At 41.2% G+C, this 144,179-nt stretch overlaps 1 protein-coding gene and 1 pseudogene across 5 annotated transcripts; one reads left to right on the top strand and one right to left on the bottom strand.

Annotated features, from left to right (window-relative positions):
* Positions 1–56,575: 56,575 nt before the first annotated feature.
* On the bottom strand, positions 56,576–91,875 carry LOC101425735 (methionine synthase reductase). 5 transcript variants are annotated; one of them, XM_071213578.1, is made up of 16 exons: positions 91,754–91,851; positions 90,639–90,713; positions 90,132–90,291; positions 87,100–87,253; positions 85,036–85,153; positions 82,230–82,608; positions 73,815–73,937; positions 71,985–72,138; positions 71,100–71,188; positions 68,842–69,022; positions 66,806–66,848; positions 65,714–65,900; positions 61,897–62,015; positions 60,730–60,822; positions 60,304–60,483; positions 56,576–57,493 (listed from the first exon to the last, which is right to left on the bottom strand). In XM_071213578.1, the coding sequence occupies exons 3-16, from the start codon at positions 90,273–90,275 to the stop codon at positions 57,349–57,351; spliced, it is 2,109 nt and encodes a 702-aa protein (XP_071069679.1). In that variant the 5' UTR covers positions 90,276–90,291; positions 90,639–90,713; positions 91,754–91,851; the 3' UTR covers positions 56,576–57,348. The 5 variants fall into 5 exon arrangements, with proteins under 5 accessions (XP_071069679.1, XP_071069678.1, XP_004468017.1 ...); XM_071213577.1 differs by lacking the exon at positions 90,639–90,713 and having other exon boundaries at positions 71,100–71,182; positions 91,754–91,875; XM_004467960.2 differs by lacking the exon at positions 90,639–90,713 and having other exon boundaries at positions 91,754–91,863.
* Positions 91,876–92,695: 820 nt separating this feature from the next.
* On the top strand, positions 92,696–122,430 carry LOC101427653 (FAST kinase domain-containing protein 3, mitochondrial-like; annotated as a pseudogene).
* Positions 122,431–144,179: the final 21,749 nt, after the last annotated feature.

Raw genomic sequence — 144,179 nt, 5'->3', positions numbered from 1 at the left:
CCAGCCTTATGGGGGAGGTCACATCTGCAAGCTCTGGCCTATGTGTCTGAAACCCACAATTCCCCCTCTCCCTAGCGTCTCTTCTGTGGCTGTATCACCAAGTCAACTTCAGTACACCTCCCACCCTGCAAGCCCCTGAAACAGCCAGTTGGGAGCGCCTCTATATTGCAGCCAATTTAAGGACACTGCAGATCCGCAGCCAGGCCTAGGGGGCGGGGCTCTAGCCGGAAGCACTGATATCAGTGTCCGAAACCAAAAATCCCACACCTCACAAAAGATTTCCCTAATCTGCTTCCAGACGCCACCCACCCTGCAAGCCCCCAAAACAGCCTCCTAGTGATGTCTCTCCTGCGAGTGATTTAAGGCCACTGCAGATCAGCAGCCGGCCTTGGGGGTGGGGTTCTAGCCAGAGGCACTATTATTCATGTCAGAAATCAAAAATTCCCCGCCTTGTGAAAAACTCCCGTCTGTCTCACCAAATTGGTTTGCAAAGGCCTCCTGCCCTGCAAGTCCCTGAATAGCCCACTCAGGGCTTATGAATTCCCCAGTACCACAGAGCCTCCAGGAATCGCTGCCATGGTGCCAGTGCTGTGGTGCTGCCTGCCCCAGGGGGGAGTGTCCCATGCACAGCCCCTAACTCCGTGTAAGAGAGCCTCAATTTTATCTTTTACACGAATTTTCTCTGTTACCTTCCCACCAAATCGATGTCCAGACACCTCCTGCCCTGCAAAATCCTGAAACAGCCTGGTCCTGAAGAATTTCTAACGCTGCCCAGCTGCTTCTTTGCAGGAGAGACTATAAAGTGCACTCACTCAACCACCATCTTGCCCCGCCTCTGACTGTCCAGTTTTGCACAAGTATTTTGTTTCTTCACTAATGGCTTGTAAACAAAATGTTCCCAAGGCTTTAGCACCATTTTCTTTTGTTTCAAGACCTTATATTTTACCTTGAATTTAGCAGAATTTTGATAAGCAACAATATTAATTCTATGTATATTTATCGATGCTATTTGAAGCCTCAGGGAGACTGGTTTCTCTCATGAATTGCCAATTTTAGGAATACTGACAGTCAAGGCAGGAGACTTCCTTTTCCCCCCCAGTCCTTGGGAGATAATAAAACTCCAGTGGTCGTTTAACCCAAAGGGCTAAGAATTCCACCAGGCAGCAATTTAGTTTACACTTGGATTCATGAGAGAAAGCAGGGTTACTAATACCAGTAGGACAGGAGACCAGGGATTTCCCCAAGTCTGCCTTTCCCTGGACGATAGGGGTAGAAGCTGTTATGAAATAACCATAGGCAAAGGCAAGGAAAGGGGTGAGGCTAGGCTTGAAGTAACCATAAACAAAGGTAAGGTTAGTTAAGAATTTACACTTACAATAATAGTTTCAGGCTAAATTCACCCAGTTTTAATTTCAGTTATCATCTTTCCACTGTTTTATAATATAAATGCATCTATTTTTTTTAAGATTTATTTATTTATTTTTAATTACTCACCCCTCCCCCAGTTGTCTGTTCTCTGTGTCAATTTCCTGCATCTTGTTTCTTTGTCCACTTCTGTTGTCATCAGCGGCACAGGAAGTGTGGGTGGCACCATTCCTGGGCAGGCTGCACTTTCTTTCGCACTGGGCAGCTCTCCTTATGGGTGCACTCCTTGCGCGTGGGGCTCCCCTACGCAAGGGACACCCCTGCGTGGCACGGCACTCCTTGCGTGCATCAGCACTGCACATGGGCCAGCTCCACACTGGTCAAGGAGGCCCGGGGTTTGAACTGTGGACCTCCCATGTGGTAGACAGACGCCCTAACCACTGGGCCAAGTTCGTTTCCTTAAATGCATCTATAAATGATCCTTAACTCTTAGTTACAGTTTTTATTAATTATTTTAATCTTAAGGTGGATTGGATACTTTTATTAATTAAGCTACAAAATTTTATTAGTAACATTTCTGTGAAGTTCTGCTTTTTCTTAGTAATGGAGCAAATTATCATCTGCAAGTTATGCATTTAATTCACGAGCAAGAGAGTACTGGCATTTAAAGATCCATTTTAAACAATGTTTTTACCTTTTTACTGTGAATTCTTAGGTGCCAGAAACTGACAAAAGTCACACATAGATTTCAAAGTGCCATTTCATTCCTTTTTTTTAATTTTACCTCTGTAGACTTACAACCCTGAAGTTCCCAGCCAGAGCACTGAAAAGGCTATCAAGTGATTAGAGGTGTATGTTTCAAGCAATAGCCTCCTTTCTTTAGACAAGTTTACAGTTCTAAAACATTTTGAAGTATTTCTACAGTCTTACAGAGAGAGAGACTTCAAAAAGTAAAGAACCTGGGCAGAATGCAAATGTATTTTGGCCTTGACACCCTAGGGAGGGAACTTTACTGCGTTTATTTTCATTCTGCTTTTTATCCCCTTCACACTCCCCCTTCCAGGCAGTCAGGTGTACTACAATCCAATAGGAATGTGGCTTATGAATATGTGTGGACTCACTGGAAAGGGGCAAGCTACTCCCCCCTTTCCAGCTTTATGCCAAAATGGGCAGACAGAACCTACTCAAATTCAGCACCCCTCTCAGGGACCCAGTCACCCTGACTGGGACAGCCCCAACAAACCTGGGTGCATGGCACAGACACAGATGACCTTCAAGTCCCAGCAAAGGGGCAGACCAGAGATGAGGCAGCAGAGCATGCGCAAACATCCAGACTCCACAAACATCCAGACTCCTCAGTTTTGCCCTGTAATCAATTCACCCCCTTGCCAATGGCAAGGGAGGGATCTAGCTCAACAAAATCCACCACTTTACATAACCACACTCCAACAGCAGCATTGAGCTGACACAGACAGAAGCACAAAGATCACTAATCTGACCCACAAGTTCTTTATACATATTTTTCAGTATGGCTGCCCCTGCAGCCATCACAAACCTTAGAGAGAACATTTAACATTAACATCTGGTATAAGGCAAATTCATTCACAATTCAGAACCATAACAAAAGATTACAGCTAGACCTTTTTCACTCTTTAACTTTACACTCAGACCAAGCTTCACTAAAAAATCCAATCCATTTTCCTGTAACCAAGTTTTTAAAATTTCAGACCAATTTCCAGAATGTTAGGACTCGAACCTATAAATAGCCTTTCCTATTAAAATCAAGCCTCCACTCCTTCGGTGCATATAAGACCATTACCAGATTTTAACATGCAGTTAAAACACAAGCCCAAAACACAAGGTTTTTTCCCAGTTTTTCTCCTTTTTCCAGACATACAGAGAACAGCTTACCCCCAATTTTCTGGGGCTACTAGGGTTCTCTTGGGAGGTGATCAGCCTCCCTCCCTACCAATTAAAGCTAGGGTTCTCCAGACTGTGCTCACCTAGGGAGTCTTACCTTCTTCCATGTTTGGAGTTCATTTTCATTCCCAAAATCTTTCTCCTCAGACTTTCCATTGCCCTCAGTATTCATCAGGAAGATTCTGGTGGAGCCCACATCTTTTCTGGATTAAATTTAATTCAGGAGCACCCAGATTTGGGGATCACCTGAGTCCTCCTGGTTTCCTTGGGGATTTGGAAGGGGCAGCAAAATGCTACCATCTCTGGCCTTTGTTTGCAATCCCAGGAGAAACCCCAAAAATGTTGTAGAATTTGAGAGAGGTTCAATTATTTGTGTATAGAAAGGCCAGGACTCAGAAATGATTTTGAGAAGGAAAAATGGTTTATTGATGGCTGGCTGGACTCTGGAGCTTTCTGTTTCAAACCCAAGCCCTGAACAAGAATTTTGAGTTCCTTTCATACAAAGGAAGGACTAAATTGTTCTTTGTTTCAGTGCTCAATAGGCTTGAATTAGCATATATATCTTCCACATCCTAGGTAAGCTTTTAGCATGAACTTCATACATTCTAGATAAGCTTTTAGCACATTTGGTTTGCATTTCCCTGAATATTTAAAGTTTATAGAGTTTGCATTGATAAACTGTTTCCTGGGACTGGAGTCATTGCCATGCTTACCAAGGGCAGAGCTGCAGCCTCTCACCATCTCACACCCACAAGTCAGGACAGACAGCTTAGTTTAAGGTTATCTCTGAAGAGACAAAGAGCCTCCCACCCATAGCCCACATACTGAAAGTAAAGAAAATGATGTAAATTGTAATTTAAACATTGGGAACAGTTTGGTTGCAAGCTAATAACTAAAAGTAAAAAAAAAAAAAAAAAATTATTGTCCAAAGCTTCATGATTACAGTAGAGTTCAAAATAATAAAAAAAAACTTCAAAGAGATTTAAAAAATATATAATGCTAATTTACAGTTAAACTTATCTTGTAAGAGAATAAGAACTATGGGTAACATTAATGAGCTGTGCATTCCTATATCTAACTCTATTTGTTTCTGCCTATTTGCTCAGTCTATATTTTCACACCTCAGAATGATATCAAATTAATAAATGAATATCCTTAAAGTGGCTCTATTCAAATTGCTGAAAGTAAAATAAATACCTATATGTAAACTAATAATCCTGAAGCCCAAATTAGGGTAAATAAATAGGATGCAAAAGGTCATATAGAAATCTGAGTATAAAAACTACTGGGAAAGGAAAAATGTTTTGCCTAAGCTCTTAAATTTACCCAGCCAACCCCCCTCCCCCCCCCCAGGGCTCCTTTTCTATACAGGAACAGTGGGGGAAGAGCTGGGAATAACAAGATCAGGAAATTCGAGTTTAGCTTAAAAACTCTTTTCTAATAGATACCAAAAATTTAAGAGTCATAATTTCCTAATTTAAACTTTTTAACAGCCTTAAAATGAGAGTAATTAATAATCTGTCAAATATATATAAAGTCTTTGAAAGCTATGAAACTATTTTTCTAAATTATGATTAAAACAAATCAAACAATTATGGTATGTTTCAGAACCTGGCAGCCAGTATGCTGTTACAGTTGTTCACTTGTTTGGAATTTTCATAACATACCTCACTGAAGTACTTATAAAATAGTTAAACTACATAAAGACTATATTTCTGAAAACATTCCCTAAGTTCTAGTATTGCATATTATTAGGCATTCAAAATTTTTAAAAATTATGTTTGCATATAATCAAGTAATAATGGTATGTTGTAAGAGGTTTGCTTGGAGGCAGTTTCCAGAATCATTTTGGAAACTTAAATATGTAAGGTATATAGAATGTGTTTTTTTTCTTTTTATTAAGAAAAATAAAAGTAATATTGTCCTAAAATAAAACTGCTGGTTATTAATGAAAAGAAAACTGTAGAACATAATCTGCATAAATATAGAAATTGCAGAAAGTTCATAGAAAAAAAATATTTATGGTCAAGGTTGGGTAAAATTTAATAGGTCTATTTATAAGGTTTTAAATACCTTAGTATCAAATATTATATTGATGCAAAACTAAAATTCAGTTCTCTTTCTCTCTTTGTTAAAGTAACTCATTTCTTGAATCAGTCATCTGTTATACTGAAAGGTTATAACAAATTTTCTCCTGAATAATCAGTGTACAAAGCAGAGACTCTGTTTTATCAAAAGAGCTTCTTGTACTTTAGTATACCATTGCTGTGTCCGTAGTTATGTTGAAAAACAAGTTTTCTCACTTTGGAAAATAACCTAACATTCAAAACTAACAACTGTTAACACTTTTCTTTCTCAAACTCAAACCCTAGAAGGTGTCTTTTTATTTCAAACTATTGCAAGAGATTTATTTCACATTGTAAAAAGTGAAATAAGACCTGATATTACATGTAGCCTGAGATATTCTGCTGGTCTGAGTTGACCCTTTCAAAGTCTTTTTCTAGTTACATCATCAGCTGGTGCTTGGTACTAATTCCTTTGCACCAGGGAGGCTCATCCCTGGGAGTCATGTCCCACACTGCAGGGAAGGTAATGCATTTACATGCTGAGTTTGGCTTAGAGAGTGGCCACAGTTGAGTAACATGGAGACTTTCAGGATGTAACTCTTAGGCACCTTGCAGCTCTAGGCCTAGTTCTTATTTCAGGTGCTCAGACTTATAAGCATATTCATTAGTATCAAGGGCTCATTGTTGGACCTTCCTTCTTTATTGGTCTTTGTCATTGCACTTGAGGGATTGCTGCTGTTCCATTGGGGAATGTGATAGAGCTCCCCTGGCTAGGAACTCAGAACTCCCTCAGTTGTCATTTTTAACTGTAACCACTATGAAAATATCCATTTTTATGTACCCTGTATACATGCCCTGGAGAACTCCCTCCCAACCATGTGCCCCCTATCAATAACACCCCACACCTCTATTCTTCCCCTGCTATAGTTGAACCTCTCTGTGGTCCAAAACTTCTTCAAAAATAATAGCCAGGCCCTGAGCCTCAACAGACTTGCAACTCCTATCCTCTGGTTTATTGGACTTACCCCGATCAGCTAACAGAGAGGTGAAGAAGGTCAACCACCACACCAGGGAGCCAAGAGTGCCTAAAAGTGAAAGCAGAAGAATTGCATCCATCATCCATATGGAATCTAAGCCTCCTCTTGATACAGAGGTGGAGTGGACATAACTATCCCAGGGTCCACAGGATGGAGGAATAGAGTATAGATTAGAGTGGACTTACTGATATTCTTCTATGGAACTATTGTGATTAGTAATGAAAGAAAAGGTAGCATTGATGTGGAGAAAGTTGCCACGGTAGCTGCTGAGGGTAGGAAGAGGGAAGAAGGGATATGATGTGGGGGTATTTTCAGGACTTGGAGTTGTCCTGGGTGGTACTGCAGGAACAGCTGCTGGACATTGTATATCCTGCCATGGCCCACTGGGTGGACTGGGGGAAAGTGTAAACTATAATGTAAATCATTAACCATGTGGTGCAGCAGTGCTCAGTGTATTCACCAAAGGCAATGAATATCCCATGATGATGAAAGAGGTTGTTGATATGGGAGAAGTGGAGTGAGTGGGGTGGGGGGTATATGGGGACCTTATTTTTTTAATATAACATTAAAAAAATAAAGAGGAAAAACATATTTTAAAAATGTAAAAAAAGAAGTGAAGTAATAGAAATAATTAAGCTCATTTGATGTGCTATAACTTACCTGAAAAGTGTTTAGAAAGTCTTACAAAAATTAAGAGGGATTGTCTAACCCTTTCTTGGTAATAGTTGTATGGATAAGATGTTCATATAAATACTTAATGATTGTATAAACTTTCTAAAATTTTAACAACTTTTCTGCATAATACTAGATAACAGTATAATATTATTAATCATAATTTTAATTATTTTAAAGATGCTATGTGTCACAGAAACAACCTCTCCACCTGGAAATTGAGAAGCACTTGTTCTATCCCATATCTAAATAATCCACCGCATCTCCACAAAAGAAGGAGCCATCAAGGAGCTGCCACAAGGTAGTGCATAGCGAGCCATTGAGTGGTCCTATAAAGTATTCTAAACTAGTTTATATCATACAAAATTGTGAGGGCTGTTCTCAACTCCAGTCACAAATGGTTCCTTAGAGTGATAAACATATCCATAAGGCTATATAATAAGGAGATAAACTTCACTTTGTCAGGCTCTCTCAAGCATTTAAACCAGACTCCCAGTGCTGGGCATGGTGTCTCACCATTTGAGTTATTTGCTAGAAGGGTCACTACAACCAGTAAAACAATAAAGGTTTCTGTCACATCTGGCCATGCTCCTGAAGTAAGTGGAACTATGTTGCTGCTTCACACTCCTGCAGCCCTACCAGCCAGCAGTTACTCAATATTGCCTCCAGACTAGATTTGTTTAATCGGGCCAATGGATGTTTTGCACCAAGTTTGTGGAACACTGGGGCCTCTGCAGTATGTTGAACGTGTGAAAGATATATCCAGTGGAGCAATAATTGCCAGAATAATGTGAGTAAAGCTTAAACAAACACAATTGGCATTAAGGCCTTCCCCCAAGGAGGGACAACATGTATGGTATTGGAAAGCTGGAGCTTGGTCATTGGTGGCCCATATCTTAGAACCTATGGGAAAAACGTCAACTGTCACTTTCCTACCAGAGAAAATCTCCATTTCCAGGTGCCCATTAAACACTATGTTTGCATCTTTAAGCTAATCTTCCTGCTTCAAATAAGCTCAATCAATGTCTTCCTCAATTAGTATGCCACCAGAGCAGCTGCACACAACCAAACAAACTGGTTGCTGAATGCATTTATCCCAAGTAAAGCCCACCATCCAAGGAAGTGCCAATGCACCAGAAACACCTGCTGAAACATTCAAGTGACAGCCATTGATGGCCTAAAACATCTGTTCAGAAAGCAAAAGCTAAGTTCCTAGTAACAACACACTTACAGCTTAAACCTTGTGAAACCCCTTATTGGTGTTATGACATAGAACTTTTTCAAACCCAGCTCAAGTCTTCAAGCATCTATAGCCCTTTCAAACCATAAACAAACTAAAATTGCTCCCAGCAGCTCTCCATTCTTGCTGTCTTTGTACCTCTCTCACTCCTCTTGGTTTATAACCCTCCTATGTCCTTCTCAGCCATGCTTCTTACATTATTAGTAAGCCCCTGCATATTTAAACTCCTAAATCTATCTCTTCCAGAAGTCATTTTTTCTAACACAAAGACGAGCTTCTACTCATGAATTCATATCACCCAACTCATCCATTAAAGCAAGTACCTTTCTTCCTAGACCCAATAGCATAGCAATAAGTTTTCTGTACCCTGTAAGGCAAGAACTACAATCCCTAATCAGCAGGAAGCAAATACAGAAGAATGTTCTTCACCCTTCAATTCCTCATTAAGGTTAAGTGTATACAAACTCTCTTAGGGAAGATTTGAGGCAGGATAGAATAAGGATCTGAGGAGGAAGGGAGCAGAAAACCTAATAAGCCTGGTAAGAGGAACTGAGACATTGTCCTGCTTACTAGCATTAGCTTGCTGAGTCACACAGGCAAGTCTGGAAGAGTCAGCCTACAAGCACATACACCCAGCAGCTTGCAGCACACACACCCAAGGCTGTGCTATTAGAAGACAGTCAGCAAAGAAGGAAGGAGCAAGAGGGACATCACCACCACCCACCCACCTAGTTTTCTGGTTACCCAACAACTCATGGACAGTGACAGCACACCTTGTGGACAGTGACCAGAGGCTAATCACTGCCAGTCATCATGCCCTTCAGAGGTAATGGACAGCAACCAGAAGCCAATCACTGCCAGACACACCCTCCACACCCCTAGGCACTCCACACCCCTGGGTCCCTCCTCCCTAAGCCCTTGCTCATCAGTGCAGACCCTGGAGTCTTGTCCCCACAAAAACAAGGGACTCCAGGGCAGAACTTCACACTTTCTCCCTTCTCTGCCTTCATCTCTCTGAAGATGTACTTCTGTTTTCTTGCCTTACAACCCCCCCCATAAATTCTATGCTTGTTTAATTAATTAATGGTTCATCCTTTAATTCTTTTGTCACAATGAAGCCAAGAACCTAGATTCCTGGACACCATCTCTGGTAACAATAGTATCATTTTATTGCAAATGCTCTGCAATAAAAATAAATGCACATGGCATCATAGTTTGCAAAGTATTTTATTACATGAGGAAAGGATCACATCAGCACACTGGTATAATAACCATCAGAATAAAAGGTAGTGGTAGTGCTGCTTTTAATTAGTGCAATATTGTTCCTAATGTACAGACCAAGAAGCTGAATACTGCATTCTGAAATATGGCATAAGTTTTGAGTACATTTATCCAATATAGTTAATTATTTTTCACTCCCTAGAGACTATTGTGCATATATATTAAATATTACTGTAAGAATATGAACGCTTATATGTGAAAAACCTATATGAAGTTCTACTTAATTTCATATTTCCACTATATTATTTCTTAATATATTTAAACAATGAATTGGAAGCTTTATAATTGAAATAGATATATTTACCTTATTTGTGTATACTTGTAGTGACAATTTGAATACTAACAAATAATCTTAATCCTAAAATTTCTAAATTTACCACAGAAAAATAGTTTGTAAATATTTTTTACTTTGAGCAAAGTGTTTTTATTGAAGACCTATCCCTCTATGCTATGAAAAACTGGATGAAATATTATGGATCTATCTTGCAAACAATACTCTTGTCAGATGCTTCTGTTTTATTAAAAGTTATTATTTACATTTTAGGGATATTTTCAATTTATCAATGAATAAATGATTAGTTTTATAATTGCATAAACAGTATGGTAAGTTAAATATATACCTGTTCTAATCTATGATCCTCTTGATTTAAAGAAAAATTGGAAAGAAACTTACTTAGTATTGAAGCTTTAGCAAATAGCCTGGAGCAGTCATGTTTCAGGTATCAGCATATGTGAAATTTTATGAGGTAAAACCTCATAATGAAATAGGTTTTTGTTGTTTCTGTACAGACACATAATATGACTATCCCTTAGCATTCACATTACGACCTTCAAAATTGAAAACAGGCAAAGTTAATTTTGAATCATTTTGTATCTCAATCATCAACATGGGAGACTCTTGAAATAATTATCCTATCACTCTCCTGAATGAAGATTTTTTGCTCATAACTTTCTCTACAGCCTATTTTACTTGCTTATTTCTAAGACTATAAAGATAATAGGATTTAAGAAAAGGTGGAACTATAGAAGAGAACACAGAGGTGAATCCTGTCCTGAATTGTGGGTGAGCTCGTGATTGGCTTCATATACACAGCAACTCCTTAGCTTACAAAGATGGTCACCATGAGGATGTGAGGGACACAGGTGAAAAAGGCCTTATATGTGAATATAAGAAATGGTGATGAAGGAAAGAGAGCCACCAGCAACCACCACTGAGGAGATAAAAATTAAAATTTGATTGCTTAAAGTGTCCGAACAGTAGAGCTTCAACAGAGAGGGAGCATCACAGAAGAACTGATGGACCATGTTGGACTGACAGAAGGGTGGCCAGAATATGCTGCCCATGTGGAATCCTGCATAGACTATGCTACTGACTACAGAAAACAGTGTCTTCTGGACTCAGACCTGAGGGTTCATAAGCATAGGGTAGTGGAGGGCTGGCAGATGACCACATAGTGGCCACAGGCCATGATGGTGAGGTGCAACAGCTCTGTAGGACTAAACAAAAGCACAAAGAAGATCTGAGCTGCACATCCAACCATGGAAATTGCCTTGTTGTTAAGCAGGAAGATAACACAAGTCTTGGGTACAGTGACAGAAATGCAGTACAAGTCCAAGACAGATAGATTCCTGAGGAAGAAGTACATGGGTGTGTGAAGCTTCTTATCAAGGGAAGTCACTGTGACAATGAGAAAGTTTCCCGTTAGGGTTGCCAAGTACATCAGTAGAAATAGCATGGCATGCAAGACTCTATACTCCCAGTCATCAGAAAATCGTGTGAGCAGGAATTCAGTCACCAGGGTGAAGTTGTGCATCTTTAATGGATGTGCTTAGAATGTGGAAAGATAAAGACAGCAGATAATCCCTAAACAAAATGGAGAATCAATATGAGGGGGAAATAACCCAAGTATATTTATCAATCAACATTTATATAATTTTATTTTTGTTGTTCATTTTGTTTAGTAGAAAGTAACATAGTATTATCTAAAGCTCCTACAGAAGCTGCTTCTGTATCCTACTTCTAGGCTAGGGGTAGCAATAAAGCAATTTTCATGGAGACTGATAGTAGTTTAGAGGTTACAAAGAGCAGCAAGATTTATTGATAATAAACAGTTTGTGTTTCACGTGAAGAAAAAGTTGGAGTAATGGATATTGGTGATGACAGCAAAATATTTTCAATGTAATTAATATCAGTGGATGGTACACTTGAGAGTGGCATGAAATTTTTAATTGTATATGTATGTTACTATAAAACAAAGAAAAAAAGGATTTTTTTAGAGCATGTAACCATGTTTTATTAATTTTCATCACATACTAGCAGGACAATGGGCTTGTTCATCTGGAAGATTGATTTAATATAGAAGTGCATATATATATACTGATTCATTAGAAGTCTTCTCTAAGTGTTAATACTTAATGTCATTAATTGATGCCCAAACACAATCTGAAAAATAGATATAGGAGGCTACTGTTACATCAGAGTCCTTCTAAATTTATATGTGGTTGTAATCTATTGCTTGCTCCAAACATGGAAAATTATTTTTATCTCCACTTGTAATTTTATTTGGAAATTCAAATTAAAAATTGATATCTCTGATAGTCACACTGTTATTGATTATATATGTGTCTGGCATGCAACTATTAACATGTACTCTTTTTGATATTTGATTCTTCAAGCCCCCCTCTCCAAACATTTATTAGACCTATGTGAACTGGTTTTGCCCTTTCTTAACATAGATAGCATAATCAACCAGGGCTTGTTTCTCCCCAGGCTCAGTTGCCCTGCTCTCTCTACAAGGCCAGCTGTTAACTGTCAGGTGAATGGCTCAACTCTCTTCCTGGGAACCTGCCATGTCTAATGGAGCCTCTCTCCTTCCTTACATATCTGCTTCTGTGTATATTTACTTCCTGGGCCTCCAGCATTAAAACTCCAACTAACACTTCTGCCTTGTCATTTTCTCTGTGAGTCCCCACCCCTTTCATGGGTGGGGATTATTGTCTTCCTGATGTGGCCCAATCAAAGCCTTAATCATTATTTAAGTAAAAATGAAACCTCTGAAGATAATACAATCTAACATACCCAGAGGTACAGACAAGTTTACAAACATAATCAAATATCTATTTTTGGAATTCATAAACAATATCAAACTGCTGCACTCACATATAGGGTCTCAGTTTTATTTCAAGTGGTACCCATACTGTTGAATGATTCTTAACCTATAAGTGAAATGGTATATCATTTGAAGGACTACCATGATTAGTTGATTATATTTGTATGTGTATAGAGATATATTATAAAATATGTCAAACATCTGAAAAGTAAAAATAAAACAAAGATCTAGTTAAGAATTAGAAGTAGAGATATAACAGAATCATGAAAAATACTGTTAATCCCAAGAAATCAGGAAAGGAAGAAAGAGAAAACCAAAGAAGATATTAAAAAATATAAAACAAATAGCATGGTTATAGATAAAGGCCAAAATCTACCAATAATTATATTAATTGTAAATAGCTAAACACTCCAAACAAAAGGCAGAGCTTATCAGATTAGATGCAAAATAAGGCTATCTACCATCTGCATTATGCTGTTGACAAGAAAGCAACTTTCAAAGAATTAAAAGAATAACTTTTAACAGGTATAATAGTTTGATATTATTTATGAATTCCAAATAGATATATTGATTATGTTTGTAAACTAGTCTGTTCCTGTGGGCATCATACCCTTTTACTGATTTAAATTCAAAGGCTTTACATTTACTTGATTAAATCAAGTTATGGCTTTGATTTGACCATGTCATTAGGGTTAAGTCCCTGCCCTCTTGGTGGACTATATAAACAGATGCTCAGTCAAGAACACAGAATAAATACACAGAGAAAGATACATGGGAATAAAGAGAGTTCCATATAAGACAACAGAGAAGAGAACTTGGCCCCAGAGAGAGATTAGCCATTTGCCTGATAGTTTATAGCTGACCTCATGAAGAGACCAGAGCAGCTGAGCCTGGAAAGAAACAATCCCTCCAGCCTACAGCTGAGATTTAAAGAAGCTGGCCCACTGAGACTTGAGAGAGGAAGACTGAGCCTTCACAGACATTGCCCACCATCTTGTTTCAACATGTGACAACAGACTTTAGAGTGAGGAAGTACCTCTTTTTTTTTTTTTTTTTTTTAATATTTATTTATTATTATTTTTTAATTACATTAAAAAAAAATATGAGGTCCCATTCAACCCCACCGCCCCCGCCCCCCACTCCCCCCACAGCAACACTCTCTCCCATCATCGTGATACATCCATTGCACCTGGTAAGTTCATCTCTGAGCATCACTGCACCCCATAGTCAATTGTCCACATCATAGCCCAGACTCTCTCACGTTCCATCCAGTGGGCCCTGGGGGGATCTACAGTGTCCCGTAATTGTCCGTGAAGCACTATCCAGGACAACTCCATGTCCCGAAAACGCCTCCACATCTCATCTCTTCCTCCCGTTCCCCACACCCAGCAGCCCCCATGGCTACCGTTCCCACACCCATTCCACATTTTCTCTGTGGACATTGGATTGGTTGTGTCCATTGCACACCTATGTCAAGTGAGGGCTTAGATTCCACATGGGTACTGGATGCACTCTTCCCGCTTCTAGTTGTAGACACTCTAGGCTCCATGTTGTGGTGGTTGACCTCCTTCAACTCCATGTTAGCCGAGTGGAGTAAGTCCAATAAGTCAAAGTGTAGGAGCTGAAGTCTGTTGAGGCTCTGGGCCTGGGTGTCATATTATCAGTCCAGAGATTCAAATCCCCTACATATATCTTAAACTCAGCACCAACTACAATTCCAATAAAGTAGCATGCAAGTCTTGTGAAAAGAGATCCCCTCTGAGTCCATTTCCATCACACAGAAACACCAGCTCCAAATAAGGGCCATCTGTCATGGCAGTGAACCCCTTCTGCCATGACCATAGCACCCGTGGGTCTCTTTATCCCTCAAAAGAACCAATACCTGGGGTTGTATCCATCCTATCTGTCTCTTAGACTCTGTTCAGTTGTACATGGGGGTATTCCTTCTGACAACCTCCAGACTCTTTTTTAGAGACTCACAGCCTTATAATCTCATTTCTCCTTTCCATTTCCCCCTTACATTAGGTCAAACTGCTTCCCGAAGTCATGTTATTATATGTAGACAGGTATATTCTGCTGTTCCGCATTGAATCTTTAATTCAAGGTCATTTTCTAGTTGCTTCTTCAGCTGGTATGTGGTAGTGATCCCTCGGTGCCAGGGAGGCTCATCCCCGGGTGTCGTGTCCCACGCTGGGGGGAATGAATCACATCTACACGCTGAGTTTGGCTGTGAGAGTGGCCACATTTGAGTAACATGAAGGCTGTCAGGAGGAAACCCCCAGGCACAATGCTACTCTAGGCCTTGTTCTTATTGCAGGTGCATAGGCTCAAAAGTGTAGCCATTAGTATCAAGAGCCCACTGTTGGGCCCTCCTTCCTTCCTGGTTCTTGCCGTTGCACCTGGAGGATTGCCACTGCTCTCCCAGGGCCCACAACAGTGACCCCCCGGCCAGGAGCCCAGTACCCCCCCCAGCTGTTGTTTTTAATTGTTTCCACTATGAGTATATATAGACATTACCATATATCCTGGGCATATGCCCTGTATAACTCCCTGTCAACCATATATATCCTGTCAATAACATCCCATATCAGTATTCCTCCGCTGCCATTGTTGAACCACTCTGTGATCCAAAACTTCCCGTAAAGTGAATCCCAACATAATGTCAGCTTCAGAAGAGTCTTAGATCACCAAAATTCATCTATACAATATACAGTATTTCCCCAGATCCACCATAAAACCTTTTCCCTTCCACAGCAATAATCTTTTAACTTATTCATATCATATTTCCTGAAACTGATGTACAGATTCCAAAACTATAGTTTTCAAACAAGGTAACATTTGTGCTTACTATGTGGTCCATACTTTAGGTTGTACAGTTTTCTAAATTTTTTAGTTATCCTATGTTTTGTCTTATGGTTTTCATTATTAGTCTGTCGTCCCCTATATGTTTTTGGTGTAATATTAGCTGTTTTATATTCATCCTCATGTACTCTCACATAACTCCTCTTTTGCCCCCTTATTTACCTTTGTTCTATCCATTGCATGTCCATTTTCCCCTCCCTTTAGGGCCCACAACGCCTGCCAATCTAATGCCCTGGGAGCCGTCCTTTCTCACGAGAGATACAGTTCTCTCTATTCGACGGCATTAGTCTTCCCCAGGATATAGGTCCACCCCATCCAATGGTAGAACCCACCTTGGCAAAATGAGCCTTCAGCTATTCCCTCCGGAGTCCGTCCCGCATCAGACCATACCCCCTGAGTGTCCTAATCAGGTGACCCTCCTACTTATACTTTGATACGTTTTACTCAACATTTAGTTCTCAACGAACTTCTGGCACTCTCCCATGTTTGTATGTTGCCCCTCCCTCCCACCTATTTCTTGGACCATATTACCCCTCTTCCCATCCCCAGCCCCCCTCAAACCCAGAAAACCCCACCCGAAGGTAACCCCTTGCCCCCATTTTGTCCCTTCTTTGTGCTCATACTTACCCCCAGCTCATCACAGATTCCACCCCTACAGACGTTAACTCACATCCTTCCTCCACCCCCCGATTTCCTGTAAGCCACTTTTCCAGACTCTAGCTCTCTGAGGCAGTTAACTTATTTCATATCATTGAGGTCATATAGTATTTGTCCTTCAATGCCTGGGTTGCTTCACTTAACATAAGATTCTCAAGGTTCATCCATGTTATCACGTGCGATTGTAGTGTATTGGTTCTTACAGCTGAGTAGTATTCCATTGTGTGTATATACCACATTTTATTGATCCACTCATCTGTTGATGGACTTTTGGATTGATTCCAACTTTTGGCTATGGTGAACAATGCTGCTATGAACATTGGTGTACATATATCGGTTTGTGTCCTTGTTTTCAGATCTGATGGGTATATACCCAGCAGTGGTATTGCTGGGTCATATGGCAAATCTATGGATAATTTTTTTAGAAACTGCCAAACTGTCCTCCAGAATGGTTGGATCCTTCTGCATTCCCACCAGCAATGGATGAGTGTTCCCCTTTCTTCACATCCTCTCCAGCATTTGTATTCTACTGTTTTTTTCATGGCTGCCAATCTTATGGGAGTAAGATGGTATCTCATTGTAGTTTTGATTTGCATTTCCCTGATAGCTAGGGATTTGGAGCATTTTTTCATGTGCTTTTTAGCCATTTGTATTTCTTCTTTGGAGAAGTGTCTGTTTAAATCTTTTTCCCATTTTTTAAATGGGTTGTTTATCTTTTTGTTTTCGAGATATATGAGTTCTTTATATATGCAAGTTATAAGTCTCTTATCAGATATATGGTTGCCAAATATTTTCTCCCATTGTGTGGGTTCCCTTTTTACTTTCTTGACAAACTCCTTTGAGGTGCAGAAGGCTTTAATTTTGAGGTAGTCCCATTTATCTATTTGTTCTTTTGCTGCTCGTGCTTTTGGTGTGATATTCATGAAGCCATTTCCTATTACAAGGTCCTGTAGATGTTTCCCTACACTGCTTTCTAAGGTCTTTATGGTCTTGGCTCTTATATTTAGGTCTTTGATCCATCTTGAGTTGATCTTTGTATAAGGTGTGAGATGGTAATCCTCTTTCATTCTTCTACATATGGCTATCCAGTTCTCCAGGCACCATTTGTTGAATAGGCCATTCTCTCCCAGTTGAGAGGGTTTGGTGGCTTTATCGAATATTATATGGCTATATACATGAGGTTCTATATCTGAACTTTCGATTCGATTCCATTGGTCTGTGTGTCTCTCCTTATGCCAGTACCATGCTGTTTTCACTACTGTAGCTTTGTAGTATGTTTTGAAGTCAGGAAGTGTGATTCCTCCTATTTCGTTTTTCTTTTTCAATATGTCTTTGGCTATTCGGGGCCTCTTTTTATTCCAAATAAATTTCATAGTTAGTTTTTCTAGTTCCTTAAAGAAGGCTGTGTTGATTTTTATTGGGATTGCATTGAATGTGTAGATCAGTTTTGGTAGGATAGACATCTTAATAATATTCAGTCTTCCTATCCATGAACAGGGAATATTCTTCCATTTATTTAGGTCTTCTTTGATTTCCTTGAACAATCTTGTATAGTTCTCGATGTATAAGTTTTTTACCTCTTTAGTTAAATTTATTCCTAAGTATTTGATTTTTTTATTTACTATTGTGAATGGTATTTGTTTCTTGATTTCCTCCTGATCTTGCTCATTATTGGTGTACAGAAATGCTACTGATTTTTGCGCATTGATCTTATAACCTGCGACTTTGCTAAACTCATTTATGAGTTCTAGGAGCTTTGTTGAAGATCTCTCAGGGTTTTCTATATATAGGATCATGTCATCTGCAAATAATGAAATTTTGACTTCTTCCCTTCCAATTTGAATGCCTTTTATCTCTGGTTCTTGTCTCAGTGCTCGAGCCAGTACTTCCAAGACAATGTTAAATAGGAGCGGAGACAATGGGCATCCTTGTTTTGTTCCTGATTTTAGAGGGAAGGATTTCAGGATTTTGCCATTGTAAACAATGTTGGCTTTAGGTTTTTCATATATACTCTTTATCATGTTCAAAAAGTTTCCTTGTATTCCGATCTTTTGGAGTGTTTTTATCAGGAAGGGGTGCTGTATTTTGTCAAATGCCTTTTCTGCATCTATAGATATAATCATGTGGTTTTTTTCTCTCAATCTGTTTATATGGTGTATTACATTGATTGATTTTCTTATGTTGAACCATCCTTGCATACCTGGGATAAATCCCACTTGGTCATGGTGTATAATTCGTTTAATGTGTTGTTGAATACGATTAGCAAGTATTTTGTTAAGTATTTTTGCGTCTAGGTTCATTAGAGAAATTGGTCTGTAATTTTCCTTTCTTGTGGTGTCTTTGTTTGGCTTTGGTACTAGGGTAATGTTGGCATCATAGAAGGAATTAGGCAGTGTTCCTTCTGTTTCGATTTTTTGGAATAGTTTCAACAGGATTGGTGTTAGTTCTTTCCGGAATGTTTTGTAGAATTCACCTGTGAAGCCGTCTGGCCCTGGGCTCTTCTTAGTTGGGAGATTTTTAATGACTGATTCTATCTCTTTGCTTGTGATTGGTTTGTTAAGATCATCAATTTCTTCTTTTGTCAGTATGGGCTGCTTATGTATTTCTAGGAATTTGTCCATTTCCTCTAAATTGTCATTTTTGTTGGAATATAGTTTTTCAAAGTATCCTCTTATGATAGTCTTTATTTCTGTGGGGTCAGTGGTGATATCACCTTTCTCATTTCTTATTTTGTGTATTTGCATCTTTTCTCTTTTTTTCTTTGTTAGTCTCGCTAAAGGTTTGTCAATTTTGTTGATCTTCTCAAAAAACCAGCTCTTGGTCTTGTTTATTTTTTCAAGTGCTTTCTTATTTTCTATTTCATTTAGTTCTGCTCTTATCTTTGTTATTTCCTTCCTTCTTCTTCCTGTTGGGTTACTTTGTTGTTATTTTTCTAATTCCTTCAAATGTGCAGTTAATTCTTCAATTTCTGCTCTTTCTTCTTTTTTGATATATGAATTTATGGTTATAAATTTCCCTCTCAGTACCGCTTTTGCTGCATCCCATAAATTTTGGTATGTTGTGTTATCATTATCATTTGTTTCAAGGTAGTCATTGATTTCTTTTGAGATTTCCTCTTTGACCCACTGTTTTTCTAAGAGTGTGCTGTTTAATTTCCAAATTGTCGTGTGAAGTCTGGGTCTCTGTCCCTTGCAAATTTCTAGCTTGACTCCACTGTGGTCAGAGATATTGTTTTGTATGATTTCGATCTTTCTGAATTCATTAAGCCTTTCTTTGTGGCCTAGCATATGGTCAATCTTGGAGAATGTTCCATGTGCGCTTGAGAAAAATGTATATCCTGCTGTGTTTGGGTGTAATGATCTATATATGTCTATTAGATCCAGCTCTTCTAATATACTGTTCAAATGTTTTGTTTCTTTAGTGATTCTCTTTTGAGATGTTCTGTCCAGAGTTGATAGTGGTGTATTAAAATCCCCCACTATAATTGTAGATGCATCTATTCTTTCACTTAGTTTTTCCAGCGTTTGCCTCACATATTTAGAGGCGCCCTTGTTAGGAGCATAAATATTTCTGATTGTTCGATCTTCTTGACAAATTGTCCCTTTCACTAAAATATAGTATCCTTCTTTGTCTCTCACAATTGTTTCGCATTTAAAGTCTATTTTGTCTGATATTAATATAGCTACTCCTGCCTTTTTTTGGTTGTTGTTTGCTTGTATGATTGTTTTCCAGCCATTCACTTTCAACCTCCATGAGTCTCTGGGTCTAAGATGTGTCTCTTGTAGGCAGCATATAGATGGGTCATATTTCCTTATCCAGTGTCCCAGTCTGAATCTTTTGATAGGTGAGTTTAATCCGTTGACATTCAGTGTTATTACGTTTAGAGAGTTATTTATGGTAGCCATATTTTGGTTGGATTTGTGTTTGTTATATTTTGTTTGTATTATTTTATTTTCCCCTTCTATTTTTGTCTTTCTTGTTGCTTTTACACTCTCCTCCATCTCTGACTGTCCTGTTTTTTCCTTTCTTCCTGCAGAATTCCCTTAAGAATTTCTTGAAGGGGAGGTTTCTTGTTGATATACTCTTTCAGTTTCTGTTTATCTGTGAATATTTTGAACTCTCCATCATTTTTGAATGCTAGTTTAGCTGGATAGAGTATTCTTGGTTGGAGATTTTTTTCCTTTAGTACCTTGACTATATCATACCACTGCCTTCTTGCCTCCATCGTTTCAGATGAGAAATCAGCACTTAATCTTATGGAGTTTCCCTTGTATGTGATGGTTTTCTTTTCTCTTGCTGCTTTTAGAATTTTTTCTTTGTCTTGAGCATTGGATAATTTGACAAGTATATGTCTTGGGGTGGGCCTGTTGGGGTTTATGACCAGTGGAGTGCGCTGTGCTTCTTGGATATGTACATCTGTCTCTTTCAGTAGATTTGGGAAGTTTTCGTTCATTATTTCCTGCAACACTCCTTCTGACCCCTTTCCCTTCTCTTCTCCTTCTGGAATGCCTATAATACGTATGTTTGAGCGTTTTGCGTTATCATTCAGGTCCCTAAGTCCTATCTGGATTTTTTCTATCTTTTTATTGACCACTTCTACTATCTGTTTGATTTCCAATGCACTGTCTTCCACATCACTAATTCTCTGTTCTGCCTCTTCTAGCCTGCTGCTATTTGCTGCAAGTGTATTTTTGATTTCTTGAATTGTGGTGTTCATTTCCATCATATCTGTTATTTTTTTGCGCATGTCTGCAATTTCCCCTCCAAGTGTTGTCTTCACGCTGTTAACCTCTTTCATTACTTCATCAAATTTGTCGGTGATAAATGTTCTGAGATCTTTCATTGCTTGTTCGAAGTCCTGCCCCCCTTCCTGATTTTCAGTTTGTTGATTGGATTCAGCCATGTTTTCCTGATTACTGGTTTGGTTTGTAGATTTTTGTTGCTGTCTTGTCAACATTTTTTCTTGACGGGTTTAATCAGTTCCTTAGCTTCTTTGTCTAGTCTTGGAGATTAATTAGCTGTTGTTTTTGCGTAAGTGTTATATCTTCTCTTTGTCACTTTGTTCTTCTTATTCCAATTTCTTATTGCTAGTTAAGCTCACTTTAAAGGAAAGTATTAGTGCTGGGGAAAGTCAATTGTGTAAGGAAGGAAAAAGTGTGAAGTAGTATTGGTGATATATGTTTACAAAGCAACAATATGAGTTCTTGGAGGATGGAGGTTAGATCATGTAAATTGTGTAGAGTTATAGTAGTAGGAAAGTACCTATAATGAGGTAGACGACTGAATATGGGAGGAATGTGGTATGTACTAAGAGGCTATTGTTTTCGTGAGAGAGGGAAAGAGAAAAGAAAGGTAATAGTTTCAGGGACGAATACCAGATGGAAAACTAAACAAAGGTATTAGAAATTAAGAGTTAGACACTTTGTGGATCAAAGAAAGGGAGATGGAATATAGGAGAGATAGCAGATGGTGGAGGATATCAAGTTGTAGGGGAAAGGGGATAGTGTAGATAGGCTAAATCTATTCACAGAGAAATGAGGCAGTGGAGGGTGAGGAAACCCAGCAAATGTGAGGTATTTCCTGTAGGACCTATTGTATTGTTAAGGTAAAATAGTATAAGAAGAATATTGGGGACAAGAAAGAGAGGATTAAAAAAAAAAAAAAAAAAAAGAACAACAAGAACAACAACAACAACAACAAAAAAAACAACAACAAAAAACCAAAGAACAGAAACCCCGCCGCCAGGCTCGGCTGGGCTCAGCTGGGCTCCAGTCCCCCGCCCGCCACCCGCGGCAGCTCGGCTGGGCTAGGCTGGGCTCGGCTGGGCTCGCGTCCCCCGCCCGCCGCCTGCCGCGGCTCGGCCGGGCTCGACTTCCCCTCCCGCCGCGGCTCAGCCGGGCTCGGCCGGACTCGGCTTCCCCACCCACCGCCCGCCGCCGCGGCGCAGCGCAGATCGGCTCTCCCGCCCCCCGCCCGCCGCCCGCCGCAGCACGGCTAGGCTCCGCTGAGCTCGGCTCCTTCGCCCGCCGCCCGCCGCGGCACAGCGCGGCTCGGCTCTCCCGCCCGCCACCCGCTGCGGTGCTAGCTGCCTCGGCTCCGCCTACCCAAGGAGGGAGTCCTCCACAGGTAGCTGGGATCTCCGTGTATATTTCACAGGCGGATCCTCTCTGTTACCTTCCCTCCAAATCGATGTCCAGACACCTCCGGACCAGGAAGAATCCCGAAACAGCCGGTCCCAAAGAGTCTCCGACGCCTCCCAGCCGATTCCCCCCAGGAGCTAGTAACCGGGAAGTTCACTCAGCCGCCATCTTGCCTCCCCCTCCTGAAAAGTCCCAAATTATATCTTATAGACCAGTCCTTTCCGTTACCTTCCCACCAAATCGATGTCCAGACACTTCCTGCCCTGAAAAAATCCTGAAAAAGCCTGGTCCCGGAGAACCTCCAGCGGTGCCCAGCTGCCTCTTCCCAGGAGAGACGGGAAGGCAAGCTCCGGAAGTACCTCTTAATGGTACCTTTCTTTGGACTTTTTTTTTTTTTTTTTTTTTTTTAAAGATTTATTTATTTATTTAATTCCCCCCCCTCCCCTGGTTGTCTGTTCTTGGTGTCTATTTGTTGCGTCTTGTTTCTTTGTCTGCTTTTGTTTCTTTTGTCCCCTTCTGTTGTCAGCGGCACGGGAAGTGTGGGCGGCACCATTCCTCGGCAGGCTGCTCTTTCTTTTCACGCTGGGCGGCTTTCCTCACGGGCACACTCCTTGCGCGTGGGGCTCCCCCACGCGGGGGACACCCTTGCGTGGCAAGGCACTCCCTGCGCGCATCAGCACTGCGCCTGGGCAGCTCCACACAGGTCGAGGAGGCCCGGGGTTTGAACCGCGGACCTCCCATGGACCTCCCATATGGTAGACGGACGCCCTAACCACTGGGCCAAAGTCCGTTTCCCTCTTTGGACTTTTTAGGGCCTTATAACTATAAGATTTATAGTTACAAATACCCTGTATAAAAATCAACAAATTTCTGGTACTTTGCATCAGCCCTCCTTTGGCTGACTAATTACAACAGGTTAGAAGTAAGGGATAGGGGAGCAGATTTGGCTTAAACAGTTGAATGCCCACATGGGAAGTCCCAGGTTTGGTTTCCACTGCCTCCTAAAAAAAAAACAATGAGCAAAACAAATTTTAAAAAAATTCAGAGGAGCTAACGTGGCTCAGTGGTTGAGCACCAGCTTCTCATATACAAGGTCCTGGGTTCGATTCCAGCCTGCAATACAAAAAATAAAATAAAATAAAATAAAATAAAATAAGGAATAGGAAAAGGTATACCATGAAAAGAATCACCAAAAGAAAGCTATATTATATCATATAAATTAGAGTTGGGAATACAAGATTATTACCAGGTGTAGCAGTTTGATATAATTAATGAATTCCAAAAAGAAAAATTAGATTATACTTGTAGTCTGATCTGTACCTGGGCATGATTGAGTTATGATTAGGGTTGAGTTATGAGTTACCAAGGGGTGGGGACTCACAGATCAAAGGCATGGTGTAGAACAGAGTTAAGTGCTTTTAATTTTGGAGTTTTGATTTTGGATTTTAATGCTAAAATCTTAAACTGGAGCCCTGGGAAGTCAGCACACAGAAGAAAGAGAAGCCAGCCCCAGGAAGGAAGGAACCTTAAAACCAGAGTAAAGCAATCCCCAGGAACGTAGAAACCCAGGAAGCCTAAACCCTCGCAAACATCAGCAGCCATCTTGCTCCAAATAGACTTTGGTGAGGGAAGTAAATTATGTTTTATGGCCTGGTATCTGTAAGCTCCTATCCCAAATAAATACCCTTTATAAAAACCAGCCAATTTTTGGTATTTTGCATCAGCACCGCTTTGGCTGACTAATACACCAGGGATAAAGAAGGCAGTTTCATAAGGGATAAAAGGGTCAATTCATCAAAAATACACAAAATTCTAAATATTTCTATACCTAATAATAAAATAGATGCTTTTTCAAAATTCATGAAGCAAAACCTGATAAAACTAAAGGGATTAAAACATAAATCCAGAATTATAATTGGAGATATCAACACTTCTCTCTCAAATATTTATGGCTGTAAGAAACAGAGAAGGGAAGCAGATGTGGCCCAAGTGATTTGGCTCCCACCTACCACATGGGAGGTCTGTGGTTCAGTTCCTGGTGCCTCCTAAAGAAGACAGTGAGCTGCTGCAGAGGGCAGGTACAGCAAATTGATGCAACAAGATAACACAACAAGGGACATGAGAAGGAAAACATCATGAGAAACAACAAAGCAGGGAGCAGAAGTTCCCAGTGCCTCCTACAAGAGGAAAAAAAGGATGGCAAGCTGCATGACTGGCAGGCACGGCAAGCTGAGGCAAACAAGATGACATAACAAGAGACAAAATAAAGTAGGGAATGGCAGTGGCTTAAGCAATTAAGCTCCTCCCTCCCACATCAGAGTCCCAGTTTCAGTTCCTGGTTCCTCCTAAAAACACAAAAGAAGATGAACAGACACAGCAAGTGGAAACAATGAGATTGTGGGGAAAGATAAATAAAATAAATCTTTAAAAAAAGAAACAGAGAAGACATTACTACAGATCCTGTAGACCTAAGAAGAAGAATGGGAGCCTATTAGGAACAATGCTAGCCAATACATTTTACAACTTAAATGAAATAGACAAATACCTTGGAAGATACAAACTATCAAATCACACTCAAAAAGAAATAACTACTCAGAATATACCTTTTTTAAATTCAAATTCATAAAACAAATAAATAAATAATAGAGAAAGACAGCTCAACATGTTATGGAAATATTTCTCCTCGGAAGTTCTGTCCAGGCACTCTGGACACAACTAATCACAACTACTAACTCAAATGTTCCTCCAGTGTTCAGAAAGGTACACAGATGAACACAGATTAGTTAGATGATATAGTCATGGTCTCCTTGTTTACAGAAGAGATAAAATGCTTAATCATATTAAGAATGTGGTATATGAGGAAAATATACCTAACAGTAGGGTCATGTTCCCTCGAACTTGGAGGGAAGAGTCCTTCCTTGCCTATTTCTGGATTCTGGATTACTGGTAATCCTTGACATATGTGACTGAAAGCACATCAGTCTCTGCCTCAGTCAGCACATGGCATTCTCTGGGTATTTGTATGTGCCCCTCTCCCTTCATGTGAGGACAGCAGTCATACTGAATTAGAGCCCACTCTAATCTAGTTTAGCCTCATCTTAACTAATCACATCTTCAACCACATTCACAGAAAGGGGTTACAACTTGAACATGTCTTTTAGGGGAATGCCATTCAAACCAAAGCAACATAGATTTTAAAAAGTATTTTTAAAATGTTTAATTCAAACCCGGCAATATATAAAAAGGATGATACAATATGACCAAGTGGGTTTTGTCCCATTAATGTAAGATTGGTTTATCATTTAAAAAAACAATTTACCACATTAACAGACTGATAAAGAAAAACTCAATAGATATTTAACAAAATCCTCCATCCATTTATGATATAAACCCCAAACAATTTAGGATGTCCATTTTCCTCACTTCTTTTCAACATTATACTGGAGACAGCCAGTGCAATAAGACGAGAAAAAGAAATAAAACATATTCAGATTGAAATAATGAAGTTAATTTGTCTTTCTGAAAGCAACATGATTGACTATAGAAGAAAATCTTAAGTCTAAAAAGAGCTGCTAGAACTAATAATTCAGTTATCATGGTTGCAAGACCAAAGTTCAATATACAAAAATCAATTTTATTTCACTACACCAGCAATGAATAATTGAAAGTTAAATTTTTTAGAAATACAATTTACAATCAAATGAAAAAAAAGTGAAATAGTTAAAATAATTTGACAACAGACCTTTAAACATGTTTATGAAAACCTACAAAACTCTGAAAGGAATTAAAGAACATCTAACTAAATGGAGGGATATTCTATGTTTGAGAATGGAAAGAATCAGTATTGTATAGATGTCAATTTTCCTCGTACAATTAAAATAAAAGTTACAGGATATGTTTTTGGAGAAATTGGCATGCTGATTCTAAAAACTGTATGGAAATGCAGTATACCTAGGATTGCCAAGATTTGTAAATGTAGTAAAAACATTGTGATTATAGTAAAGAAAACATTGATTATACACTTTAGATCATATGGTATATGAATATAACTCAATAAAAATTCTTAATAAATAATTGTATTAAAATTGCCAAAAATAGCAGCTATGTACAGCAGGGGAAACATAGAGGGATTGAGAGGTGAAGAATTTTCTTGTTGGTTTGTCTGTTTTTTTGTTTATAATAATAATTATTATTGAAATAATGAAAATGCTCTAATAATGATTGAAGTGATGAATGCACAACTATGTGATTATACCAAATACCATTGATTATACACTTTGGATGAACTGTATGCTTTATTAACATGTATTGATAGAATTGATTTGTTAAAATAAAAAAGGAGAACAAAGTTATAGAACTTGACCTGATTTAGAAAATTTTATAAAGCTGTACTAATTATGGCAGTTTTAATTGTGATAAAGACAGACATAGATCAGTGGAACAGAAAAGATAGTTCTGAAATAACCCCACATATATAAGGTCAATTGATTTTTTACAAAGGTGGTTCAATGAGAAAAGAATAATCTTGTAAATAAAACAGTGCTGGAATGATGTTAATGCTATGCAAAAAATTAAAATTAAAAAAAGAACCTCAACCCTTACCTCATACAATATAAAAATATTTTTTCAAATTGAATCATCAATCTAATTTTAAAAAACATAACACTTACAGAAGAAAAAAATAGAAGATATTAGAGATCTTCAGGTTAGCAGATATTTTTCAAACAGGACACAGAAAGCACTAATACAAAATCAGAAAATTAAATATTCAAATTAAATTTAAAATGTTGGCTCTTCAAAAGATATATTGATGAAATGAAAATGGGAAAAATAGTTTTCAAATATAAATATATATATATATCTGATAAAGGCCTGTGTCCAGAATATATTTTAAAACTCTTAAAAATTTAATAACATTTAAAATATGAGCAATAATTTTGAACAGACATTGTATCAAAGAATATATATGGATGGCAAATAAGCACATAAAAATAAGTTCAACATCACTAGTCACTAGGGAAATGCAAATTAAAACCACAGTGTGATACAGTGCAAACAAGAGATCGACTAAGATTTTAAAAGGTTGACTATAACCCATGTTGTGAGGATGTGATGCAAAGAAATGTTCTTACACTACTGATGAGCGTGTAAAAGAGTATAACTTCTTTGGGAAACTATTATGCCCACATGTATCAGTCAGAGCTCTTCAGAGAAACAGAACCAATAGAATGTGTATATGCAAATATACATGCATGCATACATAAATATGTATATTTACATGATATATACACATATATATCTTAAGAGATTTATTTTAAGGAATTGGATCACACATTTGTGGGGCTTGGCAAGTTTGAAATCTGCAGAGCAGGCAAGCAGGCTGGAAACTCAGACAGGAGCTGCTGTGTTGAAGCAGAGCTTTTTCTCTTGGGAAAAATCTCCATTTTTGCTTTGAAGGCTGTCAACTGATTGAATGAAGTCTACCAACATAATTAAGGGTAAACTTTATGTGAAGGTTAGGTTATTTTGTCAATTCAGCCAGGTAATTGTGCCCAGTTGTTTGGTCAAGCAAGCACTGGGCTAACTGTAATACAAGGGCATTTATGAACTTTAGTCCCCATTGACTTTACTGCAGTGGTAAATCATAGATAGCCAGTTATAATTACACCAATCAGGGAGATTGCCATCAGCAGTGAGTGATGCTTAACCCAATCAGTTGCACCCCTTAAAAGGGGAAGTGATTCCAGCATTGATAGAGTATTTCCCAGCTCATCTTTGGACAGCCAGCATCTCCCCGAACTCATCAGGAATATTTATTGTACTTTCTTTGGAGCTCCTGGTTGCAGCCTGCCTGCAGAACCTGGACTTTTGCATCCCCACGGCTGTGTTAGAGACTCTGATAAGTCTCTTACTATCGACAGATATCCCTTGTTGATTCTGTTTCCCTAGAGAACCCTGACTAATACATTTTATCTACAGTCAACTATTAACCTCATTTACAAAATAACTTCAAAGCACACCCCAAAAAAAACAAAAGTTTAACATCAGAAATAAGAATGCAGAGACATATGCCTCACCATTTATAATTTTCTATAATACTCTCAAATATTGTTTTTCTCTCAACAGAACATTTGCTATAGGTGTTTTCTGTGTCTATAACATTAGTTCAATCTTACATAACCCATACACCATGGAACAGAACAATCCCAGCCTTTTATTATGGGAGGGAAACCTCAGGGGGCATAGAGCTTGGCTGACTGGATTCACATGGGACAGTGTCTCAGGGTTTAATGAACCCTCCAAATGGTGTCAGAGCCCACCCTGGAAGCAGCTCTGTGATTTGAGGTTTCCTGGCTTTTATATCACAAGATATCTCTGCAAATAAAAGCCTAAATGTGCACTCTCTCCATCATTCTATAACCATGGTCTTTACATCAGAGGCCCATGCACACTCTCTTCCCTGGGCTATTTCAAATGATGTTGATCCAAGCCATCTTCCAGTGAAAACTTGCACCAATTCATAAAGGGTCTAACCTCATAGGTCTCCTTCCTCATCTGTCCTTCCCGTGTCAGAATAAATTGCCCTACAGGGCACAGCTTTCTGGGGATGTGGAGAGAATAGAGCTGTTGGGAAAGTAAGCAGTATGTGGGCATTTGTAAGAGAATGCAGCTCCTACACCATTCCCACACATGAGGCTCACAGCACACTGCACACTGCACAGCTGTCATTTCCCATTTCATTGCCCTCAGGACTCAATTCCAGAAGCTGAGGAAGTAGAAGCTTCCAGGTTAAGGAAAATGGAAGAAGAACTTCAAAGACCTCTTCAGTTTTATGCTGGCTCCCTTCTCAGGCAGCTTCGCTTTGGGCTCTTTTCCTTTATTTTTGACTCCTTTTTTTACCAATTATTTCCATTCTTCCGGGTCTGCCTTTCACCCACCAGGTCCCAGGCACCTACAGGGTAATTATAACCACCAAAAGAGCTCCAACTTCATAGACTGATTCATTTCTGTCTGCTGACACCCTCCTAAAGAAGCCCCTGACTTTCCCCTTTAACATTCCAGTCCCATCTTTGCACCCCCTGCCAGGGTTCTGGGCAGGGTGCACAGGCCTTGCCCTGCCAGCTCTCCACCCCATGTCAGCCATCACTTGTGTTGCTCTGTCTTTGACTTTTGTCTGGTGAAAGCTCCACAGGGGCAGGGACCTCAGCTCTTATCAGGGCCTGGCACACTCAAGAAATCCCTACAATGAGTGTGAGTTGAGGGGGCTGGAAAGCACATGCTTGGTTACTTGACCTTCCTGGCTGCCAGAGCACACCATTCATTCATTCAATCAGTCAGTCATCCATCCCTTTTGCCAGTCAATCTGTTAGGCTAACCCCACTGGGCATAATTCTTAGGCTACACAGAGATTCAGCAATGTGGCCTGGGTCAGACAGGGATTTGAATTTCTTTGTGGAGGCATCATGCAAATAATGCCAGTCCAGTGGGTCACCCACTACTGGGCTGGTGACAAGATGCAGTGGCCTCATCAGCAAAAGGCTCCCTAGGAGCCAGCCCTTGGGCACCACAGCAGCTACACCAGCAGGCTGGTCCTGTTGATGGGTAGGTAGGAGTTGGCCAGATGGACAAAGGGGACCAGAATGGGAGTCATTCCAAACATTGGGTATGAAATATGTAAAGGCACAGAAGCCTGAAAGTGTAGCATTGTCTCCTGGAGGTACAAGCAGTTCTGCCTTACTGGAATATAAATTGAGGCTTGCTGCACTGGTAGAAGTGATTGAAGAGAACAGTAAATTGCTTCTAGTATTAGCAAACTGTTTTGTGATATATGTAATTACTTATTAATTTATACAATTGTCTTCCATACTAGACTGTGAGTTCCTTGATGGGCACCCATCAAGGAGCTGATTTGTACCAGGTGCTCAATGAGCATTTACCTGGGGGGGAGGCAGGTGGGTGGATGGGTGGATGGGTAGGTGGGTGGATGGATGGATGGGTAGGTGGGTGGGTGGGTGGGTGGATGGATGGGTAGGTGGGTGAAGGAAGGAGTGGGGAAAGTAGGTGGATGGATGGGTGGATGGATACACACACACACATACATATATATATATCAGAAAACATACAGTTCCCATCTTTGTAGCTAAGGTTCCCAGTGAAGTCCCCATGCCCATGGCTGGGCTGCCTCTCCTGAGTGTGTTTCTATCTGAATTTCTCCAATTTCCTCTGTTCATCCAGCTTTCCTGGCCAAGCTGATGCTGAGTGGATGGGAAGGACACAGAGCCAGGTCCATCCCACAGCCCCCGACATAGAGTGGAAGTGTTCCTCCCCCACAGGCTGGAAAGAAGCTGGGGTGGGTGGGGGTGACATCATTAGATTAGGGTCTGTGCTATAAATAGGAGCAAGGCTGGGAAGCGTGGGAAAGCCCAGGTCCCTTCATCCACCCTGGCCTCCTGAGCTCCAGTCTCAAGTCTCGACTCCTCAGGGAGGTGGGATGAGTGCAAAGAGGCACTGCCCATCTCAGAGACCCCCCCCCCACTGCAAGGACTCGCCTGATGGGTGTCTTTATTCTAAATGATTGGTGGTGAAGCTGGACACTTTAGATGTTCTCTTCTTGCTAAATCCAGATTGCCCAAAGACTGATAAACCCCAGAAAAATTCCTCCTCCTTCTAAAAACCATCTTTGACAACTACTTCCAGAAACTAGCTTGCCTCAGCCTGACCCCACTTGCTAAGGCTCTGACAATTCAGCCCTTCTTCCCCAAGGCTGAGCTCTCTCTGGGAGTGGCCTTGGGGGACAGCATTCTGGTCAATCATCCACAAAGGGGCATGCCTCTCCAGCCAGGCCCAATCTCATCCACACTGTGAAAACCAGGAGACACCAAGTTCTAACACAGGTTAAACTGACTTGGGATTTGACTCTGATCAGCTGTGGCAGATGGAACAAGGAACTGAACCCTGTTTAGGCACTGTTGAGTTCCTTTAAGAGAGGCAAGGCATAGAGTCAGCAGAGTTTCTTTGTAAGGGACTACTTTGAGCTTGGCCTACTGATATTACTGTTACCCAGCAAACGGAAAAGCAACCTGTGTTGGCAAAAGCACCTATAGTTACCCAGAGCCACTGGAGAAACCCCAGCCCCCTCCTACCCTAAAGGGTGGAAGGTGGAGATGGAATTGAATGTGCTCAACAAATCAGTTCATGTGGGCTGAAAGTGCCTGCAGTTGCCCAGAGAGGCCAAGGAAACACACCTATTAGGGTATGGGGATGGAGCCCCAGGTGTCCGACTCCTAAGTCTGTGCCAGGTGAAAATAACTGCAGTTACCTGGAGGGGCTGGTGCAGATTCCTCCCCCACCTCCCCACCCCCACCCCCACCCCCACTTTTTCCCTGCCAGAGGTCAGGCTGGAGGCTAGACTAAGGCTATTTAGCAGTTTGATATGGTTCATGAATTCCAAAAATAGATATTGGATTGTTTGTAAACTGGTCTGTACCTGGGTGTGGTTAAATTCTGATTAGGGCTTTGATTGGGCCATGTCAGTAGGTCACTGAGTCCCCACTTCTTGGTGGGTGAGGACTCAGATAAAAAACATGGCAAAGGACAGAGTTGGAGTTTTGATGCTGGAGTCTTGAGCTGGAGCCCCAGGAAGTAAGTACACAGAGGAGCTTGGTCATGAGGAAAGAGAGAAGCCCTCGGGAAGAGAAACAAGCCATTTGTCTAATAGTGTACAGCTAGCCTTGCAAAGATACAGAGCAGCTGAGCCCAGAGAGAGGAAGCCTAATCCCTTGCAGAGGTAGACAGCCATCTTGCTCCAACATGTGGCAATAGACTTTGGTGAGGGAGGTAACTTGTGCTTTATGGCCTGGTAACTCTAAGCTTCTACCCCAGATAAATATCCTTTATAAAACCTAGCAGATTTCTGGTATTTTGCATCAGCACCCTTTTGCCTAAGACAAGCTGCAATCCCATCTGGGTGGAAAGAAGTCCATCCACCCACCCACTCATTCAATCAGCCCAGCTTCCCCTCATGCTGGGGGCAGAGTTAAAATGGCACCTACTGGCCTCTTTCCAAATTGGACAGGTTCAAACTTAAGTAGTTCATATTATACTTTAGCCAGCTGAGTTTCCTAATAAGTAGCTGAAGTCAGTGCCCATTTGTCTCTTCCTCCCTGGTTTTGGGAAATGGACTTTCCAACCCCAGCCATGGAATAGCTCCTGATGCACCACCAGTGGAGGATGGGCTTTGGGCTCTGCAGCATGGAATGCTCTATTCAAGAATCTTCTTAGCAGATGGGCAGTCTCCTCCTTCCATTCCAGGATGTTGCAGGATGCTCTTCTGGGCTCCTGGAGCCCCAAAACAGGTGCTTTAGATAGCTGTGGGTGATCACTAAATGCCCTATAGGACGAGCTGGCTCTTGGAACTCCTTATCCTGTAAATGGTATTTTTAGTTTCACTTTCCAATTGTTCTGTTCCAGTATATAGAAATAAAATTGACATTTGTATACTGAGCTTGTAACCTAGGGCCTTGCTATTCTCACTTATTAATGCTAGTAGTTTTATTTTATTTTATCCTTACGATTTTTTATGTACATGTACACATGAGTATGTAATCTACAAATACAGTTATAATTTTTTCTTTCCAATATGTATGTGTATTGTTTCTCTCAGTTTTTAAGTTAAAATTATTTATTATTGTAGGTTAGAACATCAGACAAAACCTCCTTGACTATACTGTTCACCTTTTTCCCCCCTGTGGCTTCTAGCAGAGATGTTCATATAGATGAATTAATTAAATATGAATTGGCTTCTTTAAGGGGTCCCTTCAGCAGCCTTCCTTTTTTTCTTTTGCTACTTTGGTTTAATTCTACATGTTGGTGTGTGATAACTTCACCTGGAAAATGTTTTAAAAACACAAATCCCAATACAAAGCCTGGTAAGCCAGCCAAAGTCACAAGATGAGCACCTCTGCAGGGGCCCTGCTTTCTCAGAGCTTGCCTTCTCATTCAGTCCACTTACCTGGGTAGCCAAGTGTTACATTCCTGGTATTCCAGTGGTGGGCACAGGCAAGGGCACCTGTGGATCCCCTGGGGTCATGATTCCAGGGCAGCCAAGCCCTGTTGACGGTGGGGCCGAAGGTTTCCCAGCCCTTCAAGAACTGCTAGAAAACCCCACAAAGGGAAAGTTAAAATGCACTCTGAAAACATTCTCAGAGTCACTAGCAGGCAATGTTAATTCTCATTTTGCATCACCTGCCTGCTTTATTTCTATAGCTACAATCTCAAGTTTACCATTAGTAAGGCAAAAAATACAGGCAATGGCAGTCTGCTACAACTCCATTTTATTTCTTTGTGGTTGCTGTTAAGTAGAAATGAGACAACAATGTGTGTACATGGAAAAGTCCCTTAGTTTTAATAGGGCCTGTGATAGTACTTCACATATATGGAGAAACTTCTTATAAAGAAAGTGTAACTTTTCACATCCCCTTGGAAATACAAAAAAAAAAAAAAAAAAAACCCTGCAAAAGCAAAAAATCCACCTTCAAAAGCTACAGCTATGTTATGAAATAAATGCAGGATTGAACTGTTCTTACCCACATGGAGCCATGCTCCTTTGCCAAAGTCATCCATCTAGAAATAGAGAAAACATGACTGAGGCCTTTTCTGAGCCTGTCCCTTTACTTGTTAACCTTTGAAAGGTGAATTAAAGTTGGTGAAAGGGGCTAGTTAACTGTTAAGGAATTGAGAACCATGGGGAGAGATGTCCATTCCATCATTGTGCAAAGGGCTGGGAATGTGCCAGGGGAGATGAAAATGTATCAAAATGACTTCTGCATACATCAGTCACCCCTATGGCAGTCAGAGCACAGTGCACATGTTGACAAAACGCTGCTTCTCCAGGAAGAAATGTAGAAGTGATAGAAGCAGTTGTAGCAGCAGCAGAAAGAATTAAGAATCATAACAAAACATTTAAAATACCCTTACAGGGAAGTGGATTTGGCCCAATGTACAGGGCATCTGCCTACCACATGGGAGGTTCAAGGTTCAAACCCAGGGCCTCCTGACCCATGTGATGAGCTGGCTCATGCACAGTGCTGATGTGTGCAAGGAGTGCCATGAAACGCAGGGGTGTTGCCTGCATAGGGGAGCCCCATGTGCAAGGAGTGCACTCTGTAAGGAGAGACACCCAGCATGAAAAAAGTGCAGCCTGTCCAGGAATGACATTGCACACATGGAGAGCTGATGCAGCAAGATAATGCAACAAAATGAGGCACAGATTCTAGGTGCCACTGACAAGAATACAAGCAGGCACAGAAGAACACACAGCAAATGGACACAGAGAGCAGACAACTGGGGGTGGTTGGGAAGGGGAGAAAAATAAATAAAATCTTTAAAAAATAAATCTTTAAAAAATAAAAAATAAAAAGGGGTGGGTGGAAGAAACAATGGCTAAAACCTTAAAATAAAATAAAATAAAGTAAAATAAAATAAAATACACTTACATCCAAGAGACTTAAATCTTTGGGCTGTCCATGTGCTGGTTGGGCCCTGAATCAACAGGTTTGCAACACCCACTCTCCAGTACATTCGATTCATCCAGGACAACTAACAAGGAGATGATGACTGACAATGACTATCTCAGGGAACAAAGATAGTCCATAATTGCAAGCAAGAAAGTCCCATCCATTTGCCCCATGGGACCTAAGCCTCATTTCAATTAGAGGTGGAATGGGCATCACCATTCACAATCCTCAGGATTGGGGAATGGATGATGGATTAGAATAGACTTGCAATTGTTCTACTGCAGACTTGTGATCCTAGCAATGGAAGAACTTTTACCATTGATTTGGAGACAGTGGCCACTGGAGGTTCTGAAGGCAGGGAGAGAGAAAAAGAGGTGTAATATGGAGGCATTTTCAGGACTTGTTATTCAGGAATTGTCCTGAATGTCATTGCAATGACAGATACAGGCCATTGTACATCTTGCAACAATTTACAAAAATGTGGGGGAGAGAGTGTAAACTACAATGTAAACTATAATCCATGCTTAGTGGCAATCCTCCAAGATATGTTCATCAATTGTAGCAAATGTACCACTCTAATGAAGGGTGTTGTTGATGTGGGAAAATGTGGGAGAGCTAGGGAGCAGGGCATAGGGGAATCCCCTATATATTTTCTGTAACATTTATGTAATCTAAGTTTCTTTAAAAAGAAAAAAAATAAGTATATTAAAAAAATAAAATAAAATAAGCTTATGCATCAAGTCACATCTCTTGGCACTTTCTATGTGTTATATCTAATAAACCATATCAAAATTCATGTTCATTTAGGTTACAATTTGTGGGAAACAAAGGCATGTTTCTTCCATAATAGCAATTTATTCCCAGACCACTGGGTCAAGCTGTCCCTAGAGATATACGTGCAGGTCACTAATCTCTCAGGGAGATGTAACATTCCAGCAGAAACAGACATAACATTCTAGTGGGACCAGGACTTGACAGAACGGAACAACCTGGGCAACAGGTTTATGAGTATATTTGTTTCAATAACATAACAGAACATTGTGAGTTTTGGTTACTATCTTATCCACTGTGTTATTAAGAATGAGGTAATGGGAATAGTTAGTTAGAATAGTTGATAGTTGCTGGTTCTCATGATTGCTTGGGGTATATAAAGAAGCCTCTGAGATTAATAAACTTGTCTGATGAGCTTGAGGCTTCAATGCTCTCAGATCCCCTACTCCCAATCTCTCTTTGTCTTTCATTCCTGATACCCTTCAGGTCTGGTGCCCAACGTGGGGCCTGAAGCAGTGACTGCAGCAGAGATTCTTCCATGGCAGTATTGGGAACACAGAAACTGAAAACCTTCCTGAAAGGTTGAGGCATCCATCAAGAGGTGACCCGGGCCTGACATTGCAGTTGTAAGTATTTTCATTAATTTTGTTTCTGCTAGCATCAGGGGATGGGTAATTAACCAGGACATCTGGAAGAATATTCACAGGTACTAAAAACTCTTTTAAATACTGTTGGAGTCTCAGTAAAAACTGCTGATTTACTTGAACTGTTTGCTCTAGTACAAAAAAAACTGTTATTGGTTTCAACCACAAGGAAAGAATCTTTTAAATCATAAACAGTGGAAACAGGTAATGAAGGCACTACGTAGAGCATATCAAAAAGGAGAAACTATACCACTATTGATGTGGGCTTTAGGGCGACAAATTGCAGGAGCCTTAGATCCACTGCAGTCTGAAGCAGAGGAGGAAGAAATTACCATTTTTTCTAGGGAGTCCCATGACACGGGCCATCAGAGTGAGGACAAGGAGGAAATAGAGGACAAGGATGAGGATGAGCCTCCCAATGAGAAAGAAACTAATCCCTTTCTGCCTAAAAAGATGTCTAAATTGAATATTTCTAAAGCTAACATTTATAACGTGGCCCCTATGACTCCAACGGCTACAATGCCAGCAGCCTCAGGAATATTTCCTGATACCAATGATCCTCATCCCTATACTAAGAGTGTATTCATACCAAATCCAGTTCCAACTACTCCATTAATGCATTGTTTGTTGCAAGGATCATGACAAGGAGATCCTGATGCAATACAATTACTATCAGCTTTTCCCATAAATATTCAGCAAATTCATCCAGATGCAAATAATCCTCAAGGAGGATATGTTGCTAATCATGAACCCCTGCCCTTTAAAATTTTGAAAGAACTTAAACAAGCTTGTGCTCAATTCAGAACTAATAGTTCTTACACATTTGGATTAATACAGGGGTTGGCTCAAGCTGACCGGTTTATCCCTTGGGATTGGGACATGCTGGTTAGAACTGTCCTAACATCAGCTGAAGTTTTGAAATTTAAAACCTGGTGGACAGAAGAAGATCATATGACTGCTCACCGTAATGCAGTACAAAATCCACCTATTCTTATTTCTGCTGAGCAATTATTAGGTATTAATGAATGGTCTGGTATTCAAGGACAGCTTTATTATGATGATCAAGCTATAGCTCAAGTGTGTAATTCTTGTCTGGCAGCTTGGAAATGGATTTGTGCATTCTGTAAGCCTATGCAGTCCTTTGCTAAAATAATTCAAGGAGTTAATGAACCGTATGTAGAATTTGTAGCCCGATTAACTGATATTTTGATGAAAACTATTGAGATTCCAGAAGCAAGAGAGTTAATTTTGCTGACACTTGCTTTTTTTTTTTTTTTTAATTTTTTTATTTTTTATTGACTTTGTAATAATATTACATTAAAAATATATATGTGAGGTCCCATTCAACCCCACCCCCCCACCCCCCCCCCAACAACACTCGTTCCCATCATCATGACACATCCATTGGATTTGGTAAGTACATCTTTGGGCACCTCTGCACCTCATATACATTGGTTCACATCATGGCCCATACTCTCCTCTATTCCATCAAGTAGGCCCTGTGAGGATTTACAATGTCCGGTGATTACCTCTGAAGCACCATCCAGGGCAGCAACATGTCCCGAAGACACCTCCACCTCTCATCTCTTCCTGCCTTTCCCCATACCCTTTGTCCATTATGTCCACTTTTCCCAATCCAATGCCACCTCTTCTATGTGGACACTGGATTGGTTGTGTCCATTGCACCTTTATGTCAAGAGGAGGCTCAGATTCCACCTGGATGCTGGATGCAATCCTCCCATTTTCAGTTGTAATCACTCTAGGCTCCATGGTGCTGACACTTGCTTTTGACCAAGCTAATAGTGAATGTAAAAAGGCAATTCGGCCCATAAAAGCAGCAGGAGGGTCAATTCAAGATTATATTAAAGCTTGTCAGGATATTGGTTCAACCTCCTACCAGATGGTGGCCTTGGCTGCAGCATTTAAAAGTAATTCTAAAGAGGAGAGAAAGAAAGTCAATTGTTTTAAATGTGGAAAGCCTGGCCACTATCAGAAAGCATGTCGATCTTACTTAAATCAGTCTTCTTATAGTAAAAGACAACAGAATCCCTCTAAAATATGTGCTGTGTGTAAAAAAGGGTATCATTGGGCCTATGAGTGTAAATCTAAATTTTATAAAAATGGAATGCCAATCAGGTCAGGAAACTGCTTTGCAGGCCTAGCCTGGCCAAACAATATCCAGTCAGCAATGACCAGCAACATGCATCCCAATTTCAGAATTAAGAGCTGCTACAAGAGGCAGTGTGGCAGTAGATCTTCCATCTACCGAAACTAAACTTATAACACCAGGAATGGGTATGCAAACTATATCTACTGGAGTAAAAGGACCTTTGCCTTCTGCCACTATAGGTCTTATTATAGGGAGGAGTAGTTTGACTATGAAAGGATTATTGGTACAGATTGGAATCATCAATAGTGATTATCAAGAGGAAATTAAGGTAATGGTGCAAGCAGTAAGTCAAATACAAATTAATGTAGGACAAAGAATTGCTCAATTATTGTTATTCCCTTATCATAAACCAGCGGATCTTCCTTTTAATAGAAAAGGAGGGTTTGGATCTACAGGAGAAAAAATTTTCTGGCAGCCTTTAGTAGGTGATGATAGACCTGAGACCACAATCACCATCAATGGGAAGGTGTTTTTTTGGATTAATAGACACTGGTGCTGATGTGTCAATTATTGCTAAGCGGCATTGGCCTCAATCTTGGATGTTGCAGAAGGTACCCACTGTGTTTACTGGCATAAGTACAATGACTGATGTATACCAGAGTACTACTATATTTGATGTGTTAGGTCCAGATGGACAGAAATATACTTTACACCTTATGTAGCAGATGTGGGTATCAACTGGTGGGGACATGATTTACTTGGTCAATGGGGAGCTTTTATTCATATTTCTACTTTATCAGAACAAGTAAAGTATATATGGACATGCACTATAATACTAGAAGAAAAGGAGATCACAGAGGACTTGGGTATCATTCAGGCCAACAAAATTCTGGGCAGGAAAATTTACCATAGGGGCCATTGAACAAAAGGGCAGCCCAATGCCCATAAGTTGGCTAACAGATACACCTGTATGGGTTGATCAATGGCCCCTCACAGTTGAAAAACTTAATGCCCGTCATATTCTTGTAACAGAACAGTTAACTCAAAAACATATTGAGACTTCTAATAGTTCATGGAATTCTCCTGTGTTTGTTATTAGGAAAAAATCAGGGAAATGGAGAATGTTAACTGATCTAAGAGCTGTTAACAAGGTCATGAGCCCTATGGGGTCTTTACAACTTGGGGTTCCACAACCATCTATGATTCCAAAAGACTGGCACATAATTATTATTGATTTAAAGGATGCTTTTTTCATGATTCCTTTGCATCCTGCAGACAAAGAAAAATTTGCTTTTTCAGTACCTGCACATATATCACTAGGGACAGCATGTCACAGTGGTCTGGGAATAATTTGCTATTATGGAAACAACATGCCTTTGTTTCCCACAACAATTTCCAACAATCACCAATATTGATAAAAAGTTAATTATTTTCTCCAAAGGCAATGCAATCCAGGCTCTGACACAAAGTGTTCACAGCAAAATCCTTTGTCATGAGAAGGCAAACAGATCAATAGGTACAGACCTATTAAGCTTTTCCCCTTCTGTTGTTTATTTGGAGCCTCCAGCTCAAAAACATGATCAAGATTCTTTTCAGAAAAAAAGACCTAGAAGTCTAACTCTTATACATCATTGACTTTATGGTTGATCACTGAAGAAATACTATGCAAGTAAGTCTCATGTTTCAGTCAGAGTGAAGGAGTGTCCTGTAACTTTTCCAGAAAACTGACACCAAGAAAGTGTCCATGGATTTGTGTTTGGGATCAGAAGCTATAAAGACCCAAAAAGACTCCCAGTCTTTTAAGCCAGGTTGGAGGGAAGAGAAGACACCTTTATGAATGAGCATTGCCTTTGTTCTGGATTTATATTCTAATATTTACAATGATTATCTTTGGTTATATGTATCTGAAAAGTGAAGTTAAAAACATGTAAATGATCAGATATTAGATGTACTTAATACATACAGGAACACCATCATTCATTTCCTCTTCTTCAGTTTGGTATGGTTTAAAAAATAAAAAAGATATTAGGTCTCTCACTTTGTGATATGAGGAGTGTCCTGGTCTCCATGGAACTGTATCTTAAAATCTATAAGGTGGGTCCTAGCTCACACTGGCCAGGGTAGGATTTGAGGAAACTTAATGCATGACTCTCAGCGATTTCATTTTATTCCTAAACTTTCTTAGCTGGTGAAAGCAGCAGCAGAGATTGCTCCACGGACATGGTCAAATTGCAAGGCAGAGGGAAGAAAACATATCTGAGCAAATCCTCTTCCCTTTGTGATTATATATTCAGCAGCCTTACAGCAGTACTTTAGCAACCCCACACTCACCACTGGTTGTCTTCAGATAGTGTAGGAAGCTAAATAATTAAGAAAATGCACTTTTTAAAAAAGTGACAAAAATATTGAAAGAGAAAGAATTCCAGTAACATGTTAGACAATCTCAATTCCGATTTCTGCATTTTAACATACTAGAGAAAATATAGCATATTAAAGAAAATGGTTCCTTTTCTCTTTCTTTTCTTTTTTTTTATAAGCTTTCCTCTAGCATGATAGAAAATTCTTCATTCAGGAAATGTTCACAGTTAGGCTCCATGCTGCTTCCTCTTTCCCAGCCAAACTTTCCATCTTCAGTGTTCTTCTCCATGAGTTTGGCACTTCCTTCATGTGATAAAACTATTTTCAGTAATAATTATGTAAAGAAACCCATAAAAACAATTGCCAGAATAGAAGCGCAAACAATGAACACTAACTTTATTTTATAAGATTTGTTTTTATTTATTTATCACTACCTACCCCCTCATTGTTTGCACTTACTGTGTCTGTTCATCTTCTTTGTTTCTTTGAGGCACTGGGAACCAAACCTGGGACCTATGATGTGGGAGGGAGGCACCTAATGGCTTAAGTCACCTCTGTTCTTGAACACTAACTTTTAATGAACTTCATATATATATAATCATGTCAGTAAAAATTTTTAAAATAAACAGATATTACTGTGTAGGTAGATTTAAAAGTAATGGAAAGTAATGGATTAATTAATTCTCTATAATTGCTTTAATACTTTCTTTTTAAGGTACTGGGTCCAGGGATTGAACCCAGGACTTCATAAGTGGGAAGCCAGCACTCAACCACTGAGCTACATCATCTCCCCTGAGTTGTTTTTCATTTGTTTGTTCCTTATTTTTTTTTGTTTTTAGGAGGCACTGGGGACTGAACCCAGGACCTCCTATGTGGGAAGCAGGTGCTCAACCATTTGAGCCACATCCTCTCCCAATGCATTTATAAAAGAGGAAATGTACATATTGGTCCATCCTTAATTTTGCATATGTGTCCAAATTGATCTTCTTTGCATATTCACATTCTTTCAATAAATATATAAACATTTTGCCACCTACCTTCACTCAAAGTTAACCAAAGAAACCTTTTTAAATTTTAATTTCAAAAGTTTTTTTTTCAATAATGTATAAGATATATGAATAGTTAGGAAAAGTCTTACATGAGGATGATAAGCTTCTCAGATTCACAAATAACACATTTCACAATGAGTTCCAGAAATTGCAATACGGTGCATGTCTTTGTTTCTTCAGGATTGAAATTGATGCTAACAGCTTTCAAATATTTCCACAGCTGAAAAATTTCCCCTAAAATATCTTCACCAGAAAGTTCATTAAAATTTCTATTATATCTGGTGAAAACTTCCAGTGTTTTTCTTCTTCCAAAAAGAATCTGAGAAAATGGCTGACTGTTAGAAAACACTGAGAATGTTTAATCTGTTGCTTTAGAGCAAGTATCCAGTTCTTGGCAGAAATAAAGTATCTGGATTCCTTCTGACAATGGAAAGGGAGCATCTTTTGTCCTTTCTCCTGGCATCCCTCCTTGAAACCAGGTTCTCTTTTTCTAAATAAATGTCCATGTACTTATATTTTATTGATGCAATGTTAATGGCTTTCTTCACAATTTCTGTGTGGTGATCTTCAATGAATGATTTTAGAGTTAGGTGTTTCACTATATCTTTTTAGGGCTGTTCTGGCTGTTTGTAAATATTTTTATATCTAATTTCCTTCATTTAAAATCTCATACCAAGAGAAAAAATGGCTCAGAAAAAAAAAAAGTCGCACACTGCAGAGGAACAAAATCTGAGAAGATTCCCTTGTGTACATATTAACTTTCAGATAGTACTAACTTCAAAGGGTTGAGGTGGTGGACTTGGCCCAGTGGTTAGGGTATCTGTCTACCACATGGGAGGTCTGCGGTTCAAACCCTGGGCCTCCTTGACCTGTGTGCAGCTGGCCCATGCACAGTGCTGATGTGCCCAAGGATTGCTGTGCCATGCAGGGGTGTCCCTTGCGTAGGGGAGCCCCACGTGCAAAGGAGTGTACCCCATAAGGAGAGCCACCTAGCATGAAAGAAAGTGCAGCCTGCCCAGGAATGATGCCGCACACATGGAGAGCTGACACAACAAGATGATGCAACAAAAAAAAAAAACAGATTCTCATGCTAATGACAACAACAGAAGCGGACAAAGAAGACGCAGCAAATAGACAGAGAACAGACAACCAGGGTGGGGGGGGGAAGGGGAGAGAAATAAATAAATAAATCTTAAAACAAAACTTCAAAGGTTGAGCTAAACTCTTCAACTTATGTCTACTGCATACAGAATTTCATATTAAGTACACCATGTCATCAGGGATAGTCCTGTCACAGTTACACTTATGTTCTGAAGGATTTTTCATCTATGAGGTGAGACTGAAAGGAATGAAAAATTGCATTCCAATTTTTTAAGAAATATTACCATGAAGAAACTCTTCAAGTGGTCACAAAGAATTACAGAACTGAAGTAATTCAAGTTTTATTTCTATGCAATTATAATCTCTATGCTAACATTTAAAATTTTGCATCTACCATTTAAATGTGGTAAACAAAGATAGATATGAATATACATATGAGTTAGTAAGCATACACATATTTCCTTACTTTGTCCACTGAGAGGACCTAGAAGCAATGACATCCCATAGCAATAAGTGCACACAGCATCCAGATCTTGGATTCTAAATACCATTCCCTAATAAATGGAGAAATGGGCGATTCTGATGCTGGGACAGGGAAAATAAAAGTTGAACCTGGAGCATCTCAGAATGCCAGAAAGAAAGAGATGCTCAAAAAAATCAGAGGGGACCTGTCAAAGGGACTCAGTAGTCAACCTGAAAGCTAGAACAATCTGAGCAACAAAATAATGTAATATCATATTACAACCCAAAGTAATAAATAATATCCATGGATCCATACTGATAGAAATAAATTATTAAATTAATAAATAAATGGGGAGAAGGAACACATTTTCCTTCCAAAGAATTATATATAATATATGTAGATACCCCTGCAACAAGGAAATAAAGATTAATTTCTCCTCCCTTGAATTTGGGCTGGACTTGGTGGCTCATTTCCAAAGAATAGAATAAGGAAAAAAAAATTACTAACTTCACAATGGAGAAACCTGGCAAATATCATGTTAACCAAGTGAGCAACATTAACACTACTGTGATAAACCATGTTATACCATATGTGATGGTTAAGTTTGAGTGTCAAATTGGCCAGCTTATGGTGCCCACTTGTTTTATTAAACAAGCATTAGCCTGATTGTTACTATGAGAACATTTAGTGGATTTAATGCATCAGTAAATTGAAATCAAATGAGAAGATTGCCTTCAACAATGATCAAGGTCTCATCCAGCCATTTCGGAATTTGAAAGGAGACATGAGATTTCAGCAGTCAGAAGAGGGAACTTCTATCTCTACTGCAGCTTCTCCAGGGGATTCATCAAAAACCTTCACTGGAGTTCCTGACTTGCACCTGCCCTTAGGTATTTAGACTTGTGCATTCCCACAGTCTCATGAGACAATTTATAAAATCTCATAATATTTACAGATATCTCCTGAAATACACTATGTAAACCCCAATATGAAGCTATAAGAAAGTTACCTCACCTCTGGTGTATTCTCAAAGTATCTTAAACCCAATGTAATCATGAATACTCATCAAATACCAAATTGAGGGACCTCACTCAAATTATCTGAAAAGTGCTTTTCAGAACTTCAAGGCCATGAAAAAAAGAAAGACAGAGACTGAGACAATGTCCAGCCTGGAGGAGACTACAGAGACAAGATAACTCAATGCAATTTGGTGTCCTGGATGGGATCCTGGAACAAAATATAATGCTAGTGGGAAAAGTGGTGAAATCTGAATAAAGCCTGTAGTTTATTTTTTAAAATCCCATCAGAATCAATTCTTTAATATTATTATTGTGTGGCTTAGTCAGTTATTTAATTTTATTTGATATATCTTCTGAATCCCTTGGATGAACCTTATCTTAAATCATATTTTCAAACTAGATTTTCAATTTCTTGAGACAGAGTTTTTTAAAAAGTATTATAATTTTGGGACCACAGACTACCTAGTGTTTCAAAGGATAAAATTAATAAAAGATGTACAAATTCTGTATGAATAAAAGTTCATTGAAGGACATTACAAAAAACTGGAAGAAATGGTGAGAAATACCATTTTCAAGCAAGTCACAATATGGCAAATATTTCAACTCAAGTCAATTCCAATAAAAAATCATCTCTTCAGGTGTTCTGATGAACTTGAAAAGCTGTCTCTAAAACTTACATGGTGTCTTAGTTTGCCAAGGGCTGATGCAAAGTACCAGAAATCTGTTGGGTTTTAAGTGGGGATTTATTTGGGGTAAAAGCTTACAGTCAGTCCAAGGCCATGTTGCTGTTAAAATTGGGAAGAAAACAGGGCAGCTGAACCTGAGAGAGGACACCCAGAGGGGAAGGCAGACATGGCCCACCATCTTGTTTCAACATGTGGCAGCTGACTTTGATGAGAAAGCACCACTGATAGTTTGGCTCAAACATCTAGAAGGTATTGTCTCACAATTTTGAAAGCCAGAAGTCCAAGATCAAAGTGACAGCAGACCACGTGTGGCAGTTTGAGATTATTGATGAATCCATAAAAGAGAAAGATTATGTTTGTAAACTAATCTATTCCTCTGGGTGTGAGACCCTTTGGTTTTATTAAATTCAGTGAGGCATCTCTAATTAAGTTTACTTGATAAAATCCATCTAGGGCTTCTGATTGGGCTATGTCAGTAAGGTGTAACTCACGTTAAGTCCATGTGCCCTTGGTGGGCCCATATAAATGGGTACTCCCTTGAGAAGACACACAGGAAGAGAGAGAACTGTCATTTTGGATCCTGGAACTCCAGGAGAGATGAGTCATCTGCCTGATCATTCACAGCAGACCTTGTGAAGAGACCAGAGCAGCTGAGCAGCCAAGAAGGCCTGGAAAGAAATGAGCCCTATGCCAGAGACTGATACAGGGAGCACTGTGAGACAAACTTATGCCAGCCTAGAGCTGAGGTCAGGAAGGAGCTGGGCCCATGGAGCTTTAAGAGGAAGAGGAAGCCCAGGAAGGAGGAGCCAAGCAGAGATCAGTGACCATCTTGCTTCAACATATGGCAAATGACTTTGGTGATAAAGTAACCTTGAGTTTCACTATTTAGGGCCTTGTAATTGTAAGCCTTTACCCTTTTATACAAGCCAACAGATTTCTTGTCCTTTGCATCTACAGACTAATACACCATGCATTTGTAACATTTGGGTGGTGACTTGTCAACAATCCCTGCCTCTATCACGTGGTTATTTGTCTTCTCACTGCTTCTACTATTTCCAAATTTCTTCTGCTTATAAAGACTCCAGTCAATGTTGGATCAAGCAACACCCCCCTCCCTGCTGCCATTCAGTTTGACCTCATCTTTATAGGCTCTTTGAAGGACCTATTTACAAGTGGGTTCACATTCACAGGGCTGGGGGTTAGGCTACAGCATGTCTTTGTGGGGAACATAATTAAATCCATAACACAAAGACCTAAGAATAACTAAAACACTCCTTTAGAAGAAAAAAAAAAGGTGTAAGCTTATGGGTGTTCACTATTATTATGAATCATAAAATAATATTTGTAATAAATAATTCATTTTCTGAATGAAATTTTGCAACATAAACAAATTTTGTAATAAACTTTATGTTTAACACCCTTGAAAAGGAGCATGGCAGAAGAGACCAGACCAAATGAGCACTGCTGGGGGCACCTCCTGGGCTGCTGCTCCTCTAGACATGCCACAACTCAGAGCAGTGAGCTACATGCATTCTTAGACTCAAACCGTGTCTTAAGAAAGATGGCTAAAACCCATTGGGCCTACTTCAGCCAACTTCACTTTACCATCACTCTCACACTAAAAGAATATTTTTAAGGGAAAAAAAATTGTCCTGTCCTAAGGAAACCCATCAGATCCTCCAATCATGAAAATGAATGGATGCCAAAAGCAATATTTGGATTTCTGTGAGATGTCAACCAACTACATTTAAAAACAAAAATGTTAGCATTAAATAAAAGAGAGATGAAAGCCTGGAAGAATTGATTTAAGTCAGTATAAGTAACACTGCATTTATTGGCATTTGAATTAATGCTCCTATCTGAGTAGAGAAAGCTTATCCTAGACATTCAGATGTTTCAGGTGTAGTTCATTTTCCCCAGTTTTCACAATTTTGATGGAAATAAGCCACTTTGATGTGCATGTCCACACTAGAAAAAATGCATAACTGTGTGACATAGAAGGGTTTGAATTTCCAGGGCAAATTCCCACAATGCACAGGACAGAAGGGGAATCAAAACCACCCAGATCTTGGAACACATGGCGGGCTACCAGGCAGGTGCCATGGGATTGAACATTCATCTCACCAAAATGTTTAATTCAGCTCTGGAAATGAGTTGATCTAATTCAAATGATTCACATTCATGAATGCTCACTTTTATGTTTGGACATTTAAAATATTTATCATTAATGTCTCAGAAGCAAAATAAATTGAGAAACTTAGGGGACCCAAAGTGATCCTAGTCTATACCTAGGCAGCATTTTACAGAAAAAAAGAGATGGAAATAGCATACAGAAAATAAAAATTTTGCATTAAATTATTCCTAATAGTAGCTATATTTATACAGGGTTCACTGAAAGCATTTTAAGTGCTTTTCACAAAATCAATTCATTTAATTGGCATAATTACCCTTGAGGTGGATACCCATTTATACCAGACTGGGGCACAAGAAAGGTAAAGTAACTTGCCCAATGACACAAACTGGGTTTGAGAGCCAGGTTTCAGACACACAGGTTGCTGATTCTGTGCTTTACTATGCTCTCTGCCTCTCCAAGGAGCTGCAGCTAAGTTCCTGACTCCATCGCTTATGAGCTTTGCTCTCATCTATACCACAGTGATGCCCCAAGCACATCTTGAAGCAGAATGTAACTCTCCTTTGGACTGTAGAAAAATGTCAGTCCCCATCATTAAAATCTGTACAAATCATAACTTCTAAATAGTAAATAAATGAATGAATAAAGTCTTCAATCATGAGAACATACAATGCCAAGATAGAAGAATTTTAAAATGTAAAATTTCCATGGTTGATGTCAAGAATTTAAATCTTAAAATTTATTAATATGGGCATATTCTGAATGATAAGAGTAACTTTAAAGACAGTGCATTTGACAAGAACACTTTAGGGAAATTCAATAAAAGCCAAGTCATTCCCAGTGAAATAAATTCATACACTGCAGTAGGTGAGAAAGCAAGCACATTTTACAAGGCCCAGTTTGTGGGAAAACACCAAGTTGCAGGTGGGGACCTTGAGGTGAAGGAATAATTTAGATGGCACATGGCAGACAGAGGGAGGACAGAGGAACATTGAAATTGGAGCAGAAAATCCAGGGTCAAGGATTATTTAAGGTACCTGTTAATTTTTTTATATAGCAAGCTTTAAACTTATAATCACACTCTGAATATTTAGAAATATAACATCCTTTATTTTTCCCTGGGTGAATACAATTTGCTTATAAGCCTCTTAATTTAGACTTGGTAATACAAAAAGAAGAGGAAAAGAAGAGATGAATAAAGAAAGAGGGAAGAAATGAAGAGAGAGGTGGAGAGAGAGATCAATATGAAGATCAATATAAAGAGGAAAAGAAAGGGAGATTAGAAAGAAAAATAGTAACTAAGGTGGACATTAATTACCATAAGTCAATTATGGTTCTGCCTTTATATATTTTGTCCTTTAATCCTTAAAAGAACCCTATGATATAGTTGTCCTTTTATTAACCCCTTGATACAGATAAAATTGAGACACTGAGGAACTAAATCAATGAGAAGAGTCAAAACCTGAAGTGAGAAGGTTTGAGTCCAGAACCTCTGCTATTAACCAGTGCACCATTCCTGGTCCTGCATGACCACATGGTACTCTGGAGAAAAGTAGCAAAACACTTAGGTCCTCTGACTCTCTCCTAAACAGTCTTCCCTCTTTCCTGGGTGGCATGGAAACAGCCCCTAATATCCTGCATCTTTCCTGTTCTTTGAAGAATTTGGTTTTATTTCTTATTGTGGAAATTTTCAAACATATACGAAACGGGAAAGAATTGTACAGTGAATCCTCAAGTAGCCTTTACTGGTTCAGCAATCATCAGCTCATGGCTAATCTTTTTTTTTTCTATATCCTCACATACCAACCCAACCTTCTCCACTGAACAGTTTGAAGTAATTCCAGCCATTGCATCATTTCATCTGTAAATATTTCAGTACGGGCATATCTCAGATATTGGGGCTTTAGTTCTAGACCACTGCAATACAGTGAGTATCACAATAAAGAAAGTCAAAATAAAATTTTTGGTTTCCTAATGCATATAATAGTTGTGTTTATATTAGATTTCACTCTATAAAGTGTGAAATAGCATTGTGTCCAAAAAAGCAATGTGAAGACCTTAATTAAAATACTTTATTGCTTTTTAAATGCTAACCATCATCTGAGTCTTCAGGAGTTGTAATCTTCTGCAGGTGGAGTGTCTTGCCTCAATATTGATGGCTGCTGACAGATCAGGGTGTTGGTTGTGGAAGGGTGGGTCTTAAAATAACAACAATGTTTAGTGCATCCAGTGACTCTTCTTTTCATGAAAGAGTTCTCTGTAGAATGTAATGCTGTTTAATAGTATTTTACTCACAGAACTTCGTTCAAAATTGGAGTCAGTCCTCTCAAATCCTGTCACTGCTTTATCAGCTAAGTTTCTGTAATATTCTAAATCGTTTGCTGTCATTTCAACAATATTTATAGCATCTTCACCAGGAACAGATTCTATCTCAAGAAACCACTCTTTGCTCATCCATAAGAAGCAATTCCTCATCAATCAAAGTTTTATCATGAGATTGCAGCAATTCAGTAACATCTTCAGGCTCCACTTCTAATTCTAGTTCTCTTGCTATTTCTACCACATCGGCAGCTACTTCCTCCACTGGAGTCTTGAACTCCTTGAAGTCATCCAGGAGGCTCAGAATCAACTTCTTCCAATGCCTGTTTTTGTGTGTGTTTTTTTATTAAAGATTTATTTATTTATTTCTCTCCCCATCCCGCCCTCCCCCCCGAGTTGTCTGCTCCCTGTGTCCATTCGCTGTGTGTTCTTCTGTGACCACTTCTATCCTTATCAGCAGCACTGGGAATCTGTTTCTTTTTGTTGCATCATCTTGTGTCAGCTCTCCATGTGTGTGGTGCCATTCTTGGGCAGGCTGCACTTTCTTTCACGCTGGGCAGCTCTCCTTATGGGGCGCTCCTTGCACAGGGGACTCCCCTATGTGGGGGACATCCCTGTGTGGCATGGCACTCCTTGCATGCATCAGCACTGCACATGGGCCAGCTCCACATGGGTCAAGGAGGCCCAGGGTTTGAGCTGCAGACCTCCCATGTGGTAGATGGACACCCTATCCATTGGGCCAAGTCCACTTCCCTCCAATGCCTGTTAATGTGGGTATTTTCACCTCCTTCCATTGAATCAGAAATGTTCTTCATGATTTTTAGAACCTTTCCAAAAGGTTTTCAATCACCTTTTCCCAGATCCATTAGAGGCATCCCTGTCTATCACAGCTATAGCCTTATGAAATGTATTTGTTAAATAATAAAACTTGAAAGTCAAACATAATCTTGGTTCATGGGCTGCAGAATGGATATTGTTTTAGAAGGTATGAAATCAACATTAATCTCACTGTACATCTCCATCAGCTCTTGGTTGACTAGGTGCATTGCCAGTGAGTAGTAATATTTTGAAAGGATTATTTTTTTTCTGAACAGTAGGTCTCAAAAGTGGGCTTAAACTATTCCATCCACCATATTAGAGCACAGGTAGAGTTGATTTATCATCTTTCTTAAGGTCTCTAGGATTTTCAGAATGGCAAATGAGCACTGACCTCAACTTAAAGTCATCAGGAGTCAGCCTGTCCTTTGAAACTTTGCAGCCAGGCCTTGACTTCTCCTCTGTAGCTATACAAGTCCCAGATGGCATCCTTTTCCAGTAGAAGGCCTTTTCAACTACACTGAAAACCTGTGTTTAGTGTAGCCTCCTTCATCAATTATCTTAGCTAGAGATTCTGGATAACTTGCTGCAGCTTCTACATCAGCACTTGCTGTTTCACCTTGTATTTTTATGTTATAGTAACTTCTTTCCTTAAGCCTCATAAACCAAACTCTGCAGGATTCAAATTTTTCTTCTGGAGCTTCCTCACTCTCTCAGCCTTCATAGGATTGAAGAGAGTTGCTCTGGATTAGCTTTTGGCTTAAGGGAATGTTGTAGCTAGTTTGACCTTTTATCCAGACCACAAAAACTTTCTCCACATTAGTAATGAGGCTGTTTTACTTTTTTATCATTCTTGTGTTTGCTGGAGTAGCAGTTTTAATTTTATACAAGAACTTTCCTTTGCATTCACAGCTTGGGTAAATGGGGTAATAGGCCTAGCTTTCGACATGCCTTCCTCACTAAACCTAATCATTTCCAGCTTGTGCTTTAAAGTGAGAGACATGTGACTCTTCCTTTCACTTGATCACTCAGAGGCCATTGCAGAGTTATTACCTGGCCTAATTTCAATATTATGCCTCAGGGTACAGGGAGGCCCAAGGAGAGGGAGAGTATAGGAAATGGCTGGTCAGTAGAGCAGTCAGAAAACATGGGCATTTATTGGGTAAGTTCGCTGTCTTATGTCATGGTCTGTGGCACCCCAAAACAACCACAATAGTTAACATCAAATAAAGCCCATCACAGATCACCATAACAGATGTAATACTGGAAAAGTTTTAAATATTTCAAGAATTACTAAAATGTGACACAGACACAAAGCAAGCACCTGCTGTTGGAAAAATGGCTCCCATAGACTTGCTCGATGCAGGGTTGCCACAATTCTTCAATTTGTAAAAAAGCCAATGCCCATGAAGCACAATAAAGCGAAGGGCAATAAAACAAGGTAGGTCTGTAATTTGTAGGATAAACAAATAGCCTAGAAAATTTCGTAATTTTGTATGCCTGACATGAGAAATGTATTCGGACATAAGAATTACAAATATCCCGATCTTGATTTGCATTTCCCCCTTTTGGTATATTTTAATGAGTATATTATCTTTTAATATATTTAATAATATATTTTTATTAAAGTGTAATTTAGCAATATTTCCTTTTACAGTTACTGTCTTTTGTATCCTGTTTAAGAAACGTTTGCCTATCTCTGGGCCAAGAATATATTTTCCCATGCTTTCTTCTGGAAACTTTATTGATTTACCTCTTACATTTTTACTTTTTTTTAATGGTTGATTTACTATCTTTTTTTCTTTCCAAGATACATAGATCATACAAAATGTTACATTAAAAAATATAAGAGGTCATATTTACTTTTGATCAATCTCAAATTAAGTTTTTATGAGTGATGTGAGATATGGTTCTAAGTAATTTTTTTCCCCAAGTACACATCCCATTGACCCAGTACCACTTACTGGAAATACCATTATTTCCCTACTAATTTGCCATGGTACATGTTGTGGTTGAGGTATACCTGTAGGGCTATTTCTAGGCACTCTCTTCTATTTTTCTATCATGAACTCAAATACTACATTACTTCAAAGAATAAAGCTTAAATGATTTGTTTTTCAAGGAATTTGTCCAAATGATCTAAAATTACCTTTTTGAAGTCTGCACAATGCTCTTTCATTCCTGATATTGGAAATGTGTCCTTTCTGCCCTTTAATTCATTAAACAACTGTATTAATCTTTATAAGGAATTAGCTTTTGTGGTCTTTGTTTTCTCTACTGCAATTTCCCCATTTCATGAATTTATTTTCTCATCTTTATTGTATGCTTTCTTCTATATCCCTGGTGTTTACTGTTCTTTTTCTAGCTTCCCAAGATGGGAGCTTAGATCACTGTCTTTCTTCTTTTATAAAATAAGCATTTAGGCCCACAAATTTCTCTCAAAGCACAGCTTTAGCTGCATAACTCAAATTTTGGTCTGCTTTTTTAATCTTTATTAAAATATTTCTAATTCCCCTTGTGATTTTTGACTCATGGGTTATGGTGTTATTTTCAAAATATTTGGGGGTTATTCTAGTTTCAGTTAATTGACTTTTGGTTTAATTCTCAGAGAACATATATGCTTTTTGAAAGTTTGTCTATTCTAGTAAATATTCAATAGGGACCAGAAAAGACTGTATTTCGAAGTTGTTAACTTTAATATTCTATGTTAATTAGGTCCAGCTGGTTAAGACTCTTCAATGTGCTTGAGTCTTTTGTCTATTTTTTCTTTCTGCTACTAAGGGTGGTATGTTGAATTCTCCAACCGATTTTGGATTTGGCTTTTTCTTCTTTTAGTTCTGACACTAGCCTTATATATTTTCAAGCTTTGTTATTAAGTGAATATGTATTAAGCATTTTTTGTTTTTCTCTTCAATTGATACCTTAATCTTTATGAAAATGTTTTTTCTCTAGTATTATTTCTTGCCTCGTCTCCCTTTTATGGTTTAGTTGTACATTTCTTTTTGTGTTTGCATGACACACCCTTTTCCATTAATTTTCAACCTTTCTGTACCTTTGCCCTGAATGATATTGCAGGAACAGATGCAGAACATTATCTATCCTGCCTTAATGCACTGAATGGACTGGAAGAGAGTGTAAATTACAACATATTTAAACTATAATCCATGCTGTATAGCAGTGTTCCAAATTGTATTCATGAAATTCAATAAATGTGCCACACTGATGAAAGAGGTTGTTCATGTGGGAGGAGAGGGGAGGGTGGGGAGTGGGGGTATTTGAGAACCTCTTATTATTTTTACTGTAACATTTTGTGTAATCTATGTATCTTTAAGAAAAAAAGGTTTTTAAAAATCCCTCTTAAAAAGTCTCTTCTGAACAGTAAAATCAGTGGATTTGTTTGATATTTCTTTCATTTGGGTTTAGTACAACTACACTTAATATAATTACTGAATGTTTTAGCAGATATATTTGAATTGCCTGGGACAGTCAATGTAAATAAAACTGGGATGCATAGATTTATGGGATCTGGTTCTCTGGAAAATGTTGTTAGTGGTGTAATCTTTGGAGTATAAAATGCAGTTATCTCATAACCTAAATAAATAGTTTTTGTCTAAGTGATGCCCCATATGCAATAGATGCATCATATGCTAATTCTTGGTCAAGGAGAGGTCTAACGCAGAAAGGAAACAGCTAGGGAGTTATAAAAGCAGTTCTGGATTTCACAAAGCTTCTTCAGTGTTCTGGAATTACCAATCACCCTTGATATTATTACTAAAGCTTGATATTTGTTAAGATTTCTCTTTTGAATCTGACTTGACAATCTAATAATGTGTGTTACCTTAGTTCCCTCAAGTGCTTTTCCTCTCCCTACTTCAATCCTTGGCCTAATTTAGTCCCAATAAAACAGAGTAAAAGCCAAATTCTACCATGGCCCCAAAGGAATGTAACATTTAATCGCCCTATTTGTTTATTTTGTCTCTCAACTAAAGAAATGTGAGCTTCCTGAGAACAGAAACATTACGTATTCCCTTCACTGCTGTATCTGCAGCATACTAAACAGTATGTGGCAAAGTAGGCATTCAAGTATTTGTGAACTGAAATTTCCCTACAAATATTGTTTTGGTTTCATTCCATGTGTACTCCTACTACTTTGAAATAGTGCAGTCTTAAATATTCTGTATTCCATTTTCACTTCCTCCTTCAGCCATGAATCATTTTCATGTGCTTTAAAATTCTTCATTATGGACTTTTTCAGTTGCATTTTATACCTGATTTTTAGTTTTATTCCATTGGGGTCAGTGGACATTGCCTTATTTTATGCAATTTACTGAGTAGTTATGACCTAGTCAATTTTTTAAATGTTTCAAGTGTATTTGAAACCAATGTGGGTGCCCCATAGCTAAGTACAGCATATGTATCAAGTTTGCTCATTGTGAAATTCAAATTCTTATATTTCATCTGATTTATCTGACAATTTATGAGTAAATATGCCTTTTAGCATCCCAGTATTAGGGTGTGACTCACCTTAGAATACCTCAGCACACACACCATGTCTATGTGACATAGAAAATAAGGAACCCTCTATGTATAGTGAGCATCTAATCAGGAAATTCATATTCCAGAGATGGCTACCACAAGCTCTTTATTATTATTTTTTTTTTTTTAGATTTCTCTCCCCTCGCCCCTTTCCCTGCCCCACCCCGGTTGTCTGTTCTCCGTCTATTTGCTGCATCATCTTTGTCCACTTCTGTTGTCATCAGCGGCACAGGAATCTTGTGTTTGTTGCATCATCTTGTGTCAGCTCTCCGTGTGTGCAGCACCATTCCTGGGCAGGCTGCACTTTCTTTCACACCAGGCAGCTCTCCTTATGGGGTGCACTCCTTGTGCTTGCAGCTCCCCTATGTGGGGGCCGCCCCGCGTGGCATGGCACTTCTTGTGCGCATCAGCACTGCGCATGGACCACCTCCACAAGGGTCAAGGAGGCCCAGGGTTTAAACCGTGGACCTCCCATGTGGTAGATGGATGCCCTAACCACTGGGCCAAGTCCACTTCCCTACCACAAGCTCTTTTGTTAATTTTTTCACCCATCAATAGCCTCCAACAATAAGCATTGAGTATTCCTGAAGAGTGGGGCAGCAGTGGCTTGTTAGAATAACTGAGGTTAGATTAGTGGCATCCAAGACTCTGAGATTAGCTAGAATAATTTAGGATTTTGCCCCGCCCACCCCACACACCCACCCACGGGGTGCCTGAGGCCTAATCCTAAAACAGCATGGTGTCCACCACTGGGCAGGAAGAGGATCAGCCTGGGATCCATCACAACCACCTTGGCGAGCCAGCGAGAGGTGGCTGCCCCACCTAAAAAGACAGGGCTTGGTTTTATCAAGCTTACAGGACAGGCTATAGGAAATGTTTTGTACCTGACTGCTAATAATAAATCTTTAATAAACATTCATATGTATGACAGAATTTGGACAGAGAGATTTATTCTCACCATAAACCACTGTGGGGAAGCAGCTGACCAATATCTACCTAAAACCCAGCATCTACCAGTGTCCAACAGAAAGAAGAACTGTGTATAAGGAATTGGCCTGGATCAGTTCCCAACACCCATCATGTTAAAATTTGTTTCTCCTTTAGGGTCTATCAGTTTGGGAGTCATAAGCAATCCTGGTAGATGCATACAAGTTTTTGATTGTTAAGTTTTCTTGTTATAGTTGTCAATAAAGAAAGCTGTTCTTAGTCCCTTTTAATTTTTCACCTTATTTCTATTTTGGTTGATATATACAACACGTATATAATTATGTATGTCAGAGTACTTGCATCGTATGTTTTTCTGCCTATTTTTTAAGATTGGTTTCTCTTATAAAATACATGAAATATACAAGATTTGAGAAAAGTATAGTGAACAGCCACAAAGCCTTACAAAAGCTGAAGATTATGCCTTATTTCCTTCAGCTCTTATTTCTCAGGAAGAGATTTGTTTTTGAAATACCAAACTCTTGAATAAAAAACAAATATATACTGGAGCCAATGAGATAAGTTATCATACCCTTTCACATTTTTTCAGTTGTGACAAATTTTAAGAGAAGATTTTGTCATTGGGAATTTAAAAAATACAGGACTATTAACTGAAGCTGGTATTCTGAACTTTAGATACAGCAATATCATGGAGGGATGATAAATTATGTGGAAAAACACAAAAATATGACCATGGAGGAGAAAGGAAAAGAATTGGGGAGGTGGAGAGAGAAAAATAGTTTATTACTTTTCCTTCAATATGTACATGCCAGTGTCTTTAAATTGAATGCTAATATCCCCAAATTCCAGAATGCTGATAATAAAAAGAATTGTGATAAATCACATTCAGAGTGGAATTTCAACATATAATTCACATGTCTAGCATTATTTAAAAAAAAATCCCTAGCAACATTACCTTAATATAAATATCTCATCAGAAATAGAGTTTTGGTAATAATAAATAAGTTTGATAAAGTTATATAAACATCGAATTGGATATGCTGTACATGTGTAATTCAAATACATTTAAAAATTTCTGTGTGCATACTTCATAGAAAAATGATAAAGTATTGTTATTTAAAAAAAAAAAAAAGACAGCATCAGTTCAGAGAGCCAAATATTGACCAGCCTACCCACCCCTGGGGCCCATATCAGGAGAGTACTGCCAAGTTCTCCAGGAGGTAAGGAAGGTAAGGAAGGTCCCAGGCACGTGCTGAAGGAGTAGCGTGGACTGCCTCTCAGCTGACAGCACCCACTAGAATGGGCAGATGTGGGTGGGGGATCAGAGGCACAGGAGAGACTAGAGGGCAGATGGTGAGCATAGAGAATTCAATCAGCAGTGGTAAGTGATTCATTCTCCCCCTACCTCCTCCAGGGAATAGTCAAAAAATAATTTTCAAAATTGAAAGTCTCAGCTCCAATAAGGTTGTCTTTAGTATTTTTCAGCAAAAACAAACAAACAAACAAAAAATCCTAATTTTCTTTCCTTTCTGGGTTTATGACCAAATGTCCTGAAGGTAACGTTTTTCTTCTTTTAAAGTAGCCAATGTTTTCATTGCTTCTAATTTTTCAACTCCAGCTTCCTTACTTATTATTTCCACAAGGGTATCATTTACATCCTTGGCCATATTCTTAGCATCTCTAGAAAAGAAAATAGTATCAGTGTTCAAGAAACAGGAATGTTTCCCAGATCCTCTCAAAGTCAGTAAGCAATCCCTTTGATTCCCCAAAGGTCTCCCAGCCTCAGCTGTGGCCTCCCACACCATTCTCGCTCAGGCCTCCGCCCTCCAGGGCCACTTTGATGCAAAGCTGCCCACATCGCTCCACACTTCTAATGCCTCAGTCTCCCCCGTGTCCCAGGGGGCAGCCCAAACCCCTAATAAGTGCCTAAGAACCTTCCCAACCTGGCTCCTACTCACCTTAAGTGTTTGCAAGAATATTATATATATATATAAACCATGACTTATTTACTTATCCATTGACATCTGGGTTGTTTTTAACTATGGGTTATCTATATAAATAAAGCTTCTTGTATAACTCATTTTGTGGATATATGCATTCAATTCTCTAGGGTAGTTTGGAGATTTCACAAACTCAAAGCATGTTCTCATTTCCATGATTTCTTCTTTGACCTACAGGTCTTTTAGAAGTAGGTTGTGTAATTTCTATGCATTTGGAGATTTTTTTGGTTTCCTGGTATTGAATTCTCATTTAATTACACAATGGTCAGCAAACAAACTGTATGATTTTGATCTCTAAAATGACCAAGATTTGCTTTATGGTCAAACATAAAGTAATTTTATACAACCCCATTGGCATTGTGTGAGAAGAGTGTTCATTCTGCAGTTGTCTGATATATTGTTCTCTACACATTGATTAGGTCAAGCTGGTTTCCCATACGATTCAACTATTCTACATAGTTACTAAATATTTTTTTAAATCTGTTTTTGTTTAAATAGAGAATTAACCACATCTGTATGCAGATGGGAATGATCCAATAGAAACAGAAAAATGAAAATGGATGACAAAGCGGAGAAATTTGCCAAAGAAAAGGCCAAGGAGACAAGAGTGGACAGGATCCAGTGCAGACAATGACAAGGCGCGGTGGGCAGTACATGGTCATGGACGCCAGGAGCTGAGAACCTGTGAACACTCCCTCCTGACTCCTTGAGGTACAAGTGAAGAAGTAAGCAAGACCATTCAGGTTTTAGGAATTTGTTGTTTCTTTCTGGAGTAGAGGGAGGTGAAAGGAAAGCAGAGATCTTCATTGCAGAGATGTAGGAAAGAGACGATTAAATACTCCCAGCCTCCAGTCCTAAAGACACTGCCAGAGTTTCCAGTCTTACTGAGGAAGATGAGCCTAGGTGATCTATCCCCATGACCATGAGGGGCTAGTTCACGATTAATGCTTTAAGTGCCTGGCCATTTAAGATAACTCCCAAGTTCTCAACTACAAGATATTTGGAGCATGAATCTGCCCACTGATGGCACTGTTCCCCACAAAAGAAAAGTGAAGATCAAATGCTTCATCAAAAACTAAATGAGGCGGCGGACCTGGCCCAGTAGTTAGGGCATCCGTCTACCACATGGGAGGTCCGTGGTTCAAACCCCGGGCCTCCTTGACCCATGTGGAGCTGGCCCATGCGCAGCGCTGATGCGCACAAGGAGTGCCCTGCCACGCAGAGTTGTCCCCCGTGTAGGGGAGCCCCACACACAAGGAGTGCGTGCCATAAGGAGAGCCACCCAGCATGAAAGAAAGTGCAGCCTGCCCAGGAACGGTGCCGCACACACGGAGAGCTGACACAACAAGATGACGTAACGAAAAGAAACCCAGATTCCTATGCCGGTGACAACAAAAGTGGACAAAGAAGACGTAGCAAATAGACACAGAGAACAGACAACTGGGGTGGGGTGAGGGGTGAGGGGAGAGAAATAAATAATCTTAAAAAAAAAAAAAAAAACTAAATGAGGCGGCGGACTTGGCCCAGTGGTTAGGGTGCCCATCTACCACATGGGAGGTCCACAGTTCAAACCTCAGGCCTCCTTGACCTGTGTGGAGCTGGCCCATGTCAGTGCTGATGCGCACAAGGAATGCCCTGCCACGCAGGGGTGTCCCCCACATAGGGGAGCCCCAAGCACAAGGAGTGCGCTCCGTAAGGAGAGTCGCCCAGCACGAAAGAAAAGTGCAGCCTGCCCAGGAATGGTGCCGCATACACAGAGAACTGACACAAAGAGATGACCAACAAAAAGAAACACAGATTCCCGAGCTGCTGACAACAACAGAAGTGGACAAAGAAGACACAGAGAACAGACAACTGGGGTGGGGGGAGAAAGGGAGAGAAATAAATAAATAAATCTTAAAAAAAAAAAAAACTAAATGAAACTATACACCAACATGATATCCAGACTCCCTTCATCAACCCAAGACTGTTTTTCAGAAGTGAAAATGGCTCATGAGGTCAAGTCAGGGGTCATTTTCAAATAATGAAACAATACAACAGAATAAGAGTCATCCCAGTGTGTCACACATATTTCTAGGGCATTTATGGGTTTCTCTAATGGATCTTGCCTCAGTGTCTGTCCCTGGCTTATGTCAACCTGGACACCACAAATTTTGCCTTGCAGGAAAAGCTTCTAGCATCCACATTCTCAAAGTCAAAACCATGCTTTTTTTCTGTACCTAGTTCAACTGCAGATATCACATATTCTTATATTTAACAAAATCGAACCAAACACAACTAATTTTTCTGAATATTTCCCTGATAATGACAACTCTTGGTTATGAAAAGTATGTTAGAATCATTTTAGAGCTGCATTTCTACTCCTGTACTTGAGAATCAGATGTGTCAGCACTACACACCTAGATCCTCAACTGATGAGTCTTTTGTTTCTTTTATAAACATCATTGACTACCTTCTCCTATCTGGCTTGTACACATGATAGCCACTTACCCACACACATAAATACAGCCACTCTCATGGAGGAGGATCCTCACCACCTGCTTGGAGTGAAGTTGGATGTTGTCTTGCACATACTTGGCTGGGGCATCCTCCCCCACAGGTGCATCTCTCGAGAAGGAAACCTTCAGATGAGTTAAGACCCCACTCTTAAGAAAATGCTTGAGCTCCTCTCTGAAAGAGAATACATGATGAATGGGTCACTGGCAGGTTCATAATTTAAGTTAAAAGCACCTGAATGAGAGGGTACAGGTGTAGCTCAGTGGCTTGAGCACCTAGTTCCCACATACAAGGTCCCAGGTTCAATCCCAGATCAGTACCTTCTAAAAAATAATTTTAAAAATTAAAAAAAAAACACCCCTGAACATTAAAATCGTACACTCAGTGGTTAAGCATTAAAATCCTAGAACTGTGGCATACCCGAATAAATAATCTCTGTCCTTATGCCTGCAGCCAAAGAACAGCCACATTGCTCCAAAGTTTCCATCAGGATGTTGTTCCTGGAGTTTCTCTCTAAGTGAAAAACACAGTAAAGATGTTTATATAAACATGTAAAACCAGTCTCTCTCATCAGGAAGTACCACCACCAAACCCAGGGTGTGTAAAATCCATCTTTGCAGCCACTGTAAGTTCATTCCCTCAGTTAATGTTCACTACCCACAGGTGATGCGGCCACTCCTGCGGACAGGAAGAAAAGGCAGCACCTCCACAAGCCCCAGGTGTCTATGAGCTGGCTGGGGGCCACGTGGCATGAGTACAAAGAGTGTAAACAGCACATTGGGAAACCTAGGCCAAATTATACATTAAATGATGTTAGTAGCAGCTTTTACGAATAAAATTAAGCTTTGAGTATTACTGAAGGTGTGGTACAGGGAGCCTGGCCTTTAAAAGGTGGTACGACAACAATCTATTTTTTAAATTATTTCTGAAATAATAAACACATTGAGTATGTCCATTTGCCATTACCCTTTTGCTTTCTTAAGGAAAAACTAAAAAAAATAAAACTCTGTCCAAAGGACACTGTTCCACTATCTAGGGAACAGTACACACAAATTGCTCATCACTTCACGAATCTGGAGACAAGCATGATTCTGCTTATTTTTTAAAACTATCATATAGTTCTCTTTGGATACTAAGTTACACCTATTGATATCACCCTCTTGAAATAACTGATGGCTGGGATTTAACTTTGAAACTTTTGGGGAACTAGATCTCTGCTATTATTGTTTTCATCATCACACCAGGAAGGTATGCCTAAAACTTGTTCACAACTACACAGGCCATAAACCACAGTGCTGCTGAAAAAAAATGAAAAACAAAAGTGCTACCATAAAAAAGAAAGTTCCACTACAGAGCAAAATCCCTCTAAGATGGTACTTACTTTTCCCTGTGGTGACAAATTATTTTATGCTATTAAAGTTGGTAATTTTTTAAAAATAAATTTCACGACCAAAGTGCAAGATCCTAAAAACTACCAATGAAACAATGAAAAATGGCTACCTATTATATTTACACCCACAACCACAAGGTTGTGGTACTTCTAGCCAAAAGGGCCTTTTACTTGCAAAATACTCGAGAAGCACTTACCTATGTTGTAGGAAACCAATAAAAGGCGCTATGCCAGCTCCAGGACCCACCATTATAATGGGGACTGAAGGGTCATTTGGTAGGTGGAAAGAATTTATTGTTCGAAGACAGATGGCTATCTGGAATATTAAAGCAATCGTGATGACAAGTTTGAAGGAAAACATAGGCAAAAGCATATAAGCAAGATTTTCTTTGCTAAAGCAATCAGAAAGTACTAATTCTCTTTGAAGTATCATTAAATCAAATAGCAGCATTAAATCTTATTGAAACCACAAGTGCATCTGTCACTACATAGAAATAAACAAGTCTGGCTTGCACATTTTTCTTTTCTATCCAAATCAGAAGTGTTTTCAAAATGACAGGCATGTTATTTTTGAGGTAGAACTCTGAACAAATAATAATCAAATTCTTTTTCCAGGCCCATGGATAAGATCTCTCTAGTAAGCAAACCATAATATATAATACAAAGATGCAAAAAATCTAGATTGGGTGCCCAAGTTTTACATGGAATGGTGGAATTCTACTCTACACTGGAAGGTAGAATAATCTTACACATTTCAGTCTTTAATTCAGGGAAAACTGTATGAAGTTCATCAACAGATTGAACACCATATCTTTTAAATGAAGACTTTATTTAGAATGAGACTGCATTTGTAATGTTGCATTGACCTATAGGCTTGACTCCTCCACTAAACAGTTTTACTAAGGCACTCGATAGAACAGGCCCTGGGGAGGCAGGAGTGAGCAAAGCAAAGTCTCCATCTTCATGGAGCTTCCACTCCAGCAGGAGGAACAAGTATCAACAGGCTGGTGGGGAGCGCTAAGCCTTTTGAAGGGAAGTACACTGGGATGGAGCTGCTACCTTAGCTTAGCCTCTGGGAGGAAATGTCTGGCCGTGGTGTCTAATGGGACACCGTTCCTGTGAGAGGGCAGAGTGAGTGGGATGAAAGCAAATCTTCTATCTTTTAGGGACAGTAAAGAGACCAGAATACTAGTCAGCCCTTGTTGCAGTGACAATCAACCCCTAAATCTAAAATGGCTTAAACAGCCAACACTAATGTCTGGCTTTTGATATGTGAAGGCTGCAGGCTGGCTGTGGCTCTGCACCACAGAGCTCCTAAAGCAGCAGCACTGAGCAGGATCACCTATGTCCTTAGGACAGAGGAAGAGAGAGAGGGCAAACTGCACCAGGCGATCACACGGAGTGCACCTGCTCGGATGAGGCAGGCAGCCTGTCTCTCCCATCTCACTGGCCACAGCTGGTCATATGAATGAGCTAAACATCAATGGGCAGAGAGATCTACTTCTCCCATGGATGGGCAGGGTGTGGGGCAGGGGTGGATTATGTGAGCATTAATGGTCAATGGTGATGGTGAGTTTACAGGCCAACCTGGCTAGGCCACAGCACTCCTTTTATCAAATACTAGTCTAGATGTGGCTGTGTACAGGTGACTACCATGTGCCATCAGTGGACTTTAAGATTAACCTTGAGCATCACTCCTGCCTGAGTTCCCAGTCTCCTGGCCTGCCCTAAGATTTCACTTGTTGATCCCCAGAATTATGTGAGCCAATTCCCTGAACTGCATCTCTTTATAGATGTGTGTGTGCATATATACTCTATTGTTTCTTTTCTCTGGAGAACGCTGGCTGACAGCAAATAACTCTCATGAGCAGGAAGTGTGTGTGGGGGGTATGGGGACACTGTCCCACCCACCTGAGCACCATGGCAGAACAGGTATCATGAGATGAGCCAACACTGACATTCTCTACACTGTGCTCTACCATGTAGAGCAAACCAAGGTTTTAAATCATACTCTTTATACCTGCAGCTCTAATGCCTGCATGTAGGGTGGGCTGTGAAAATTTGTTGAAATGGGGAGGGGAGGAAAGAGCGTGTGGAATGGTAATCCATGCTTAGTACTTAGGATACATTTTAATATTTTTTTTTTAAAGATTTATTTTTTTATTTCTCTCCCCTTCCCTCCACACCCCGGTTGTCTGTTCTCTGTGTCTATTTGCTGCGTCTTCTTTGTCCGCTTGTTGTCACCAGTGGCACAGGAATCTGTGTTTCTTTTTTCATTGCGTCAACTTGTTGTGTCTTTTCTCCATGTGGGTGGCACCATTCTTAGGCAGGCCGCACTTTCTTTGGCGCTGGGTGGCTCTCCTTTCAGGGTGCACCCTTTGTGCATGGGGCTCCCCTACGTGGGGACACCCCTGCATGGCACTGGCTCCCCTATGCAGGGACACCCCTGCATGGCACAGCACTCCTTGCATGCATCATCACTGCGCATGGGCCAGCTCCACACAGGTCAAGGAGGCCCAGGGTTTGAACCGCAGACCTCCCATGTGGTAGACGGTCACCCTAACCACTGGGCCAAGTCTGCTGCCCTTAGGGTACATTTTAAAAATACTCCTTTAAAAAAAAACAAAAAAAAAACAAACTTATTGGAGACAACTGGCTATTTTTATACCTTACAGGTAACTCAACTGTTCCTATATTATCCTGAGATCACAAAGTGATGCAGTATTTCCAGGTCAGTATTATTTTTTAACAGGGGAATTACTTTCTCTGTTCCCAGTTTTCCATTTATGCCTAAGGAACCTGGGAGTGTCCCTGTGTCTCTCTAATGGAGTTATCTGCTTTTTGGGAAGTGGGGGGAGGTTGGGAGGGTGAAAAATGCACTCAAAGACTGTAAAGTACCTCTCTGTTCCAGGTAGATCAGGAAAATATAAAGCTAACTGGCATTTCCAAGCAGTTGATTTCCCTTAAATCCTCTCAAATAAACACTCTCAAATAATAAATACCCCTAAGGGCTATGACCTTTCAACTCCAATGACATAAAAAAGCCAAAATGATCCTAACATAAAGCAAGAGATGATGCATTTCAATTATCTGGGAGAAGACTTCATGAAAGATCATGATTTTTTTTCATTTCAACCATCCTTACATATCAAAACACAAAATATATCACAAAGTACAGCTGTAAATATGTTCACAATTTGTTCAGAAAATCAAGTATATTTTTCTCCTAGGTGTTTTCAAAGTGATTTCTTCTAACAGCACTAATTCAGATCCTATGTACCACAGCTATTACAAAAACAGAAGAAATAGGGACAGGTGGAGCTCTTACTATCCAAAATTGAAAACTGTAAAATTTGTGTCTTACACATTTAGAAAATACATGGGACAGCTTTGGGCTGCACAGTTGAAACATTAAAAAGTATATTCAGGGGGAAGCAGACTTGGCCCAGTGGTTAGGGCATCCATCTACCACATGGAAGGTCTGCAGTTCAAACCCTGGGCCTCCTTGACCCGCGTGGAGGTGGCCCATGCACAGTGCTGATGTGTGCAGAGAGTACCATGCCATACAGGGTGTCCCCCGTGTAGGGGAGCCCCACACACAGGGAGTGTGCCCCATAAGGAGAGCCACCCAGCACAAAAGAAAAGTTCAGCCTGCCCAGGAATGGTGCCGCACACACTGAGAGCTGATGCAGCAAGATGATGCAACAAAAAGAAACACAGACTGCTGACAACAACAGAAGCAGACGAAGAAGAACACGCAGGAAATGGACACAGAACAGACAACTGGGGTGGGTGGGAGGGGAAGGGGAGAGAAATAAAATAAATAAATCTTAAAAAAAAATTATATTCATAGGAAGTGAAAATATTTTCCTGTCCTTACAATAGAGATTTTATAATTAAGAGTACAGCATAAATTTTCCTTTGAATAATCTGATGACAATGGCTATTGCTTTTTTTTTCCTGGGCAGGCAAAGAAAATTCTAGTGATGTTGCAATCGCACACTCTCCATGTACCTCAGGTGCCAGGGCTCCTCCGCCATCTGTGAGTGCTGCACGCGCACTTGGCTGAAGAACCGAGGCCACCAGTGTGGCCAGCCAGCCTGTACATACTCCCTTCCGCAAAACCACTGTCGTGGCCTTAGACAAAAACTCCACGACGTTAAAAACAAAATGAAGCTTCCCTGGGTGGAATAAACTTGAGCTGCAAAGACATATAGGTAAGTTTTTAGAATTGGTAATAGAACTCACATGTAACCCCCTCTTCTTATTGCAGTGGAGGAGTATTTCTATGTGGACTTCAATCTACCTGTTTATGCCCCATGAGAGGAAGACAATATTGCTTCCTAAACATTTCTCGCCTTGTTTTGTGATAACACTCAGGAAAGTCTTCCTTACTTCTTGGCCTTTCAGACTAGAAAAGATTTACAACTACTGACTTATCCTTGAAGGTTTCCTTGTGAAGACCCACAGGACATTCATAAAAACTTTGTGAATGAACAGGGACAAATCCTGACAGATACCTCATAGATTAGTTACTGTTGAGTAGGTAAAATATTAAAGTGCCTGAGGTACATACATGCAGAAAGTTAAATATTCAAATTGGAAATATATTTTAAAGATACAGTGCAAGCTAAATCATGTGGACATTCTGGAGTTAATCTTAATCAACAAGGCAGTGTGATGCCTTCTATCACAGAGGAGCAAAGGGTAGAGCAAGATGGGAAATGGTGGTGACCACGGCATGGAGGTCAGGTAGAGGAAACTGCCTGCCCCATGCAGGGGGACCAGTGCTTCATGGGGGCATTCCTGCCTCTCCCTGCCCCACCAGCCCATCAAGACAGGGGTCAGCCAGTAAAGGAGGCAGGCGGAGGACAGCGAGGCTCATCGCTCTAAGTAGAGAAACATGGAAGTGGACCTGGAACAGGAGAAAATTTTAAACTTTATGAACTCCTGGAGGATAGGAGCTTATTAGATCTGTCTTCTTCATGCCTAAAATTGGGTATGCTTTCATTGAATAAAATGAAATTAGTAGACACTAAGGATTTAAAAGATTGAGTCATACAATTTTAAGAAAAGGCGCCATATTGTATTAACAAATATTAGTACCTTGCACAGGAATATGGCCTGGGTTGAAGCTTGGGAAGATGTTCTAGAAAGAAAATGAAAATAAGCAATTATTAATTCACTGCTTTTGGAATTGAACTTATATCTGAGGGACAAAAAAACTGACTCCTGTTTTCTATTATTTAGAATATTCACAAATAATTTATGGTCTAGTTTTAAATCATATTTTAGAGCACATATAAATTCACTGTGACTAAGTAAAATATTATTGGGTATTGTTTCCCAATTCCTAAAATTAAAGCCAGACATATTATACTTCCTTACTCTGAAATCAGTACTTCTGCCCAAATGCTGGTTTCTAAACCCAGAGAATACTGAGAAAGGGGTCTGTGCAAGGGCTTCAGATCAAGGCTCCAGGCTTCTATGCATATCTGCAGCTTTTTGGTGAAAGGTGTCCAGAGATTTCAGATTTGAAATAAGGTCACAACCCCCACACACACATCCCTTAAGATTAAAGATCACTATTTTAAGGGTTTTGAGAAATATTTAGGATTGAACATTTTTTCCTCTATATGTATCATTAATAAAAAAGGACTGAACATTTTAAAGCCAAATATCTAGAAAGTCAGTGGTTACAAAATACATAGGTGCTCTTTCAAAAGCTTGTTAAGGAATCAATATTAGAATAAACTGTCCAAACTGACACACTTCAGAATTTTCAGTTCGATATTATATTTTTTAAGTTATTTAAGCAAAAATGTGAAAAGACATTTCTAAAATGGCTTAGTTTTAATAAATACCACAATAAGGTTTCAGAGGGCTCAATTTCATATTAAACTTCAGATAATTTAAATTTTTAAGTACCAATGCATTTTTTGCATAACTAGGTAATAAATGCTATTTTTATAATGCTAGAAAAGGTAACAGAACATGCAAAAGGGACTGGAACACAGCCATGTGTGACTGGGCTTTACGAGGGCCCTTACAGCTTCTTTCCAGGGTTCCCACTGCTACTCGCCTCCACATTAGAGGTGGAAGGCTGAGCTGCAAAGAGTCAGAGTGTTGGTCTGAATGTTGGGAGCAGAAAAGCTGCCTCACCTGGCAGCACCTCCTAACCAGTGTGGAGAGGAGGAGGAAGGATGCAAAGACACAAGGCAGAGCAAGCAGGGCCTGACTTCAAAGCTGAGTGCCCTGAACTTTCCCGGGCATCAAGAAGGAGCTTGCAGGCCTAACAGTAAGAGGTATGAAACACCTTTTGCTTTCACCAAGGACAGATGCAAATATTTAAGACTTTAATGCTTTACACTACAGGAAAAGAGAGATGATAAAATTACAAGCACTAGAAAGTAGTAAGGGTTTAAATGCCTTCTGATGCTCTTATAGTCATCATCCCAACTAGAGGACACAGAGGCAATCTGGGTAAAATTTGGAATACTCAGGGGGTGGGGGGTATATGGGGACTTCATATTTTTTGAATGTAACATTAAAAAAATAAAGACAAAAAAAAATTTGGAATACTCTGTGATGGGCTCTCCAAGCCTCACTGCCTGGAAGACCCAAGTAAGTGGACTTCCAGTGGGATGGCGTGAGCAGCCCTCGGACCTGAGGAGCGCTCTGTCTCAACCTGCCTGGAAGGGGCATGAACACATTCTGCATGAAGCACACACACACTGAGCTAATCTCTGTCAGTTAAACCTGATTTCATTAACTTTGAAAGAGACAATTTGGAGGGAAAGTTCATTTTCAGATAAAACTTGGCTAAATGGCCTTTACGAAATACAGCTTAACTTGCTAAGATGTTAAATTCTCAGAATGTTGAAAAAGAATAAAGCGTGACCACTGGTGGAAGAATAAGAACATAAAATAGCTTGGAAGAGGGACTCTGACTTCTAGAAGGCAGTCCAGAGGTCACAGCACCCTGAAGACAATATATAAGATCTTTACTGATCATAATTTAATTTAGATGAGTTCTCACTATGGCTGTATAAAGTTCCAAAAGGTAATAAAGAGCAGCAATTTCTCTTTCTTACAGAAAGAGTACCCACACATCAGTGCACTCGAAGACCAAGGCCACTTACCAAGCAGCACTGAAAGTGGTGGCTGACAAGATGGAAAGGCATGGAGGAGGTCCAGCAAGCCAAGGCAAGCATCCCTCACAAAGCGGTTATAATCAGCAGCCCCTTGCTTACTGCACAGCTCCTGGAGCCTTCGCCTGTCAGCACCATCACCTGTATAGTCCACAAGGGCTCGCAAAAATGCCTGTGGCCAGAAAAAAGGAAGCAGATTTAAACCACCACACCCCTGTGGTTAGGGCTATTACAATAGTCAGTTATTACCTGCCTGGGGATGTGGCAAACTGTCCAAGAAAAAGTGAGAGTCACAAGGAGTGTTCTCAGGAAAAGAGAATCTAATTTACTACCTGCTTTAATGTCCACCTACTAGGAAAATCCCACTTCTACTTCTGATTTTGCTCACTTGCCCAAGGTCCTAAAGCAAGGTCCTTGGTCACAAGCATGATCTTAAAATATCTGTCAGGTATATCGGAGTAGATGTGCTCAAGAAGTCTCAAAAGCCAAGAGTCTGTTTCTGGACACACCTGTTTTTGTCTCAGCTGGTGATTTTGACTGACATTTTCCACAGGCATTTACAATAGGCCTGTGGCAGGTAAGGTTCTGGTCAAGAAGACATCTGCCCAAGGGCTCACAGGTGCATGGGGCTACTCACTCCAGCAGGGGACACAGGCTATCAGGGGCCTTCCAAATAAGGCACGACTTCCAGAAAGCAAAGCTGAGCTTCAAGTTGGCCATAAGACACAAGGGCAGTAAGAATGTCTAAATGGATGGCACAGTTTCCCTGCCTAAAATACCAGAGTCTAATAGATTGTGTGGATTCCTTAAAGAGTTGATGTCAGTGCTGAATGGAGAATAAGCACTCAGGAAAATGCTGGAGAATGAATGCATGTTCCAAATTTCTCCACAGACTTTGGTAAGATAGTAAAGGGTTTACCAATATCACCTTGTATCACAAAGTCTAAAGTCAATAAAATGTCCTACATTACAGGCTAAAATAGTGGCAATTATAAATCCTTTAGATATATTTTACTTTCAGAACTACTGAAATTTTATAAAACTAAAAAATGTTACTGTCCTGTTTTGGAAAACAAGCTGACAAATATTTACTAAATTAATAGAGTTTTTAAGCAGCAATTCTCCAAGGGATTTGCTTACAAAAATTCCTCAAACACAAGACTGTTAAACTAGACAGTTTTCTTTAATAATCAGAAACTGAAAATAAACCAATTGCTGTGATTAAATCAACAATTAATTATGGTACATCCAAAACAGCCTTTAAAAATATTTTCAATATCTTTCTATGTTGTGTTATATAGAGCTCTTGATTTCTTTTATAAGTAAAAAAAGACAAATTACGGGGCAACATCTGGAGTATGGGAGTCCATTATTTTCTTAGCAAAACAAAATTCAAGTGTTAACTCTGAAGGTTTAACTATAAAGGACTTTCATTTTCTGAGTTACACATTTCTGTATCTGGAATTTTTTACAGTGAGCATATTATTTTCGTAGTCAGGGAAATATCTAACTATGCATCATAAAATCTTTAAAAAATGGTAGAATTGAACTAAAACTATGAATTTATTGAATTTAATCAAGAAGCTCTCCTCACAGAGAATTCTGAGTAGTTAGGAACATTTTTAAGCAGTTCCTTGTATAATACTGACATCTAGTGGATCTATCTCCAAATTCATCTAAGCATCAATATAGCCTACCAAAACCTTCAATTTCTCCTCAAAAAGTCTGGTTCAGCAATAATTATATAGTATTGCACAAATGGGATCTTAATAATTATAAGAGGTGACAAGGACAGAGGGAAAAACAACCACCACCACCAAAAAAAACCAAACCAAAACAAAACAAAACAAAAAAACCACACCTAAGTCCCTAAGCCCCTATTAGCTTCCTGCCATGAATTAGAATGAGAAATACTTGCAATGCGTAGTTGGTTAACATAAGAAGTCAGGAGGGCCTTTTTCATCATGTTTAAAGTGTTATATCAAGTTAATGACTAGTAAAATCAAGTCCTACTTTAAAAATCCCATTTCAAAAGAAAATGTAAACATTTCATTGTAAACACAATATAAAAATATCTGACTGTGACAATTATAAAGATACCATACACTCTTGGGAACTAATTTTGCAAACTTGTAAAGAATACATTTTTTAAGCCCCCAAAGGGCAAACAAATACCAAACCTACTTAACAAATCTTACACAGAGTTAAGCATATTTTTTAACCGTTACCCGAAAAAGAAAGAAAAATACCTTTTTAGGAATTGCTCGTATTTCAAGGCACCAGGTAAGGATGAATTGGAGAGAACTCCTCTCAGGTATATGCTGGGGTAAGGCTGCTCCTTTTCAATTAAAGACAGGAAAGAAGATCGTGACAAAGAAAATAAAGAATAAAATGGTGTGATTCCAAAATTACAACCAACCATACTATTTCACATTAGAATGCTATCGAAGTGCAATTAAGATTTGCGGCACTGCTTATTCAGCCAAGGCATTTCCCCCAAATGGAAACAACTCAAGAGGCAACCTTACAAAAAGGTGTTACGAATTCAATGGCACTATTACATGAGCCATTCCTACCAAATCCATTTGTACCACTGAAAAGAAAGGAGACATCTAAAACTAAGGAACAAAGCCTATGGATGGTAACAGCCCATTAAAACTGGTAAGGCACAACTCTAAAAAGTAAACGTAGAACTGAATAAATTCAAGTTCATTCTAGGCAAATAACTAATGTAAATTTGTTTTAAAAAATAAAATTTTAATTATGAAAAATTCCATTCATGCTGTATACTAAGTGCTGACAAGTATGCTGAGAATGAGTCATAACAGGAATACAATTTAAAAAAAGTTCTAGGCTCTTGCTTCCCAAAAACCACAGTTAGTTTAACTTTTAATGCCCAGTAAGTGTCCAATAAGTAGGAAGTCCATTATCATCTCATGTTGTATAATTAATGCAAAAGCTGACACACGGGAGAGCCTGGGAGGGCCTGGCCCACCAATGCTGGTGGAAGGGCAGGCACCTTGCGCTGCAGCGCACATGGCTGAGTGGCCTTTCAGGAGAAGCTCACAGGGTGCGCTCTCACAGTCAGCTCCAGCCCACTGGCTCAGTAAGTCATGTCCTCAGGGCTGCAGCACCTTTCTTCCTCGTGTCTTCCTTGATTTGCAAGAAGACGTAGTGTTCTTTTTTGTCTGTGAGGTGCAGTCTCTCCAGCAGGTTCTGCACCTCAGAATCACTGTTAGGACAGATCACATCGAAGGCATCTCCAGGCTGATAGGAAAAATCTGTTTTCTAGAAAGGAACCACAGTCAAAAAGAAAAAATTCCTCAGGAATTAGAGTTTACATTGTTTTATTATATAAACATATTAACACATGGACTTAGGAATAAAATAATTCTACCCACAATAACAACAAACAAATAACCCCAACTAACCAAATGAACATATTTTCATTAGGAGCTATTTTTAAAGAGAAATTCCAGAGTTATCTAATGTTTTGCTTTATAAAATTGTGTATTGGAGAGAATAGAAATAAAGACCTTCCTCATCTTCCATAGAATAAGGTACATTAGCAAGTAGCAGTTGGAAAAATCCATGCAAAATTCTGTTCCTATAAGCCCAAACACACAAAATATGACCAAAAGAACTAATTAAGGGCATTAGCGTGGCTCTCGATTTACTTTACTTTGCTTATTCCCTTTAATGGGGAAGAGGGATGGACACTATTTTTCCCTTCATGAGCATAAAATGCATTTTTGCAGCAAACGTGGGCTGGAGAAGGAGCTGCCCCTGCAGCAAGTCTGTGTTTCAGGCCCAGGGACCCAGGAAGGAGGCAGTCTCAGCAAGGGGTCAACCCCAGCCACTTTTATGTCAAAACTGCCAAATGTCAGAACAGAATATAAAATGCCATCATTTTTATAGTACAAAGTTATAACATGGCTTATTGAAAAGGTGAAAACAAACCAAAAAAATGGAGCTACTCACTAGAACACATGCAAAACCACCTAGCTGTGACACCTGTTATATTTCCTTTTCCTATAGGGAAGTTGAACTAAATCCAACAGAGAGACTTGATGTGCTCTTCTCTGAAAAGCACAATCCCTTGACCTCTGAGGACCTACCATTGACCATGAGTTGCAGCGGTGCTCAGAGATGTATTCACCAAATGCAATGAATATCTCATGATGATGGAGGAGATTGTTGTTATGGAGGGAGGAGTGGGGTGAGGGGGGTGTGGGGTATATGGGGACCTCATATTTTTTTAATGTAATATTAAAAAAATAAAGACAAAAAAAGAATAAAATAAAATCATCTAAAACCAAAAACAGAAACAAAAACAATGGCTTGACCTGAATGACTGAAGATACATTCAAGCACTGAAGTTTCAGGATCACTCACCAGGTTCTGGACCTGAGGTCCATGGATTCGGGGGGGTGGGAGGGGTGGCAGGGAAGGAAGGGGTGGAGTTCACAGGGGTAGTGAGTCCCCAAAAGTATATGCAAATTGTTTTATATAACATTGTAGCATTTTTCTGGACGGTCATAATTTTTTCCCTGACTTTAAAGGAATCTGAGAACCACAGCCCTGAGAAATTAACATGATGGTCTATCTCAGCTTTATTTCTAACAAGCTGGCCGACCTTAGATGGTAAAGTTCTTTCCTGCAGCTCTTACATGTAAAGGTTTGTTCTGATCCCTTTGTTCTTTTAGGGTTTAGTGAGTAAGGCAGCGGCACTGTTCCAGCTATTAAATCACTTCCAAGGTCACCTCTCACCTGACTCTGCCTGTAGTGGAAGGAAAACAGGTATGAGGGAGGGAAGACAAGCTGACGGGTCAAGAACCACAAGGCCAGATGTCCTCAGAGACCTCGTCCTTCTGCATATGTAACCACACACCCTGTATGCCCCTTTCTTAAAAAGAGCACTGTCTTGAAAATTAAACTGTGCTGAGAAATAACCAGTAACTTACAGAAATGTCCAATTCTAACAGCAGAGTGGTTTTTATTGCATCATCTGTAGTAAGTTGAACTGCCTTTGAAATTGGAACTTGAAAAACTGAATCCACCGAAGTCATTGACGCTTGGCTTTCCCCCTTGAAAGACAAATGAAGTGACACATAACTCAAAACAATTTTCAATTATACTAAGTGGCTTACCTATAGAATCTTATAAAATGTCCTGGCCATTTAAGCATTCTCCTCTAGGGTAAATGACTACAGACATTATTTTTTCAAAAACTATCTCTCACTCTTTCATAAAGAAGCTTAAGTATATTTCTAAGCACTTATCTAGTAGACACTGGTAGGGGAAAATAGCTTGAATTTGAATGTGGGAACCTGGCTTGAAGTTGAAATGTTTCCACAATGCAGGTAAGTGTGGGCTTAGGAACACCAGTCTTAACTAGATGAAACACCAACTGGTCAGCACAAAAATTATTTGTGTGAGGAGGTGTTTGAACTTTGTGTGGCCTGTTCCCTAGTATTGCAGGTGCTGCAGTTTTAATAATAAGCAGCCTTGAAAGTAAACACAGATAACTACTGCTTCGTAATTTCTAATAAATATAATGTGGAAACGAGGGTCGAGGCTCTCAGTTCCAGAAACTGTTGAGTCCCCTGGTCCCATCTTTATCTTCTCTCATATCTTTCTTCCTGTCCTTTTATTTCTTCAGTTCTGTGTCACCTTCCCTTCATGCAAACCTATTGCTGAGCTGGTCTCAGCACACTGGAATTTCTGAAATACATACTGAGAATACCAGAAGCTAGCATTTTCGTGAAAAGGTCTAGTAGTCTTCCTAATTAACTATGTAGAAGGAAAGGGTATGCATGCCAATATTTCAGGAAAGGTATCCTATAAGAGGAGGAGAGATGTTTTAAGATGGCTAGAACATGTCTAGACAGATGGTCATAGAAACCAAATTCTTATATTTTATTTAATTTTCTTTATCTTAAATGTAAACAACTCCCCATAGCTCGTGGCTCCCATATTGGACAGCACAGGTCCTGAGTTAACTGCAAAGAAACCCAATTCTTGCACTAGCATCCCCATCCCTTTCCTAATTGGCTGTTCAAGTTTAAAAGCAGAAAACTATAGGTTAAAAGGTGCTAGTCAATTACCTTTGGCTAAGTGGTAATTGGGAAGCTGGGAGAGGGGTCAGGGCAGGGAGTAGAATGTGGCAAGGGCTGTGAGGCCCACCCACCTGCCTTCAGGCTTCAACAAAGGCAGGGGGCACTGCCTAGATGTGGTCCTCAGTGCCAGGCACCTGAGAGCCTTCAGCACCTCAGCTCACACCTCTGTTCTGAGGCAGCCCATGTCCAAGCACGGATCCCTGACCGTAAAGGCGCAGCGCCTCTATGCCTCGGAAGGTCCACCGCAGCTCCAGAGACCCCATGGGTGTGGCAGGGACTTTGCTGAGCCTGTGTCACAGCTGTGTTCAGTGCCGCCACCCCTCCATTCCCCAGGGATGCCCTAAGATGCACCTCACAGCTTGACTTCCAGAACCCAGGCTGTGAAAACTGCACCAGAGCGGTCCAAGAAAGAAGCTAGAGCGGAGTTTGGAGCTGAATGCCAGAGGATGAGGCTCTCATCTCCTGGAGCCTGAAGGTAGAGAAAGTTAAAACCATCTCCACATGGGAGAGGGCACCTGCAGCTGAACGTCTTGAGTCCTTTCAGCCTGCAGAAGCCACCACCCCTTCCCATCAAGAGCTGAACTCCCTTCAGGCATGAAAACAACATGGAGACCTCGGTCTTACAAGACGTGCTCCCCCTCACCCCAATGGATGCCACCTCCCCTCCTGCCAGCTGGGCCAGTAACTAGGGGTAAAGCCCAAAAGAGCCAGCTGCAGATGTGCTGGGTCTGCTAAGAAAGACAAGGAACAATCTAGGGCCAGAAGGAGCCAGGGGAGTATACCAGCCAGAACCAAGAGTCGGCTGAGTGAACATGGATACGAGGTTTTCGAATCAGGAGCACAGTGTCAGGACACAGGCTTTCACACCCTAACAAGAGCCCCTAGAATCAACAGGAACATGCTGACTGCATGGCAATTACAAGCCAGGAGAAAAGCAGGAGAGTGCATGCAGGAGGAAGAAATGCCAGAAGTGCCATGGCCAGCAGCTGAAAGGAGTAGAAGGCCAGAGCAGTGATCGTAGAGGGGGGATGGCCCTGTAAGCCAAAGGCTGCAGATGGAGATGCTCCATGGTGACACCAGAGGGCACCATTACCAAGGCCACCAGGACCGAGCTGGGGACAGCAGCATGAGCCTGATGGGTTCAGTGGGGGCCCACATAGTCCAGGTGACAGTCTGCAGCCATCTGCACCAGGTGGGCACAATTACCTTGGTAAGTGGGAGGGCTAGGATGGCCTGACCCTTAGAATTAACAGAGATGGCCAAGAGGACAAAGAGGCTCTAGGGCCAAAACAAATGGGCAGCCCACAAGGGCACTGGACCAATTCTTAAAATGAAGAGAAATCAAAGATAGATATCTAAAAACTGAGGGCAGCTGCCTGTTGAAGATCCCAGTCCTTGTCCAGTTTCCAGACCTAGAGTCCAGGGACTGCAAGAGAGAGCGGCTCCCAAGAGGAAGGACTCTGCATTCAGTAAGGATTCCCAGTCCCTTCAGAGGGAAAAGGGAGTTACCCAAATATTTCAAGACTATTAAGAGAAGGACCAAGCTGATGCTGATACTTAGGAACCCAGAGGGTCACCATGGCCCACTGACTAGAGTAAGAACATTTGGGGCCAGGCAGCAGGTGGATTTTTGCCCCAGTCCAGGTCAGTAGGTCCACAGAGGCCAAAGACCCCACACGGGTCATTTCCTGAGCCTTCAAATGTACAATCAGAATCATCATGCCCAGTAGTCGGCACCACCCCATACTGGACTCCTGACCTATGGGTAGAGGTATTGAGGTGGAGAAGTCCAAGAGGAAGCCTCCAAATTTCATACCACTCTTCCTCCCACCAAGATAGAAAATTTTAAAAATATATAACATTCTGGGAAAGATAGCAGAAATCAACACTATCTTCAAAATCCTAAAAATTATGAGAGAGAATCTCCATCACATCTCCATTTAATTCACTGATCTGGTCTCTGCGAAAACCAAATGGATTCTGGAGAATGAGCTACTGCAAACTCAACTAGTAGTTCCAACTGCGGCCTCCATGGCAGATGTGATTTCTTTACTAGAGCAGACTAACTTGGCCTCAGGTCCACGGTATGTAGCCACTGATTTACCCAATGCACTCTTTCGACCACCCCGACAGCAAAAGAGGATTAGATTCAGTTCACTTGGAAGAGACAATGGCATACATTTACAATTTTGCCCCAGACCTATGATAATGCTCTCACCTGCTGTTACATAAGATAGGCTACACAAATCTGGAACATCTGGACATTCAGCAGAACATCATACTAGCTCATTGTATCAATATTATGCTAATCAGACAGTGAGCAAGAAGCAGCTGGCATGCCGGCATCCAGGAGGTAGAAAGTAAATCTCAGTGAGGCAGACTGAAAGGCCGCCACATCCATGCTACCTTTAGGGCCCTAAGTCTAGTAGTCTGGTAGTCAAGAATCCCATCCCAAGTAAACAATGTATTACTGCCTCTTGGAACTCACTCCACACAGAAACAAGTCTGGTGGGCCTCTTCATTTTCTGGGGCAGCCCATTCCACACGTGGTAGCAGAAAGGCTGCTTTAGTGGAGAAGGCCCAGGTGATGGTGCTCTAAAAGGTCCTGCTGCTGGCCTGCACTACACAGGTCAGAAGACCGCATGCTATTAGAGATCAGTGATAGGGCACAGATGCCATGCAGGTGAGCCCCAAAGGGAGTATCTCAGCATAGATCCCAGCATTCTGGAGCAGGGCCATGCTCGCTGCAGCAGAGAATTACACTCTTCTGAAACCCACTCCTGATGTGTACAACATGGCCCTGGGAGACAGAGCACCTGAGCAAGGCCCACAGTGGGATCACAAGGCCAGCACTGCCCATCACAAGCTATGGGAACTGCCAAGCCAGGGTGGGCAAACTCAGCAGCCATTCCTTTAGGACCCTGAGCCAGTATTAGGACCTGCTTCAGTATTAAGCCAAACTAGGTCCAGAGGGCACAGGCAAGCTTGAACCAGCAGGCAGCCAAGGAGCCCATGCCATCCCACACTACTGCAGCTCAGGCCTACAGCTACAGGGAATTAGCTTAGGACCAGCCGATTATTCTAGATAGATATACTTGTAACAACCTTAAGCCTTCAACAGAGAGAGTAAATTAGAAAGGAGGTACTGCTAGATGCATACAGGGCCTACTGTAAGACATTATAGCTGCTGAGCTCACAACTTCTCCAGTAAAAATGAAAAAATTTTAAAGTGGGTCATAAGTCCTTTTTTGGGATGTGTCTGTGAATGTTCTTTCAAGAGCATGTACTGACAACTATACCTATTAGGGGCAAGATAAAAACATTGAAAAAAAAAAGACACTATAGCTAACAAGAGAGGTAAAAAATCAATAGCAGTCTGAGATTTCAAAAGGAAACAAACAATCCTAAGTGCTTCAAGAGGGTATAAGCCAGCTCCGAATATCATTAATGTTATTTTTTAAAATTCTTTGTCCATTTCTTCTTAAAATACAAGGAAACATACTCTAGAGACATAGCCACTAAAAATGAATTAAACAGAATGCCAAAATGATCTTGAAAATGAAAACAAAGTTGGAAGACTCCCATTACCTGATTTTAAGCTTTGTTTTCTAGAGTAAACAAGACAAAAGGTTTTGGCAATGTGAGGTGGACTGAATTCTGGATCCCAATGGGACATGTTTTTGGTCTTGGTCAGCGTTCTGGTGGTGTGGACCCTTACTGAGTGGTCTCTCCCATGTTTCTTAAGTCAAGCAGGGTGCTAACTCAATCAGGTTGAACTCCAAGCAGGATTAACTGGGATCCTTTCTAAGCAGAGTGAAAGTGAGAAGGAGAAAGAAACCAAGAAAGAAGCTGCAAGTCGACAGAACCCGGAAGAGAAAGGAGCAGATGCCGCCGTGTGCACTGCCATAGGAAAGAAATGCCAAGGAACCCCCAGACTGCTGGGCAGGAAGAGCAACCGTGGAGGAAGCCAGGCTTCCAGCCGCTGAAACTGTGAGCCAATGAATTCCTGCTGTTAAGCCAACCCCAGTGCATGGCACTTGGGAGCTGGGAAATGGAACCACAAAAGAATAGTCACCAATGGAACAGAACAGAGAGTTCAGCAATAGACCAATATATGTGACTGACTTTTGACAAAGTTGCAAAGTTAATTCGACAGAAAAAAGATAGTCTTTATAACAAATGGTACTGAAGATACATATGCAAACAATATAAAGCCTGATACAACTTATACAAGAATTAACTGAGACTGAATCACAGATACAAACATAAAACCTAAAATAATCAAGCTTCTGAGGAAAACAAAGTAGAAAATCTTTGTGACCTTTGGTTAGCAAAGATTTCTTAGATACAACAATAAATGGACTATAAAAGAAAAACACTGATAAAATGGATTGAAAATTTAAAACTTCTGCTCTTTCAAAGACACTGTTAAGAGAATGGAAAGACCAGCCACAGACTAGGTGAAAATATATACAAAACATATATCTGATGAAAGGCCTATATCCTGAATAAAGAATGCTTAAAACTTAACAAGCAAACAACACAATATAAAATGGCCAAAAGATCTGAACCATTATTTCACCAAAGGAAACATGGATGGCAATCAAAAATATGAAAAGATGTTCAACATCATTTGTCATTAATTGGAAATGTAAGCAAAACCAAAAATAAGAATAAAATTTCAAATAAAAACCAGCTAGAAAAAAATTCTGGTAATGTCTCTGCTGACAAGCACACAGAGCAACTGGGACTCTTACACATTGCTGGTGGAAATGTAATGTGGTAGAACCACTTTGGAAAACAGTTTTGAAATTTCTTACAAAAGTAAAAATACACTTAACATACAAAAAGTCAGTAATCTCATGCCTAGCCATTTACCCAAGAAAAATGAAAAGGAAAACACATGCAAACAAGTGTTTACAGTGGTTTTAATTCTTACTTATCAGGAACTGGAAACAACCCAAATGCACTTCAGTCAGTGAACAGATAAACTGTAGTATATACAATGGAATACTACCTATCAATAAAAAAGAAACACACTGCAGACAAAAGCAAGAACAAAGACTAATCTCAAATGCATTCTACTCAGTCAAAGAAACCAGACTCAAAAGGCTGAGCACTATGATTCCATTTATACGACATTTGGGAAAAAGCAAAACTGTAGAGACAGAAAGTAGATCACTTGCCAGGACAGGAAGGAGGGGCAGGGACTAGCTCTAGGGATGCTCACCCAGAACCCCAGTGAAAGCCACTGCCTTGGACACTGGGAACACCAGGTTAAACCAGCCCCAGAGCATCCACAGGAAATGGGGGATGAAGAGCAACTATCATCTAACCCTGCATCAGGAAGTTTTGAAAATACCAATCAACTTGCATGTAACAGTTTACATTTCCACTATGTACTCTCCACATTTGTAAAATAGAAAGTCTTTTTCTATTTTACACTACTGTATTTTTCCAACCTATTACCCTCTTGTAGCAGTTTGATATAGCTATGAATTCAAAAATACATACTGGATTATATCTGTAAACTGGTCTGTACCTGGGAATGATTAAATTATGATTAGGGCTTTGATTGGGCCCTGTCACCCACCCTTAGTGGGTGGGGACTCAAAGATAAAAGACATAGCAAAGGACAGAGTTGGAGATTTTGATGTTGGATATTCTGATGCTGGAGTTTTGAGGTGGAGCCCAGGAAGTGAACACACAGGAGAACATAGAGGAAGAGAGGCAGCTCCTTAGACACAGCAGAAGTCCCAAAGAGAGACAGAGCCATTCACTTCAGAGTCTACAGCTGACCTTGTGGAGAAAGGCAAAGCCTAGAGAGCCTCATAGTCTACAGCTGATCTTGTGGAGAAAACAGAGGAGCTGATCCCAGAGAGAAATGAACCCTGGGAAGAGAGGAACCCAGGAAGCCTGAACCCTGGCAGATGTTGGCAGCCATCTTGCTCCAACATATGACAAAAGACTTTGTTGAGGGAAGCAACTTACTATTTATGGCCTGGTAACTATAAGCTCCTACCCCAGATAAATTCCCTTACAAAAGCCAACAGATTATGGTACTCTGTATCAGTGCACTTTTGGCTGACTTATATGCCCTCTGAGTGTATCTTTTCAATAGAACACTCAAAGTGTTCCTTAAATAGTTCAGACTTTGAAAATCTTTTAACTCCATTACCTACTAATAGCTCAAGCCTATTTAATAAACTTACAATGGAGAAAAAAACACTCTCAACAGACTCTCCCCCAACTCAGCACTGTCAGGTCACTTGGACACTATCCCTCCACCATACACTAACCTGAGACTTGCAGGTGGGGGAGCTGCTCCCCAAGAGTCAACCATGTCAGTTCTCAACCCAGATAAAAATGCCAGTAGTACCTATTGCTGTAATTACCTTGCATAATTAAAGTTTACAAACTAATAACCCACAATTGTGGCTGTAAAAAAAACAGAACTTATTTATTTGAATGTTTTAGGGAGATAATTTAAAAATTAGATAAGAAATGCCATCACAGCAGGTTTATGCAAAATAGTTCTAATATACTAGGATACTAGGCTCAAATTGCTTCTCATATGTCTTTAAGACTTTCTTCATTAGTAAAAGAAAGCAGAAAGCCCTGTATTAAAAGAGTGACTGCACTGATTTATTTAAGCATGTTAAAAGAATGTTCAGGGTAGAAATTAACTATTATTCAATTTGATGTTCAAAAATTTACAGTCATTTATTTATGAATAGGAAAGTACTCTTTGAGGAAAAAAAAATATGGACAAAAGTAGGTCTCTCAGTTATCACCCACCTACAAAATGAATGATCCCCAAAGTGGGGCATCCCATGACACCAAAAATCATTCTGGAAAAGAATCTACTGTAAATATGTTCGTTAAGTTTAGCTGCTGAAACAAATTTGCTAATAGTCCACAATTCACTCTGCACCACTCACATCTATAATGAGAAACCAAGAGGTTAATTCTCTAAAATAACAGAGATGCTGCTCTTTTAGCCATTTCCTTCTTCAAAAACAAAGTAATATAATAATATAAACACTTCTGTAATGCATAGATGGGTAAAGTTTTTCTGCAAAAGCAGCCGTGGACAATGTGTAAGTGAATGAGTATAGCACAATTTTCCAATAAAACTTTATTTACACAATCAGGTGGCAGGCCTACAGGCTATAGTTTGTTGATTCCTGTTTGTTAACAAAATTAACACCCATGTAAATCAACATTACACAGTATAAAACAGAAAGCCACACTGCTTACCTGGCTAAGAGACTCTTGCAGATGTACCTGTAAATATTCTGGTGGTAAAGCAGGAATATTTAAAGCAGCCTGTGAAAGTGGGGGCACTGAATGGGTAAGTGAGGACTCAAAGTCTTCAATCAAAGCATTCAACTGACTGTTGTTGGCTGCATTGTGTTCCAAAACTTCAGAATCCTTTCTTCCTGAATCACCTAATCTCAGATGTTCAATTTGTGATTCAAGGTGTAAAAATTCTGGTTCAGCAGAGTCTGTCCTCAAAGAGGCATTAGATGCCATTTTGGGAGTTCCACTCATGTCCTCTTTTCCTCTACTTGACATAAAATGCTTTGTGAGGGCAGCCCAAAGTCCATCAATCCATGGCTCAACCACAAGCTCTAACCTGTATTGTTACATAAAGAAAAAAAAAACCTGTTATCTATCATAAATCTACACCAGTGAAATAATGGCAGAAACTGTCCATTTGTTAAAAATGAAGACTATTCAAAATGCAAAAAATACCTACATGAACAACTAAGTTTTAAAAAACGTAGAAAATGTGTTCATTAGTATTGCAGCTATAAAAAATTATGTACAAGTATAAAGATCAGAAAAAGAAATGAAGATATTTTCAAAATAGGGTAATAGGAATATGATTTCCTCTTAATTTCCTAAAATAGATTGATAATCTTCAGAGAACTTTGTTTTTAAGAAACCATCATTGTAAAGAGGCATGCCACATACTGATGTGGCTAACAGAACTCAAACAAAATCCAAGTCTACTCTAAACCTCATAGGTGATAATTACAGCAAGTGCATCATCTTTTTCTGCCTAGCCAACTTACTAGCCTTCTCTTCCCTACAGATCAGGGTTTCTTAACAAGGAGTCTGTGAGCTTGAATTGAAATCCAAAAAAAAAAACATTATTCTTGTGGAGACTGTTGGTGTGAGTGTGATATATTTATTACTTAATACACAGTATAGTGGGGATTTGGTAAGGGGCCTATGGTTTTCAACTGACTGGCAAAGGAGTCCATGGAACAGAAAAGGTTGAGAATCACTGTACAGAATAAAACATGACTAAGTAATCATTCCAAGTCTTTTGACTAAATAAACAATCAAACTTCTGTCAGTTCTGAACAATTTATTTAGTAAAATTTCTAGAGATGCTGACCACCATGGGGGGGGGGGGGAAGCAGGGAGAAGAGTCATCTTTTAGGAAAGTTAAATTAATCATTTAAGTACACTACAAAAAAAAAGAGAAACCTCAAACAATAACATTCCCCATATTCCCGAAACAGAGAAACTATGAGTAGAGTGAATGAAAAAGATAGACTAAGCCGGGATCTTGGAAATGACATTGTCATCATTTTCAATCAAAACTCAAAGTATCAAAATCCAATTCATAAACCTAAATGACACATTTTAGACCTTTGTCTTATTATGACTCAGGACACAATTTCATTGAACTCATTAATTGTGCAAAACGGTACACAGTTCTAAATTTGGTTACACATCACATCTATTCCTGAGCAGTCTTTGGAAAGGCAAGTTTATAAAATTATGGGTCCAATAGGGACAGATACATTTAAAATTTCATTCTCACAACTCGGAAACAGTAAGATGGTAACGATATTGACAACTTTAATATTCACTACAGGGCAGGCACTGTTTTAAGAGGATAATGTTTATTCATTCATTTAATTTGCCAAGAGCCTTACTTAGTGTGTACTATTTTATCTATATCACAGGAGGAGAAACCAAAGCACAGGACATTTAATAATTATTTGACCAAGGTGTCAGTCAGGAAGTGGGAGATCCACTGAGTCCACACACATGTGGGGGCATGTTAAGCAAGAATGACTTCTTGAAAATATTAATAAAACATTTAATGTCAATGAGGTTCTTACAAAAAATAAACACTATAAAGGGACAAAACTAAAAGAGTACATGCTTGGAAATGTGGCAGAGCTTTGTCACAATCAGAAAAATATATATAGTAAGAATGTGGGAAAATACACAGCATCCAGCTATAGAAAATAATGTAAGAAGTGGACATTAGGTATGAGTTAAGTGAAAACATAACAAGAATCTCTGACACACAAAAAATAAAGTGGTAATATGCAGAAAAGCAAGACAATAGCAAATCTGTCATTCGTAAATACACCCCTTGTGAGTGAAAATTCATTTAATACATGCATCTAGTAAGAAAAGAGAACAAAAAGAAAAACGAATGGGAGGATGTGAGTGCTGTCAGCTAGCGAAATGGTTAAAGGCCAGATGCAAGTGAGTCAGAGGGCAGCACCTGTAAGATCTTTGAATAAACATGTTAAGAGGACCTGAGAGGGAGCTCTCAGGCTGAAGTTTTCATAACTTTAGCAAGTTGTAAAAACAAGATCAAATAGAAATCATGAAAACAGAAACTGAGGTGGCAAACAGACACTGAGATGGCGAGAGGCACAGCACCAAGGAGGGCCTCTGAGGCGATGCCCACTGATCTGTGCTCTCTCAGAGAGGGTGGCTCCATTCCCCCAGTCCCTCCCCGGGGTGCAGAGAGAGGGGACAAACATGCATACTCCTAAGTTTCCTAAGTAATTTACATAAACATCCTAAAGAAAATGCTAATTGTAGCAAATTCACACTTCAAAATAAAGGCAACCATATTGAGGCATTTTCTCTAGTTCCTCCCATTAGCAGATACTGAAGGAGAGTGATCTAAAAAGAAAAGCAGAGCAAGGGGTGAATCAAGCTCTGGCTGACCTTCTTTCCCATGCTGTATAAATAAGCATTTATTAGAAAAATAGGTCCTTATGAGGTACACTGTTCTCACCCCACACAGTCATCTGCATATCCAGAGTCATAGAAACGCTGGGCTCCAAGTTCTTTAAGTCGTCTGTCAATTATCTTTCCCCCATTACAGAAATATGTGTATTCTGAATCGCCCAGACCTAAAAGAGCCCAAATAAATTCTTAGTGCACAATAAACTTTAAGTTTAAAGCAGATACAAAGAACAAATAAAATAGCTAAAGAAAATACAAAAAACAGATAAATAAAATATCTAAAATAATATCCTATGCCCTTATTGAAGGAGCAAGAAATAATGTATAGCTTCCCATTTTCTTAATTTTTTCTTGGGTAATAGTAAGTATACAGACATGTTCCTTCTACTTTGCAACATATAGACAAACTGAAATAGAACAAATACTTTTTGACAACTGTTCAAAAAAATTTCATATTTTCGTAAGTCTTAAAGGATTAGGTAGGTTTCGTAAAAACATGGTACCTGTATTTCTGACTTTTCTGAATTAGAGTTAGGGGTCTGCAAACTATAGCCTGTGGGGCAAATCCTACCCTCGACCTACTGTGTAAATAAAGTTTTACTGTAACACAGCCAAGTCAATATATTTATGTACTATTCTTGTTTGCCTTCAAACTCCAATGGTAGTTACATAGTGGTGATAGAGATCACATGGCAAGCAATGCCCAAAGTATTTATGATCTGTTTGCCCTTTACAGAATTTGCTGACCCCTGATCTAGAACATATAGGTGTGACTGCAGTATAAACAATCAGCTGCTACAAATGTTTCTGTATTAAAGTAAATTAAGAATGGTTTCTACATTTCATGGCAAGAAACTAGACTAAGTTATTGTTATAACTTGGTAGAAATTTTAAAATTAAAAGCTTCAATTTCTCAGTTTAATTATCTCCATGTTCTTTCCCATGAAGAAAGGGTAAAGAAGTGGTGGGCCCACCTATGGGCCTTGGATTGGATTGACTAGAACAGGTGAACAGGCTGCAATTTTCTGTCTTTAATAATTTTTTTGAGGAATTTTCAAGCAATATATGTTCACTCTTGAAAAGTGGAAAACACAAGAATATAAACATGAAATTATAATAAACCTACTACCTAAATATAGGGACTGTTAAAATTCTGGTGTTACATTTTGATGGTGCCTGATCTTAACATACACACAAGTGTTATTTTATAACCTATTTATTTCAGTTAATATTTTCATATAACTCTTTCCCCATTATTAAGGTTTGAGTAAAGCACTTTTAAATGCTATAAAATATTATTTTAACTAAGTTTAGACATGACTGTTCTTGGTCAGGTTCACAAAACACAAAATTCTGATGAACTGTTTATTAGAGCAAAATCTACCCTTGCTAGATCTCCTGGGATGTTAGGGGATCCTCAAAGATGAAGAGTACAGACCTCAAGCCAGGAATATAGGACCTGAATCCTCCCCATGGGGTCCCATCTGACTGTGCTTATCCTGCTGATCCTTTATTTATTTTGATATTTTTAAATAATACTTCACAGCTTGATCTAGGATGCACATTAAAATCACCTGGGTGCTCTTAAAAACAACTGATTCTGGGCACTACCTGAAAACACTTAAGTCAATCACTGCAGGTGGGCCCAGGAAATGGAATTTACTAAAAACTCCCAGATGAACCCAATGCTCAGCCAGGATTGCAAACCAGGTTCCTACACTACAGGAATGGTTCTTAGACAAAGGAACCTAGCAGAGTCATCTAGGAGCTTTTCACCAAGACACAGCATTCATGCTTACTCTTTTAGGGACTCGACATTAGGTGTCAGAAGGTGGCATTCAGCCATTAATATTTTGAAAGTGATCCAAGGTTGAAATTGATGAGCACCTTGGTTAAGAATGCTACTCAAGGACTTCCACAGAGGCGGGCTGAAGATTGGGGGAGCATTCACACAAGAGGCACATATTTCCATATTGTTTTATATTCAAATATTCATATTAAAACAAAAAAGTCAAAACCTATGCAACTATATTTCATGGTTCTGAAAGATGCTTTCAGACACCAGAGTTATAAGCTACTAATAATACAGTAAAGCAAGAGCAGGAAATGTTACCCAATAATCCATATTGCAGGTGAGCGAAGAAATCAGCTGGCAGTGTCTTGTCCTGTAATTCTTTAACAAACTTGCGGGCTGTGTCTGGTGGGTCTCCAGTGCCCGTGGTGGAAACAATGATGACAAGGGGAGCAGTTTCGGTTTTTAGATTATACTACAAAACAAGGACAGCATTTCAGGGATCTGACGCCAGACATATTTCTGACTTACCATGTCAGCAAGGTAATATGCTCAGCTTCCTGTCTTGCAATTCCTTCCCGTTCCCTCCCAACCAGGTTAGGAGATATAACCAAAGTCACCAGCAGGGTAGGGACCAGGGAAAACAGTGTGGTCCTGCACTCCCTGCTCAAACGAGCATCCAATTAAACAAAGGGCATTTGTTCTCTTGATGCTCACCATGAAGTCAGGGGAGTTTAATATTTCCCTCTCTCTTTGCGCCTTACCAGAGAAGCAGAGGTGGACCCCACCGCAGTGTCCACCTAATGCATTCATTCCAGTTTACGAAAGTCAGAGGGAAATAAAGCTGCTATCACTGTGCCCCGGGCGAAATGTGAACATGAGCTCTAATCTGCAAGGCCACTGACAGGGCCATCAAAGCACCTGCCTGCCGAAGTTTTGAAACCAGAGATAACCAGGGAAACCTACCGCCAAGCAGGTTTTAGGAAGGGGAGAAACAACCACTGAACAAGCACACAACACAAATAAACCCAACGAGAGGTGAAGACAATAGCCCTATGCATTGTGGTGAGCTGTCAAGGAAAAAAGATGCTGCCTGGGTGGGGACATCTTTTCATAAGAAAGTAAAAAAACAAAACAAAAAAAACACAAATTAAAACAAAGCATAGGGAAGTGGACTTGGCCAGTGGTTAGGACATCTGTCTACCACGTGGGAGGTCCACGGTTCAAACCCTGGGCCTCCTTGACCTGTGTGGAGCTGGCCCATACACAGTGCTGATGTGCACAAGGAGTGCCGTGCCACGTAGGGGTGTCCCCCACCTAGGGGAGCCCCACGTGCAAGGAGTGCACCCTGTAAGGAGAGCCGCCCAGTGCAAAAGAAAGTGCAGCCTGCCCAGGAATGGCACCACACACATGGAGAGCTGACACAACAAGATGACGCAATGAAAAGAAAAAAGAAATACAGATTCCCATGCCGCTGACAACAACAGAAGTGGACAAAGAACACACAGCAAATAGACACAGAGAACAGACAACTGGGGCAGGAGAGAGAGGGGAGAGAAAGAAATAATCTTTAAAAAATTAAAAAATTAAAAATAAAATAAAACAAAGCATAGGGATTTTGTTAAAGTGGGGATAGTAGATATGGGGAGGTGGAAGTTGAGAAACAAAGAGCACAGAAACCCAGGTGCCCAGAATTAAAATGGCAGGATAACAAGAGAGGAACAAATGAGATATTCTGGTGAAGAAAGGAAGCAATGAAAACCCAGTTCTGGAATCTTCAGCAAGACATAAAACCAAAATAAAACCAGTTATCTGAACTGCAAATGGCATAAGGCAGAGAAGTAAATGGAGCACTTCAAAGTTGTTAAACTAGAAGTGTTATTTCATAGACACCAGGAAACCTAGCTATCAAGAATGCCTCCACATTCCCAGACAGCAGAGAAATCAGGAATGGCAAACTGAGATCACCAGTGTTTTCACACCTTACCTATCAAGTTTCTTCATTTTAATCCTCTCCTCAATTTACATATTTCAAATAGAAGACAGCACTGTCTCTATTTATAACACCTCAAGAGTACCACTTAATTTGGCTCCAAGGAATCCATTTTATTTTCATGCTGACATAACAGCTAACTTTTGACCAGATGGCATCATGTTTACAGGACGTTACAACAAATTGTGTGTTGCATGCTACAGAGTTTGTGTAACTTCACCTTGAAAAGGACCAACATAGAGCAGAAAGCAGAGAGCTATGAGCTGACACTTAGATCGTATGACATTACTGGAGAGACCTTGCCACCCCGGTCTTAGTTATACAGCAGTGGACTTAGTCGGGGAGGTCAACCCCAAAGGGTCAGGCCAGGGCTAGTGTTCCATCATGATGATTTTGCATTTGTTAGTAGAAATGGCCTCAGATTATGTTTCATCATGTGGCTCCTGCAGTGTCCCCCCTTCTGTATGAGTGACTACATCTGGAGATAGCTTACAATGCAGCACAAAGCAGCTAGGCAGGCTCCTTCTATGAGCTGGGCTTGTACCTCACCTATGCTAACAGTCTAGCCTCTTGAACTGAAGATGAGGAAAAGGCTAGAGGAGGTTGTAAACTTGAGTGTGAGTGAGAAATTAGTACTGGCGGTACAGTTTTTGAAGTACTGAACCAAGCTGCTGCTTAGTGGCTCATTCGTCATCTTATGGTATTAAAAGTCCCTGCCTGCTTCTAAAGCCTACGTTGTCTGAAACAAAATAATCCAGAGGACTAAAAAGGATTAAAGGAGAACAGAGAATTGAGACAGGGCCTATATTCCTTCAGAGAGGAACTTCTGCAGAAGCTGGACATACAATACAAGTAGTCTCTGGCCTTAAGAAACTGAATCTTCTCCAGATCCTTATACTTCTACTTTAAATTCTATTTCAAAGATTTCAGGTGGCCCTTTCTTGGTGGAACTCTAGAAGGAATGGCAAGGTGCTTTGGAGGAAACATAAATGGGATTCATGAGGTAAAAATTGCACATACACACTCACATTTTTTTCCAGAGCTTTTAAAACACATCTCATTTTTTTGTCAGATATCCAATGAGATAAAGAAGCATACATTACTACTTTCACTTATAATTGAGAAAAATGAGAAATAATTACTTGTTTTAGTTTTAGAGAATGCATAGACTAATCCAAATGTACATTTATATAAAATAAAGAGCTGGTAGAAATCTTACAGTAAATTAAATAAAATTTTGGCTATGAAAAAACATGGTTGCATTTAGTGTCCTACTTTGTTGTTTAACAAACATCACTTAGGAATCAAAATACTTCAAAGCACACAACACAGTAAAAGTCATTGGAATAAAGGCTCTTACCTTATCTGATTCACTAATACAGTGAAGCTCTGCAGAAAATCCATGTCGGATGGCTTGCTCACGTATTTCTTCTGCTATGGCTTTTGCCTGTCCCTTCTGTGTAGCATACAGTAACAAAAACCTCCTCATCCTGTCAAGGTACATGAGATAGCCGGAACAGCTGAAGAAAAGGTTTTCATTTTTATGAAGTAATAACAATGCACAGGTATTAATTCTTACCTCATAATCTTTAGTAAAGGCAGCACTGATATTTACACAGTATGAAATAATCTCCACATTTGTTTTTTAGCATTAATATTCTAAATGAGTCTAAAAAAGAAAGAATTCATCAAACTAGAGAGACTACAAGAATTAAACTCTAATGCTGTAGTTGAGAAATCAGATACTGGGGTCAGACCACTTGGGTTTGAATCCACAGTCTGTTATTCACAACTGTACCTCTGGGCAAGCTACTTAACTGATCTGTGCCTCAGCTCCTTTCATTCTTAAAATGGGAATAGTACCTACCTGATAAATTACAGCACTTGAAACCATGCTTGAGACATTGTCGTGCTCACTAAAGCTTAGGTATCTTTTTGTTTGCTTTTTTAAAAAAAGATTAAAAAAAGATAAAAGTTAAAATTCCATTAAAATTATAGGATTATTGGCCCCTATGTGAGGCTAGTACTAAACACAGTAAGTTAATTGGAGCAATACAGTTAATTTCACACCAAATATATACATATACATATAAAATACATGAAAACACTTCCAATCCATTCAAACCTTTTACTAATTCATTTATGTTTTCCCCTTAAGAAATAACCAGGGCTAAACAAAAAGACACGTAGACTTTTTTCCATACTCGTCCACTGTGTCTAACCTGGAGAACTCTCAATTTGTAGGAAAAGATTTAAGAGGAAACCCAAACCAAAATCTTGGCTGTTGAGGAGTCAACAACAGAGCTTTACGCTTCTTGGAAGTGCAAAATTACAAGTAGGGACACATTAAGCTACCAGGAAATCAAAAGATAAAATAACCGTGTTAAGTAACACATTAAAAAGCGAAATCACAGAATATCCTTACGGACCACAACAGTCTCTGGCCTGCAGCAGACTCAGTTAAACAAATGACTAGATAAGTTATAACAATAATATGGTTTCACTACATATTTGGGGTTTACCTGGCAGTGTTAAGTGCAGTGCTAGAAACGCCAGGGCTTCCTGTCGTAACTAGCAATCTGCCTCTCTTGCTAGGAGTCCGGGTTACTCTAGGCGCCTTAGAGGATAATCCCCACAACCAACTTATAAAGTAGGTGCCGTGACTCCCGCGTGTGTCAGGAGGCCCCACGCACCGCAGGCCCACGGGAAAGGAGAAGCGGGGGGCGGGATCCGCCCCGGCGAGGCTCCCAGACAGCGGCCCCCGCACGGCCTGGGGACTCGGCCCTCCTTCCCACAGCAGCCAGGGACGGCCTCAGTGAGCCCGAAACGCGCGCGGCCTCCACACCGCTCAGCTCGGCCGTGGGAGGGCCGCCAGGCGGCACCGGCAGGGGGGCAGGCGCGTGCGCAGCTCGCCCGGACCCCGGACCACCGACCCGAGCCGGGCGGGCGGCGCAGGCCGGGGAACGCCGCCGAGGGTCTCACCTGCGTCGAGTCCTCGCCCGCAAGAGACCCTCACCCGAGCAGACCCCGGCCAGGGACGCCCCTGGAGCGCGCGGGCTGGGACGACCGGGAGGCCGCGCAGACGGAGAGGCGCGCATGCTCGGCGTCCTGACCAATAGGAAGGTAGGCACGGTGGCCAATGGGAAACTCGGCCTGGAGGCGAGGCCAATCACGGCGCGCCGGAGGTGGGGCGATGTTCGCCCGCTCCCCGCCCGGCTCCCGGCCCCGGCTGCGGGCTGCGCGGGCTGGGGGACTCCGGTGCGGCTCCTGCCAGCCAGCGCGAATGCCCGGGGCGCCGGGGTGGGGGGCCGGCCCGCGGGATTTGGGGTTATTTCTTGCCTAGGAGGGACTTGGCAACGGGGGTCCCCTTCTCCTCTGTTCTTCAGATTCCCCCGAGCCCCCAGAGGAGCGTTAGGAGGTCGCCTCTTCCTCTTCTTTAACATTTGCTCTTTGCTTTCTTCTTCCACTGGCCAAGCTAGACCATTTTCCTTCCAAAATCTTAACCTAATCCCAGATCCGAGGGGAAACCAACACTTTAGGGCCCTTTAACCCTTTCTCTGACCTGTCTGGGATTTTACAACTTTACCGGTTGGTCTTGTCGAGTAAATTTATTTGTAACCGGACGCGATTCCTTCCTTCAACCTGCATGTATGTACATAGGCGCGGGTAAGAGCAAGACTGTGAGTTTGAATCTCATCAACTTCCTAACTAGCTGTGTAAGCGGGGCTTCATTTTTCTCATCTGCTTTCCCTGTCATTACATTTTAGTCAAAAAAAAAAAAAATTATTAAGCTTGTTTTTGTTTCTCTGCATTAGTTTCAAAAGAACTGATGAAGTTGGACAAGTCATGTTCTCCATGTATTTGACCATGTTTAGTTTTGTTTTAATTTCGGTATAGATCAGGAGGAGTTGAGAATCCAATGGCATGGCTTTAATCACCTTGCGGAGGAACCTTTGTCATTTGTTGGATTGTCCAGCACACAGAGCTGTGGCTACTCTCAAACATCAACCGGCAAATCATGTTCACTAGGCAGCCAAGGGGCATCCGTGTCCACTGCTCTTTTCACAACAGTCCACACCTTTCAGGGTCAGGTTCCATCATGCCCGTTGTAAAGTTCCATTCAGAAAATGGAAATGACCCCATCCAGTTGGTGAGCCAATGTTTTCTCAAGTACATGTTTGGGACAGGTTGGGAAAAAATACTGAAAACATGGATGAACAGATATTTTATGGGAAACTAAGCAACTTCATGTCATGAGAAGAGGTGTTACATTTTATGAGCACATTGGGCACTCTGCCTGATACTGTGGCAGCAAGAGCTTTGCAGTGCATTTGTGAAGTGGAAAAAAAAGATGGCAACAGTAGGCTGCCAAAAGAAATCTTAGAGAATAACATCTTCAAAGCTTTATGCTTTCCGTTCGAACAGGAACCCTCACATTTGTCAAACACTGGTTTAGTGACTGCTTTGCAAGCTCTGCTTCTGTTGCATGTGAATCCTCAAAGTGGCTTGTTAGTAAGCCTAGTGACAAAATGCCAAAGTCATCTCAGAAAGGTGGCCTGGGAGTTCACAATCTCTCTATTCTTGGTGAAAGGCTGATTAAACTGCAAAGTCCAGGTTGTGCAACTGTAGAACTAATTCTATGTCAACTGCAAGATGAAAATTTGGAAAAATTTACCGCTAAGGATATGGTGGCCCTTTATAGAATACTCCAGGCATGTCCTGAAAAAGCAGATCAGCTCCAGATATTTTAAATAAGATGAACAACTATTCTCTGTCAGTAGTTTCCAAACTGAATCCTACATGGATTAGCCAAATGCTCAGTGCCTTAGTGGTATTTGATGAAACTCAAGCACTTCCTCTGGTCATAAAATTGGGCAAATATGCTGTCAGACATTTCTCTAGTTTCACTAATGAAGAGGTAAATAAAGTCTTAGAGACTTTCATATACTTTGGGCACACTGACAGATTTTTTACAAAAGCCCTGGAGCAACACATTGCTGTACTTTGTCTTTCTTTGAATCCTGAAATTGTCAGCAAAATTATGGAATATTGCAGTAGAAGACTGATTCTTTCAAAGCCTATCTTGGGTGCAGTGGCAGAAAATTTTGTTTGCCAATCAGAAAAGTTTTCACTTACTCAGATTTCTGTGTTAAATGAACCATTTGGAAAACTCAATTATTTACCACCAAATGCCTCTGCTTTATTTAAGAAGCTAGAAAATATTCTTCACACATTTCAATTATTTTCCACCCAAATTACGACTGAAACTTCTCCATTCATGTTAGCTTATTGAATGCCATCAAGTCAACTTTATGGCAAAAATGTTTAATCCTTATTTTATTCAGTGGCTGCAAGGTGAGTGGGTTATAATTTCTGAGAGTGGAAAAAGGAACTTGTGATGCTTTCAGGTCTGTGCACCTTTTATATTGAGCAGTGCTATGCCTTTATTTCTCTTCCCTAGTGATCCAAAGAAAAGATCTGACATGGAAGGCTATAAACCCAGGTTAAAGAATGCTAGAGCATCTGATAGAGGGAGGAAAACAGTTTTGGATCCTGCTGCCCTAGCTAAGGAGTTGTGTTTTTGTGGGGATATGGTGATCGTGAAGCTCAGTAATATGCTGTAGATTGAGAGCAACTCTAATCCTTTGAGAGGATGGCATTATTCATCTTATTTCAACTCTAATCCTTTGAGAGGATGGCACTGTTCGTCTTATTTCAGTATGTCACATTTCTGGATCTCTGTACTTAAAGGAGATTTCCACTAATCCACTAACAGAAGTTAGGAGCTTGGGTTCTAGAAGTCAAAATGAGATGTTACTGGTTAAGCAAGAGGGCATCATTCAAACAAGTTCATTTTCTAGTGTCGATTAAAAATCCATCACACTTCTGGAATGAATGAATTAGTGCTGTGTGTCCATGATTGTTCTCACTACATGTATCAAAATTCAAATGTAACTGATTGAGATGCTTTTTATCCCAGGTGAAGAATCATATCTGGACAGATTGAGTCTGGCACAACTGACACAACTGAACTTACCCTGAGTCCTAGAATGTCCTTTCTATAAGATAAAAACACAAAGTATATGGCATTATTTCACTGAAGGTGAACAGTTTTCTTGTACCCCTTCTGAAAACTAAGCTGCTTCTCTTTTGACCTATCTCCATAACCTTATTAAAAGGGAAAACTTACATTTACTTGGAATTAGGTACGACAGCTAGCCTTTTCATTGATAAATTGACCCCATTTCTGTCTTGCCCTGTAGGACCAATTCCTGCTATATGAGATTTCTAGACAGTTTCAAGTGTTGAAGGCGTATGAGTCTTATTACTCCTTGATTCACTTTGAGGGTTTTAAAGGGTTTTAGAATGCACAATGGCCATTTGATTTTTTAAAAGCCTGAATCTCTGAACTCTACAAATCCTAATTATTTCTGAGTGCATTTTTAAACCAAGTCAGAAATTTCACTCCTCTCTGGTAGAGTTTCACTTAGGTGGTGTCTGTGCTATAAAGATTCACTCTCGGAAATGGACTTTGGCCCAGTGGTTAGGGCATCCGTCTACCACATGGGAGGTCCGCGGTTCAAACCCCGGGCCTCCTTGACCTGTGTGGAGCTGGCCATGCGCAGTGCTGATGCGCGCAAGGAGTGCCGTGCCACACAGGGGTGCCCCCCACGTAGGGGAGCCCCATGCGCAAGGAGTGCACCCGTGAGGAAAGCCGCCCAGCATGAAAAGAAAGTGCAGCCTGCCCAGGAATGGCGCCACCCACACCTCCTGTGCCGCTGATGACAACAGAAGTGGACAAAGAAACAAGACGCAGCAAATGGACACAGAGAACAGACAACCAGGGGAGGGGGGGGAATTAAATAAATAAATAAATCTTTTTTAAAAAAATAAAATAAAATAAAGATTCACTCTCATAACCTTTACAGAACACCTTTTTTGTGTGATCAGAAAGTGGACTTGGCCCAATGGATAGGGTGCCCACCTACCACATGGGAGGTCTGTGGTTCAAACCCCAGGCCTCCTTGACCCATGTGGAGCTGGCCCATGCGCAGTGCTGATGCATGCAAGGAGTGCCGTACCATGCAGGGGTGTCCACCGCATAGGGGAGCCCTACATGCAAGGAGTGCACCCCATAAGGAGAGCCGCCCAGCACAAAAGAAAGTGCAGCCTGCCCAAGAATGGCTCCACACACACACACAGAGCTGACACAATAAGATGATGCAACAAAAAGAAACACAGATTCCCAGTGCCGCTGATAAGGATAGAAGCAGTCAGAGAAGAACACACAGCAAATGGACAGAGAGAGCAGACAACTGGAGAAATTTTTAAAAAAAGAAATAGCATCAACAGACTTTGTCATCCTCTGCTTTGTCCTCTAAACTTGACTCAGGGTCACATTCCACAATGCCAAGGCATATGAAGATAAACATTAAAATTAGTTAACCCCAACCACCTCCCTTCCCTGAAATAACAAAACTGTAACTGTGCCTTCTATGCCAAACATACACAAATATATAAACCAATTTTCTTTTTGTTGGGTGACACTATCCGCATTACTCTACAATTTACTGTTATGTCCGATATATCATAGACCTTCCTCGAGGCCAATGTGTGTGGATCAAATATGTTCTTTTTCAAAGTGGCGTAGTATTTTATGGGACTTACTCACCTGTTCCCCAGCTTATAGGCTTTCAAGTTCTTTCCACTTTTGGTCCCTCAGCAGTGTTGTGGTAACACCCTTGCATGTCGTTCTCCTGGGGCCCATGTTCCTTTAATCTGCAGACTAGAGTGCTAAGAGTGAGACTGCTGGTATAATGTCAGTAGATAGTGACTCTGAGAGGTAGATGTCATGTCTCCCCAGCAGTGAGTAAAGGTGGCTGTGTCTCCCCCACCTCCCCTGCACAGTGTTGTTAGTCCCTTTAGCTTTTGCCACTTACTTCAGTGGAAAAGGACGTCTTGTCACGTGTTTAAATTGCATTTAAATGAGCAATAATGAAGTTGAGCATTTTATCAAATGTTTATTGGCCATGTGTATTTCCCAAGAATTGCCTTCCTGCTCCCTAACTCATCTTTCTATTGGGTTGTTTGTGTTTTTAAGTTTTGCGTGACCAAATCCACCCCTCTTTTAATGGCTCCTGACTTTCCCATCGTACATAAGATTATTTCACCAAATATGTTTTAGTACAAATATTTTACTAATTTTTCCCCATTGGATCTTTGCAAGTTCAGTTACAGGCCACCACGATAAAGTGAATTAGATGCATGTTTTGGTTTCCCAGTGCATGTATACTATAGTCTTTTAAGTATGCAGTAGCATTAATTTTATTTTAAATGTATATACTTCAGCTAAAAAGTGACACAATCCTGCCATGGCCCACTGGGTGGACTGGGGGAGAGTGTAAACTACAATGTAAACCACTATCCATGTGGTGCAGCAGTGCTCCAATCATATTCACCAAATGCAGTGAATGAGCCATGATGATGAAAGAGGTTGTTAATGTGAGAGGAGTGGGCCAAGGGGGATGAGAGCTATATGGGGACCTCATATTTTTTAAAGATTTATTTATTTATTTATTTATTTATTTCTCTTCCCTCCCCCACCCCAGTTCTCTGTTCTCTGTTCTCTGTGTCTATTTGCTGTGTCTTCTTTGTCTGCTTCTGTTGTTGTCAGCGGCATGGGAATCTGTGTTTCTTTTTGTTGTGTCCTCTTGTGTCAGCTTTCCGTGTGTGTGGAGCCATTCCTGGGTAGGCTGCATTTTCTTTCACGCTAGGCAGCTCTCCTTATGGGGCGCACTCCTTGGCGCATGGGGCTCCCCTACGCGGGGGGCACCCCTTCTTGGCAGGGCACTCCTTGCACGCATCAGCACTGCGCATGGGCCAGCTGCACATGGGTCAAGGAGGCCCGGGGTTTGAACTGTGGACCTCCCATGTGGTAGAGGGACGCCCTAACCACTGGGCTGAGTCTGCCGCCTCATATTTTTTTAATGTAACATTAAAAATTTTTTCAAAAGTGACACAGGTGAAGTGAGCATGTGCTGTTGGAAAGCTGGCACTGATGGATTTGCTTAACAAAGGATTGCCACAAACCCTCAGTTTATTAAAAAAGAAAAAAACAGTATCTGCAAAGTGCAATAAAGCAAAACTCAGTAAAAGGAGATATGTCCAAAGTCTGATTGGTAGGAGTTTAACTGTTCTTTTCTAGATAGACAACCAGTTTTCCAGCACTACTTATTCAATAGCTATCCTTTATTTACTGAATTGAGATGTCTGTTTTATCATTTTTTCTTGGATTAAAAATTTTAACTGAGTCCTTCAGGTCCTTAAAGCTATTCTGAGAGTTTCAGGGATGTTTCTTGAACTTGACAGCATTGCCGTGATGTTTATTTTTCTTTTTTACAGTGGCTGCTTTTAAAACACATTTTAAAGATATTTTGAGCAGTTAGACTTGAGCTATAACAAGGATATTTTTCATTGCCATTTGAAGGAAGATATCTGTGCTAAGTCCTGGAAAAATATCACTTGTTAAAGTAATTTTGTATCAAACTTTTATACATGGGTAACTCACTACCTTCAATTTATTCTCTGGTTTTGTGTCTTATTTTTCTCTCTCACACTTGTATATATGATTTTTAGGGTCCCAAACTTCTTCCTAAATATCAAGTGAAATCATTTCTTACTTCATACCATTCCCTTGAGACCCCTGTGGATTTTCACCTTCATAAATCTGTGGTGATTGGATTGGTCGACCTTTTCAAAGCAAGATCCTACTTGGCTCCCAAAGTGTTAACACCCCATTGGTATACAATAGGTAAGTAGTAGGGGGTTTGTTAAGGAACCTCAGTGGTTGTATTCTGTTTGGGAGGTAGGTGGAGCTTAGTAGCCATAGAATGCAAAATGGAATCTTCCCTCCCTTGCATGAGGCTATAGAGTGTAGATGGTAGAATATAGAATATAGACTGTATTTAAATCCAGCTTGCCGCAGATTAGCAGAATGTCTTTCCACGGTGTATTTGCCTTTTTAATCTTTTTCTGTTTGCTTCCATCTGTAAAACATGGGTAAGAAGAATATTTACCTCAAAGACCTACAGCAAGAGGGAATAAATGAGGGGATAATGCAATGAGTGCTCGTGACTGTTTAGCTGCTCTTATATTCTAGGCCTCCGCTTTCCAGTGTAGTAACCACTAGTACAGATGGCTACTTAAATTTAAATTAAACTTAAGTAAAATTTATAATTCATTTCTCTAGTTGTGTATCACATTTCAAGTGCTCCAAAGCCTCCCATAGCTGGTGGCTACCACGTTAGCACAGATATAAGCACATAAATCATCCCAGAAATAGCTACTGGAAAGCACTGACTGTGAGTCCAAGTCCTTTCTTTCATGAATTTTTTTTAAAAAGTCATCTCAAAGAGGACCATCTCTGATAGTGTTACTGGATTTTATTTAGGTTCTTGGTTATGCTGCAGAAATGAATTTCAAGAGCATGCCGGGTGAGTTAGGCCAGTAATTATTCAGGTAGGGAGGAAAGAGAAACGGGAGAAAATAACAGAGCAAAGGTCCCAGGTAGAGAGTAAGGGGATGAAAAAGGAATAAAGAGGGCTGATTTACAAGCTATAATTCCCCATTATAGATTATATATGCCCAGGTTTACTTGTGTGGCCATGTGGCAGAGGAAAAATGGCGAGATTGGCACACAGAGGGCAGGAACAGGTCCAGAGGCAAGAGAGCAGGGTGAGAGAGTGCTCAGGCCTTGTCTGCTTTATAAACTATTAAATATTCCACCCCTTTGCTAATGGCAGGGAAGGGGTTCCAGCTGTCTGCTGTTTTGATTACCCCACCTATAAATCCCCCAGTGAGGACCCAATGATAAAGTGCTTGGGGAATATCTGGAGCTTTCCTTGTTCCCAGAAGAAGTCTTTGTTCTGGCTTGCAGAATCCTGGGGGTGGGGACCTTCCAGCAGCCATCTTAGTGGTTACTGATGTCCATGTGGACTCTCTGCCAGGTTCCAGATCTATTAATTCCCTATCTTACTAGCCTGCTTCATTCCCCCCTCAGAGAGTTTTACACCTTTAATCTTAAAGGGGTGCTGAAAGAAGATGATCTTTCTTCTGTAGCTACTTCCTGCTGGTTAGGGGCTATAGGCTCTACCTGACAAGGTATCTCAATTAGAGGAAGATGGATCTGGCATCCTGTGTGAAGCTGAATGAAGTCCTCACATGGCTAACAAGATATTGATTCTGGAAGAAATAAACTTAATTAGAATTTTGAAAATGTATGGTTCTACTAAGAGGACACAGGACCACAGGAGTGAAAAAGGTTAGGTGCCTGCAAAGGCTACATTTTCCAAAAGTTGGTAGGAAAGAGTATTTTTCCTGCAGTAGAATGGGAAGAGGCATTGCCCATTTTAGTTAAGCTAAAGGAGATGAAAATAGACAAGGTTTCTTAAAGGGGTCATTGGTTTGCTCTCCCCCTAGCAAAAGACATTTGGGCTAGAGTTAAAGAGAAGCTGACTGACATAGACACTACTTAGCTTTGTCTCTTGAAGAGTTATTTCAGGCTGTCCAAGGACTGGCACTCATGTGTCCAATCAGGTGGTTCTGGTGAACTGGCACTTTTTGGGGCAGCTGGTTTTACTCAGGATTAGTGGACCAAGCTGGAAATTCTTTTGACTTTAATAGCTGTGGGAGTGATTAGCTTTGTTTTTCAGAAAACCCATTTGGCTAAGCTAGATAGGGCATCCTTCCCCAGATGAGTGGCTTGGTGAAGTCTATAAAGGACTTTCTGCTGTACTGCTCCTGGCAGGTAGACCTGAGTATCCTGAACAAGCCACCCATCAGTTTTCAGGGTGAATCCCAGCTAGCTGCCCTGGTTGGTTCATTCTGGGCACTTTAAGTACTGGTACAGGTGCTGGAATAAGGGGCAGGAGGGAAACCTGGGTTTGTGCTGCTGCTTTAGCAGCTGTGTTAGCTTGAGCATTTTCCTTTGCTATAGCAGTGTCTGTTTTCTGATGCCCTGGACAATGCATAACTGCTATTTCCTGAGATAACAGTATGGCTTTTAGTAAATCTAGGATTTCTTGCCTGTGCTTAATAGGTGACCTACTATTAGTAAGTAAACCTTGTTTTCTATACAACAGAATGAGCATGAAGAATAAGGAAAGCATATTTAGAGATTGTATAAATATTAGTCCATTTCCCAGCTGCTAGCTTTAAATTTGAGGTAAGGGCAATTAGCTTTGCCTTCTGAGCTCAAGTCCCAGGGGTAAGAGCTTTGACCTCTTGTTTCAAATTGAGAAGCCACTGCATAGCCTGCTCTTTCAATTCTTTCTTTAATAAAACTGCTTCCATCTGTGAACTATTCAGTGTTTGGGTTCACAAGAGGCTTATCTTTTAAAGCTGGCCTGCTTGAATAGTTTTGGTTAAGAGTTTCAAGGCAGGAGTGGAGAAGGGACCCCTCATAATCTGACTTTGGGCCCTCTATTGGTAGAAGGGAGGCTGGTTGAGAGTTTGACACACCCTTATTTGCACCTCAGGGGTTTCTAGTAATTGAGCCTGGTATTAAATAACTGGCTACCTGTAAGCCACTGGTGGTCCTTGGCCTCAAGCACATCCTTTACCTGGTATAAGGTGAAGACTGAGCGGTTACCCCCAAGTTAGTTTGGTGTTTTTTTTAATTAAAAGGACTGTTGGTTTTACTGCTCTCATTCAAGGTGGCCATTCCTTTATTTTACAGACATGCTCATTAACTACTCAGAAAATGAAGTTTACCAGGATTGTTAAAATGTTCAGTGTTCTTCTGTATATGATCTAATAGAAATATCACCATAATCATCACACATCTATCTAGAATAGGATACAGATACAGTACTTAATACTAATTAATGTACTATTCAATGCATAAGTTTCTCTTTGAGCTGTAATTAATAGATTTAAGTTTCAGGCTTGCAATACCATACATGTTCTCTCTCCATGGGAGCAGGCCATAATGCCAATCATGTTAAATTCTACTCACAGTACTCTGGTGATCATGACTCCACTTGGTATATACTTCACACAGTGAGCAAGCCACAACACCATTGACCTAGAGAGAGGCAAGGAAAGGAGTCTTCAGTATTTCATTGGCCTGGTGTGTAGCGCTCTTTGGCACTATGGAACAGTGCCAGTCTGAAGGTGATATCCATTGTACATTTGTCTATCTCAAGCCACCATTGGCTGCTGCAGGGGTTTGAAACAGCAACATAGTTTCCATGGACTTCAGGAGCACGACCAAAGATGTAATAGATACCCTTTAGTGTTTTAGGGGTCAGTGACCAACCCAGAGAATAACTCATGGAGAGGCAACCTGCCAGTGTATTCAAGGCCTGGTTTGTATGCACAAGAGAGTTTGACAGTGCTGAACTTTATTTCTTGAACAACTCTGTGAAATTTTCCCAACTTTTCTAGAGTTAAATAAATTCCACTTGTGATTTTTACATTAAATTCACTAGCAGGACAGTATTGACTTTTTTTTTAAATTATTACATTAAAAAAATATGAAGTCCCATTCAACCCCACCACCACCACTCCCCCACAGCAACACTCTCTCCCATCATCATGACAAATCCATTGCATTTGGTAAATACATCTCTGGGCATCGCTGCACCTCATGGTCAATGGTCCACATCATAGCCCACACTCTCCCATGTTCCATCCAGTGGACCCTGGGGGGATCTACAATGTCCTGTAATTGTCCGTGAATCCCCACCCAGGACAACTCCAAGTCCCAAAAATGCCTCCACATCTCATCTCTTCCTCCCATTCCCTGCACCCAGCAGCCACCATGGCCACCCTTCCCACACCAATGCCACATTTTCTTTGTGGACATTGGATTGGTTGTGTCCATTGCACATCTATGTCAAGAGGGGCTTAGATTCCACATGGATACTGGATGCAATCCTCCTGCTTTCAGTGGTAGGCACTCTAGGCTCCATGGTGTGGTGGTTGACATTCTTCAATTCCATGTTAGCTGAGTGGGGTAAGTCCAATAAATCAGAGTGTAGGAGCTGAAGTCTGTTGAGGCTCAGGGCCTGGCTATCATATTGTCAGTCCAGAGATTCAAATCCCCTAGATATATCTTAAACCCCAGCACCAACTACAATTCCAGTAAAGTAGCATGAAAGGCTTGTGAAAAGAGATCCCATCTGAGTCTAGTTCCATCACGCAGAAACACCAACTCCAAAGAAGAGCCAACTGACATGGCAGTGAACCCCATCTGCCATGACCGTAGAACCCATGGGTCTCTTTAGCCCTCAAAAGAACCAATACGTGGGGTTGTATCTACTTTATCTGTCTCTGAGACTGTGCTCAGGTGTGCATAAGGGCAATCCTTCTGACAACCTCCAGACTCTTTTTTAGAGACTCATAGCCATATAAACTCATTTGTCCTTTCCATTTCCCCTTATTTTAGGTCAAACAGCATTTTTAACTCCTGTTATTATATGTAGACAAGGATATTCTGCTGATCCACGTTGAACATTTAATTCAAGGTCATCTTCTAGTTGCATCATCAGCTGGTATTTGGTAGTGATCCCTCGGTGCCAGGGAGGCTCATCCCCAGATGTCATGTGCCACACTGGGGGGAATGCACTGCATCTACATGCTGAGTTTGGCTTCGAGACTGGCCACATTTGAGTAACATGAAGGCTGTCAGGAGGAAACTCCCAGGCACAGTGCTGCTCTAGGCCTTGTTCTTATTTCAGGTGTATAGGCTCACAAGCATAGTCATTAGTATCAGGGGCCCACTGTTGGACCCTCATTCCTTCCTGGTTCTTACTGTTGCACCTGGGGGACTGCCGCTGCTCCCCTAGGGACCACAAAAGAGCACCCCCGGCCAGGAACCCAGTAACCCCCCAGCAGTTGTTTTTAATTGTTTCCACTATGAGTGTATCCAAACATTAGCATGCACCCTGGAAATATGCCCTGTCAACCATATATCGCCTGTCAATGACATCCCATACCAGTATTCCTCCGCCACCATTGTTGAAACACTCTGGGATCCAAAACTTCCTGAAAAGCAAAGCCCAATATAATGTCAGGTTCCCTTACTAGTAAAATGGAATATATCGATGAGTTTAAAGGTTAGATCTAGAATATGTATTGATTTGGAAAAATTCTACATCCTTTTTCTTTCCTTTTTTCCTAATTATTGAGCTTCTCTTCACAAGAACCTTAGATCACAGTAATTCATATATACAATATACAGTACTCCCACACATCCACCATAAAACCTTTTCCCTTCCACAGTGATAATCTTTTAACTTATTCATATCATATTTACTGAAACTGATGTACAGACTCTGAAACAATAGCTTTCAAACAAGATGACATCTCTGCTTTCATTGTGGTCCATACTTTAGGATATACAGTTTTCTAAAATTTTTAGTTATCCTATGTTTTACATTATGGTTTACATTATTAGTCTGTCATCCCCTATTTGTTTTTGGTGTAATATTACATGTTTTATATTCATCCTTGTGTACGCTCGCGAAACTCCTCTCTTGCCCCCACATTTACCTTGGTTCCATCCATTCAACACCCATTTTCCCCTCCCCTTGGGGCCCACAGTGACAGCCAATCTCCATTTCCTGAGGAGCCATGTCCAGAGATACTTGCAACAGTGTTCAGGGCCTGACTTGCTCAACTGCCCTAATGCCCTGGGAGCCACCCTTTCTCTCGAGAGATACAGTTCCCTCTATTTGATGGTATTAGTCCTCCCCAGGATGTGGGTCCACCCCAACTCTCACTACTTGGGTCTCTACCCAATGGTACAACCCACCCTGGCAAAATGAGCATTCAGACATTCCCCAGGAGTCTGTCCTGCCGTCAGACCATCCCCTCCGAGCATCCTAAGCAGGTAACCCTAATTATATTTTGATACGATTTTCTCATCATTTTACTCTCAACCAACACCTGACACTTGCCTATGTTCGGATGTTGCCCCACCCTCCCCCCAATTTTGTGGGCAATATTACCCATCCGCCCATCCCCAACCCCCCTCAAACCAGCAACGCCCCACCCAAAGGCAACCCCTTGCCCCCATTTTATCTCTTCTTTGTGCTCATACTTACCACCAGCTCATCATAGATTCCACCCCTGCAGACGTCAGCTCACATCCTTCCTCCACCCCCCGATTTCCTGTAAGCCTATTTTCTAGTCTCTAGCTCTCTGAGGCAGCTTGCTTATTTCATATCATTGAGGTCATGTAGTATTTGTCCTTCAATGCCTGGGTTGCTTCACTCAACATAAGGTCCTCAAGATTCATCCATGTTATCACATGTGTTTGTAGGGTATTTGTTCTTACAGCTGAATAGTATTCCATTGTGTGTATATACCACATTTTATTGATCCACTCATCTGTTGATGGGCATTTGGGTTGATTCCAACTTTTGGCCATAGTGAACAATGCTGCTATGAACATTGGTATACATATATCGGTTTGTGTCCTTGTTTTCAGTTCTGCTGGGTATATACCTAGCAGTGGTATTGCTGGGTCATATGGCAAATCTATGGTTAGTTTTTTGAGAAACCACCAAACTGTCCTCCAGAATGGTTGGATCCTTCTGCATTCCCACCGGCAATGGATGAGTGTTCCCCTTTCTTCACATCCTCTCCAGCATTTGTATTCTTCTGTTTTTTTCATAGCTGCCAATCTTATGGGAGTAAGATGGTATCTCATTGTAGGTTTGATTTGAATTTCCCTGATACTAGAGATTTGGAGCATTTTTTCATGTGCTTTTAGCCATTTGTATTTCTTCTTTGGAGAAGTGTCTGTTTAAATCTTGTTCCCATTTTTTAAATGGGATGTTTATCTTTTTATTTTCAAGATATAGGAGTTCTTCATGTATGCAAGTTATAAGTCTCTTATGAGATATATGGTTGCCAAATATTTTCTCCCATTGTGTGGGTTCCTTTTCTACTTTCTTGACAAACTCCTTTGAGGTGCAGAAGGCTTCAATTTTGAGGAAGTCCCATTTATCTATTAGTTCTTTTGCTGCTCGTGCTTTTGGTGTGATATTCATGAAGTCATTTCCTATTACAAGGTCCTGTAGATGTTTCCCTACACTGCTTTCCAAGATCTTTATGGTCTTGACACTTATATTTAGGTCTTTGATACATCTTGGGTTGATCTGTATATAAGGTGTGAGATGGTAATCCTCTTTCATTCTTCTACATATGGATATCCAGTTCTCCAGGCGCCATTTGTTGAATAGGCCATTCTCTCCCAGTTGAGAGGGTTTGGTGGCTTTATTGAATATTATATGGCTATATATATGAGGTTCTATATCAGAACTTTCAATTCGATTCCATTGGTCTATTGTGTCTCTCCTTATGCCAATACCATGCTGTTTTGACTACTGTAGCTTTGTAGTATGTTTTGAAGTCAGGAAGTGTGATTCCTCCAATTTCGTGTTTCTTTTTCAATATGTCTTTGGCTATTTGGGGCCTCTTTCCTTTCCAAATAAATTTCATCGTGAGTTTTTCTAGTTCCTTAAAGAAGGCTGTGTTGATTTTTATTGGGATTGCATTGAATGTGTAGATCAGTTTTGGTAGGGTAGACATCTTAATAATATTTAGTCTTCCTATCCATGAACAAGGAATATTCTTCCATTTATTTAGGTCTTCTTTGATTTCCTTGAACAGTCTTTTATAGTTCTCAGTGTATAAGATTTTTACATCTTTAGTTAAATTTATTCCTAAATATTTGATTTTTTAATTTACTATTGTGAATGGTATTTGTTTCTTGATTTCCTCCTGATCTTGCTCATTATTGGTGTACAGAAATGCTACTGAATTTTTGCACAATGATCTTATAACCTGCAACTTTACTAAACTCATTTATGAGTTCTAGAAGCTTTGTTGTAGACCTGTCAGGATTTTCTATGTATAGGATCATATCATCTGCAAATAATGAAATTTTGACTTCTTCCTTCCCAATTTGAATGCCTTTTATATCTGGTTCTTGCCTCAGTGCTCGAGCAAGTACTTCTAAGACAATGTTAAATAGAAGGGGAGACAATGGGCATCCTTGTCTTGTTCCTGAGTTTAGAGGGAAGAATTTTAGGATTTCTCCATTGTAAACAATGTTGGCTGTAGGTTTTTCGTATATACTCTTTATCATGTTCAAAAAACTTCCTTGTATTCCAATCTTTTGGAGTGTTTTTATCAAAAAGGGTGCTGTATTTTGTCAAATGCTTTTTCTGCATCTATAGATATAATCATGTGATTTTTTCCCTTCAGTCTGTTTATATGGTGTATTACATTGATAGATTTTCTTATGTTGAACCATTCTTGCATACCTGGAATAAATCTCACTTGGTTGTGGTGTATAATTCATTTAATGTGTTGTTGAATATGATTAGCAAGTATTTTGTTAAGTATTTTTGCATCCAGGTTCATTGGAGAAATAGGTCTGTAATTTTCCTTTCTTGTAGTTTCTTGTTTGGCTTTGGTACTAGGGTAATGTTGGCATCATAGAATGAGTTAGGCTATGTTCCTTCCATTTCATTTTTTTGGAATAGTTTCAGCAGGATTGGTGTTAGTTCTTTCCGAAATGTTTTGTGGAATTCACCTTGAAGCCATCTGGCCCTAGGCTCTTCTTAGTTGGGAGGTTTTTAATGACTGAATCTATCTCTTTACTTGTGATTGGTTTGTTAACATCATCAATTTCTTCTTTCATCAATATGGGCTGCTTATGTGTTTCTAGGAATTTGTCCCTTTCCTCTGAATTGTCATTTTTGTTGGAATATAGTTTTTCAAAGTATCCTCTTATGATAGTCTTTATTTCTGTGAGGTCAGTGGTGATATCGCCTTTCTCATTTCTTATTTTGTGTATTTGCATCTTCCCTCTTTTTTTCTTTGTTAGTCTTTCTAAAGGTTTGTCAATTTTGTTGATCGTCTCAAAAAACCAGCTCTTGGTCTTGCTTATCTTTTCAAGTGCTTTCTTATTTCCTATTTCATTTAGTTCTGCTCTTATCTTTGTTATTTCCTTCCTTCTTCTTCCTGTTGGGTTACTTTGTTGTTGTTTTTCTAATTCCTTCAAATATGCAGTTAGTTCTTCAATTTTTGCTCTTTCTTCTTTTTTGATATATGAATTTATGGCTATAAATTTCCCTCGCAGTACTTCTTTTGCTGCATCCCATAAATTTTGGTATGCTGTGTTATCATTATCATTTGTTTCAAGGTAGTCATTGATTTCTTTTGAGATTTCCTCTTTGACCCACTGTTTTTCTAAGAATGTGCTGTTTAATTTCCAAATCATGGTGTGAAATCTGGGCCTCTGTCCCTTGCAAATTTCCAGTTTCACTCCACTGTGGTCAGAGATATCGTTTTGTATGATTTCAATCTTTCTGAATTCATTAAGCCTTTCTTTGTGACCTATCATATGCTTTATCTTGGAGAATGATCCATGTTCGCTTGAGAAAAATGTATATCCTGCTGTGTTTGAGTGTAATGATCTATATATGTCTAGTAGATCCAGCTCCTCTAATATACTGTTCAAATGTTTTGTTTCTTTAGTGATTCTCTTTTGAGATGTTCTGTCCAGAGATGATAGTGGTGTATTAAAATCCCCATTATAAATGTAGATGAATCTATTCTTTCACTTAGTTTTTCCAGCGCTTGCCTCACGTATTTAGAGGCGCCCTTGTTAGGAGCATATATATTTATGATTGTTCGATCTTCTTGACAGATTGTCCCTTTCACTAAAATGTAGTATCCTTCTTTGTCTCTCACAACTGTTTCGCATTTAAAGTCTATTTTGTCTCATATTAATATAGCTACTCCTGCCTTTTTTTGGTTATTGTTTGCTTGTATGATTGTTTTCCAGCCATTCACTTTCAACCTCCATAAGTCTCTGGGTCTAAGATGTGTCTCTTGTAGACAGCGTATTGATGGGTCATATTTCCTTATCCACTGTCCTTTCTGAATCTTTTGATAGGTGAGTTTAATCCGTTGACATTCAGTGTTATTACTTTCAAGGAATTATTTGTGTTAGCCATATTTTGATTGGATTTGTGTTTGTCATATTTTGTTTGTATTTTTTTCCTCTATTTTTGTCTTTTTTGTTGCTCTTACACTCTCCTCCAACTCTGCCTGTCCCGTTTTTTCCTTTCTTCCTGCAGAACTCCCTTTAGAATTTCTTTATGGGGAGGTTTCTTGTTCGCATACTCTTTCAGTTTCTGTTTATCTGCGAATATTTTGAACTCTCCATCATTTTTGAATGCTAATTTAGCTGGATAGAGTATTCTTGGTTGGAAATTTTTTTACTTTAGTACCTTGACTATATCATACCACTGCCTTCTTGCCTCCATGATTTCAGATGAGAAATCAGCACTTAATCTTATGGAGCTTCCCTTGTATGTGATGGTTTTCTTTTCTCTTGCTGATTTTAGAATTTTCTCTTTGTCTTGAACATTGGATAATTTGACAGGTATATGTCTTGGGGTGGGCCTCTTGTGGTTTATGACCAGTGGGGTGTGCTGTGCTTCTTGAATATGTACATCTGTCTCTTTCAGTAGATTTGGGAAGTTTTCAGCCATTATTTCCTGCAACACTCCTTCTGACCCCTTTCCCTTCTCTTCTTCTTCTGGAATGCCTATAATACATATGTTTGAGCGTTTTGCATTATCATTCATTCCCTAAGTCTTAGCTGGATTTTTTCTATCTTTTTATCGACCAATTCTACTATCTGTTTGGTTTCCGATGTACTGTCTTCCACATCACTAATTCTCTGCTCTGCCTCTTCTAGTCTGCTGATATTTTCCACAAGTGTATTTTTGATTTCTTGAACTGTGTTGTTCATTCCCATCATATCTGTTATCTTTTTGCATATGTCTGCAATTTCCCCTCTAAGTGTTGTCTTCACATTGTTAACCTCTTCCTTTACTTCATTAAATTTGTCGGTGATAAATGTTCTGAGATCTTTCATTACTTGTGCGAAGTTCTGCTCCCCTTCCTGATTTTTCGTTTGTTCATTGGATTCAGCCATGTTTTCCTGATTACTGGTTTGGTTTGTAGATTTTTGTTGCTGTCTGGTCATCATTTTATCTTGACAGGTTTAATCAGTTCCTTCTCTTCTTTGTCTAGTCTTGTTGATTAATTAGCTGTTGTTTTTTTTGTATGTTTTATATCTTCTCTTTGTCACTTTGTTCTTCTTATTCTAATTTCTTATTGCTGGTTGAGTTCACTTTAAAGGAAAGTATTAGGGCTGGGGAAAGGCAATTGTTTAAGCAAGGAAAAAGTGTAAAGTAGTACTGGTGATATATGTTAACAGAGCAACAATATGAGATCTGGGAGGATGGATGTTAGATTCATGTAAATTGTGTAGAGTTATAGCAGTAGGTAGAGTGCCTATAATGAGGTAGTCAACTGAATATGGGAGGAATATGGTATGAATTAAAAAGCTATTGTTTTTGTAAGAGAGGGAAAGAGAAAAGAAAGGCAATAGTTTCAAGAGTGGATAACAGAAAAGAAAACAAAGGTATTAGAAATTAAGAGTTAGACATTTTGTGGATCAAAGATAGGGAGGTGGAATATAGGAGAGACAGTAGATGATGGAGGATATCAAGATGTAGGGGAAAGGGGATAGTGTATGTAGCCAAAATCTATTCACACAGAAATGAGGCAGTGGAGGATGAGGAAACCCAGCAAATGTGAGGTGTTCCCTGCAGCACCTATTGTATAGTTAAGATAAAATAAAATAAGAATAAAATGAGGGACGAGAGAGAGAAAAGAAAAAAAAAGAGAAGAAAGGAAGAAAGAAAAAGGGTGTGGGTAAAGGGCAGGGAACAGGTAGGGAAAAGAGAAAAAAGATGTACACCTACCACAACAGCCAAAATAATAAAATTTTTTAAAAAACCCTCAATAACTGAAGAAAAAGACCTTGGGGGATACGGTGGGAGAAAAGACTAGGGATAATGCAATGTTAGCAATCAGTACATTAAAAATGATAATAAAAAATAAAATAGAATAAAAATAAAAACAGAACAAAACAAAAAAGAAAAAATGCAAACGTTGAGGGCTAGGCCATTCAAGGACCTCAGTTGGGCCTCAGGGCATGATGGATTCAGGGATGGAAAGTCTGAGATATTGAAGACTCAAGAGGTGTGAGTCTCTGGGGTGTGGGCCACCAGGGTTTAGGGGACTCAGACCTGGCAACCTCAAGTCCGGTTAACAGGGAGCCTGGGAGCACCGCAGTGCATCACAGCCTTCAGGGATCCCTGCAACTGGGTGCCAGCCCTGTGGGTGAGGTCACATCTGCAAGCTCTATCCTGTGTGTCTGTACCCCACAATTCACTCACTCGATGCGGTCTATTCTGTGGATGTATCACCAATTCTACTTCAGGACCCCTCCCACCCTGTGATCCCCTGGAACGGCCACCTGGGGGCGCCTCTACACTGCAGCCAATTTAATGATGCAGATCAATAGCCGGGCCCGGGGGTGGGGCTCCAGCCAGAAATGCTAATAACAGAGTCCAAACCCAAAATTCCCACGCTTCACAAAATATTCCCCTAATCGGCTTCTAAACGTCTCCCACCCTGCCAGACCCTGGTGGCATCTCTTTATTGCTATCAATTTAAGTCCACTCTAGATCAGCAGCCGTGCTTGGGGGGGGGCGGGTCTCTAGGTGGAAGCATGATTGTTTGTGTCTGCAATCAAAAATTCCCCCACTTAGCAATAAAACTCCCGTTTGTCTCCCCAAATCGGTCTGCAAGTGCCTCCTGTCCTATTAACCCCCCAAGAGGCTGCTCAGGGCTTATGAATTCCCCAGTACAGCAGAGCCTAAAAAAAAAAAAACGCCGTGGCAGCACTGGGTGCTGCGGCTCTGCCCACCCTAGGAGGGAGCGTTCTGCACACAGCCCAGATCTCCGTGTAAAGACTCTCAATTTATATTTTATAGATGTATTTTCTCTGTTACCTTCCCACCAAATTGATGTCCAGGCACCTCCTGTCCTGCAAAAATCCTGAAACAGCCTGGTCCTCAAGAACTTCCAATGCTGCCCAGCTGCCTCTTTGCAGAAGATATCATCAGGTAAGCTCACTCAGCCACCATCTTGCCCTGCCAATCAGTATTGACTTTTAAAGGCTCATTTTCAGATTAACTTTCACCGTTATCCAATTGATAACAGGTGAACCCCAAATCTGATTTCCTAGGCACAAGCAAACTAAGTTAAACACAGATTTTAAAGTTGAACACAAAGTTAAGCATAGATTAGAAGAGAAGAATTTTATACTTTAGCATTTCTAGTAACTCTTTGACCTTAATCGATGACACATGAGGTTTTTTTATTTTGATCAGTATTTACACCTGTTATAGGCATGACTGTGTTTTACCTGAGAAGTTTGAGTTTTATTTCATTTATTTAAGGAGACATGACATGAGGTTTCTGGGCCTCAGATTTATCTCCTCTCTTACACTGTTTAACTGGAATTCAGGGTCCTATAAAGAGGCTGCTCTCAGCTATACTGTGGCCATTTAGACCAGCAGTAGGCAGAATTTCCTGATTCCTGAGAAGATATTCCTATGGGAAGTTTGCTAGTGGGCTAGAGACCATGCCCATTATTCTAGGAAAAATGAAGAAGCACCTTTTAGTTGATATTCTGGAATCCCAAATTCCTAGTCTGAATAAAGTTCACTACTCCACATAATTTGGAGCTGAAGCCCTATCTCAGCATCCTGAGAATTTCTATTTTCAGGGCTTAACTGGCCCACAAGTGTCCTTGTGGGTAGGTCTTGGGGGTATCTGACTCCAGATATCTGATCAATGAGCCCAAGCCAAATTGGGAGGCCTAAGCAGTGGCCCCAAATCAAGACATTTGTCCCAGGAGATATTTGGCTGCTCTCTGAATGGATGGGCCCAAGGAGTGGGGGCCCATTCAGTTTCCTGCTCTGGTTCTTGTCACCCCTACATTCCAGGCTCTGACATCAACTAACCCAAACAGAAATTCCTGAGTTAAATTTCAGGAAATGTTTTGCTGCTCTCTGAATCCCACCACTCCAGGGAATCATAGAGCCCCTGCCACCGGGCATTCCCAGGGCAGAACTAGACTTGGGAGACAGGCTGACTAGATTTTATCCTGAAGCTGCCAAGCTGAATAGTGCTTTTTCCTCCTATCCTTCCAAAAGTTTTAGACGCAGTCTTAATTCTATGACTTTACTGTCTGATAGTTTCCCAGTTAAACCAGTCATCAAAATGCCATTAAGTGACTAGAGGTTCATTGTTCTAGCTAACAGGCTTTGGGGTTCTGATATAATAGCTTCCTTGCTAACAAAGGCACTTTTCCAGTTTCACAGTTTTTAAAACATTCCAAAGCATCCTAATGCAAACCTGCAAAGAGAAATTCAGTAGTAAGGGGTTAAAAGGTAAAACATGGGTAAAAGTGAATTGTGCAAGGGTATCCTAGGCTGGGACCACCCTGGGGAAAGGGAACTCCCACGGCATCCATTTTGGCTCTGTCTGCACCCTTCCTACTTTATTCCCCCAGGTAGCTGGGTGTGGTCAGATAGGAAAGCTGCTTGCAAAGGCGTGGGCCGGTGAGAGGGGTAAACCCTCAGCTCTCTGCCATTGCCCTGCACCCCCTGGGGGAGAGGGCGGGAGAAAGCATTTGTCACTGACCCTGAGGACAGAGACAATGGCTGCTAAAAGGGCTTGAAAGAGTGACTGTGTGAACTCCTGTCCTGTGCCCCAGCCCTCCTGACTAGGGTTATATCTAACAGGGTGGGGCATGCCACATGGACACAGAGCTCCAGCCCCTTCCCCCAGGGATTACATCCTGTCGGGGCTCATAGATGAACCCCTTGAAAATAGGGAGCAAAAGGATGCCATTAAACAAGCTACAGGCCATAGTTCACTCACCAGTAAACTCCTGGACTGGCTCACCAAATATGTTACCAGATTTTATTTAGGTACTTGGCTATGCTGCAGAAATGAATTTCAAGAGCATGCTGGGTGAGTTAGGCCAGTAATTTATTCAGGTAGGGAGGAAAGAGAAATGGGAGAAAATAACAGAGCAAAATTCCCAGGTAGAGAACAAGGGGGTGAAAAGGGATAAAGAGGGCTGATTTACAAGCTATAATTCCCCATTATAGATTATATATGCCCAGGTTTACTTGTGTGGCCATGTGGCAGAGGAAAAATGGCGAGATTGGCACACACAGGAACGTGTCCAGAGGCAAGAGAGCAGGGTGAGAGAGTGCTCAGGCCTCGTCTGCTTTATAAACTATTAAATATTCTACCCCTTTGCTAATGGCAGGGAAGGGGTTCCAGCTGTCTGCTGTTTTGATTGATTACCCCACCTATCAATCCCCCAGTGAGGACCCAATGATAAAGTCCTTGGCGAATATCTGGAGCTTTTCCTTGTTCCCAGAAGAAGTCTTTGTTCTGGATTGCAGAATCCTGGGGGTGGTGATCTTCCAGCAGCCATTTTAGGGGTTACTGATGTCCATGTGGACTCTGCCAGGTTCCAGATTTGTCTATTAATTCCCTATCTTACTAGACAGTTTCAGTAGGCTTCAGATGGTCAGGTGTTCAGCCTCTCTGCTCTCACGACCCTTTCTACAGAAGGAATGGCATACACCAGAGGCCTGGGAAGGGAATTCCAGCCATGCCCCTTGACCACATGTCACAGTTGTGGGGTATGTTAACTGTTGGGAGGTGCTGGAAGTGATGGATATGTAGAGCTCCTTTGGTGTCTAATTTTGCTGAACTTAGAGGATTTTCTTCACTGTCTGAACTGAAGGTGTGCTACCCTTTGTAAGGATGAGAAGGTGCGTGCTTCCTACTGCACCCCTGCTAATTTGAGGACCTACTCCTTAGCACAGGAAACCTCCCAAATTTCAGACATATGTGCTTGTTCTTGAAGCCAACTGAGTGAACATCCTCACCTTCATTTGGTTGTGGTCATTACTTTGCAGCCTTCAGTCCTATTGATAAATAGAGTTTGGAAGAAATCAAAACAAAACAAAGAAGTAAAGGAAGATAGTGTTTGTGAGGGTATAACACAAAGACTTTTTCCCTTTCTTCTCTCACCAGATATTGAAACTAAATTAGATAAAGAAGGATTTGTATTATCATTTACAGTTGAAGAAGATGTACACAAAAGGTAAATAAACTGTTTTGGTTTTTATGTTACAAGGCCTGTTGAGGTGAAGAGGCAAGGATCTTTTTCTTTTTCTTAAAAGGGTGAGAAAAATAGATGATTCTGGAAATTAAAACTACTTTTCAGGATATGTTTTTTGGAAATTCCTTGTAATGTTTTATAAACAGCATCATTAATAAAGCTGAGTACTTTTTTAGTAGACTAAAGAATAACACATTCATGATTGATGTGAACATATTGGCCATTAGGAATAGCCAAATCCCAAGTAAACTTTGGCAAAAAAATAATAAGAATATTTGGGTTGTTTTTAAAAATAAGTTTCTTTCTCTTTGATTTTTTTTTCAGAGTAGCACTATGCATTGATGGCCTCAAAAGATTTTGTTTTAACAGCAAAAATTTACTAGGAAAAGCTGTTAAACAATGGCACCTCCAGTTACTTGGTTATCAAGTTGTCCAGGTATGGTTCCAATTCCCCACCCCAAAGTAATCTCTAATTCAGACTTGCTTTTACCAGTGTCCTAAGTAGTCTGCTAGCCCAGTGGGACATGAATCTTATATCTCTAATTTAAATACCCACTTTGTTAATTAGGCTTTTCAGGATACTTGATTTTTTTTATAAATCTTTGGCTTATATTTTGAAATACAAAATTTTCAGACCTTCAGTTTTCCAAAAGCAGAGCATACCTATATTCTTCATAAACTATGCTCAACTCTGCTTTTAGAGTTACTAAATTATTGGAATATGATGTAAGGGTATGATGGAAGATGATGTAAGAGTGGACAAGGTGACTCAATAAACCCAGTATCTTCATCACCACCTAATGCCTAAGACCTTATTGTTTCCTTTGTAAGTTACTTAATAAGGCATTATGATGATGAGTTGCGGTCACCCCTCGGGCTGAAGTGTGGTTTGCTGGCCTGGCGAGGGGAGCAGCCGCAGTAGGCCAAGCTGCTGCCCCCATAATAGGATGGTTGGTCGGGCCCACCGCCACCCCTGAAGGGAACTCGGCATGGGCACAGAGTGCCCTCGGGTCTCCCCTTCTCAGCAGCCATGCTTTCGCAGCTGCCCCTCCTCCCAGATGGCGCCACCCGATGCCTTGTGGGGCGGCACCCTTCTTCTTCCTTCTCCCTGCGCAGGCGCAGGGCGGAAAATTCCAGTCTGCCCTTTTCCCCTCCCCCAACAGCAGCAACAGCCAGGCGTGGGCGGAAAAATCCAGTCTGCCCTTTTCCCCTCCCCCGACAGCAGCAACAGCCAGGCGTGGGCGGGAAACTCAAGTCTGCCCTCCACCCCAGCAACAGCAGCCACCAATCCCTGGACCCTGCCCCTTCCCCCGGCAACAGCGACAGCCAATCCCTAACCACCACCCCTCCCCCGTCCAGTACCGCCCACTGACCTTTCGCTGGCAACCAATCAGAACAGGGCATGGCTTCGACCAATCAGCCTTCCCCAGCCCCTATAAAACTATTGCCTCTCCCTCAATAAAGTGGACTTGCGTGTTTACCTTGTCTCCGCGGTAGTTCTTCTGCCGTGCGCCCTCCAGTCCTGAGAGCCCCCGACAAGGGCCTGGCCTCCCTTGTCCCCAGTTCGTCGCCTGCTTCTCCGGGCGACCCCTTCGTCGCCGGCTTCGCCGGGCGACCCCGTCAGCCGAACCGCGCAACCCCTTGTGAGACCGATCCCTCGTCTGCTGCCGGACCGACCCCTCGTCCCAAGTGGGACCGACCCCTCGTCCCAAGCGGGACCGACCCCTCGTCTGCAGCCAGACCCCACCTCTACCGACTGAGCAAGCCGCCGCAGCTGGCACCCAACGTGGGGCAAGGCAACTCTACCACAGCCTCACTCCATAACCTGGCGCCCCCCCTTCTCACTGTGGGACTTCTCTCGTGCAACATTGCTGCTACCTGAGCCTTGGCTACCTCATATGATCCACGGCAGTCTGGGAGAATCGCTGGATGGCTTTCTCCTTCCATGTCGGGGGCTTATACCGACCCGCTATGATTAAGAGGAGCCTTGGATTTCTCGGGAGCGCGCGCTTGCACGTCTGAAGTAATCCTACCACAGCCCTACGCCCTCCTCTCTTCTCACCTTGGGACTTCTCTCGTGCAACATTGCTGCTACCTGAGCCTTGGCTACCTCATACGATCCACGGCGGTCTGGGAGAATTGCTGGATGGCTTTCTCCTTCCATGTCGGGGGCTTATACCGACCCGCTATGATTAAGAGGCGCCAATAAAACTCTCAGGAGCGTGTGCCTGAGCACCTCCACCCCTGCCTTCACCTCTGCCTCCTCCCCTCCATGCTTGCTCCCCTTTGCCTTGCTCCACTGCTCGTCATCCTGCCCTCCCCTCGTCGGGGCCTTCTCTTGGCCCACGACCACCGGCGGAGCCCCACCGGCTCCGACCCCTCATCTCACCGCACACCTCGGCTCCCATCGCCGCGCTCTCAAGGCAACATGAAGTCCAGAAGAAATCTTGAAGGGTATAATCTATGATATGCTATATAAAAAAGGATTTAAAAGCAGCTATACCAAGAAAGTAAGAGTTATGAGTCAACTGTAAATAAATTATATATTTTTGTTAATGTGTTGTAATTGTTCTATGTTTGTCTGTCTGTTCGTTCAATGTCAACGTATATTGTGATACCTCCGGATGGTAAATATAAATTACTAGAAATCTTTAAAAGAGCTCTATTCAAATGGCCAAAAATTAAATAAGCACTTATATTAATACTTAAGTTTATTATATTAATACATAAGTTTAAATGTTAATAAGATATCTACAATTAAAAAAAATTGTAAGTCTTAATTAACAAAATTAACTGTACATCTTCATAAAAAGTTGTTCTTGCCTAGATTAAAATGAATAACTTATTTTTCTTCACAGGATAATATAAAGAATGTAAAACTTATATGAATATTAAAAAGGTTAAAAGTTTGTAAAAATGCTAACGGAAATGTAATAAGTTTTGCAAAAAGACGTATTTTGTCCTAAAGTAGGATGGCTAATTTTTCATAAACTCTTGAAACTTAATTTGCATGCAGCAAGTGTAAAAGGTATTGTGATAACTTTACGTAAGGGAATGTGTTCTGTAAACATAAAATTTATCTTCAATAGTCTATATGGTTATAAATAATAATAAAAGGTTTAATAAAGCATTGTTTACATTAAGGTATTAAATGGCTAATTCCAAAAGGTCATTCTTAAATATATATATATAAAACTGAATTGATGATAATAATCATAAAAGGTAATTTTATAACAGGAAAGATTAACAGCAACCAAGCTCCCCTGCCAACTTGCTTTTAGGAAACGGTTTCTAATATTGCATGCTACTAAGTATTTAAAGAAAAGTTATTCTTAAGGAAACAGAAGATGATTTTGTCTTTGCAGCCATTGTCTATTTAGCAACACCCCTCACTATTGGCCTAGCCACTGTTGCGCTGGATGATTGGAACCTTAAACAAAGACTCCTCCTCACTGTCATCTTCCTATCTATCGTTACTATATTTACTGCCCTCATTCTCCTTCGTTTATAAAGCAGTCTCCTACAAACCACAAAGCTTCTGTCTTAAACATACCATTCTCAACCCTATCCTCTAAATGATCTTCTCACTTCCCCCACAGCCTTTAATACTTTATTTCTTCCTCATAACCTTTGCTTTCTTGATAATATTTTCCACCATCTGTCTAGCCGCTACCGCCCCAGAAGATTGGAACCTCGGCCAACGAATTCTACTCTCCATCGCCTTTCTGTTTATTATCCTCTTTTATGCTTTACTCCTTATCTTCCTCCCATAATGACTTCACCAAGCCTCCTCTTGTCCAAAACCATCACCCTTCTTTTCCTCACACTCCCCATTGCACTCACCAACCCCAGCCATCAGTCTTTTAATTGGACAGTAAGCCTCTGGCAGGAAGAAGTAATCCTCTCCTACAATGTCTTCGCTGCCAAGGAGAGATCAACTACCTGCAACGCGCTGTCATCCTGGACTTTTAACAACAGATAGACCTTATAGCCACCGAGATCAATGAGAATTGGACATTGGCCACCCTTGCTTGCAACGGCAAGATACCACCCCCCAAATTGTACATTTGTATCCCCGTCATACTCACCTTCCTCTTCAGCCCCGCTTCCCTCATTGCTTACTGCCTCTTGGGCCTCAGCTACTTGTTGCTGCTGCCATGCTGGCCCTTATTTGAAAAGAAGGGGGAAATGCGGTCACCCCTCAGGCTGAAGTGTGGTTTGCTGGCCTGGCGAGGGGAGCGGCTGCGGTAGGCCAAGCTGCTGCCCCCATAATAGGGTGGTTGGTCGGGCCCACCGCCACCCCTGAAGGGAACTCGGCATGGGCGCAGAGTGCCCTCGGGTCTCCCCTTCTCGGCAGCCATGCTTCCGTGGCTGCCCCTCCTCCCAGATGGCGCCACCCGATGCCTTGTGGGGTGGCACCCTTCTTCTTCCTTCTCCCTGCGCAGGCGCAGGGCGGAAAATTCCAGTCTGCCCTTTTCCCCTCCCCCGACAGCAGCAACAGCCAGGCGTGGGCGGGAAACTCAAGTCTGCCCTCCACCCCAGCAACAGCAGCCACCAATCCCTGGACCCTGCCCCTTCCCCCAGCAACAGCGACAGCAAATCCCTAACCACCACCCCTCCCCCGTCCAGTACCGCCCACTGACCTTTCGCTGGCAACCAATCAGAACAGGGCGTGGCTTCGACCAATCAGCCTTCCCCAGCCCCTATAAAACTGTTGCCTCTCCCTCAATAAAGTGGACTTGCGTGTTTACCTTGTCTCCGCGGTAGTTCTTCTGCCGTGCGCCCTCCAGTCCTGAGAGCCCCCGACAAGGGCCTGGCCTCCCTTGTCCCCAGTTCGTCGCCTGCTTCTCTGGGCGACCCCTTCGTCACCGGCTTCGCCAGGTGACCCCGTCAGCCGAACTGCGCAACCCCTTGTGAGACCGATCCCTCGTCTGCTGCCGGACCGACCCCTCGTCCCAAGCGGGACCGACCCCTCGTCCAGAGCTGGACCCACCCCTCGTCCGCAGCCAGACCCCACCTCTACCGACCGAGCAAGCCGCCACAATGAGTGACTAGAGAATGTAGATGAGTTTCCCCAGTTCTCTAACGTATCAGTGCTAGTCTGCTCCCTGGTTTCCTCTCTGGCTTACTCTTCTCCAGTTCTTCTTGCACACCCCCAGATTAATCGTCTGAAATCTCTCGTCATGCAACCTGTGACCAGAACCTTGTTTCTTTCCTGCTCACAAGAACCTCCTCTGCTCTGCTGTTCAGGACCCCTTGTAGGCCACACCTTGTTTACCATCCCTTCCCCCACCCCCTCAGCCCACTCCATTTTCTCTTGCCTTGCTCCTTTGCCCAGGTGCCCCTTCTCCCTCCAGACAGCATCTCCCCATGACTAAATTCTGTCCATTCAGTGGCACCCCACTCAGGTCTCTTCTTTCTCCACAACCTATATCCCCAACTCCCTCTGAGGGTGGAGTGCTGATTTTCTTCACACACTCTCCTTTGGCTTGTTACTTACTTCAAGTATTTATTGTATGTGGAATACAGGACATGGGGTGCAGTGATGCCCAGAGATGTACTCACCAGAAACAATGGATATGACATGATGATGGGGGAGAGTGTTACTGTGGGGGGAGTGGTGGGGTGGGGGCGGTGGGGGCGAATGGGGGCCTCATATTTTTTTAATGTAATATCTTTTTTAAAAAATGAATAAATTGAGTAGAATTTGGGGGAAAAAAGTATTTATTGTGTACTTGAGGACAGGAATTGTATTTGATCCTTCTTTATTTTTTTTTTTTATTTTTTATTGACTTTGTAATAATATTACATTAAAAATATATATGTGAGGTCCCATTCAACCCCACCCCCCCACCCCCCCTCTCCCCTCCCCCAACAACACTCATTCCCATCATCATGACATATCCATTGGATTTGGTAAGTACATCTTTGGGCACCTCTGCACCTCATATACATTGGTTCACATCATGGCCCATACTCTCCTCTATTCCATCAAGTAGGCCCTGTGAGGATTTACAATGTCCGGTGATTACCTCTGAAGCACCATCCAGGGCATCTCCATGTCCCGAAGACGCCTCCACCTCTCATCTCTTCCTGCCTTTCCCCATACCCTTTGTCCATTATGTCCACTTTTCCCAATCCAATGCCACCTCTTCTATGTGGACATTGGATTGGTTGAGTCCATTGCACCTTTATGTCAAGAGGAGGCTCAGATTCCACCTGGATGCTGGATGCAATCCTCCCATTTTCAGTTGTAATCACTCTAGGCTCCATGGTGTGGTGGTTGTCCTTCTTCACCTCCATCTTAGCTGAGTGTGGTAAGTCCAATAAATCAGATTGTAGGTGCTGGAGTCTGTTGAGGCTCAGGATCTGGCTATCACATTGTCAGTCCAGAGATTCAAATCCCCTAAATATATCTTAAACCCCAAGATTAACTGCACCTCCAGCACATTAGCATGAAAGTCTTATGAAGGGAGATCCCATCTGAGTCCAGATTCATCACACATAAACACCATTTCCAAAGAGGGGCCATCTGCCCTGGTAGTTAACCCCATCGGCCATGACCAAAACTCCCATGGGTTTCTTTAGCCCTCAAAGGAACCAATATCTGGGGGTTGTATCTGCTTTATCTGTCTCTCTGACTCTGCTCAGTTGTGCATGAGGGCAAACCTTCTGCCATCCTCCAGACTCTTTTTTAGAAACTCGTAGCCATATAAACTCATTTCTCCTTTCCATTTCCCCCTTACTTTAGGTCAAACAGAATTTTAAAGTCATGGTATTTTATGTAGACATGGATATTCTGCTGATCCGCATTGAACCTTCCGTATAAGGTCATTTTCCAGTTGCATCATCAGTTGGTAGTTGATAGTGGTCCCTCGTTGCCAGGGAGGCTCATCCCCGGGTGTCATGTCCCACGCTGGGGGGAAGGCATTGCATTTACATGCTGAGTTTGGCTTCGAGACTGGCCACATTTGAGTAACATGAAGGCTGACAGAAGGAAATTCCCAGGCACAAAGTTGCTCTAGGCCTTGTTCTTATTTTGGGTTTATCAGCTCACAAGCATAGTCATTAGTATCAGGGGCTCACTGTTGAACCCTCACTCCCTCCCGGTCCCCACCACTGTACCTGGGAGACTGTCGCTGCTCCCCTAGGATCCTTCTTTAAATATCCCTCTTATTTAGCCAACAAATATTTATTGAGCCCTATTATGTGCCAGGCACTGTTCTGGGCTCTGGAAGTACCTGTGTAAGATAGCTGTGACTTTGCCCTCAAGGAGCTTCCATTCTTCTGGGTGGCAAGGGTTGGGGGGCAGGTTGTTAGAGACCAAAAAGTTCAACACCATAATTTCAGTCATGAAGGATTATAATAGGCAGTTTCTTTTTTCTTCTTCCCATAACACATTCCCTTTCATGAGGTGGAGATGCTATAATCAAGGCTTGAATTGGTGGAATATTTATAAAGAAAATTGTTTTCTAAAAACCGTGGGGTTCAGTGCTGACAAGAAGGAACAGTGACTTCAGAATTCAGATCATGAAAGAAGTTGGATTTTTATGGGACTCAGTATAAAAAGAGCTTTATTTGTGAATTAGCCAATTTGCAGAATTATGGACTATTAGGTGATCTGAAAAGGGTCTGTCCAGATCTTACAGAGACATGGAAGTAGCCTTTATTTTCCTTATTCTGTGTATATCAAGTATCAGTGATTGATTTAAAATTAAAGTTCAATTTAATACTAGTGTCATAGATACTTGATTTTATATGTCAAACTGAATTTTGATCAAGTACAATAAATGAGTATAATGAATAAATATTTTTAAATCTGTCATCTTGTAACAGTTATCTGCTAAATGAAAATAGTATGCTCTTTTAGAGACATTCATTTCCTCTTCTTACAAATATACGAAATGTTTTCTCCCATTTCCTAATGTACTTTGTTAGCATATGTAATGTATGGTGAGGAGGAGCAACACACAAACAGATAACAGCACTTTGGATTATTATAACATTTATAATTATAGAATTATAAAGAAATAGTCCTTTAATAAAATATAGGGAAGCAGATATGTCTCAAGCAGCTGGGCTCCTACCTACCACGTGGTAGGTCCTGGGTTCAGTTCCCAGTGCCTCCTAAAGAAGATGAGCAACATAGCAATATGACAGGACTAGCTGACTTGGTGAGCTGATGCAACAAGGTGACACAGTGAGCTGATGCAACCAGATGATGCAGTCAGATGATGCAACCAAGAGACACAGCAAAGAAATGAGACATAACAAATGGAACAGAGGTGGCTCGAGTGATGAGGTGCCTCCCTCCCACATAGGAGGCCCCAGGTTCAGTTCCCAGTGCCTCCTACAAAGAAGACAAGCAGACAGCAAGCCCAAACAATGTGTGTGTGTGTGTAATAAATCTTTAAGTATATATATATATATATATTCAGGAGCTTTTTCTTTTTGAATGTACAAAGAAGCAGACTAAATTTAGATAGGGTTGTGTGGGGGAGGTGGGTTTGAATGGGGGAGAAATGTTCTAAAATGTACATGAATGAATTACATTGTATTAAGCAAAATACAGATGATTCACTCTCATTAAGGTCAGGTTAAAGCTTGAGGGGAGAGCAAGACAAGGCAAGCTGGTGTGGAAAGAGCTTCAGTTAGGAGACTGGGTTTCTACCACTGCTAGTTCTGGGGCCTTGGACAGGGCAAGGAGCTGCCATTTACTTCTCACCTGCCCTGTGCCAAGCTCTGTGCTAAGCTCTTGAACATGAGACTTGTATGATTCCCAGGGGCCTTGGGCTTGGGCAGTGTCCCTCTCTGAAAGGGAACCAGCTCAGAGACTGTCAATGCCTGCCCCGGCTACAGCATTGGGGTGAAGATGAGACTTGAACCTTGTCTGAGCCTTGATAAAGCAGAGGGCTGAGAATCTGCATTCAGGAATTAGGCCCCTGGGGTTGATTTCAGCCTCTCTTGCAAACTGTATGACCTTGGGCCTCGTTTCCAAATGGCTAATCATAAATAAGGATGAAATGAGTTAACACACATAAAAACACTTAGGAAAAGGCCCAGCACAAAGGTAATCACAGGACATGTTAGCTGATAATGTCTGAATTTCTACCAGTATTAGGGTTCTCTGAGGAAACAGTCAACAGGATACAGATCCATATGTAAATAGGAAGGGGCTTGTTAGTGGAATTGGCTCAGCAAACCTGGGGATGGGCAAGTTCAGATTTCCTAGGGCAGGCCACGCATTCGAAACAGCAAAGGGGATGACTTCTCAGGAGAGGCTGGAGAAGTAGAGAAAGGAGTTGTGACTGCTGAGAGCCTCAGTTTTGCTTTAAGACCTCCAGCTGCTGGAGTGATGGGAGTCCCCTCCTCGCTGAAGGCAGTCACCCTTGTGGGTGTGATCAAACATAGTTGCAACCAAGTGCCTAATGGTCTAAAGCCACCTATGGAACGCCCTTACAGTGGCAGACCAGGGCTTGTGTCATCCAACAACTGGGCACCAACTGGACGTTGATTAACCATCACATGGAACCCATCATGCTGTAACTTTTTATATCTCTTTACTTTTTTAGGTGTTTTTATCTTTAGCATAGGATATTAAAACTATATGAGTTCTAGAGCTCTAAGTTCACTTTTAAATTTTATGCTTCTTTGCAGAGAAGGAAAGAGACAAATAGAAGCAAATAAAAGATTGACCAGAAGATGGCGTCTGAGTGAGTGCACCTCATAATCTCTCTCTCAAAGAAGCACCTGAGTAGGGTTGGAGTCTTGCTGGACCAGGCTGTTTCAGCTGTTTTCAGGGCAGGAGGTGTCTGGACATCAATTTGGTGGGATGGTGACAAAGGAGATTCTTGCAAGAGGTAGAATTTTGGGTCTCTTGCATGGAGGTCAGAGGTTGTGGGCAGGACCCTTCCCTCTGGGGCTGGCAGCCCAGCTGCAGCAATCCCTGAAGGCTTTGCTGTGCTGGGGAGTTCCCAAGCTCTGAGCGGGCTGTTTCAGGGGCTTGCAGGGCAGGAGGTATCTGGATGTCGATTTGGTGAGACAGTGACGGAGGAGATTCTTGCGAGAGGTGGAATTTTGGGTTTCTGACATGGAGGTCAGAAGTTGTGGGTGGAGCCCCTCTCCCTAGGGCTGGTGGCTGGGCCGTGGTGATCCCTGGGATCTTTGTTATGCTGGTATGTTCCCAAACCCTGAGTGGGCTGTTTCAGGGGCTTGCAGGACAGAAAGGGTCTGGATATCGATTTGGTGAGACAGTGACAGAAGAGACTCTTGCAAGAGGTGGAATTTTCAGTTTCTTACACAGAGGTCAGAATTTGTAGACAGAATCCCTCCCCATAGGGCTGGCAGCCCACGGTGATCCCTGAAATCTTTGTGGTGCTGCAGTGTTCCCAGGCCCAGTGTTAACCGGATGCATGGTTCCCAGGTCTGTGTCCCCTAAACGCTGGTGGCCCATGCTCCAGAGACTCACACACCCTGAGTCTGCAATATCACAGGCTTACCATCCCCAAATCCAACACGCCCTGAGGTCCGTCTGAAATCCTTGATTACCCTAGCCCTCAGCATTTGTGTTGTTTTTTGTTTTTTGTTTTCCTTTCTCTCCTTGAACTTGGAGGAGTGTACCAGCTGACTTGGGGAGAGTCTAGGAAGAAATGAGAGGCAAATCTGCTGAAGAAGCCAAATTTACCCAAATGTCCTAGTATAGGAACTTGGTCTGGGAAAGGTAGAGTCAGAAAATCAATTAGAATATCACACCAAAAGCACGAGCAGCAAAAGAACAAATAGATAAATGGGACTTCCTCAAAATTAAAGCCTTCTGCAACTCAAAGGAGTTTGTCAAGAAAGTTAAAAGGGAACCCACACAATGGGAGAAAATATTTGGCAACCATATATCTGATAAGAGACTTATAACCTGCATATATAAAGAACTCCTATATCTTGAAAATAAAAAGATAAACAACCCATTTAAAAAATGGGAAAAAGATTTAAACAGACGCTTCTCAAAAGAAGAAATACAAATGGCTAAAAAAAAATGAAAAAATGCTCCAAATCTCTAGCTATCAGGGAAATGCAAATCAAAACTACAATGAGATACCATCTTACTCCCATAAGATTGGGAGCTATGAAAAAAACAGAAGAATACAAATGCTGGAGAGGATGTGAAGAAAGGGGAACACTCATCCACTGCTGGTGGGAATGCAGAAGGATCCAACCATTCTGGAGGACAGTTTGGTGGTTTCTCAAAAAACTAACCGTAGGGAAACGGACTTTGGCCCAGTGGTTAGGGCGTCCGTCTACCACATGGGAGGTCCGCGGTTCAAACCCCGGGCCTCCTTGACCCGTGTGGAGCTGGCCATGCGCAGTGCTGATGCGCGCAAGGAGTGCCGTGCCACGCAAGGGTGTCCCCTGCGTGGGGGAGCCCCACGCGCAAGGAGTGCGCCCGTGAGGAAAGCCGCCCAGCGTGAAAAGAAAGTGCAGCCTGCCCAGGAATGGCGCCGCCCACACTTCCCGTGCCGCTGACGACAACAGAAGCGGACAAAGCCGCTGACAACAGAAGCGGACAAAGAAACAAGACGCAGCAAACAGACACCAAGAACAGACAACCAGGGGAGGGGGGGAAATTAAAAAAAATAAATCTTTAAAAAAAAAAAAAAAAAAAAAACTAACCGTAGATTTGCCATATGACCCAGCAATACCACTGCTGGGTATATACCCAGCAGAACTGAAAACAAGGACACAAACCAATATATGTACACCAATGTTCATAGCAGCATTGTTCACTATGGCCAAAAGTTGGAATCAACCCAAGTGCCCATCAACAGATGAGTGGATCAATAAAATGTGGTATATACACACAATGGAATACTACTTGGCTGTAAGAACAAATACCCTACAAACACACGTGATAACATGGATGAATCTTGAGAACCTTATGTTGAGTGAAGCAACCAGGCATTGAAGGACAAATACCACATGACCTCAATGATATGAAATAAGCAAGCTGCCTCAGAGAGCTAGAGACTAGAAAATAGGCTTAGAGGAAATCGGGGGGTGGAGGAGGGATGTGAGCCGACGCCTGCAGGGGTGGAATCTATGATGAGCTGGCGGTAAGTTTGAGCAAAAAGAAGAGATAAAATGGGGGCAAGGGGTTGCCTTTGGGTGGGACTTTGCGGGTTTGAGGAGGGCTGGGGATGGGCAGATGGGTAATATTGCCCACCAAATTGGGGGTAGGGGCAACATACGAACATAGGAGAGTGTCAGGTGTTGGTTGAGAGTAAAATGCCGAGAAAATCGTATCAAAATATAATTAGGAGGGTTACCTGTTTAGGATGCTCGGAGGGTATGGCCTGATGCGGGATGGACTCCTGAGGAATGTCTGAATGCTCATTTTGCCAGGGTGGGTTGTACCATTGGGTAGAGACCCAAGTAGTGAGAGTTGGGGTGGACCCACTTCCTGGGGAGGACTAATACCATCAAATAGAGGGAACTGTATCTCTCGAGAGAAAGGGTGGCTCCCAGGGCATTAGGGCAGTTGAGCAAGTCAGGCCCTGAACACTGTTGCAAATATCTCTGGATATGGCTCCTCGGGAAATGGAGATTGGCTGTCGCTGTGGGCCCCAAGGGGAGGGGAAAATGGGTGTTGAATGGATGGAACCAAGGTAAATGAGGGGGCAAGAGAGGAGTTTCACGAGAGTACACGAGGATGAATATAAAGCATGTAATATTACACCAAAAACATATAGGGGACCACAGACTAATAATGTAAACCATAATGTAAAACATAGGATAACTAAAAAATTTAGAAAACTGTATATCCTAAAGTATGGACCACATTGTAAGCACAGATGTCACCTTGTTTGAAAGCTATTGTTTCAGAGTCTGTACATCAGTTTCAGTAAATATGATATGAATAAGTTAAAAGATTATCACTGTGGAAGGGAAAAGGTTTTATGGTGGATGTGTGGGAGTACTGTATATTGTATATATGAATTACTGTGATCTAAGACTCTTGTGAAGAGAAGCTCAATAATTAGGAAAAAAGAAAAGAAAAAGGATGTAGACATTTTTCCAAATCAATTAGTACTCTAGATCTAACCTTTACACTCATCACTATATTCTATTTTACTAGTAAGGGAACCTGACATGATATTGGGATTCACTTTACAGGAAGTTTTGGATCACAGAGTGGTTCAACAATGGCGGTGGAGGAATACTGATATGGGATGTTATTGACAGGCTATATATGGTTGACAGGGAGTTATACAGGGCATATGTCCAGGGTGCATGGTAATGTTTAGATATACTCATAGTGGAAACAATTAAAAACAACAGCTGGGGGGTACTGGGTTCTGGCTGGGGGGGGCTCTGTCGTGATCCCTAGGGGAGCAACAGCAGTCCCCCAGGTGCGATGGTAAGAAGCAGGAAGGAATGAGGGTCCAACAGTGGGTTCCTGATATTAATGACTATGCTTGTGAGCCTATACGCCTGCAATAAGAACAAGGCCTAGAGCAGCATTGTGCCTGGGCATTTCCTCTTGACAGCCTCCATGTTACTCAAATGTGGCCAGTCTTGAAGGCAAACTCAGCATGTAGATGCAGTGCATTCCCACCCAGCGTGGGACATGACACCCGGGGATGAGCTTCCCTGGCACCGAGGGATCACTACCAAATACCAGCTGAAGATACAGCTAGAAAATGACCTTGAATTAAAGGTTCAATGCGGATCAGCAGAATATCCCTGTCTACATATAATAACATGACTTTAAAATGCTGTTTGACCTAATGTAAGGGGGAACTAAAAGGAGAAATGAGTTTATATGGCTACGAGTCTCTAAAAAATAGTCTGGAGCTTGTCAGAAGGATTGCCCTTATGCACACCTGAGCACACTCTCAGAGACAGATAAAGTAGATACAACCCCAGAAATTGGTTCTTTTGAGGGCTAAAGAGACCCACGGGTTCTATGGTCATGGCAGATGGGATTCACTGCCATGTCAGGTGGCCCTTCTTTGGAGCTGGTGTTTCTGCGTGATGGAACTGGACTCAGATGGGATCTCTTTTCACAAGACTTTCATGCTACTTTACTGGAATTGTAGTTGGTGTTGGGATTTAAGATATATTTAGGGGATTTGAATCTCTGGACTGACAATAGGATAACCAGGCCCTGAGCCTCAACAGACTTCAGCTCCTACCCTCTGATTTAATGGACTTACCCCACTCAGCTAACATGGAATTGAAGAAGGTCAACCACCACACCATGGAGCCTAGAGTACCTACCACTGAAAGCAGGAGGATTGTATCCAGTATCCATGTGGAATCTAAGCCCCCACTTGACATAGATGTGCAATGGACACAACCAATCCAATGTCCACAGAGAAAATGTGGCATGGGCGTGGGAAGGGTGGCCATGGTGGCTGCTGGGTGCAGGGAATGGGAGGAAGAGATGAGATGGGGAGGCGTTTTCTGGACTTGGACTTACCCTGGGTGGTGCTTCAAGGACAACCACGGGACATTGTAGATCCCCCCAGGGCCCACTGGATGGAACGTGGGAGAGTGTGGGCTATGATGTGGACCATTGACTATGGGGTGCAGCGATGCCCAGAGATGTACTTACCAGGTGCAATGGATGTGTCATGATGATTGGAGAGAGTGTTGCTGTGGGGGGAGTGGGGGGTGGGGGCGATGGGGTTGAATGGGACCTCATATTTTTTTAATGTAATATTTTTTTTTAAATGAATAAAAATTTTTTTAAAAAATCAATTAGACCTCTCCTAGCACACCTAAGGGGGAGGGACTGTAGGAGGTGCTAACCAAGCTTACAGTAGCATATTTGGGGTTTCTGGTGGGTGTAAGTGATCTCACACTGGAAATAAAGAGTCACAGTCTTCTGTGTTGAGTTGGGTCAACAATGACCTACTTGAATCTCCTACTGGACCTCTCAGGCAGCTTTCCTGCTACCCTGGGAGAGACAGAAATGAGGAAAGGAGAAAGGGGGAAGGTCAGATCCCTAAGTGTATTATTTAACTGCTTGAAACGTTGGTTAGTTGTTTGTTTGGTTTTTTTTCTTTTTGTCTTGGTTGCTAAGATTGCATTGTCTCCTGGTCTTTTCTCTGTTTTATCCCCCAAGGTCCTTTTTCATTTATTAGTTTTTTTCTCTTTCTCTTTTTCTTTTTTGCTTGTTCCACCCCCCTTTTCTTTGCCCTGCTTTCTCTCTTCTCTTTTTTCCTTTTCTTTCTTTTTCTTCTTATTTTATTTTATTTTCTTTATATAATAGGTGCTGCAGAGAGTGCTTCATACTTGCTGTATTTCCTCATCCTCCATTTCCTCTTTTCTGTGTGTATTGATTTTGGACACCTGCACTGTCCCTACTCCACCACATCTTTCTATTCTTTCTATACTGTTTCTCTTATATTCCACCTCCCCCTTTCTTTGGCCCCCAAATTGTCTAACTTTTTATTTCTAATACCTTTGTTCTATTTTCTGTCTTTTATCCACTCTTGATATTACTGTCTTTCTTTTCTCTTTCCCTCTCTCATGAAAACACTGGCCTTTTAATTCATACTATATTCCTCTCCATACTCAGTTGACTGTCTCATTATAGGTACTCTACTTATTGCTATAACTCTACACAACTTACATGAGTCTAATATCCATTCTCCTGGATCTCATATTATTGCTCTGTTAACATTTATTACCAATACTACTTTATACATTTTATTCCTTACTCATTTTGCTTTCACTGGCCCTAATATTTTCCTTCCAAGGGAACTTACCCAGCTACAAGAAAATAGAGTAAGAAGAACAAAGTGACAAAGAGAAGACATAACACTTATACACGAACAACAACTAATTAATCCCCAAGACTAGACAAAGAAGCTAAGGAACTGATGAAACCTGTCAAGATAAAATGATGACCAGACAGCAAGAAAAAACTACACACCAATCCAATAATCACGAAAACATGGCTGAATCCAATGAACAAACTAAAAACCAGGAAGGGGAGCAGAACATCAGACAAGTGATTAAAGCTCTCAAAACATATATTAGAGACCAACTTAATGAAGTAAAGGAATAGATTAAAAATATGAAGAAAACACTTGGAGAGGAAATTGCAGACATTTGCACAAAGATAACAGATATGATGGTGATGAACACCACAGTTCAAGAAATCAAAAATACACTCTCAGAAAATAGCACCAGATTAGAAAATGCAGAGGAGAGAATTAGCGACGTGGAAGACAGTACATCTGAAATCAAACAGATAGTAGAACTAGTCGAGAAAAAGATAGAAAAAATCCAGCTAGGACTTAGGGACCTGAATAACAATGCAAAATTCACAAACATACGTATTATAGGCATCCCAGGAGAAGAGAAGGGAAAGGGGACCGAAGGGGTGTTGGAGGAAATAATGGCTGAAAACTTCCTAAATCTACTGAGAGAGATGGATATACATGTCCAGGGAGCACAACCCACCCCAAACACCATAAATCCCAACAGGCCCACCCCAAGACATATACTTGTCAAATTATCCAATGCTCAAGACAGAGAAAATTCTAAAAGCAGCAAGAGAAAAGAGAGCCATCACATACAAGGGAGACTGCATAAGAGTAAGTGCCAATTTCTCATCTGAAACCATGGAGGCAAGAAGGCAGTGGTATGATATAGTCAAGGTACTAAAAGAAAAAAATTCAAACCAAGAATACTCTACCCAGCTAAGCTAGCATTCAAAAATGATGGAGAGTTCAAAATATTTACAGATAAACAGAAATTAAAAGAGTATGCCAACAAGAATCCTGCCCCTCAAGAAATACTACACGGAGTTCTGCAGAAAGAAAGAAAAAAACAGGAGAGGCAGATTTGGAGAAGAGTGTAACAGCAACAAAAAGGACAAAAAGAGAAGGAAAAAAAGAAACAAAATATGACAAACACAAGTCCAAAGAAAATATGGCTAATATAAATGATTCCTTGAAAGTAATAACACTGAATGTCAATGGATTAAACTCACCTGTCAAAAGATTCAGACTGGAAGATTGGATAAGGAAATATGACCCATCTATATATTGTCTATAAGAAACACATCTTAGGCCCAGGGATTCATGAAGGTTGAAAGTGAATGACTAGAAAACAATTTTACAAGCAAACAATAACCGAAAAAAGGCAGGAGTAGCTATATTAATAACAGACAAAATAGGCTTTAAATGCAAAACAACTGTGAGAGAAAAAGATGGATACTACACATTAGTGAAAGGGATAATCTTTCAAGAAGAATGAACAATCATAAATATTTATGCTTCTAACAAGGGCGGCTCCAAATACATGAGGCGAACACTGGAAAAACTACACCAAAAATGTATAGGGGCTGATAGGCTAAAATGTAAATCATAATGTAAAACATAAGATAACTAAAAATTTAGAAAATTGTATAGTCTAAAATATAAACCACAATGTAAAGAAATATGATACCTTGTTTGAAAGCTATTGTCTCGATATCTGTACATCATTTTCAGTAAATACAGTAAATATGTAAAAAGAGTATGGCTGTGGAAGGGAAAAGGGTTTTACGATGGATATGTTGGAGTACTGAATATTGTATATATGAATTACTGTGATCCAAAACCTTTGTGAATAGAGCTTATTAGGAAAAAAGAAAAAGATAGAATGTAGATAGTGAGGAAAGACTGAAGTCATTGCATCGCCAATTTGCAGACAGTGCAACACTTACTGCAGTGACAGAAAACAAAGCATCAAAAACAAAGCTTTTGCATTTTTCAATTTTTTGATACCCCAGTTTATTTTTACCTTAATTTTTCTAAATTAATATGTATTCTATATCTAACCTTTAAGCTCATCACTATATTCCATTTTACTATTAATGGAACCTGGCAATATATTGGGCTTCACTTTTCAAGAAGTTTTGGATCTCAGAGAGTTTCAACAATGGCAGGGGAGGAATACTGGTGTGGGATGTTATTGACAGGGGACACATGGTTGGCAGGGAGTTCTACAGGGCATATATCCAGGGTACATAAAAATATTTGGATATTTTCATAGTGGTTACAATTAAAAACAACAACTGAGGGAGTGCTATATTCCTAGCCAGGGGAGCTCTATCACAGTCCCTAAAGGAACAGCAACAATCCCCCAAGTGCAATGGCAAAGACCAAAAAAGAAGGAAGGTCCAACAATGAGCCCTTAATACTAATGACTATGCTTGTCAGCCTGTGCACCTGAAATAAGAACAAGGCCTAGAGCTGCAGGGTGCCTAAGAGTTACCTCCTGAGAACCTCCGTGTTGCTCAAACGTGGCCAGTCTTGAAGCCAAACTCAGCATGTAAATGCATTGCCTTTCCCCCAGAGTGGGACATGACTCCTGGGGATGAGCCTCCCTGGCGCCAAGGGATTACTGCCAAGTACCAGCTGATGATGTAACTAGAAAATGACCTTGAATAAAAGGGTCAACTCAGACCAGCAGAATATCTCAATCTACATATAATACCAGGAGTTAAAAATGTTTTTAGGCCTGAATAAAAGGGGGAAATGGAAAGGACAAATGAGTTTATATGGCTATGAGTCTCCAAAAAGAGCCAGGAGGTTATCAGAGGGGTTGCCCTTATGAACATCTGAGCAGAGTCCCAGAGGCAGATAAAGTAGATACAATTCCAGGTATTGGTTCTTCTGAGGGCTACAGAGACCCACAGGTTCTATGGTCATGGCAGATGGAGTTAAGTGCCATGTCATTTGGCCCTACATTGTAGTTTGTGTTTCTGTGTGATGGAGCTGGACTCAGATATGATCTTTTTTTTTAAATTAAGTATAGATGACATTTAATCTTTTTTTTTAATATTACCTTCAAAAAATATGAGGTCCCATTCAACCCCACCGCCCCCACCCCCCACTCCCCCAACAGCAACTCTCTCTCCCATCATCATGACATACCCATTGCACCTGGTAAGTACATCTCTGAGCATCACTGCACCCCATAGTCAATGGTCCACATCATAGCCCACACTCTCCCACGTTCCATCCAGTGGGCCCTGGGGGGATCTACAATGTCCCGTAATTGACCATGAAGCACCACCCAGGACAACTCCACGTCCCGAAAACGCCTCCCCATCTCATCTCTTCCTCCCATTTCCTGCACCCAGCAGCCACCATGGCCACCCTTCCCACGCCCATGCCACATTTTCTCTGTGGACATTGGATTGGTTGTGTCCATTGCACATCTCTGTCAAGTGGGGGCTTAGATTCCACATGGATACTGGATGCACTCCTGCTTTCAGTTGTAGACACTCTAGGCTCCATGGTGTGGTGGTTGACCTTCTTCAACTCCATGTTAGCTGAGTGGGGTAAGTCCAATAAATCAGAGTGTAGGAGCTGAAGTCTTTTGAGGCTCTGGGCCTGGGTATCATATTGTCAGTCCAGAGATTCAAATCCCCTAAATATATCTTAAACCCCAGCACAATCTTTGTTCACAAGCCTCTCCTGTTACTTTCACCAGAACTGTAGTTGGTGCTGGGGTTTAATGTATACCCAGGGGACCTGAATCTCTGGACTGACCATGTGATAACCAGGCCCTGAGCCTCAAGAGACTTGCAACTCCTACACTCTAGTTTATTGGACCTACCCCACTCAGCTAACATGAAGGTGAAGAAGGTCCACCATCACATCAGGGAGCCAAGAGTGCCTACAACTGAAAGCAGGAGAATTGCATCCAGCATCCATGTGAAATCTAAGCCCCCTCTTGATATAGATGTGGGGTGGACACAGCCTTTCCAAGGTCCACAGGATGGAGGAATAGAGTATGGATTACAGTGGACTTACTGATATTCTATTCATGAACTATTGTGATTAGTAATTGAAGAAAATGTGGCATTGGTGTGGAGAAAGTGACCATGGTGGCTGCTGGGGATAGGTTTGAGAGGAAAAGATGAGATGTGGGGGCATTTTCAGGACTTGGAGTTTCCTCTGTGGTGCTGCAGGGGCAGTTACCATACATTGTATGTCCTCCCATGGCCCACTGGGTGGACTGTGGGAGAGTGTGGGCTATGATATGAACCATTGACCATGAGGTGCCACAGTGCTCAGAGATGTATTCACCAAATGCAATGAATGTCTCATGATGATGGAGGAGATTGTTGCTATGGGGGGAGAAATGGGGTGAGGGGGGCTGGGACCTCATATTTTTGAAGGTAATATTAAAAAAATAAAGACAAAAAAAAAAAAAAAGATTGACCAAGAGAGCTGCAGTCAATTTGGATGTGCTCATTTACCCAGGTGAATTGCTGCTCATTTGGTTACCAGGCTAAAAGCCTTCTCATGTCTCTTGGAAACCTGTGCAGTGATCTGACTTACACTCCTTAGAGCGGTTCGTGACTTTGGGCTTGAACTCGGTTCTGGATCATCCTGTGCCTCAGAAACCCTTCCACAATCCCTCCTTTCTACAGAGATCAAGCCCAGTGTCACCACTGCCTTCTGTGAGCCCCCATGCCCCTCCCTGCCCTGCCTTGCTGCCCTCCCCCCCCACCCACATGTCTAGTCCATCCTCGTTTCTCAGCTCATCCATTCTTGTTATGAAAATAAACTCTCAGTTTACAGTTTAGAAAGGGGAGACTTGAGTACATTGCCACGCACGTCAGTGATGTGGTTGTGAACATTGTGAAGGAAACGTACAGCCTAGAACATTCCTCCCCACTCTCCACTCGGGTCCTCATCCATCATGGCCTTTTCCCATGTTGCCCTTTTAGTTCCCTCCTCTGTGGAGCATTTGCCTCATCTGGCCTCTCCCCTGCCCACTTCATGCATCCATCAAATAAGGGACTCCCACGGGCAGGCGCTGTGCTGAGTGCTCCAGGGTAAAGGAGAAAAGAGCCCCTGTGCTTGCCTCAGCAGTTGTGTGGGACAAATAGATGTGAGCTGGCATTTCAGTGATGTGCAGCTGGCATTTTGGAAGCTCATACGAGCCTACGCGGGATGCAGGAGACTTCAGGCCTGCCCGGGGAGTGAGAGAATGTTGCCGCCTTTCTCCACCCCTCCTCCCCTTCCAGCCCCCGCCGTCCTTCCCGCCAGTCCCGCCCATATTGCCAACCCACAATCTGCCCTCTTCCCCAGTAACTGCTTACCTCAGGTCTATCCATCAGCTTCAGCCTGTCCACAGCCGCCCCTTAGCCAACCCTTCCTTCATCACGCCCCTCCCTCTACCCAACTCTATATAGCTAAGTGTACTTCCGTAATAAAGCAGACCTGTTCTTGCGCTCAAGCGGTCTCCGTGGTTTTTCCCCAACCGCGCGTCCCCCACACCTGGAGAACCGGTGCTCCCTCTTGGGGCACCCCCCACCGGTGGTTCGGCAGGAGCAAGCCCCCCCGACTCTTGGGCCTGAGCGAGGATGAAACCCTCTCGCTCAGCTACAAGAGAAGGCCCTTGGGTGGGTTTCTGAGCTGTGGGCTACTGTGGATAGGGAGCATCTGAGGCAGGCGCTGCTGCAGCACACTGTGCACAGCATGGAGTGAAGGCAGGCCATGAGGCTGGTGCTTACTCTGCAACTGCTGAAAATGTTTCATTCTGTAAGCATGCATGTGCATGTTGTGAAAACATTTAAGCTACTGAGTACACTGCTGCTTTAACTAACTATCCCACTACAGGGGAATGACTTTGACAAGGTCTTCACATTCCACAATCCAGTCCTTATGACCTGAATCCTCATGTAACTAATTCTAATGTTTCTAATGACACAAGCCAAATCGATGGTAATGCTGGGGCCATTAGACTTTCCTCATTTAGTCTGCCCATCATCCCTGTAGTGGTGTTGGAGAAAGCAGGTGCTGCTAGAGCAGCAGCAAAACCAAGATTCAAACCATTTTAATATTCTGCTTAGCAATGGTCTCCAACAAGGACCCTGAAGAATTTAAGATGACATTTAAGATGAATTTAAGATGAATGGTTAGAGATGAGATTAGCAAAACATTTCCCTAGTGTCCCTGTTGGAAGTGTTGGGGCCATGCATTTGAAGATAATTTTGAACACAGCAGACTCTTGCTGTTAGTCTTCAAAATTGAAGCAGAGAAAGGAAAATGGTTGAAAAGAGCTCTACTTGTGAGCACCACCTCTGAAGCAACAGAGGTGTTCTCTGTACCTGTCAGTAGTGGGGGCAGGAAAGCTTAGGACATTTATTGGCCACATTTGAGGTTCTCTGGGTGGTCCCTGGATCCCATATAGGTGGGTAGAGCAGTAGCTGCAGAAGGGCACAGTGACAATTCTGGCAGAGCAAGAGGGGGGCAGTTTCCCTTGCTTTGCTTACCTTCCTCTCAGTGAGGAAGTACTTTCCCTGAGCCATACCTGGACACAGAGAGACGATGCTGCTGGGAGAGGTGCCTGGAGGAGTATGAGGTCCTCAGCAACAAGAGTGCTGCCTTCCAAGCCTTAGTATGCTGGTGCATAGGCAACTTGGGGAATGCTTGTTAGATGGAAGGAAGACTCAGGAGGAGCAGAACTCAGCAGAATTGAGAGAGTCCTGGGGAGAAAGAGCAGTCATTTCCTCCAAAAACACCACACAAGGCCTCAGGCCTCAAGTCCAGAGGGGATTTTGACTCATTGGTGAACTGAGCATCTCTCGAGGCTGAGAAATCCCAAAATTGCAAATAAGTGTAGTCTAAATAGGGTAGGATAGGAAATGAAACATGCCATATAAATTACTTAGCACAGTGCCTGGCCAACAATGAAGGGGAATGATCAGCCAATGGCAGGTGCTATCATCACTGCTCATAGAGGTGCTAGGGTGCTTTCTTTTCCAGCCAAACTTTATTGACACAGCTTTTGGTGAGGGTATATGTAAGGAGATGTAGGAGGAGCACAGACTGACTTGCTGGGTCATACTTCTAGGGGTACCATAATTCTAGGGTTCCCTACTACTAGAGGTGCTATACTTCTAGGGATGCCATACTTCTAGGGCTGCTGTACTTCTATGGTGCCATACTTCTAGGGGTACCACTGTGAATGTGTGATTACTGCTTTTATAACTAGCATCAAGGACATGATACTGAGAAATCTCTACAATCTCTGGCATTTGAAACTTTGCTGTCTGAACTCTTATCCATAAGAATGGAACATCCCCCTATTGCCTACAAGATGATACACAGAGGTCATTCTGACTCCAAGAAGAAGCCTGATTCCCAGTCACAATGCAGAGCTTCAGATAAGGGGGTGTTGGATGCAGCATTCCATGTTTATCTTAGCTTTGTGGATTCTGAGTCTGCTTCTCAGGCCAGACCTAATGTCAACCCTATGACACACAGCCATGATTTGCTCTGAGTCTAATCCAACTTCATTAAATTTTACCCAGACCCTCCTGTGACAGTTTGAATTCAGTGAATCCCAAAAAGGTTATATTTTTTAACTAATCCATTGCTGTGGTTGTGAGACCCTTTGATTGCATTATATTGTTAATGTTCCTTGATTGGATCACCTGATTAGATGGCTTTTGATTTGACTCGGATTGGGTCTCCACCCTCTTGCTGGGCCTTATATAAATGGAGACACAGAGGAAGAGACCCACAGAGAAAGGAAACTGTCATCTTGATCCTGCCACATGAGGGAAAGGACTGCAGGAGAACAAAGAAGACCCTACCGGCTGAGAAGGGTCCTGGAGTCTGGAATCCACAAAGCACAGAGGCACAGAAAGAGGCCCCCAAGGGGCTGAGATCATGGAAGAGCTCAAGGCTGAGGAGATGTGCCTGACTGCCCACAGCTGAGCTCCAGGAGATGGTGAACCTTGAGGGGAGGGCAGGGACCATGGCATAGATCATCTGTCATCTTGCATCACCACATAGCAGGACACCAGGATCGCCAGCAGCTGACTTTGGTGAGAAAGCATCTCTGATGGTGCCTTGATTTGGACATTATTTCAGGCTTGGAACTTTAAACTTTTACCCTGATAAATTTCCCATTATAAAAGCCAACACATTTCTGGTACTTTGCATCAGCAGTCCTGTGGCAAACTAAGACACCACCCTTCTTCCAAACCTTACAGTAACCCCATCTACTCCTTTGGTTGGATGTCTCTTCATGCCTGTGCTGTGGTGTGCAATCTCCTTGGGTGCACCTGTCAAGAAGTCTAACTTTGCTGGACTACAGATTCATTCCTAACATTCTAGGCCATTGGGCTTTAGCCATGAAATTTGCCTTAATATAATCCCATCTCTCAGAAAAAACAAGCAAGCATCTCTCTCCTTAACACCTCCCACAGTCCCTGGCATTTAGTGTGCACTATTAAACAATTTTTCTTTTTTTTTAAGATTTATTTTATTTACCCCACTCAGCTAACATGGAGTTGAAGAATTTCAACCACAACACCATGGAGCCAAGAGTGCCTACAACTGAAAGCAGGAGGATTGCATCTAGCATCTATGTGGAATCTAAGCACCCTCTTGACATAGATGTGGAATGGACACAACCAATCCAAGGTCCACAGGATGGAGGAATAGAATATGGATTAGAGTGGACTTACTGATATTCTATTCATGAACTATTGTGATTAGTAATTGAAGAAAATGTGGCATTGGTGTGGAGAAAGTGGCCATGGTGGCTGCTGGATGTGGGGAATGGGAGGAAGAGATGAGATGTGGAGGTGTTTTGGGGACTTGGAGTTTCCTGGGTGGTGCTGCAGGGACAATTACCAGATATTGTAGGTCCTCCCATGGCCCACTGGATGGAACGTGGGAGAGTGTGGGCTCTGATGTGGACCATTGACATGAGGTGCAGCGATGCTCAGAGATGTATTCACCAAATACAATGAGTGTGTCATGATGATGGAGGAGAATGTTGCTATGGGGGGAGTAGTGGGGTGAGGGGGGCGGGAGGTATATGGGGACCTCATATTTTTTTAATGTGATATTTTAAAAAATAAATAAATAAAAAAAACATTCCCGTCTCCCACTCAATCTTCACAAGGGATTTTGGAAGCAAAACTCTTAAAAACTTGTTTTACCAACACCTGTCTGTACACACTGCCATGGGTAAAGGCCTGATGTAAGAAAGAGCAAGAGCAATAAACATTGTCTTCCAACATTAAAAAAAATGATTTATTTTATTTATTTCTCTCCCCTTCCCCCCCATTGTCTGCTCTCTGTGTCCATTTGCTGTGTGTTCTTCTGCATCTGCTTGCATTATCCGGTGGCACTGGGAACTGCCTCTCTTTTTTGTTGCATCATCTTGGTGCATCAGCTCTCCATGTGTGTGGCACCACTGCTGGGTGGGCTGCACTTTTTTCATGCAGGGCAGCTCTCCTTATGGGGTGCACTCCTATGTGGGGGTACCCCTGTGTGGCATGGCACTCCTTGTGAACAACAGCACTGTGTGTGGGCCACCTTACCACATGGGTCAGGAGGCCCTGGGGATCAAACCCTGGACCCTCCATATGGTAGGTGGATGCTTTATCAGTTGAGCCACATCTGCTTCCCCCTATCTTTTATTACAGAAAATTTTGAACATATCTAGCAGTAGAAAGAATAACACAGTGGGTCCCATGTATCCTTTCATTCTGCATGAACAATTACTCAAATTTTCCAATGTTTCATCTACTCTATTTTTCTTTTCTTTTTTATTGCTGGACTGTTTCTTGAGAAATCCAACCTATCATTTTTTCTTAAACACTTCAGTATGTATCCGTAAACAATAACCTTTTTCTATTTTATCTAACCAGACTGCCATTATTACAACTAATAAAATTAATAATTATTCTTTATGTTCATCTAATACCTAGTCCATAGTCTAAATTTCCTATGGTATCTCAAAAAATATTTTTTTAACTGTTGATTTGTTTGAATCGGGATCCAAAGTCCACACATTACTTTTAAGTGTTATGTTTAGATGTTTAGTTTCTTATTCTGTAACTGTATCCCCTCCCTCACCTAGTTTTCATATCATCAGTTTATTGGAGAAATTAGATCAGTTGTTTTGTACAGTGCCCCACATTTTTTGTTTGGTGTTATTTAATTTGCTTCTCTATTTCTCTCTTTCTTATCATGCTGAAAATTGGATCCAGAGACTTGTGTAGTTTTGGGTTGAATTTTTCAGTCAAAGATACTTCACAGGTGGTGCTATTTCCTTTGCTTCATACCATAAAATCTAGTTGTCCCCTTTTATTGATGATGATTAAAGATTGATCAGTGGGCTCCTTTATTATCAGCCTGATGCCTTCATTATACAGTTTCCCACTGTATCAGTCAGCCCTCTCCAGAGAACTATTACTGACAACATATAGCATTAATAGTTATTATATTTATATTTATTTATAATATTACAAATATAATATCTCTACATGTTATATGCTTATATATTATTTTATATTATGCATATATCAGTGTATTATAGGAATTGGCTCATGTGACCATGAGGCTAGGAACTTTGAATTCTGGAGGTTGAAAGCTGGAAACTCTTCTAAAGGTGATTGTGAAGGCTGATAATTCCATATGCCCTGGGGAAGCTGATGGAAGTAGAGGCAGAAATTCTTTCTGGTTTCTGTAAATTTTTTTTTTTTTTTTTTTTTTTGGCTTTTAAAATCTCTAGCTGATTGCATGAGGAGAATCCCCACATTGCTGAGAACAATCACCTTTGTTGGTTGTAGATACAATCAACTGCTGATGTAATCAACTGGCTGTAGCTGCAAACTCAGTTACAAAATTCCCTCATGCTAATAACCAGGCCAGTTATTGCTTGACTGCCGCAACATGCTGAAGGGAGGTGACAGGAGCTTAAGAAAGACATACAAAGACAAGTTTAGAGAGGACCAGGTGGGCCAGGGCTAGCAGATGGCAAAGCCAAGGCCCCGAGCTGGCACCACGAGCTCTATTTAAAGCAGTTAACTAGGTCATTGTTCTCAGAGCAGGGGCTATCAGGCATGAAGTTCTTTGAGGAGGGATTTTTAGAGTTCCTTCCTATCAGGACATCAGCTCCTTTCTGCTTACTTGCAGGTACAGACATGTTTGACCACATCCCCACCTTTCTGCACACATTGATCCTGTCTAGCAATGTGGCTTGAACCCCACACATTACTTCGGGGACCGCCTACACTTGACCGCACAACTGGACACCATAACCTAAACAAGTTAACACATTAACTTGACCATCACACCCACTAAAGTGTTACTTAATGGTTTTAGTATCTGTTCTAATGTTGTGATTGTTGTGTTGATCTATTTTTTTATTAGGAGTTACAAATAAAAAATCCTAATGCTATCACTCCTTCTACATTAACTCATATTTTCATATAAAGAAGAAATCTCTCCCATTAGCTGTTTATTTACTCTGAAATAAGGTTTATACAGAAAAAGCAAAATAAATGTTTTTTTTACAGAACAGTTGGTGGACCAGTTTGTTTAGTTTAAACATGTTTATGAACTCATATCTTTTTTTACATTTGGTGTGCCCCTATCCATTGCATTCCTAATAAGCTCTGCATTTTCAACAAAATACTTCTTTTAGAAGTGTGCTGTTTTAATGTATTCATAGGCTATTTTCCCCCTTCTCTCCACCTCAGTGAAAAAAAGGTTTCCGAGGTGGAGTGAAGAAAGTGTGGATGTTGCTATGCTTCTCAGCTGTGGGGAGTCAATGGTTAACATGTTGTACAGCTGATGCCCTGTCTTGTGAGTGAATGGCCCAAGAGTTCCAAGAAGAAATCTCTTTCACTGAGATTGGGGCCCTGTGTTGGTTTGAGTCTTTTGTGGGCCATGAGAAAATTATGTTCTTAAACCGAACCTGTTTTGAACCTTTGATTAGATTAGATCCATTAAGAACCATTTGGTTAGATTGCTCCAGACAGATAGCCCAGGGTGGGTCCTAATCCTGTTACTGGCATGCTTTATAAACAGAGGAATCCTTAGACACAGAAAAAAGCTTCAGAGACAGAGAGGGGCCTCCAGAAGTTGAAGTTAATGAACCTGTGTGAGAGAAAAGCCACAGATGGAACAGCCCAAAGCAGAACTGGCAAGGAGGTCCAGAGGAGAGGGGAGAGGCCAGCCAATGCCACCATCATGTCCTGCCGTGTGCCTGATCACCCATGGCTGAGCTCAGAGAGAAAGTGAGCCTGCGAGAGAAAGCAGAGTCTGGAAGAGCTGCCATTCCATGTGGCAGGAGTCCAGGACTGCCAGGAGCAAGCCTTTGGGGAGAAACCTTCATCTGATGCCTTGATTTGGACATTTTTTCCAGCCTTGCAACTGTAAACTTCAAGCCTAATAAATCCCATTGTAAAAGCCACCCCATTTCTAGTATATTGCTTCCAGCAGCTTTTAGCAAACTAAAATACCCCCCATAGGTATTTGGTACACCTTTCAGCAGGAGTACCGTGGTACCTGAACCAAGTCACTTACCCTTACTACATCTCAGCTTTATAATAAAACTAGGTGGTTGGAACTCAAAGGAAGCCCATGAGTTCATGAGAACTCATGATAAATATCTCTAGTGTGCCATCAAGATGAGCTGAAGCCACAACTAAGGTGACACAAAGACTGTCTTATTTGGTTTCTCCTTTTCTCAAGAAAACGAATCATTTCCACGAGTCTCTCCAAGCTTATAGTCTGTCCAGTTGTCAGGAGCCAAGGCACTGTATTCCAGCTGCAATGTGGATATGCACCTCTTAAGATCCCGCAGAGCACCCCAAGTTCCTTCAGCTGATAGCCACCCCTCCAAGGCATTTGTTCTCTTCTGAGCCATCAGCATAGGGGTGCCACATTTGTGTCTGGCCTGTGCCAGAGCAGTGCCCAGTGAGACCCCGAGTGGAGCTCTAAGCACCAGCACGAGACTGTTCCCATGATGCTGGATGGGACCAGAAGGAACACATCTCATACCACTGATGTCATTTGATAAAGAGACTGACCTGCTGCACACTTAAGCCATGCCTGGTTTGCACCCTTGTACTATTAATTTTCCTTCTTCAAGAGTGGGATTTTTCAGTCTTCTTCTATCTTTGCCTTCCCTTGCCATAGAACTTTGCAAGTAGACATTGCAGACCTGGGGAATGTAATCAGATTAGATTCTTTGACCTCACATTCCACTCATGCACCTGGAATGCTTGATAGGATCATGTAGGAAGAGATTTTTGAACAGGAGAGAAACTAAAACCTCCTCCTAATTGAAACTAGTGAAGTTTGCCTTACCTGTTGCTTCTCTCTTGATGCCCTGCCTGCATTCTCTTGGTCTCCCATGGGATTCAGCCCCCTCGGTGAGGCTCTTGAAAATAACTTGTTGCCAGTAGATGTTCGTGTC

The sequence above is a fragment of the Dasypus novemcinctus genome, unplaced genomic scaffold (genome assembly GCF_030445035.2).
Source record: "Dasypus novemcinctus isolate mDasNov1 unplaced genomic scaffold, mDasNov1.1.hap2 scaffold_106, whole genome shotgun sequence".
Classification (NCBI taxonomy): Eukaryota; Metazoa; Chordata; class Mammalia; order Cingulata; family Dasypodidae; genus Dasypus; species Dasypus novemcinctus.
Note: the sequence above shows the minus strand (reverse complement) of the source record. Positions and strands in the feature narration are given on the sequence as shown.

Excerpts from the sequence above, each read along its gene's own strand:
- LOC101425735 (XM_071213577.1), bottom strand. The coding sequence starts at position 91,869 with ATGCGCGCCTCTCCGTCTGCGCGGCCTCCCGGTCGTCCCAGCCCGCGC. Across the intron at positions 65,901-66,805 it reads AGGCCATATTCCTGTGCAAG|CTCAAGTTTATTCCACCCAG; the intron begins GTACTAATATTT and ends ATGTCTTTGCAG. Across the intron at positions 60,484-60,729 it reads GACAGAGATTATTTATTCGG|AGAGGAGCTCAAGCATTTTC; the intron begins GTATGCCACAGT and ends ATTCTCTTTCAG.